The sequence below is a fragment of the Typopeltis vanoorti genome, chromosome 11, assembly GCF_054136105.1.
Source record: "Typopeltis vanoorti isolate ZY-2024b chromosome 11, IOZ_Tvanoo_1.0, whole genome shotgun sequence".
Lineage (NCBI taxonomy): Eukaryota > Metazoa > Arthropoda > Arachnida > Uropygi > Thelyphonidae > Typopeltis > Typopeltis vanoorti.
Window position 1 is genome coordinate 61613165 of NC_143559.1, and position 144179 is coordinate 61757343.

At 34.8% G+C, this 144179-nt stretch overlaps 2 protein-coding genes across 4 annotated transcripts; one reads left to right on the forward strand and one right to left on the reverse strand.

Moving 5' to 3' along the window:
• Window positions 1-2626: 2626 nt before the first annotated feature.
• LOC150101655 (SPARC-related modular calcium-binding protein 1-like) lies at window positions 2627-74843 on the forward strand. Of its 3 annotated transcripts, none has more exons than XM_090400922.1 (13): window positions 2627-3645; window positions 31864-32038; window positions 34819-35031; window positions 37410-37457; window positions 41959-42048; window positions 42389-42640; window positions 46846-46926; window positions 52002-52118; window positions 52252-52494; window positions 63888-63978; window positions 64648-64708; window positions 70559-70724; window positions 73655-74843. In XM_090400922.1, exons 1-13 carry the CDS (start codon window positions 3577-3579, stop codon window positions 73744-73746), a joined length of 1698 nt encoding a protein of 565 aa, XP_090257048.1. In that variant the 5' UTR covers window positions 2627-3576; the 3' UTR covers window positions 73747-74843. The 3 variants fall into 3 exon arrangements, with proteins under 3 accessions (XP_090257048.1, XP_090257049.1, XP_090257050.1); XM_090400923.1 differs by having other exon boundaries at window positions 2628-3645; window positions 46879-46926; XM_090400924.1 differs by lacking the exon at window positions 46846-46926 and having other exon boundaries at window positions 2628-3645.
• Window positions 74844-85820: 10977 nt separating this feature from the next.
• On the reverse strand, window positions 85821-93506 carry LOC150101656 (uncharacterized). Its single transcript, XM_090399887.1, has 3 exons — window positions 93352-93506; window positions 87312-87585; window positions 85821-85970 (listed from the first exon to the last, which is right to left on the reverse strand). The coding sequence occupies exons 1-3, from the start codon at window positions 93504-93506 to the stop codon at window positions 85821-85823; spliced, it is 579 nt and encodes a 192-aa protein (XP_090256013.1).
• Between the last annotated feature and the right edge of the window lie 50673 nt (window positions 93507-144179).

Below are 144179 nucleotides of genomic sequence, written 5' to 3' on the forward strand. Positions count from 1 at the left end.
GATGGTCGTGTTTAGATCTGGAGATTACCCGAGGAATGGTTCCGGTAGGACCACCATTCCAACTGTCAAGTTTAGTGGAAGCTCGGTAATGATATGGAGATGTTTCAGTTGAATGGGACTTAGTCCATTGATGGACGTGCCAAAAAATCATGACGTCTGATGGCTACCTGGACATCCTGGACAACTTCATGCTTTCGATGGAAGTACTTTGGCAGTGACCCTTGCATGTTTCAGTACGACAATGCTCAGTACCATACTGCACTGTGTGTCCGAGATCGGTTTCCACAAAACAACTTTGAAGTGTTGGACTGGCCGGCTCAAAGTCCAGACCTCAACTGCATCGAACATCTTGGGCGAATTAGAACGCCGAATTCGCGGCATTCATCAGCAATGCGGGTAGCTTTTGCGTGAGGAACGGAAGAACATTCCTGTTGGAATGTATCAGAAATTAGTTGAAGCCATGCCCCGGAGGGTAGTGGCTATCATGCAGTCCAAAGGTGGTCCCAATCGCTACTAGAAATGTAATTAAAACGCTTTTTTTTTTTACTGCAACTAGGTGTCCAAATACTTTCGTCAACATAGTGTAATACAGATATAATAAACTAAAGATATTAACATAACAAGTTAGTGAGAGCAGTGAAATATTATATAATAATAATAATGGGATTATTAATAACAAATATAATATATTTATTATTAATAAAATATTAATAGTAAATGTAATGAATAAATAAAACCCGAAAAATGTATAAAATTAATTAAAACAAAAAAATCCTTAGCCTATCCACACACGATACGAATGTATATAGGTTCACAAAAAAACACCTTACATAAGCAGGAACTACATAAAATGTATATTTTTTATAGATTTGTTATTAAATATATTAAACTATTAAATTCAATGTATTTGTATATTAAACTGCTATTAATAAACACATAATAATTGCTAATTGACTGATAAATCTAATTTTGGTAATGACGTTGGTAAGTTGTTGTTGTTGTTGTTTTTGAGAAAAAGTCCTTCCATCTCCGTCTAAGACTGGTTAATTATCTTCTGCTTGATAAGTGCTGGTATTTTGGAATCTATTTAATAATCGATCCAACCTAAACAACTTTTATCGTTAATCCCGCATTCAAATTCCATTTTTAATAAAAATTTGTTTTTATAATGATTTTATTTTATTTTATTTTTAATTAAATGCAAATAAAAAGAAAGCTTATTTTTTCCCCCTCTATTTCTACAGTTATCTTTTGTTCTTATCTGTTTCTTTCTTTGTCGCCTCAAACTGCGTCTACGGTATGTCTCAACATTGGAGAGTTTATTTTTCACTCAACTTTATTCTCTCTTCAACTAGCATTCCATACCGATGGAATGTGTTGCCCTGAACCAGATTAGCTACGAACAAACATTACGGAGAAGAAAAGCAAACAAAATAGGAATGAAAGTATGTTAGTTCGGGGGGGGGGGGCTATCACCGTTCTACCCATTTGTTATGGACGAATGGAAAATACTTCGCACAAAAAAAAAAAAAAAAAAAAAAAAAAAGTCGGGGAAATCCTAAAATTGACAAACAGTTTGGATGGCAAGTGACTTAATGACAATGAAGTGTGAGTGACATGAAGGGTAGGGGGATAAGTATTTACCGCTCGCGATAATTATAGACACATCGGTTTGTCACTGAGTGTCACATAGCTTTGAACTTTTGCGCTCCCAAACAAGATTCGTTAAGTTGGGATTACACGGACGGAGTGTCAGTCCCGCCTTCCAAGGCATCCATTATACCCGCCGACAGGGGTGTTTATTGTGGCGTTTACAGTTTCGGGCGCGTTTACGGGCGACAATTTCCTCCTTAAACTTGAGACAAATGAGCGACTTCCTTCTAGTGGCGATTAAGCAAATTAACGCGGCAGGATGCCAAATAGGAAATCACGTGATCAAAGTGATTTCTCTCTCTCTCTCTCTCTCTCTCTCTCTCTCTCTTAGGATATTGTCTGCGTTTTCTTGTTGTTTACAAGTTAGACTACTGTCCAATTTAAAAGCATCGTGTTTGTAATTCGAAAGAATAATTTTGGAATAACCATCTATGGAAACTGCACGTAAAATTTGCATATAGGAATTCCTCTTGGAAGTAGGTCGAATGATGCGAAGTTATTGTTCTTCTATCATTTCGTTCTGTGCTTTGTATACGATGACATGCTAGCTTTGTTTTGACAGGCTGAGAATGATTTCAGTGATGTCCTACATGATCCAGGAAACTCTCATTTTCCGGGAGGAAACTAGGACATTGAAAATGTTTACGAAATGAAAGGATGTTATTTGGAGCACGGATTATCAGTAGTGTACAGACGTCCCCTTGCAAAATAACCCGGAAGTACTTTTGTTAATGGAAAGAAGAAGGGAAAAAAAAAAGCACATCATGTAGTTAAAGGAAAAGAAGTTGATTTCACTTTCTCTATCTATCTCCTCTTTTTTTTTTTTTTCCTCTGTGATGGAAATACCACACTCCGTTTTTTTCTTCCATTGCATCTGATTGTTGTATTTATCTAACTAGAGTCATTTTCCGCTAGCACTACTACTGTTGCTAAGCAACCACTCTGTGACAATTCATTTCATTGTGAAAATGCCATTTGGGCATATACGAAATGTTTGCTACATGAAACACGCATGCGTACATTATGGTGATAGCTTTTTGACCTTTACACTCTTAGCCTACTTGGACTTAAATTTGATTAGCATTTCATTAACAGTGGAAACAAACGAAGAAGGAAAGACAGAGACTGAAAAAAAGAAGAGGAAATTACAAATAAATTTGCGTTGAGTTCTTTCCATTGTTTGGAGGAGAACGGGGAGCAAGTTGAGGGGAGGGTTCAAAAGCGATCGCTATTAAAAGATCCACCCCCAACCAGACTCGTTCCTTTCCGAACACGTGGACGTAAGTTGTCACAGTGTTCATCAACGAAAGGGTCGGTCGGTCGGTCGGCAGTGGGAGCTTTTTCGTGCCCACGCCTCTTGATGCGGAGTAAGTAGTGTTTTAGAACTTTGCGGTTTCGCAGTAGTAAAGAGCTGTAAGCTCGTAGCGAACGACCGTGCTGCGTTCCTAGATCCCAGTGACGTCGTTCGTTGCCGTTGTATTCACCTCTCTGCCTTTTGCTGCGGATGTGCTGGTCTGCCCAAGGACTTAGCGGAACCGGTCTGCTGAACGCGTAGGAGTTTTTTTTTTTCCCCTTTTTTTTTTTTTTTTTTTTTTTTTTTTTGCGTTCAGTTTCGGTCGCCGGCGCATCGGTGGTGTCGCTCCGATTTCACGTTCAGCAAGCGAAGCAATCGAGGTATCCATCCCTCGAAGTATTCTTACGTCAAAGAGACCGATGGGGGTGATTTCTTAAGTGTGCAGTCTTTACGATTTGCCAAATTCGAGTGTTGTTTACTTTGGAGTTGACAATATTGTGTGCGAGTGATACGAAGATTCCTTCTCTTTTTTTTTTTCCTCCTCTTCCTCTCTCTCTCCCCTCATCCCATTGACTTCCTAAAGACAAGGGGAGACAGTCGTAGACTGGTTTTAATTAATAACTGCCAAAATGAGGACTAAAACTCAACTTTACTGGATGATCTGGGTGAGTGCCCATTTAGGAATAGTTACAAAACAGGTAAGTGTTTAACTTATGTGCTGTTTCATGTCACTTTGATTAATTACAGTTCCGCATTTTTATACTTTCTCTGCATGTGCATTTGCGGTTTTCTCAAGTTATGTACGAAACTTGGAGAAAAAGAGGCTGAAAAGATGCCGATCATAGTTTCATGGTGGCAGAGAAACTAACTTCTACAGGTTATTCATATTATTATTGCAGTACTCTAATATCTTTTTATCTTGGACAGAAGATCGTACACAATTCGGAAAGAAAAATATCAATTTTTTTTTTCTAAATTTGGATTTTTCTAAATTTTTCTATATGTTATGCTCATATTTGGTATGTCAATGTCAAAGAAAGAATCACACTGAAAGAATCACCTTCAAATATCATTTTCAGATACAAATACTGATCAAGACGAATCCAAATTATCGTTCTACCTCTTGAAGCGGTTTCATTTGATAATAATGCACTTAACTTAGAATATTTCCTATTAACGCTGCATTAAGAATTTCAGGGGAAAAAAAAGAAATAAATACTGATCTTCGGTAAGAAATATTGAAATCAATGAGAATACTTTTGTTTTACTATCAGTTTTACAAAGTAAAAAAAAAACAAACTTGATCAATTGAAATTAGTTTAATGGTATTGTTTTCATCTCTTTTACAATAAAGTCAATAATCGGATGTTATATTTATTCCAAGCCTTGAAATCTCAGAAGGAAAAAAAAACAAGAATTTAAAAAGTTATGCTATAACGAAATGATTTTAAAGCAAAAAGTGTTTTTTTTTTTTTTTTTTTTGACAAAAGCGGATTATTTAGATATGAGTTCTTTGCCATCAATATATTAATTCAGAATGCAAAAAAGGATGATACCAGAGATATTCTTTGTGATGTTGCAAAAGTAAATTTTACTTTAGGTTAATAGCACTGACATAATAGTTTTACTTCCGGTTTTTTGCGATGTACTAATAAAATCAAGCACAAATTTAATGTACGAGGAGAAAAAAAAAGAGAATTTCAGTACAAGTGACCCATTGGATGTACAATAAAATAGATGACCGGTGACAACGTTTTAAAATATATACTAAAGGTCATAAAAAACTTGTCTTCTTTCATAATGAACTTTGAAAGATGCAGGGCACACTAACGCTAACAGCAGGTCTGCAAGGGTCAGTCAAAGAGTTATGATGCTATAAATCTAACGCAGTAAATAAAAGACTGTAAACTGTGTCAATGTACGGAGGTTGTAGTTGTTCGGACGGATGAAGACATACATACATATTGTGCCTCGAGTTACAATACGCCTTAGATGAATCAAGATTAAAATAAATGGAGACATGTATACCCGCTCTATAACAGCAGTGTGACTTAGGTTTCTAAGAATATGATGCTTATGTTTGTAGAAATAAAAATAAATGGAAAAAAACGTGGAAAAATGGATGATTGACTAAATTTAGGGCAACAGTTTAGTGCAAAGAATGTGATAATTTGCATGATTCTAGAAAAAAAAGTTAAGATCACAACTGTATTTCAAGTTCACGTAGATATTTGAAAATCAGGCTAAATTTAATTGACAGTCGGCTCAATTAATATAATGAAAATGTTGATAGCCTCTGTTACCTAAGAATGACAGGCATGCACAAGGAAACAGAGTAAATGATTGGTCTCAGAATTATCTTCAGAATAAAGCAATTTGTATTTATACTAAGAATGTGGTAAAGTTTTAGAAAACGTAAGTTATGATACATGTCATAGGTGATTTAGTCAGTTATGGTTTCTGTGTGATACCAATTCTAGTTATTTTGACATACTTGCTTTTAATGTTAATATTTCATTTAATTCTGAGAAACCTTAAGGAATTTTAAATGCCTAATAATTCAGTTGAAAAAAAAAAAACAGAATTTACACATATAAAGTGTGGAGTGCATTCTTCCGAACATAATGAAGACTTTTTTTTTTTTTTCAAAGCACAGTCTCAAAGACGGGAAAAAGTATTCTGAACATGAGTTAAGACGATGAATTTTCTGTTTGTAGTGTTAGCATTTAAGGAGATAAGACATGCCTGTAGACTGAACATATCTGATTATTCAAAAATATTTTATTGAACTATGCCTACATTAGCAATGGCTGACGGTTAATATTAATTCATAATAACATATAGATTCTTGCCTGGAATTGGATGAAGAATGTTGTTTAGTTGTGTTTCTATCTGTGTGTATTAATTTTTGAAGTACCGGGCGAATGTGCATCAAAAGGCAATCTTAAGAGCATAATTTGTCGTAACGTTAATTACAGAGTACGTGATGATGGACATTTGCACAAGAGGAAATCTTGCCGATGAGGAGATTTGTTTTTTGAGAGGAGATTATCTTTAGCTATTGAAGCAAGGTATGAAGCTTAGAATTTTTAGTGTTGGTTATCTGATGGTTAGACGTGATAGTGGGTAACAAAGTAGTCTGAGCATTCAACCAACAACAAATTCTGTTGGCTATTACAATAATGAACTGCAAAACCAGTTGGAAAAATGTATAGGAAAAAAAGTCTGTGCTGATCTAATCGCTATGCATGGAACTTTGAAAAAGGACAACTAAATACTTCAGGGATGGAAGGGTGGGGGATTGAAAGGGGAATTGCGTGACCGATACAATAAAGAATAGAAGATCGTTGAAGTCCACAAGTCAGTCATAAGATTGATCTCATCTTTCATTACCAATCCACCTGAAGCGTAACTTCATCCAGAATTTGAGGGGGGGGGAAGAGAACACGTGGATAAAAAATGTTGTCGTGAATAAATTCCATTTTTACCTGACCCTATTTAATCTTTATGTACTCGCATGTAAGCAAGTGTTTGAACATCAAAGTAAACACAGTTATTAGACTCTCGACTGCCTGTTAGGATTTGTAGCATTAAACCAGTTGCACTGGTTTCTAGGAACACAGTAGATGGAGATACCATCTGACTGATGCCATCGTGCCGCTTGAGGGCGCTGCAACCGAATGAGAAGAATATCGCCCTTTGAAAGGTGAAAAGAAAGCATTTATGGGAGAAATGTGGAGGGGGGGGGGAAGGAATTAATATTAACACCATGACTACGTTATAGCCCAATAACAATCCATAGCAACAAAGACACAAACGTTAGGCTTTACCAGAGTTTATTCTCAGATGGACCTACGTGTTTGGCGAAATGTATAAACAAATTTTTGCCTCCTAAGACTGACTAAATTGGCCTTCTTTAAAAAATACCTAAAATTTCTGTGTTAAAATATTTTTCGATATAATTATTCGATATAATCGGATAATATTCTGTTCTATTGAAGAAGTGGTTATTCATTATCCAATCAACAAATATGAACAAGGTCATGTGTCCATAACTGCTCTCCCAAAAATGTATAGTGTGTAATGGGTCGCTATAACTTACAATAATACTTTTCGGCTTTTAAATAATGCTGGGTTTAATATCCAATTTACTTGTATAATTTTACAATACTGACTGCTCTTGTGTATAAATATCCGACTTGAAAACACTGTGTCATAACATAATTGGCAAACCTATCAGTTAGTAGTTGATATTACTTGTAATGTATCATAATAGCTTAAAAACAAATACAGGGACAAAAAAAAAAAGCAAGCAAGCGAGTGATCATCAAGGTATATCCATTCACCAACTGTTCTTCACCTCCTCCTGAGTATAAAACTTCTCACAACTAGACGGAAGCCTTCAAAATTTCATTTCTCACATCTCCACAAGAATCACTATTCCCCCGCAAAGGTCAAACTGCGTTGAACGATGGGCCCGTTATCAGATAGGAGTGTGAGAAGGTGCGCGGGATGGCTTTACCTTCACCCAAACTTCGAACCCACCCACTTGCAACACGTCCTTCTGAATCACTGTTGGCGTGTTGACTGAGGGGAGGAGAGGAAAAGAAGAAGAAGAAGAGCTGGGGGGGGGAAGAAAGTGTGCTGGCGACTGAGTAGTCTAACTATACCTTGGGAGGATGGTCTCGAGAGAAGGGGGGGTGAAGGGCTCACGAACGTGGGAAGGGCACGCCCAGCTTCGTCACGGCGGCATCACTGGCTGTGCCACAACTAATTGATCGGCACGTCGTAAACGCAGTCTTGAAGGGCCGCTGCGGAGAGCCCAGGAGAAAATGTGCGCACGTTTTCTTTACTGGCGCGGCCTGCTTTCTCTCCCTAGTGAGAGCTCGTGGTCGTCGGGTGAGAGCGAGATCCATGCTGCGTTCCATACAATACACAGGATGCAGACACGGCGGGATGCCGACGGACTGTATTATAGTGATCTCGATGGCAGAGGGGGTTGACGGTGACCTCGCCTACGGCAGCAGCTCGGAGATGCCCTTCACCTAGCGCGAGGTCCACGAAGCCGATATTTTATGATGTAGGACCGCCGGATCAAAGAGACCAACCCCACAGAGGATAGTGATGAAACTTCATGGTGAAAGGGGGCAGAAGGGGACGTTTCGAGGGGCTGGCGTAATTTTCTGGAAGGTGAGACGCTGACCTTTGAAGATATTTCTCAGAGGTTGCTTTGTCTGCCGCCACTGGGAGACAAGACAGACCAATAATCTGTCGTTCTTCAGTTTTTCTCTCTATCCCTCCGTCTCACTCTTTATCCTCTTCAGTTTTCCTCTGTATTTTCTCTTGACTCTTATCTTTCCCCACCCCTCTTCACATGCACTTTTCCTACATGGGAATGGTATGTGTTGTATTGTCGACCGAAGTGTCTATTACCATTTGTTGCACGCTCACCTACTCAGCAAGTGTTCGATGAAATTGGCTACCTCGTCCTCTTCTTAAACTCTATATCTCGTCTTTAGATGCCCATTTCTATAATCAGATAGTTTAGTTTCAAGTAATGCATTGATTCTTATAAAATCTCCGATCGCTATAATAAAATATCTCAGAAGAAAATGTAAGATTTGGTAATGCAATGTTCAGTAATAAACGTAGCAGAAGTTCCACGAATCCAGAGAAATCAATGAAAAATTCCCCAAATAGATTATAAAATAAAAATTAATAGAACAGATATAAAAGATGGATTTAAATCGATGTATTATCCGTCTGTCATAAGATATTCGTTTGGACCAGTCTCAGTCATCATTATTAACCTTTTCTATCACTCATGACCTTTTCATGTTAACTATTCAGATAATCTTAAAACACAACCATATCACTCTTTCGCATCTTCAAGACCTCTTCATTTAGAAAATACATTACATACAATATACATACTTTTTCTGTAATACAGAAAACAACAAATACGTGATTTCCGGCATCTCGTGTAAGTTATTCGTTCACCCTTTACTTAAAACCTTACTTGATGTTTGAAGAAAAAGAAAAAAAAACTTCATAACAGAGGAATTCTGGGTGTATACTTGTACTGCCAGTGACGTGCAGTAGCAACTACTTCAAGTACTCCAATCTGTCTGGACTGAGTACAAGGCTTCTCGGGTAACACGTTCAACCTTAATTAGAGCCCTGAGACCTTCCTCAGTGAAGCAATGAGGGACACGTCTTATTTATTGTGTGACAGGGTGTTCTTGTAACATTAAGTGCCGTCTTAGATACTCAAGGTACTTGGGTGCTAGTAGTGTCTTAGATCTTCCATTAGGAATCCTTGAAACCTCCTACTTGGACATCATCTTAGCTTCTTCTGTAGCCTAAGATCTTTTTTTTTTATCTTACTTACTTACTTACTAAGATTGACGATATTTCATGCTATTATGATTTTCAATGATGACCGAACAGCCTTATAAATGGATTGTTAGGAGTGTAAACAGAGCACGATGTTACTTATGCCCGAAGCTATTCTCTGTAATCATGTAAAAGAAATAAACCAAAAAATTAGCTCTGAATAATTAGATCTTAATAGTACAGTCACTTTTTACTTTATTATGGGTCACCTCAGTATTGCACTGTATGTAAGATGCGTTTCTGATGAGGATTGTATTTGCTGTTTGTATTCAGCTGTTTGTATGTATATAACAGGGTTACTATAACTAAACGGATTTAAATTAAAATATTATTTTGGTTCTTTGTTGAAATTTGTCGGGTTATTTTTCAAGTTTAGTTCAAATCAGTTAAGCAATATCATCATCAGTAGTCCTAACAGGCACTTAAGTGCCCACGACCTTCCAACTATACTTGGACCTCGAGGAAATTACATACAGTTAGCCCTGTGCTTCCCGATATGTCCTATGTCTGTAGATGCGTGTGTGTTCACGGGGCCGGTTTGTCGGTATTGACGGGAATCGAACCCGGGTCTTTCCGAGCTCTAAGTATACGAAATTATAAATTACACATTAAGCGTATCTCTAAGTTGCAAGCGTATAAGTGAAAGCATACCATTTACTGTGGTAACGATAATAAGTGGCCCTAGACAAGTCGTTCAACAATCGCATTGGATTATAAGTAGGTGGCGTTATTCAATTATTAGGCCTAATAATAATACAACTCGCATTTTAACCTGTGTTTTATCGGATGTTGGTGAGAAGAGATTAGAAATAGAATCAGAGTTACACACTAAATGTCTCTTTTTTTTATATAAAATACTAGATAATTTTTAGAAAAGAACTTTCTTTAGATATTTCTAACAAAAACTTTGTTCAGTAAAAAACAAAAACATTCGAACGAAGAGTAAAGGCTCATAAAAACTAAATTCTCAGTTGATATGAAACAATTTTGTGCCATACTTCGATTAAAAAAAATAGACTTTTATTTTTCTTAAAAAATACTTCGTTATAATTGATAAAAACAAACCTTTTTTGGATTTGTACACAAAATTGTTTACTAAGTAGCGCTTCGTTGCGTTAACATCGACATCACAGACAGCAATAGCTGCTAGTATAACACTTAAATAAATTCCAAATGCAGTATAAATATATGCAATAAATAAATTAAAACTCACACTCAATATCTGCTACTGAAAACATTTCGAACAAAGCAATTATCATGGCAAATTCACTTGTGAAGCATCGCAGATGAAGAATAGTGACACGTTCCATCTGATGATGAAATACTTAGTTTTTATCTCTCTAAAAGTCAGTTTTTTCCATTAGAAAACATACAAACTGACCCATAAACACGCGTAGTTGACAAGACTCGAAGAAAATGTCCGATGTAAACGAAAGAATTTGGTTACTATATGCTCATAATAAATTCATTGCATCTTTATAAATTAGAATATATAAATTAGAAAAAGTGTGGAGTCTCTCTCTCTCTCTCTCTCTCTCTCTCTCTCTCTCTCTCGTGTAACTTGTTTGGAAGTGCTTCTAATCGTATTTATTTTGCAATTGCATTGTAAACAGCTAAACAAAATCAAAATACAGGCAGTTAAAGAAAAGTAAAAAAAAAAGAGTGAGAGAAAAAAGTAGAGGAAAGAGTATAAGAAGACGAAGAGAGATCAGTCGGATGATATTCAAACTGTCCAGACTTTGAGGCGCACCGTTTCCGTCCATAAGGATTGTTATAACGGAGAGAGCTTCCAAATCTGCAGTCCCAGTCTTCCGGTAGGCCACGTGCTGTGGGGCCCTTCTTTCCAGAACCAAAAAAAAAAAAAAAAAACATGCAGAAAAAAAAGGCGCAGCGTGTTCTAATTACTATCCAACGACCTCACAAGAAGGGGGGAGGCTCTGGACAGGGGCAAGAGGAAAAGCCATCCTCTCGATGGGTGCAACAAAAACTCGTCATACTTATACTGATTTCCCACATTACTGTGTTGGGTCGTGGAGGAAGGGACGCACACAAGGGAGGTTCCGGATCTCATAGTGGGTCATGAACTTCGACTTACTTTACCAGGGAGGCTTTCTTCTTTTTTTTTTTGTTTCCACACAGGAAACTGTTTAAACAGAGGAGTTTATGTAACAAAGTCATGGGTTCAATTTAAACGTCTGAAAATTAGTCGAATTGTTTCCTGTAATAATTTTTTTAATTAATTGATTACTACAATAATCATATTCTTCTATAGTTATTAACATCGATTAATGATGATAGATGATCCGTATTTTGTTTATTAAATGGAATTATAACCAAAGTAACTTAAACACCTGAATTTTTGGAATAAAAAGCTAAGGGTTTTCCATCCAAAGACCATGGTCATCATCGAATGAGAAAGGAAGAGTCTAGATAACCAATACAGACTTGATACGCACAGTTAGTTGAATGCAGTTAGCTTAAAATACTAGCCATGTGTTGCTTGCATCTTTGACTACCTCCGAAAACTGTGCATAACTGCTCATGCTATCGTGTAAGTATTCTACTTGCGTATGCATAAAGGTCTTTCGAGCAACTAGGATGTTAACTCTACATTCCTTGGCAGCCAACTTGTGGTATTAGCTAATCGAGTAAAGTGTGATGAATCAACGAACCTTCCATTCAAACCATTCATTTCGTGATGATGAATGTTTGCCAAACCGTTTTACTTGGCAAAAGTTCACGTCTATGATGTAAGCACATGGATTTTTTTCTGTCTTATACCACCGAATGAGTGGTTGGCTAGCAAATTAAACTGTCTCTCACAAGGCAGGTGGGGTTTTAGGTACAAAGGTTCGTTTTTCTCTTTTTATTAATTTGAGAAAGTATTTTTCCTTGACACGCTGAACTTTGACACAGACGTCAACATCACAAAGAGATTCTATGAAATTTTGCTTCAACAGTTTTTCACGGTATAAGAAAACTGCGTCACTGATGAATTACAAATATATTTTCTACACACTACACGACCAAAGGCTATGGGATAATTTTCTAAATAATAAGAATCAACCAATATTTATTCCACATTTAAATTTTTCTATAGAAAGTGGTTTCTCAATGATCCAGAAAGTTGACAGAGAAAAAAGAAACTGATTTTAACTTTCTACGAAAAACAGACAAACCAGCTTAAGGATACAATGATATTTCATAGCCTTAGGTACTTCGGTGGAGACAGAAAAAAAACTTCAAATGACATGATATGTAACGGAATAGTTTTGTGGGATACAGTTCTGATCCTAATTTTTTTTTTTTTTTTAAATTCTTTTTTGATAACTCCCGCATGAAAATATCGCAATTTTGGCTTAAATCCAGTGGATTCACCGTATAAAATGTAAATGAATAATTAAAAACTTTAAAAAATAACTATCAATAGAGGCAAACAAACAGCATAACGGGAATATCCCAGGAAATATTTTTCACTTGCCAAGAGTGATGATATCCATATTTCAATGGGAACAATAAGCTTTTGTTGCGTCTACCATATCGTAGACATTTAATGATGATATTGTGATGTCGATAGCATCCGCGCAGTTAGCTGAGCGGTTATGCGCTTAGCAACCATATACCTGGGAAAGCAGTGTCTTAGGTTCGATTCCTGTCGACGACGTGAAGATCTTAAGGACTTTTCTCAGCCCTAGCTAAGTTAGCTGGGCGTGGACAGCAGCGTTTTTCTTCCTAGTTTATCTGGGGTTTTTCATCCCGCAAGCAGGCACGCCGGCCCCACAGGCCGGCTGGAGGTTGTACTAACAAAGTCATATCTATATAACACGCTGACCCTGCAATGGAAGCGGAAAAAGCGCGCAGAAGAAGATGATGTCGATAGCTTTTTCTATCTGTAGCATAAGTCCCCAGCAATTTTTTATTTCGTTATTTGATATTGAACACAAGTTAATTAAGTTATCAAGAACGCCACGGACAAAATTATAACCCCACGCACACCTATAACTTTGGTTGATAAATTTCTAAACTTTGATATATTCCTTGTTTTTTTCTGTTTTTTTTTTTTCAAAGATTTACGACAATACGTAAGTAGCTTCAAAAACATAAATTTCAGAATTTTAAAGCTTTAAATTTTCGAATACTCACCAAAAACTCTCTTCTCATCAGCATTCTAAAATTTGGACGGCTTCACACGCCAAAAGTTGATCAACTCATCTTCTTACGCTTGAACTACTCTCATAGTTAATGATGGAAATTCAGAGAGACATTTTCATCTTTCCGGCTGTGGTTTGTTTAATATTATGGGACTGTGTGGCAGTAAATTCCTAGTTACCTTCTGAATTGAAAACCTCTTGTAGTGGTTCCTCTTTTCTTCAATAAATGAACCCGATTAAAATTATCCATCCTTTAATATCTGTACATTTTCTTAACCGAATACTTCTGGTATAACGATCATTTTTTCCTTTGTGCTTGTTTTTTTTTTCTTAGAGAACAATTCTAGATGCATATTAGGACAGCAATTGGAAGGTTCTACCTTGGCTAACAGTACGACAGAACCGTATCCGACATTGAAACAATTAAAGCCATGATTACCCTTCTAATGTCTCATGCTTTTATATTAACTTCGCATACTAGAGGTTTTCAAAAACTATTAGCACATCAGAGCCATGTGTATGTTAATGGTCAAAGAGAAAGAAGGAACGTTGTGTTTCTTGAATAGGAGGGTCTTAATCCTTTGAGAGAAAATGTATGAGGAAGATTTACGCTTCATTTATTAATTGTATCACTACAATTTTCATGTCTTTAGAATTCATAAAAATTGTTTACAAGGATTTTTATGGGAGTATTTCAACTGATGATGAGTATAGTTTTATCTCCCAAAAATTCGTATTTTTCTTCCATCAAAACAGCAAATCGGCCTGAAGAACACACGCAATTAATAAATACAATACACTTGCCTTGTAGTCTCAGTTTCTTCGGCGATAATCGAAGCATAACTTCTCCGCAAATGAATTTTTGTATTACTTTGCATTCACTGCATTTTATGAATCTAGGGAAAAAAAACCTACTAAATTACCTCCTTTAGTGTTTCCTTCTTCATCTGACAGATGTCGTTGCGATACTTACAGACACAGACTATTGCTGCATCAGGTTAAAAAGAAAAAAGAAAAAAAAATAGCAATAAACGTTCTCTGACGGCTGACTCCCGTCTGACCCCACACACCCAGCTCATTACCCTCTTGCACGCACCTCACGCCCACCTAGTTAGAGATGCTGCGGCAGCAAAGGAAGAATAGTTGACCTTGGATCGTCACACACATTGTCGGGTGTCACTAGCGCGGTCAATACCTTGGCAATGGCATTTGTAATTTTTTTCAAAAAAAAAAAAAAAAACACCCTGCAAAGAGGAAGAAGGGATTGGGATGGGGGTAAACAGTAATTCAAGAAGGACACCAATCAAACAGCCAGAAAACATTAGCATAAAACAACAAAGTAGAGACAGTAAATTAGACAAAAGATAAATCAAATACAAAATGGCCGACCAGGACTGAATTAAAGGAATGATTTGGAAAAATGAACAGAATAAATAAGTCACACCCAACCCTTATATATATATCACTTATGCTATCGACTGCGACTGATGAAGCCTTCAATAGAAAAGATGGGAAGACCCTTCACACAAAACCACTTATTAAAGCAAATATTTTACACGCCTAAAAGAAATGTTTGCTATTTCAATGAATCCATTAATGTTTATTGCTTTGGTCAGTAAATGCAATTATAACACATCAAAAGAAAATAATTAGACTTATTTGAAATCAATGCGTGTTAGGACTGTTGGCACTAATAACAACAAAAGTAAACTACACACGTCTTCCTTTACGATCAACGCTGCTTGTTGAAGGATTATATCCTACAAATTGTTGTATCCTTAAGTTCAATAATATTGTTTATTTTAAAGAAAATCACTTCAAATTAAAAAATTATGCTTCGTTAGGAGAACTTAGAGCTTTCGTATCTAGCTATATTGAAAAGACCTGGATTCGAATCCGGTCTAGGACGCGAAATTTCAGAAGAAAGTTCCCTCGAACTGCATTTACGGTGACCTTTGACCTTCACAGAAAATAGCGATCCTTTTATCCGTCTTGAAACGGAAAACTTTCGCTATTTGAAGAATTATATGACCTCCCACCCCGACGACGAGCCGGACGTGACTTCTGTAACTCGATATCGTAGTTGCAGTTCTGGACACATACGCGTCCACACATGTGGTTGTTATTTGCGCGGGTATTTTCTCACACTCGGTGAACTCTACGGCACCCACCTTCGTACAGTGATAGTCTTTACCATTGTATGGTCGCTCGTTTCCGGTAAAAGGATTTCCCCTCTCGGTTTAACTTACAAAGCAAGCCTGAATGTCTAGCGACAATGTTAATGGACCGTAACTTGAGAAATACTTCAAGTAAGAAACCTAATAAAGTAGACACTGGGAAAGAAAAGTTGAAAGAATGTGGGGTTATACTCAAGAAATATTTGACATTGAAAAGAACGGTTGCGATATTTTTGTTTTATTTTGAATACTTTTTTTAAGTGTTGTCTAAGGCGGTTCATTCATTAGCTTGCAACGAGGCAAGCACTTCGCTAAAGTCATTCACGGGAATGGAAAAACCAGCTAAAAGGGAATAGAAGCGCAATCCAAAGTCGCCTATTTCGCTGACAAGAACAGTCCACAACAGTAAAAGTTATATCAACGATAGTGTATGTTGTAATTTCTCTAAGTACAACATACTGCCTATTAAGTACTAGAAGCCGACAATCTTCCAATGGATGTGTAAAGGACGTGATAAACAAGCGAAACAACTTGACTAACAATTCTAGGCTCTTTAATTTGCAGGAATTGACAGAGAAGGGAATCTGAGGATTGTAGTATATCTCGTGGAAGTCACACCCATGCTTGTTCAATGTCACAAATACAAGCTTTGAAATCAAAGCGTATTACTTGTTATCCTTGTTAGAACACAGCTATAAAAGTAAGCAATGGCATCACTACTATCCTACTACTACAATGTCCTCTTCCTCCATTGAAAAGGGACGGTATCCGGAGAGTTCATCGAAAAGGCAATTAATCGAAAGGCAATTCGTCGAAAATGCAATTCATAGAAAAAACAATTCACCGAAAATTTTAACTTTTCTAAAATATTATGATAAAAGTGGTCCATTTAGAACAAAATTCATTATGAGATGAATTTTATTCATCCTATATAAACGTATACAGATAAGTAATAAACGTATTACAGACAAAGTACTTTGTCTGTAATACGTTTGAAAAGTGAAAATAAAGTTTTTGCTTTCCGTAAATATAATAAACTATCAAATATTCAAAGTAAAGCCGAAAGGTTTCCGTTTGGTATCATCAGTAATATATTGTAAGGAGGTATTATGGATCCATCCATCCATCCATCCATCCATATTTTTATAGACATATGTAGGAAAATTTGCCGCAGCTGATGAAAACATAACTTTCTCATATGTTCTGTAATAGATTTTTGAAACTTTAGATTTTTTAAATATTATGTATAAAATATAATTGCATCTATAACATTTTAGAAAATATTTTTATTATTTTTAATAAAATTTGTTTATTTTTTTTATAATTTAATATTTCATTATGCACCTATCCAGAGTTCACTTATGATGAATTTAACTTTATGACATGGGTTACTTTGGTCTGTTTAAGTAAAGATATGTACTTTTAATCATATAATTTCTTTGGTATTTTAAATTTTGCAAATTTTGAATCTTCACATAAATAGTAAAACTTCCAAATATTGCTTTTTTTTATTTATTCAGGATTGCATTCTTTTTTGATATTTTAAGACAAAAATAGTACCTATACCTATAGAAAACGTGTATCTATAGCGAAAGAAGTATGCAAACAAATATTGTAATCTAACTTGGATGTTCAACAGATGCCACTTCATTAGTGCATGTATTGAAGTTCTTATATGTACATGCTATCCCGCTATGCGACATGATGAATAGAGTGAACCAGTTCTACACATATAAAAAAGCGAATGAGAACATCTCAAGTGCTACCTCTGAATATTGTATAGCAACGCAAAAAGATCCCCACTCTTCTCTCACAGTGGCAGTTCTATTGTTGGGTTGTGGAATGTGAGTGCTCTACTGTCTATTCAATGAAGCGGGACGACTGCGGACCCAAAGGAATGCAAGCTACATTGACAGACTTACTCGGCCCACATTCTTTAGATTCATTCGAAATCTTTCTTTTTCCTATTCCCCGTTTCTTCTTCTTCAGCCACTATCGTTTCAGGGTTCAAAACACAGCCTCACGAACTTAACGAATACTTTAGTAGGGCGCGATTCCATCCTGTCGCTTGTTTGGGTGGGATTCGACAGTGCGGTCAGGTCAGAGAAGATCTTAATGGTTGACCTTGACACATCATCAAATGCTTGCGTATTGTAAGACAGTATATATAGGTGCTAGTTGCCTAAGATAATACAAAAGAAGAGACAAAACAAGAGGATGTACTTGCGCTGTATGCTGTAAACACATACACGACATTATACTTCAGTTTCCATTTCAAGCGCGGAGCCACTCGGGTGCAATATTTGAAGCCCGAATTATGCATAATCTCAACATGAATTCAATTTGTTTGTTTTCTAAAGCTAGTCATTATTTCCATTAAGAATTTGATGTTTTAGTATATTTGGAGAGAGATAAATCCTCCAAAAGAAAATGTTATTCCCTGCCTCTATACTCACACGTAAAAGGTGATATATATATACCTCTTACCTATTCTTGTAGTTTTCAGCCGGCGAGGCTGAAAAGGTTGCCGACCCTTGGTATAACCATTTAAAATTGCGATGTATAATTACAATTCATATTTAAAAACGCAACTTAAATTCAAATAATCTGAAATAGAAGACTTGGACAAATTTGTTCTATTCAATATTATAGTAGTCATTCATAATTAAAATAAAAATGTTAATAAATTAATCCTCATTAAAATAAATAATTCAATTAATATAATAATGAATTGATTAAATATAAATATAGAATTCAAATCAATGAATAGAAAGATTACATGTATTCTATAAAGTTACATCTATTTATGCAGTTAACAAATATTTTCTGGTAAATATATTGTCATGAGATAATCGACTATTCTCTCAATACACCTTTATACCTCGACTAGATGAAGTAACTACAGGGTCAATAACAAAATAATAATGATAACTACTAATCCAACTCTGATATTCTGTAACAAGAAATATGCACATTCTATACAATTTCAATTCCGTATTAGTCCTAGAGTTACTCTAAGCATTGGCATCAGTCGCTAAGATAGTGCGTCTGTTATTTATTTATTTATACAGTTGGTATTTTTCTTCACAAATATGAATGCTCAGAAGAAATTTTAATCTAATAAAAATATTCTGTTAAATAAAAAATATATTCTTTCATATAATAAACAGAAAATGTTTCGATATGTCTCTCTTATATTTTTAAAGAGCCTAATGATTTTTTTTTTAATTCACTTCAGATTTAATCTAGACTTTACCGCGTTTCTGACATATTGCAAAAATAAATGAAGTTGGTATTAAAACTGCAAAAGAAGAAATATTACTATTAAACTCTTTACAGACATGATTGGGGAGGGAGGGAGATGGGAATTCTAAGTACTTCAATCAGAAGGCAAAACTGTGGTAAACAAGGCAAGTTCGACTTAATAGGTATAATTACGACTTAAGTGAGTGAACTGAGGCATCTTAATGAGTATACTTACTCTGTAGGAAAGATGGTGGGTCAATTAAGGGGTAGTATTTTCACGGGTGAGGCAGTTTTATTAAATGGATCTTCCATGGTCGTGGGGGTGAAATGCAAACACAAGATTTAAATGATTCTTAAAAGTATAACAAAGATCTCTCTCTCTCTCTCTCTCTCAACTTCGCCCTCATTAGCTGAGTCAGACGAGATTCATTTTCCCGAAATGGAGGAGTAACCTTATGTGGCCTACTCCTGGCATTGTTCTTTTCCCACAGAGGTGGAGACAGTACACGCACAAACCACCCTCCATACCAGCGGCTAGTAGTGGGGTGCAGCATTAACCTGTCGTTCTTTGCGTAACAAGTTCTCGTTGCACTGTCCGCAGCAGGAAATCAAGCTGTCCTCCCAGCAAGAAAACACGCTTTAATGGAACGTATAAATTACAGCGCCACCTTGCTGATACGTGCTGAGCAATAAAGTAAGAGACTTTAGTTATATATTCCCTTAATGACTTACAGGCTGTCTGTATGAGGAAGGGGTTCCGACATTGTCCTAGTTGGGAAACTATCAATGGCTTAAGGGTGCTGTAGGGTATCAATGGGTGGTTTTATTGAATGAGTTTTACAATTGAGTTTTGAAAAAAAAAGGTTTCCTTTTTTATTAAAGGGAAGATGTGAAGGCATGAAATCTTCATGTTAATAATTTGAAACCAAGCCTACGGATTCATGGAATGATATTTCTTTGTGGAAAGTAATATTTTGCTTCCATCAGCATCATCAGTTCTACTCATATAAGTAAGAGATTTGCTGCGTCGAGCTCTCGTGGCTTTAAGAGCCTCAGTAAATAAAATTTAAACAACTTGATGACCAAAGCTAATAAAAATTAATTTGAACGCCATTTATAGACAGCATTCGTTGGTAAATGACTATATTTGGTTGTAAATAACCACATGCACACTGACCATAATAATGTTACATACAATCATACCTTTTCGTTGTTATTTTTGCAGCAACGAAGCTTTTTTTATCGTATTTTTATCGTATAGCTATGACTTAGTTACAGCTTAGACGCCATTACTATCTGAGTGACATCATGCCACTATCGTCACCAGCAAATTATATTTTATTCTGTTGCTTATGTCCATATGGCGACGACGAAACATACAGAAGTGATTTATTCAGTTGTCGGAAGCGAAAATCAACACGGTGTTCTTTATCATTCTGAACCCTCCCTTGAATACGCTCAGGATTAATAATATATTTAATAAATCACAATGTTTAATTTCGTTAATTAGTTCAATTTTATTATTTGCATTTGTTCATCCTGCGATACCGATGTATTTACCGCAATCGACTGATTTTTCTTTCTATACTAACAAGAATATAAACTTGCCTATTACAAGTATCGTTTTAAAATATTCTTTTTAATATTATTTGGAAAACGAACGTCTAGGATATCAGAAATAGGAATAGGTAGGAGATTAACTGTTATTAAATTAATAATAAAAATAAGTACCTATTATACGTATAAACTAAATGAATGCTGTTTATTAGATGTTATTATAAATGCAAAAATATCTTAGTAAAATAGCGAAAAATAAATAAAACCAAATCAATATAACATTAACAGAAATATGTACGTCCAACCAAAGTTCACTGCTCTATTTCAATGACTATGAAAAATCAGACGACGCCATACCGTTTCTATAGAAACAAAAAAAAAAAAAAAGAGAAATCCCATCAGCAACAATAACAAAAATCAACCATACAAAAAAAATAAAATCACGAAGTGTTTCTCATCGCTAGATTTCGAACTGCGCAGGCGTATGCAAATAGTCTGTTAGTGAAGGATGTTTTAATAGATGATTCATAACGAATGCGAAGCTTGGTTTCACAACAAAGGAAAAGCGAGTCACGCTCAAGGCGATCATCTTAGATAAACAGAAGGAAGCTATTTGCTGTTGGCCAAGAAAATGAGATCGTGCACTTTCTATATGTGAGATCGGCTATCTGGCTGAGAATCTAGCAACTTCACACAGCACCGAAACGGTACAGTTCCCTTACAATGTCCGCAAAAGATCTATTAAGAAGAAGAAGAAGTGCTCAGAACCTCCCCCTTTTTCTGGTTAGTTAAATATACCCACGCATCAATAGCGAGATGGTAGAGCTCAGAGGTTCTCAACCTTTGGCACAGGCGAAAATATTCTTCTTTCACTTGACAGTGGAAATTCACAGCCGATTTTCAAGAAGGTGTTTTGATAGCTAAACGTGCAAGGATGTTCGCTTTTGGCTGAATATTGAAATAGAGGATAGGCTTTTATCCAAGAAAATGAACTATCCTTAAAAGATAGGTGGAACACACACACATGTGGGATGTTTATTATGATTATTTGTTTTTAATGACAAATTTTTATAATGACAGAAGACATTCGAGTAATAAGGAATGCCATGGTTTCTTTCCTATAAAGTGTCACAGCCTATCGGATTACATTGAAACTATTAACTTTTTTATACCTCCCCCCCTCCTTCCTGTGTCTGCGAGGAATTAGATTCCGTATTGAGTAAACATTCTTTTCAAACTATAGTACAGGTAAGAGTTTTTCAAATTTGATATCCATGGCTGTTTTTCACATATCCTTAATCGATCTTGGTTATCTATAAGAACAAAGAGGGATTTCATTGAGTAAACATTCTTTTCAAAGAATGTTTACTCAATGAAATTATATATATATATATATATATATATATATATATATATTGTTATAGATTCTTTCTCTCCTCAGTTCTTTACTCTACCTCTTCATTTGTCTCTCACTCGCCGACATTAATTTCCAGACTTAAGGCCCAAATCTCTCACATCTTTCGCCTATTTTCAGAACCTTTATCCTCTATTACCCAATGCCTACACCTCATTACTAATATTGCGTATGATTTATGATCCTCTTACATAAGTGAGATGCCCTTAGCAACCCTGATGGGGAGGGAAGATGAACTTAGTAACACCTCCTACTTCACTCTACATGAAACTGGTTAAACAACTCGACCGCCGGTAATTCCCAGGACCTGAGAAAGGAGTTTCCGGACGTGGGGGTCAGCCCACCCTTGCCGTGATTCTATGTTCGCCGTAAATCATTTCTCCCTTCCCCCCCGCCACCACCCACAAGGTTGCTACATTGATCGGAGCTTACCGCCGAGGAAAAAAGAGTATCCAGAGATGAAAGACAGGTAGACACACCTTTATTTAATGTCCTTTTATAGGATCCCTTAACAAGAACGATAACAGAGCACAGATTACAAGATAAATCGAGTCAGAGAGAGAGAGCGAGAGAGAGAGAGAGAAGGGTACGGCGATAAGGGGTCAGTGAGCTTTCTGTGTTTAAAGAAGAGGAAATTCACCCTACTCACTTCCTCAACACATTGACTGATATAGAATCAAAGCGGGTTCATTGATTATTGTTATTATTTCAGGGAAGTTCAAAGTGCCTACCCTCTTATAGTTTCCAAGACGGCTAGAAATTTCATCGATATGAAAAGTCGACTGACTCCTCTTGAAGAATATACATTGAAAACCCGTTCAGCACATAATGCTAATATTTAGCAGTACATTTCATGCAAAACCGAAAAGAAAATTAATTACTTGACTCTTTAAATAACCTCTGCTTTATCCACTAAGAATTGTTTTTGAAGAATTCCGATACAAATCGCAAATATCATTTGACAAGAGTCAATATGGCATCCATCTGTAAGTACAAACGAGGCAACATCTTTAAGAGATAGTCATCGAAGTGTCGTCATTGCAGAGCAAACACAGTTGGTCTGTTCTTCCTCTCCACAGAAACATTCCGACCTCTAGAAGAAAAAAAAAAAAAAGGGGGGGAGGGGTGAGCTACTATCCGAAATGCACAGGAGGGTACGGGAAGGGATGGGGCTTGGCTTTGAGAATTCCTCAAACTACTATCTGTGTGGTATCTCATTAGCCAAACGCACATTGGTCTACTTCCGTCGTGTGTTCGGGTGCCAGATGACAGCACCAGGCCTTCGATACGGTGATGCTATCGCGTAAGCGAAAAGAACCAAATGGTCGCTAGGGCCGTGCTATCAGCGGAAACCAATAGGTTGCCAGGCTCGATTCGATACCGTCAGCTTCCTGTTTTCAACGAACTACAAGACGTCTAGTGTGCTAGGAGTTGGTGAAGAAATGCGCTCTGATTACAAAACCCTCGTAGTAAGGGAAAGATCGAGATTTTTACATAACATCCGGGACACTTTTTTTTCACCCACGTGGTTGTAAGGGTGATATAATTATAAGATAGATGCAGTTCATATTACTCAGAAACCGGAATATGAGCATTTTGCAATGGAAACGAAATATTTCGCATCGAAGTTAGCAGAATTTATTAACGAATCACGGCCAAACAGAAATATTCCTTATCATCACAACCAGACGGAAAAATATTAAACATAGATGATTACACCATGGCAAATATATTACTGATTGTCACATACACAAAATATATTTAAACTCTATAGAGATGAAATATGCCAGGAGGTAAATTTCATAACGTTTCGTAAATTATTGCATCTCGTGGGTATAATTTAATTCACAGACTTTATTTCTGATAATCTGTTTGTTTATAATTGGTTTGGAGAAGGAACAATTTAATATTTTTCAAATTAAAAATAAGCATCCAATCAGAGATTTTTAATTGATTCTTTTGCTTTCTACATTTGAAATGATAATTTGAGTTAGTTAGTTAAAGGTATTTATGAGCATTGCATCTGCTAACTGATGAGATACTAGCAAAGGATTGAAACAACCATGGTGTTGGTTAAACTCTCTCTTAAAAATATACTTTTCACCGCACACAGACTTGAGTTTTCTTAAGTTCATCCGTGGATAGCTCGAATTAGACAGAAGAAAGGAAGTAAAGTCTTAACCGTAAGAATTTAATAGAGTAAGCAAAAAAAATAAACCTGTGGCAACTCGTTTTCAAGACTTCTCACAATGTGGTGTGAATTCGCGACTGTTTCTAGAAATAAACTCCGATGATTATATAAGAAAAAAATACGAGGAGGTGGTTAGGCTCACTGCGAAGGAATAACCGAAACAACTATTTCTTCTTTAATCCCAATCTGTTAAGGTTGTCGCTCAGAGAGTGGTGAGGGTCTCTATGATATTTGCTCTTCGGATGTAAGAAAAAAATTCAAATCTTTCGTCTAGGAGGAGATAAAGAACTGTTAAAGGACTTTTCAACTGAAGGTAAGTTAAATTAACGGTCTCATATGAAGGTAGCAGGATTTTTCCTCCATAAAACATAATTCAGTGTCCTCATAGCTTTAGTTTCATCGACATGATCAGACAATCTTCTTTCATTTAACTGCACATGGGGGAAGGTCTTTTCCATAACTTCTTCCTTCTTTCCTTCCATCATTAGCCTTTATTACTATCATTGATTTATTTCTTATCCAAAAATTGAACCTTTATATCCTTATTTCTGATGTGTTCTCTTTGTAACTCCTTTTGCCCACTTTAATATGTATCACTACTCTTTACGATTATTCTCTTCTTCTCTTAAAGATCCGCATTTCTGCTCCAGAAACCAAAGATAGCATTCCCATAAAAACTACAAAAACATCCGATAAATTTATACTGATCATCATATCGAAATGCAACAAAATACTCCACTTCATAATATTTTTTTCCTTCATAAGAACAAGAGCAAGCTAACTTCCCAAACCTCAACACCAGTTTAAAAAAACAAAAAAAAAACATTGTTTTTAGTGCATTTAAGAATAAAGGATATAGGAATAGGACTGAAAGTAATGTATCAGCAAAGTATCTAGATCGAATTGCAAGGATAAAAGGAGCAACGTAGTCTTTACTACACTTCATATTCTCACATTTGAATTCCGCTACAACACAGTATGTTTAATACATCCTATAACAGAGTGAATCTAAAATCCCCTGATACAAATATTCTCATGAAAGAAATATAATTCTACCATTTAATTATGTTGACCATCTATTGTTTAATGTACATTATTGATTCTTACTCTAATATTGTGAGCGAAGAATTGCATACAATATAGACGCTATTAAGAGTATAATTACACAAAATTACCATGTCGCTTTTTTTAAAAAAAAATCTAGCCAGAATGGCATACCATTTTGTTTAAATCCCTTGTGATCAGTTCTAGTATTATTTGACTTCGGCATATAATCACAAGATTAGAAGTACTGGAACACGAATGTGGAATGCCGTTAATAACTTTGGATGACAATTATAATTTCAGATTTATACTCTCGGTGATTAGCTAATTGTAGCACAAGGAGGTATTTAGGTGACGATTAGTCAAACTACACAATCATAAATGTATAGAATTCTGATAAAGTTCTTGATAGAGTATTAGGATAATTTGAAATAATTGAAAACATTCGTAAAATATCTAAAAATAATTTTTAAAATTGGAAATAAGATTTTGAGAATAATTAGAGTACTTGTACTTGGGATAGTTATTATTTCGCTGTTAGAATCTTTATCAGAACTAAAAAGATTCCAATTTACAAATTTTGCTGTTCAAACTAGTTGTAATTTTATTACAAATATAAAAATGAGTTCAATTGTTTGTTGATTTTATGTTTTCATAAAGTTCTACTGCACATACCTAACACAGAAAATCTCGTTATACATAATTATATTTAGTTATTATCTCTTTCGGCCTAAAATCTTTTTCAGACCATAGGGGGCGAAGAAGTAAATCTACAATAGATTCAATATCAAGTTTCATATCGCTCAATAGACATAGCTAATTAAAAATCAAATTTATCAGTGTTTATGCGCGTATTGTTTATTCATAAGTTCTTACCATCTTTCATTATGGTATTTAGGCATTCATTAAACCTCATTCTCTGCAATGCAAATAAGTATTCGGAGAAGCTATCTCTAAAGGGGATACACTGTTGAGTTATCTGGTTGGATTAAATCTCTGGCCATCAAAACGAAACGTGAAATTATATCTAAAATAATCTACAATTCTTATTAGTACAGTAGCAATATAAATCGCTAGATTTGTTAGTTTTAATTATCTGTGTTCTAAATTACGTTCGAAATACTTCATTAAATAAAGTGAAATGGAGTGAACTTGATTGAATGTAGATACATAGTAAACAACAGATCATAAATAAAACAATAGGAAAAAGAATTTTTTTTTTCAATTTAATATTCTCTATGTTCAGTTCTTGTGTTCTATGTCCTCGTAAAATTCACATCATAACAACATATTTTTATGTTTTATCTTAGTATCTTACATACATTTAATGATAATCATTAATTTTTTTACTATTTGTAAGACAGGATTTTGGCCAATATTTGCATATATTCAACTATACTAGTGACTCCATTAACTAAGCAAGGATATAAGATACACTCAGCCATCTTTTCCTTAAAGAAACCATGCTAAAAACACTTGTAAAGCACTCTTAACATTTTCCCTATGTACATATCCTAGCAATGTTTTATTGAATAGTATATTCATTTGTATATATATTGTGTTACGTCATTATTTAAATAATTTCTAGGTTTAATTTTCAATTATTCTGGCATTTAAGAATAACACCCCGAACTTACTATATTAATCTAAATAAATCTAAAAAATTACATCAGAAAGTTATTGTGAAAATATTTAAATAACTCATTTTGTTTGTAATGTCCAAGCGAGTTTACCTAAAACTGATGAACTTTTATGTGGAAAAGATGTGAAAGCCTCCTGTTGGATGAACATAAATGATCTCAATTCAAATGAAATGAAATAATGTAGTCAAAAGGGGAAAATACATCTCATAGGTGACTATCAAGTAAGATGCCATGTGTATGAGAGCTTATTTAATTGGTATAACATAAATTAAAAATGAAACATACCGATATATCCTGACTGCCTAGAATCTTATATAGAGTATTATCCAATAAGAATAAGTTTATTCTTTCATCATTATAGACCGAATAACATTTAGTATATGAGATTACCTTAAAAAGTATGCATCGAATTCAATGAATTAATAACACTGTGAAAAAAAGCATTTTTAGAAATGTGCAAGCAAAGAAAAAACGTGGGATATCTGGTTGCTAAGGCAACATGTTTTCATTGTTTCTTGAGCCATCGTGCTCAGAATTGCAGAAATTCATCATTCACTGAAATCGAATACTGATGGCTGCAATTTTCTGGATTGGTTTATCGGTTATTCAGATCATAATGGAAATGTGATTGATCAACTACAGCCCTTAATAGCAGGGTAGTGACAGCCAAAGATTTCGTATTCCTACTTATTAATTGCATGCCTGAATAAAATGCTAATAACTATTTATTCACTAGCATATCTGCAGTAAATATATTCTGTATACTACGATCAGTTATTCTTCACCGATTTAAGATAATTCAACTCATATCTTTACCATTCCTCCCTTTGGTTTACCGTTAGATCCACGTTAAATAGCTAAATACCAATAATATTGGCATCATATTTGATGTAGATCAGCGCTTCCCAAACTGTGGGCCGCGGCCCCCTTGGGGGCCGTACGTTTTGTTGAGGGGGGCCGTGAAATAATGAAAACAAATTTTAAATGTTTTAAGACTAAGTAGATTTTTTTTATTTTAAAAGAAACTTATGTAACTTTTATTATTTCTTTTTTGTTATTTTTTATATTTTAATGGAAAAATTCACACATTGGTGTTGGTTCACAAACTTTGCTTCCTGCGTATTTCGGCGTTTAATGAATATTAGTAAATATTGCTTATTCATATGTTTCATTTCAAAGCAGTGGTTAATTGTATTTATTTCGAATGCTCTCCAGGGAAGCTCTAAATCTTCCTGTCCCTTTCATCACGCGTTTCGTAATCAGGGACTGTTGATATTGACTTTATATACATATCAAAACTCGTTTTATATTATCACTGTCATCCGAGCTAGTTTTTTGTTACCAATAAAAGTTTCGCATATACTTCACACATGAAAAAAAAGCTTAAACAAGTTCATGTGGGGAGATAGTAACTTGCTTGCAGTGGCAAACAACACGCCCTCCCCAACAGCCACTATACTGCAGAGGCAATAAAAACAAGTACTTTTATTATGCCAGGGAATAAGGTATGAGGAGTCTGTGTAATATATTTCTCAACAAATAGTGCAATTAGAGACAACCGGGATAAAAACACACTAATTAATGAATCACATGTCCCTTCATACAGAAACTATGCTGTATAGACTGAAACAAAACCATATGTTGCATGGGCAAACACAGTATCTAACTAAAAACTATTGTTATTAATTAGATGTATGTGAGTTCGATTTCCCAAGGCAGCAATAAAATTCAACCGAACGTGTTAAAATTCGTAAAAGTGTTAAAACTAAGTAATGTATATACACATAATGAATGTTATGGCAGTTTCACATATGGAATTCGGTTGAAGAGAGTTAGCATTTCAACTCAATTGTCAGCTATGCTTTTATCTTTCGGTTGCGCGATCTTTTGTTAATACCGCACCAATCATATGCACGTTTTAATAACCTGCCTTTGCTGTCTGTTTCGCGTTAGGCTTAATTACCATAAAGGGAGAAAAGTCACAAAAGAGAAAAATGTTCCTGGTCCGGGAATTCCCTTATTCAAGTAATATTCACTAATTTCACGTTATCAGTCTGTGGTGTGCCAGTATCGGTAAGTGGTGATATTATTTGATCTATTCTACGTTAAAAAATTTAACCCTGAGATGAATAAGTGGCTGATAAAAAATTTAAAAAAATTTCTGCAAGCAATCAGAAGAAGCAGAAACTGACTCAAAAAAAAAAAAAAGGACAGTATTTCATATTTTACCAGAACAGCCCTCATCGTCTTCAGAACCAAACGGTAAGAGGCAAAAAATGTAATTTATGAATTTGATTTTTGCAATATTCGCTGTGTATGTTTTGTACTGAATATAAATACAATAAATATTATAATAATATATCTCTCTATTACGATTTTTTTTCGAGGGGGGGGCCGTGAAATATTTTAATTTTTGCAAAGGGGGCCCTGACATCCAGAAGTTTGGGAAGCACTGCTCTAGAGGACAGGTGTGTTAGCAAACATCGATGCTTCAGTAGTATAATACAAGTATAAATTTATTATTTTTTTTTCATAATCGTACTAGTATACGAAGGACTGAATATTTGAGTGTCTATTATTACCATTAAATTTTTTACTTATTTTTTCTTATATTTGGAAGTACTCTTTATTTTCTTAAACTGCTCATTATGTCTGCTGTCATATTAATATTCTTCGCGTTAATAAATATTTTTTTTTGAGCCCATACACGAAAAGGTAGTTAATAAACCCATAATACTTGAGTATTGTGAATGGGTAGTGAGTTAGGAAGGAGAAACTTGTTGGCATTTGAATTTAAAAGCGTGTATATTGTACTCCTTGGGAAACGCATCAGGAGGAAGACTGTTCCACAACACAGCAGTAGCAGGGATGAAAGAAATCGAAAAGAAATTTGTTCTTTGGTCTTCGAGTTGTGCTGCGAAGGATATTGGGTGACATCGACACATGTTCCACCAGACTTAGTAACAAGTAGGGGAATTATTGATGCTATTTCTTGCGCACATTTGCCATGGAAATATTTATAGAACGTACATATTGCAGAAATCAAAAGCCTGCATGAAAGTGGATGGAGTGAGTTGTGTCATTAGTCAACCTGATTGTCCTCTTCTGTATTCAGAGCGGGAGCCATTAGGATCCCACCCCAAATGTGAGAGAGCATTATATAAGGAATTTCTCTTGAGCGAAAGAGAAATTCCTAGATTTTTTTTTTTTTTTTGGAAACTGAGGGGGCAATGGTATTGATGTGTTTGTGCCAGGAGAGGTTAGATGTCAGGGTGATTTCAAGAATAGTAATTCTGTCTAGAAATCTGAATGCTGTCAAGGATAATACTGTAAGAAAATTGTTCTTTTTTATGGAAAATAAGTTAGAACTGGGTTTTGCTAGTACTGAAATTGACGACGGCATCTGAACCCATTTGAGGATGGCTTGGAGATTAGAATTGAGGGCAGTGGTGGTTGATGTTCTATAGGTTGAGGTGAGTTGTGGAGAATACGGTTTGTCAAATGAAAGGGAGGAGTTCAACGTGCTGTCATCTGCAACGCTATGTATTTGGGTTGGAGGTCAACTGAAGTAGGTCATTGATATACAGGAAGAAAAGAGTTGGTGACAGAACAGAACCGTGTGGAACTCCAGCAGTATTTGAATAGTGAGAGGATAAGAAACTACTCACCCTCACACATAGTGATTGTCCAGACACAAAGCTGGCAATCCAACTGTAGAAATCCAAAAGATAGAAGTCCAAATGATAGGACTTCTAAACAACTTTTAAAGTTCTTAAAAGAACTGGGCGATGGACTGAGTCCGTGACTCTTTATCCCGTCATCTGAATGAAGAAAATCTGTGTGGATGGAGTGTTATTGAGTTAAAAAACTCTAATCATGGCTGGGTAACGGCAATTTCCGAGCCTCAGTTAAAACTTCATTGACTACAGCATTGCCATTTGTTACCCTGGGAGTCCTAAAAAGGCACCGGTCCCAAACAACTTTTCTATAAACAATATTTCTTTTAGGCTATTAAGTTGCTGATTTAAAAAGGGTGTCAGAAGATTTATTATAAATATTTAAAATTATAATCGATTACTTAAATTATTTTAATTAATATTTTACATTTATATTATTTGCATATATTTTATATACATTAGTATAATTTAGTTTGAAAATTTTTAATGTATGTCTCGCCAACGAAAGGTTATCAGCAAACCTATAGTACATTTCGTATCGTGGGTAGGTTAAGGATTTTTTTTCTCCCATTTTTTATCTATTTATATTTTTTTGCAATTTTTTTATTTATTTTTAAATGATCAAACCGTTCTATCTATTAATTTATGTGCGCTTTTATTTACACAATTTTCGAATACAGTACTCATGGATTGAAACAGTCCGAAAAATGTAATAGATGGCGTTAGTGTAGTCTTACATGATATCAACGAATCTACGAATGGCACTCAAGCTAAACAAAGTGCGTAGCGAGGGGACGGGTAGTATGAATTTGCGCCATGTCCTCCAGGAACAATTGATATACGACTGCTGCATCGATTACACTCGTTCTTTGCCACCACCCCTTTATTAATTATTAGCAGACGAACGTCCGTCGCACACAAATCAGCCCACCACGCTAAAAAAGCTAAGAGAATAGATTTACGGCAGTCGCACGCATTACATTACTGTCGACACACTCCATTCACAAGTAGGTCACGTATGCGACTCAAATGATGAAAGTGACAAGGGGGGGAAAACGCGTTGCGGCAAGTGCAAATGACGCGCGGATTTTTCGAATAGTTGTTTCATTGCAATGAATGCTGGCAAGCGAGCAAAACAAACCCGTGCTGGCGGTGACATAAAACAGGGCAACAGCATGTGAAAAACGACGTGCTATTGCCCTTTGATGGAATAATCAAATGGACACATCCAACCTTTTACGTTAACCATCAAGGAGTGGTCCCACACCTCCATATGTTTTTTTTTTCCAATGTCTTTTGTTTAATTCTTGAATGACCTTCTCAGAAATTATAATAAAGTTAATATAAACTCTTTTAATACGTTACATGTTCTCTTAAAAATCAGTTGATTATTTGTCGTTATATGTGTGTGTGTGTGTAGTTTCCGCTGTTTTCGACGGAGAGCAATGACCGCTGCAACATGGACTGTACCGTGGACAAAGCTGTACGTCCTGTGTGCGGGACGGACGGTAGGACATACGACTCCAAGTGCGAAATTGACAAGGCGAGATGCGAAGGACACCCAGTGGAGTTCAAACATCGAGGCAAATGCCCAGGTGAGTACCCGAGTGAGGTAAGAATTTCGAAATAAGAAACCACATCTTAAGGTTATGGTTAAGCACAGTTTTAAGATTTTTTTTTTTAAATTATTATTTTATCTTGTGGAAAAATTAGTTTGTATCTCTGTCCAAACTTATCTCCATTAAGTTTCGTCAAAGACTTCTATTTGGCTTCAACTCGGTGACTTTTATCACCGAAACAGAACTTATGTGAAAAGTATAAGTAAAAAGAATCTTTAAGGTTTAGCGTTTACTGGTTGCAAGTGTTTCCATATCGATCACAAAGTTTGTCAGTCAGAGCCGAGTGAACATACAGCTACACTTCAGGACGAGGATTGGTGACATCAGTGTGATATCAGCTTCCAATATGGATAAAGTGCAGCATCCCATCCTTATAAGGAAATAGTTATCTTTCTCATCGTAAATTGCTAGGGATGTGCACATAGAAATGGTCTCTTTAACCCATCCGTTATTAGTCAAGCACTTCGGGGTTATAGCAGACGATGGCTTTATGGCCTGGCTTTAGCTGTTGTGTACATTCTTGTAAGGTGAGGGAACAGATTGCATGAAAGAGGAGAGGGAGACATATTATTGAAATAGTTAATCGTCGATAGTTCCAGACCTCCTGTTTTGTTATCTCTCGACTGTATAGTCATTCAGAGATAAGCAGTGCTCATATCCCCATAAGAATAACCATTATCTGATTCGATTTAAGTCACCAACTAGAACTTTTTATAGTCTTTTTTTTTTCAGCAGGTTCCCGAGTTAGCTGACTTTTTGTACAAGCAAATAGGTTTTCTATCTCAAAAAAAAAAAAACCCTCAGATTTTAACTTCGTAACGTAGAAAAATCGAAGGAAGAACGCACATACTTTAAGTTATGGTTTAGGATCACAATATGGTGGCAGTTGGCTTCTTTCTACTCTCTTCTGTTTAAAAACCTCGGTAACCATGAGATCAGCTACCAATGAGGACTAATAATCTAGGCTGGCTGCACACCGATTGCCAAAAGTTTGTTACAGCTAAAAACCGTCCCCCTTACTTCCTTCGGGGAGCAAAAAATGCATCACAAGAATACATATATCACTGCGAAATGCTGGAAACAGTATATATAACATTCCTCTATTGATCTAGTTCAGGATATTATCAAAAAGAAAAAAAAAAAGCCCTTTCAAGGAGTAAAAAAAATACTAATTTTCTTCTATGACGACCCCCCCCCCCCCCATCTTAAAAAAATCCCGTGTTGTTTTAATATTCCTAAAATGCTGCTATACGGTGTTTCTAAAGTTTACGCCTTTGTTAGAAACAGGAACAGCAAAATCCATTTTACATTGAAAGTATAACAAATGAAATCCATGGTTACGTGCACGTTCTAAATTATTCCGGTTATTACAAACTATAAACATGTCTGATACTGTATACTGTTTCAATGGAGATAAAGAAAGGAAATTCTTTTATCAATAGCCTCAAGAATATATAACGGAAAAGGGTAATGAAAATAATAAACTATAGCATTAAAAATCCATTCTTCATTTCCTGAGAATTGTGGCACATTTGCAGTTCTAAGATAATCCTTTAGTAGCAAAAAAACTGATAACTACAAGGAAATAGGGCAGAACTAACTGCTGTATGCCTTTTCAAATTGTTGTATTATTTCCTTTCTTGTTCATTTCAGGTCTTGAATAAAAAACGTGTTACACGCCAATTCCTGTGTAACGGTATCATAGCAACATCTCCATGTCACACTAATTCGCGTATTTTATTGCATCTAGGAAAGTATTCTAACAATGGAATGATATCAAGGCTGGGCGTGGTTTGCGTTGCACCCAGTTCGTTCTAAAATTAAGTACATTGTGTTGGTTGAATTCAAGATAAAAATTATAGAAGTTAATTAGGTACATGTGCTATTAATCATGTTGCTCTAAAAATATCAGGATTAGTGTAAACGTATGATAATAGTTAACCTACATTTAAATGTTTTACGCTTTCTTATATAGTCGTAATGATAACTGTGAGTATACTGACATGTAAAAAGTTACGTGTCATTACCCCCTAATAATAAATAGCCATTTAGTAATATCGTTTTAATTTCAGTATTTACATATTTAATTTTTCACTTTTTTTTTGGTTTTAATAATACAATTTGATGCTAATATCAATTCATTTGTTACGATATTTGGAAGGATAGTTTCCAATAGCGTATTGATTTTAAGTAAGCAGTTTTTTTTTTTTTTTTCTGCTAAAATGCAAACACTTAAAGAAATTTAACGAGAAAATTAAGTAACGAACTATGTCTAAAACGAGACAATAACAAACAGACCGCCTCTAAAAGTTAGTGTTTACCAGTATCCATCATTTTGGCCCTTGGTATCCACTTGAGTGTATGATTCATGGCACAATTTAGTCTCCGCGTATTTCGTCGGATTTCACACAGATGAATCACACTGCCAAAAAAAGAAAGCAGAAGTCACTTATCTGATGATACGATCAGACTGTAGTCCTGTCTTTTCCTTATCCCTCCTTAGCCAGCTAGAAATACATTCTCGAAGTGGCGCGATTACGTCAATAAAACAAACACAATTACATTCATTTGGCAGTGAAGAATGTCCGAAAATATTTCACTAACATTCGCCTGTGATGAAAATCACCGCGTCTTAGACTGAGGAACGCCACAAACAACTAAATATTATTTTCTTTGTGTGTTTTTTTAAACATCATTAGGTTCCAAGAATGCTTACTTCTTGCTACAAACTGTCTTTCCTTTTGGTTCTTTTTTAGACGCAGGAAGATGCCGAGCTCAACGTGCCCTTGCACAAGCTCAAGCGAAAAAATACGTTGCTGGAATCTTCATCCCGGAATGCAAAGAGGATGGTAGTTATTTTGAAGTTCAGTGTCACACTTCAACCGCTTATTGTTGGTGTGTGGATGATGTTGGGAAACCAATACCAGGATCTTCAAAACATAACACAAAGCCCAACTGTTCTCAACCAGGTAGTCATGTTTAGTCTCTGAAGTTAAAAATAGCTTGACTGTTTTGGTTATTATATACAAAACATAATTTACATTCATATATACAAGTACAGACTATTTTTTCACGTAGTTTAGGAGAGAGAATATTATTATTGTAATTATCTTTCCTCTTTTGAAACTAATATTTGCATAAATAATATCCTAGTTACATAAGAGCCTTTCGATATTAATGACTAATAAATGTTTAAGATAATTTCTCCTAAAGAGAACCACTATTTCATGTTACAAAAATGCCGCAAGAAAACCTTAATTTGTAATGCAATAAATTAAAAAGAAAATATGACGTAAACATCTATAAATATTCTACCTATTTCGTTCATTTATTGTGAACTAAAAGCAGATGTGACGTCACGTTTCCATAAAATACTTGTTCTATTTCATTCACGTGAAACACCAACTACAAGCCCATTATGACGTAACAAAGTGTTATTATTTACTTTTGAAAAATGACTTTCTGTTGTTTCTAGGATGATTTTAAAAGTATTCACAAGGCTCAATAAACTTTACAAATATTGCTTTAAGTTTCAAATACTTAAATTAGAAAAAAATATCCATCTTTCTACGATAAACACAGGAGGATAGAATGACTCATGTAATGAATTTTTAACAAGTAATTATTTTTAAAGGACTGGCTAATGAAGCGTTTATGGAGTGTTAAAATTCATAAATGTAGTTGAAGACCATAATATCCTGAAGGCGTTTTTCAAGGACAAACTATTGTAAACTTATTAAGTGATGATGAACAAAAGTCAAGACTGCTGACGTACAACAATATAAGGCACGGATTAATTTGAAAGACTACTGAAAACCATACAGAATCGTGCACATTTATAATGCATCACTGACGTCATGAAAAGCGATTCATTATAATTTTCAAAAAAAGGTAAAAAAAAAAAATAACAGTCATAGTTTGTGTCAAAAATTGTAGTTCCCTTGGTTAAACAAAAGCGTGATGTGTTCGAAATCGTGATCACGTGACAATCGAACAGGTGCATGAGAGATGGAAAGTGAACATTACGCTTGTATCGCAAGCTACTTGAAACTTTCGAGATCACGGACTCGCAACAGGTTTTGCATACTCGTGTAGAAACACTACAAGACACAGTAAATTGATTTTAAGGATTAAAAAAAAAAACAACAACTTTCGTACTTCAACAGTTTCAACATCGACGTACTCGAACACAAGTTTCTATGATAGTATAATCACGTGTCTGCCACGTTTAGACGCACAGCTGTATATCTGTGCATGATTGTTACATGTGCATGATTGTGCATGTCTGTGCATGATTGTTACATGACGCATAGCTATAGAATTAGCACCTACTAGGACTTATTATGAATTCCGATGTACGTTAAAGATTGAGGGTTTCATCTGCCATCTACCGGTTACACCTATAGCTACAAGTGACGTCATTGTGTAACGAACTGCCAACAACAAAGCCCTTTTTTTTGACAGATTACCGGAACGTGCTTGGAACGTCTGCTAGTCGTTAACGAGACAACTTGTTTATAAGCATGTGCAGACGTGGAAATGCAGTATAATAGCGCAGTTAATCATTCTAATACCCCACCACACCTCTAGCATTGGCTTCCTTCTGCTGTACAAGGTAACGACACAATATGATGACACATGCCAACCAAAGTCATATTTTCCTTGGAAAAAGTGGAAAATCATGTAGGCAGTCAGATAATGGATGTGGTAAGAAAGTGGTTATTTGGAGCTTGGCAAGTATCATCATTCTTCTGTACGTGGTACGTGCCTCTGAACAATTACTATATTAAAGTTCAACTCTTTTAAACAGACGTTGCATCCACGTTGAAATCTTTGCCTAGGTGAATTACCGACTTAATTATAATCAAAAGAATGAGCTTGCAAAAGACAGCAATGTCCGCTTTTAAAAAATATATGTAATACATTTTAGGATCCATCCTTATGCCCAATATATAGAAGAAATAATTTTTTAAAAAATAGAAAAATTTATTATCTCATCAGAACCCATAAAAACAATGTCAATTTATAAATTCAGTTATACCTTCTACTAATTAATGTTTTTTTTTTCCTATACGTTAAAGATGGGAGAGCAAGAATAGCATATCTGGGATTTTATTTCAATATTCTTTCCTTTTAGAATTCGAAGTATCATTTATAGGATTTTTATTATTTTTTATTTATATAAGTAGGAGAATGTACGATAGTTCTCTTACATGTTGCTAGATGGCGTTAGCTTTAGTGACACGGGAAAAAAACATAATTTGCTTTCTTTCATTTAGAAAGATTTAATTTTGCAATTATAAATCCCGAATTATGTTTTTTTTTTCTTTTTAATTTTTATTTCTAGGAAAGAGATTAAACCGGAGACGCTCATCAAGACGAAAACAGAAGAAAGGTAAGCCAAAGAATCATATTCTATTTTCAGATCATTAACAATGAAATCATAAAAAATACTACTAATGACTTCTTGCATTATAAACAATTCATTAAGTTGGTCACTGATAATAGCAACAGTACATTGTTGTATATACAGTACTATTGTCTAAATTGAGTTGGATGGTTTTTAACAATGTTAGAATTGTTTAACCACTTCTTCTTCTTCTTCTGGGACACGAAGAACCGTTATATGGTTTCTTCAACCAAAAATGAGTGAGTCGGTTTCACACGGAGGTACCAAAACTGTGTATATTTAAGCGAGAATAATCGAGATATATTTCTGATAACAAACTTGAGAGGTTGAAAGAAACCTCGTTCACAAAACGTTAAAAAAATGAATAAGCCATACCGGATGGAGAAATTAAAGTAGGAGAAATAATGAAAATGGAATTATATACGGTAAGGAAGAATTAAACACATCATTTTTTTCATCCGCCGTTTATGCTGTTGGTTCAGATTCATTTACCCGTTCGGAATAGTTTGTTATAAACTTATGTACTCAATATTCGGAAAACATTTCTTAATAATGGACTTTTCTCAGACGTAGATTGATGCAAAGATAGAATATGTTTATCGCATTGGTTTCAATTCCTGTAACGAAACCCTGATGCATCTTTCATAATGAACAGGAGTGTAGTATTATTAAGATGGGATCTTAATTTCCTAGGTAGTCACGGTAAGAAATGTCTTGTCAAAGGTCTTTCTTGTATGAACATTATCAATAGACATAAAGAAATAGCTCACAGCGAACTCCTGTTTTTCTATTGCTTTTTAAAGCAGCCTATTGGAGTTTTAAACTCATTCTTATTTTACGATTTACAGTTCGATATTCGGAATAGTCCATATGGTGACTTTAAGAAAGCAAGTATAGTTCATATATTTGTCATTAGACAAAATAAAAAAGAAATAGTTCATATGATGACTAAAAATAATACTTCATATGGGGACTTAAGAATAGTTCATATAATGACAAAAAAAAGAAATAGTTCATGTGATTACAAAATAACAACAAATAGTTCATATCATGTCAAAGAAACAAGCAATAGTTCATGTGGAGACTCAAAACAAGAATAGTTTACATGGGGACTTAAAAAACAAGAATTGTTCATATAATGACAAAAAAAACCAGAATAGTTCATATAATAACAAAACAAACAAGAATAGTTCGTATAATGATTAAAAAAAACAAGAAATAGTTCATATCATGACAAAACAACAAGAAATAGTTCATATCATGACTAAAAAGTTCACATGGAGACTTAAAAACAAGAAGAATTCATATGGGGACTTAAAAAACAGAATTGCTCATATAATGATAAAAAAACATATAATAACAAAACAAATAACAAAATAGTTCATATAGTAACAAAACAAACAAGAATAATTCATATAATGACCAAAAAACAGGAATAGTTCATTTTATTATGACTAAAATAATAGTTCGTATTATGACTAAAATAATAGTTCGTATGATGACTAAAAATAATATTTTATATTAAGAAAAATAACAAGAATATTTATTATTCGACTACCAATTATTATCATAACAACGAAAAATAGCGAAGCTGAGCATATATCATTATATTTAATTATAGCAAACAACAATTATGTATAAGAAAAGGACCTTGTTTATTTCATCATGTGCAGTAATAATAATATATGACAACAATGCTTTCAATGCTGTTTAACGACAGTAGCAGGAGCGCTAATTTATACGTCAGTCAGAATTCTTATCACACGTTTGCTGAACAATGTTTCATTATGCCACACAAAGAGAAAATGGAAACATTGACGCACGCTTGCTACCCAGCAAAATCAATAACGCTTCTACGCGAAAGCAGTTACGTCTCGTCGACAATTTCTCCTTCAGCCAATCTCGGTGTGGACGGGAGACCATTATGTACACTCATTTTTAATTGTCCTGTTTATTGCCTCCGTTAATGATGGAGGCGTCCGACAAGCGTCTCCATGATGATGTAGTCCAGAGCAATCGCTGTCCGTCTAGACCTTCCGGAACATTACTGATTGCCTAAATTACATAAATGAAACATTCCATACGTGCTTTGACGGCTGCTGACCACAACGTTCTTGGCACAGGAAGGACGTGTTTATATGATTGTCTGTGTGATGCAGAGAAAAAAAAGATTAGAAGCGCAATTAACTGCCATTTATTGGATAATAGGACAATAAATCGGTTATCAAAGTGATAAATGAGTAATTAACAGAAATGAGTAAGACCGGTGGCTACTTGACACGAGGTTTGATTCGAAATCAAAAAGTAATTCACATAAATTACAAGTCAAAGAAATAAAAAACGTAGTGCTCCAAGTACGTGAGTAAAACATGCACAAGTAAATATGAACTATTCCTAGCAACAATGAACTATTCTGGCACCAATGAACTATTCCTAGCAACAATGAACTATTTCTGGCAACAATGAACTATTCTTGCCAACAGTGAACTATTATTCTTGCCAATAGTAATTGTTTTTACCAATGACAAACTATTCCTGCCAACAATGAACTATTCTTGTCAACAGCAAACTATTCCTAGCAACAATGAACTATTCTCGCCAATAGTGAACTATTATTCTTGCCAATAGTAATTGTTTTTACCAATGACAAACTATTCCTGGCAACAATGAACTACTCTTGCCAACAGCGAACTATTATTCTTGCCAATAGTAATTGTTTTTACCAATGACAAACTATTCCTGGCAACAATGAACTACTCTTGCCAACAGTGAACTATTATTCTTGCCAATAGTAATTGTTTTTACCAATGACAAACTATTCCTGGCAACAATGAACTACTCTTGCCAAGAGTGAACTATTATTCTTGCCAATAGTAATTGTTTTTACCAATGACAAACTATTCCTGGCAAAAATGAACTATTCCTGGCAACAATGAACTATTCTTGCCAACAGTGAACTATTATTGTTGCCAATAGTAATTGTTTTTACCAATGACAAACTATTCCTGGCAACAATGAACTACTCTTGCCAACAGTGAACTATTATTCTTGCCAATAGTAATTGTTTTTACCAATGACAAACTATTCCTGGCAACAATGAACTATTCCTGGCAACAGCAAACTATTCCTAGCAACAATGAACTATTCCTGGCAACAATGAACTATTCTTGCCAACAGTGAACTATTATTCTTGCCAATAGTAATTGTTTACCAATGACAAACTATTCCTGCCAACAATGAACTATTCTTGTCAACAGCAAACTATTCTTACCAATGGAGAACTATTCCTGCCAACAATGAACTATTCTTTACCTACGGAAAACTATTCTTCTAACAATGAACTACGCTTACCATTGGCTTCATATTCCTACAAACATTGACCTTACAAGTACTAAGGTCATTGTTGGTAGAAACGATTTATTAGTATACAATATTTTTGCTAAAATGAACTACTTCATCGGCAGCTGGCTTTATATTGCATTTTTTTCTGAATGTCTGTTTTCTAATAAAAATTCTTACACTTATTAATTAACATGGGTATTGGTAATAATAATGCAACCATTAATATGTAACGGAGTATGTCCATATTTGCCATATTTAAACTTGTAGCGTATCATATTTGATGGCTATAAATGATGAGTTCAAAGCCACGATTTATTGCAAAACTCAGCTATTACGAAGTGTTCCGATAAGTTAGAGGGGAGGGGAAAAAAGTGGGCTGGGACACAGCGCATAGTACGCACTTCTCTATAATTAGCTGCCTACGTCGTGTGTTTACCGGTGATAAACCAGAACCAGGTGTCTCTTTAAATATACCTGATCAAGGTGGTTTGAGAAGTCGTCTGTCATCCTGTAGGTTGCAAATATTGGACCAAAACGAGGTTTTTTTTTTTTTTTTTTTTTGCTATTCGTTACTTGGATGTTTCACAGAACGCCTGTGCCTCAGAGCGAAACGTAGTTGCAAACATCGAATACCTCAAGTGCTTGCTCAGTTCGTAGAGGTCAAGTAAGGAGATCTGGGTAACCTACAAAAAGAAAAAAAAATGCACACAGAATGAATATTCTCACTTAAACTATATCATAACAGATATAGTTTTTTCTCTATGAAAAATTGTTAGTGAAAGACCTGATCATGTGACAAATGATCGGATCTGTCGATTTAGAATTAAAGTTGACATTAATTAACATATTGTGTCGCTTCAAAACTAATCGCATTTAATAAATTGCAATATGCTTATTTTAGACTGTTTATTCAATTTTACTCTTTGTATTTGTTCATCTTACACCACCAAATGAATGTTCCATAAGCATTCTCACCTCAGATATGGCAGAGAATGTTTATGGAACAAAAATGGCATATTTGTTCGAATGTTCACCCTAACAATTTCAAAGTATAATGTTACACTCCGTTTTTTTTATTTTATTTTATTTTATTTTTAATCGGTTAGAAGTTTATACATAATATACCATGTTGTCTCGTTTTCAGGCTGCAGCACCAATGACAGAGCAACATTTAACAGCAACATAATCGCCATCTTCCGGTCAGAATATAACCGAGTCTCTCATACTACTCCAGGTAAGGCTTTTATGAGTATAATAGTGTTTAAGAGTGCAAATCATACTGCACTTTTGCAGTAAATATTCTAAGCAACACGATGATATATATGTGAATAATTTTTATGTTTTCTACTTAAAGAGAACGCTTTTTTTTATTGTTTTCTTATTAATATGCTCTACAAACTTTTCTAGATTTTTAGTAATAATTTAGTAATAATTTGCTGTACATTGATACTGTTTGAAAACTATGCAACCTAGGGAATTTATTGTATTAGTCCTTGGAAAAATTTTCAACAAATAAATAAATAGCTGTAGGTATTTTTTATTCTTATATATATATGGAAATATTTATTTTTTAGTACCAAGCCTGTTGAGCGATCCATTGCTAGATACAGAAGAGAAACGAGTTATCCAATGGAAATTTGACGAACTCGACACTAATCGAGATACTTACCTCAAAAAGAAAGAAGTCCGTGACTTAAGAAGAATGGCTAAGAAAATCGTCAAGCCCAAGTCGTGTGCCAAGACATTCACTAAGTATTGCGATACAAACCAAGATAAGAGGATCTCCAGAAGTGAATGGTCGGAGTGTTTGGGGATGGATAGCAATAGTAAGTAGCTACAGAACATTAATGACCTTCCTTTATTTGCTGTTAATGTGCGTTCACGAAAACTCCCCCTCCCACAGACATACACACACACACATACACACCATTTTTGGATTTATTATTCCGAATGATGAGTGCATTTGGGTGTTGTGTCCGTTGCGCTTTACATGCTAAAACAAAGTCTCAAAACGTTATCGCGAATGACATTTTCACTGCTTTTATCGTGGCGTACGAAGCCGAGCTTGGTTGAACTGTAAGAATGAGTTTTGTAGTTTTACAAATTAACGTTTGTTCTTTGGCTATTAGAGGTCATCGCGAGGTTTTTCCTGTTGTCATAGTAATGCAATACAAATACATATCAGTATAATGGTAGTACACAACGGTGAAATGGATGTAAGGACGTCCACAGACATCATCACTGTCTTCTATTACTATAACAAATATTTTTGACTTCCATCTATCCTTTCCCCCATCACTACATTCACTTGTGGCAGCTTCGTATTTTTTAATCCATCATAAATATGTCTCTTTCGTCTAAAGACAAAAGTGTCAGGTAGTGGATTGCCTGTAAATAATACGTTTTGTATCATATGACAAGCCACCATGATGGATACTGAGCTGCCTTTAGTTATATTTAGATAAAGATTCAATTTATCAATTACGCCTGTCTGCATTCGCTTAAAATAGTTACTCTCTGTGTTACTGAAAGAACCTCTCGACTAGCTTCCTACTCAGATTACTCCCAGAGGCGACCAAATAAAAAAATAAATTAAAAAAAAATTGGGAAAAAAAAAGAAGTGAAAAATAAAACCATGACGACAATTAATGTTTCGTGGAGCATTACTCTTACCAATCATTATTTAATTCGTTGTAAAGTTTACATGGAAAATCAATCTCTTCTTCGTATACAATCCATCTACAGGCATATTACTTTGACATTAATGTGTCTTTTCAAAGATCAGGTGATCAATCTTACTTGATAGCTCTGTTGATTAACAAATGTATATAATGACGCTGTCTTGGGTTGATAAATAGTAACGCTCTGTCTAAAAAAAATTACTCAAATGAGTTCGTGGATCGATTCACTCCAATCTTCTACGTATAAGGGAACTTGAAAGCATGTGGCCATTCTAAATTAGCTAATTGATACGCATTGTTATTTCCTGATCGAGAGGAAAAAATCAACAGTATAGAATCGGCATAGTTACGTCATATGTATAGTTTGAAGCTATATTCATTGTTGAAAGAGCAACAGATATAAAACTGTTTAGTATACGTAGAATGGCCACTGATCATATGATGTCTGTCCAATTATAACAAGACTAAAGCAGCTCGACAAAATGTTATACAAGTCTTTTGAGGAGTTAATTTTTTTTTAATGTAAAATTAATGCACAATCCCATTTGCACCCAATTATAGCCATTTGTACAACCGAAACTTATATTGGTATACATCACCATTAGATATGCTTTTGAAATTTAACTGAAGTGTATGGTTTATAGAATGAACTTGTTAAAACTTCGTTCTAGGCGTTTAAAATTAAAAAAATAATAATAATAAACAACAGTAACAACGAAAAAAAAAGATCGACATGTATTTGCTACACCTGAAGAAAAACTTTTTTTTTATTATTATTCTGAAATCTTTTAGAATCTTTTCTCAGCAAAAGACGTCTTTACTTGCGACATTTGAATGTCTGTCACAAATGAAGACATTCTAAGACACTTGAATGTCTTCATTTGCGATATTGTAATATGTTCGTTTAATATTTAATAAATAATTATTTATTACACTTACGTATTAATATTTAGGAATATCTTATATTTAATGCATAGTTATAATAAATAATATTTGAGTTATGAACCATGAATAAAGTTGCGGTCAATTTTCTGTAGGAATTTAATGCGTGTGTGTGTGTGTGTGTGTGTGTGTGTGAAATTATCAAAAACAAAAAAAGTTAACGAAGGATAACAATCAAGGAAATAATTGCAGACGATCATTTAAAAAGGTGCGTTTCATGATAGCGTTCTTGTGCAGTTACGTCATTACTATACACTACTGCTACCTAATTCACGAGTATTATTTTTTTCCTATTGCATTAACATCTACGAAATTCTTAACAAAATATCGTAGATTATTTTATATATTCGAATAATATTGTTAAAGTAATATTTTATTTCATATTTAATTTAATTATTATTTTTATTATGGAATAACCTAGCATATTCAGTAAAAAAAAAGTTAGAAAAATATAAATAAATTTATTTGGAAAATTTTAAAGCAAAATTTATGAATTGGTTTAAAAAATAGGACGTGCAATGAAAGGGATGGATTGGTTTGAAGTGGTAACGATAGGAAGTATGGAAATGCAAATATGACGAAAAAAATACTACGTCACAAAACGTGCATTCGGAGCATGCGTATTTATTACAATAGCAAACGCAGTTAAGCAAACCATATCTTCGTAGTTTCATGTCTAGAGTGTAGGAAATTATTCCACGTAAATTCGATTCCGGATCGATGTAAAATAACTACTAAGATAAAGGCATTTAATAAAAAAATAATCTTCAAAAAAAAAAAAACTCACTGAAAAATTTCTAGAACCTAAATAAATTTAAAATTTCACAACAGATGGCAGTACTGTATGGCTAATAGGCTGATTATTAAAGAACAAATTCATTATTACAATGTACACTATAAGAATTAAATAGATGCAACCGAATAATGGAATAAGCCATTTGTGTGAATTTACTTAAGAAAAAGAAATATTCTTTTGAGATTTGCTAGGCAGTTTCCATGAGAAACCACAGAAAATTGGCATGATTTTATGTCATGGTTTAAAATGAAAATTGTCAATTTTTGTTAAAATTTAACTATATTGTATGTTTTCCAGAAACTGGTATTTCTTTTTTTTCCCTTGTCTTCCCTGTATGATTACAGAGAAATAATAAAAAGATGAAATCATCTTTTAATATATTGCAAGTATAACGATTTACTCTTTTGTTGGATTTAAGCCTAAGAAATTTAAGATCGTATGTATTTTTTTCTTCATTTTAAAATGAAATTTCAACAAGAACATTGCTGCGTACTTTCAGATATTTATTTAAAAATCAACTTGTTTAAGCTGCTTTTTAAACGCTGACTTAGGAAAATCAGGAGACTTTGTATAAACAAATGAAGCGACATATTTTGGAACTCGATTCACTGTTGAATTCCAAAATTGAAAAATAAAATAGATTCAATACCGGATTGCTAAAAGCTTTGAACCGTTTCTAAACAGCGAAATAATCAAAGATCAAAAATGTCTTAAAAGCAAGCCTTATCTACTTTTTTGTTGATAAGCAGATAATGTTTTTAGCGAAAAATAAATAAATGATGTAATTCTCATAATAATGAGTGTGCCACAGTAAACAATAAAGATATAAATAATGCAACAATAGCAGTCTTATTGTTGCATCTTACGCCCCCTTACGGCCATATTTGCTGTTCACATTATTTTAAATCGTACTCATCGTATAAATGATGACAACGAATATTTTTTTTAACTTTAAATTTAATCCTTTGTTTTCGGAACCCCTACAGTCTACGAAACTAACATTTAACAATCAATAAGAATATGCGCAGTGTAATTCATAAAAACAAACAACGTAATTAATTAAAAAAAAGAAAAAGAAAGAAAGAAACCTTACTGTAGTGTCAACAACTACAAATCCTTAACGGAAAAGTAGAGAATTGTCAGTTTCTGGGGAGTCAAACACACTTCTCAAATTTAACATCGGTGTTATACCAGCGTTTGTAGCTGATGACATGATATGAGATACCTCAAAGCGCCATCTGGCGTACACATTTAATAATTTCATGTGCTGACAGGTGTCGTTATAAAAGCGGTATCTGATATCATGTGAAAAAAAAAAAAAACTTGCAATAATCTATCTTTCTTTCTGTTATCTGTTTCTTTTTCATCTATCTATCTATTCTGTTTCCTCTTCAATCTGTTTTTTTTTTTTTTAATTTTCATTTTCACCTCTCTACTTTTCTTTCTATAATTTTACTTTCTTTTTCTATCCTAATATTTCTTCTTCTTCTTCTTCCTTCTCTCTCTCTCTCTCTCTCTCTCTCTCTCTTTTCTCCCTCCCAGCCGGGACAAAAAGTGCAATACCACTGGACTTTGTGTCCAGACAGAACTAGTCTAACACTTTAACGAACAGTTTCTTTCCGCTTGTTTATGTCTTTAAATTCAGACGAGCAGGTTGATCCAGCGGACGAGGCCATCAGCGACACACGGGAAGGTAAGTAAATCAAATTTTACATTATCATTTTAAAAAGATTACTTTAAAAAAAGTTCTGTAACCTTTATGTCACGTTTTGCATACATTTGTTTTTTAGATAATGATGCCAGAGTGATTTTATGTCATTTTCATGTCATTGTGAATCGCCAAAATTCAACTGAATATGCTTAGAAAAAAGAGTCAAAACTGGGATGGGGAGAACGCCACAATTTGTTTTTCTTTGTTGTCACTAATCCGCCATTAAATCTCCATTGTGCCACACAACATGTATAATAAAGTGGCTACGTACTGATTAAAAAGAAAAAAAATATTCTAGAATAAACGTATTTTATTTGAATTAAGTACATAAATCATATTCGCGAAATATGCAAAAAAAAAAAAAAAAAAAAAACATGAAAGCGCTTCCTGTAGTCGTCATTTAAAACCATTAGCACGAGCTACTCGCTACCATGGTAACAGTACTTGGTATATTGTCTTTTGCTATCAGTTTGATTCAAGACACGCAGATACTGAATTTTTTGTAACGTGGAATCTAAATAAATAATGAAATTAATTGTATTATCGAAGTGGAGTGATGATTTTATACATTTTTTTCCTTCCCAGACAACGATAATTATGTTTTAGATAATCCCCGTGTTTTTTTTTTTTTTTTCAATGGGCTTATTGCATTTGGCTAAATGTTTTATTGCTACTACTAGCAATGGATCTTCGCTGACTCTCTCTCAGCTTATCGAAATGCGTGGGATGTATTAACAGAGTGCAACACTCTCGGAGTGATTAACGTTTGTTAGATGGAGATGGGTTGGAAGCTCTAAATGACACGCAATGCATGTTAGCCAGTTCATCTGTTGATGGCGTTGCCTTACAAAGAGAGAGAGAGAGAGCGGGGCCATTCATTATTTCGCCTTGTTCAAGGTAGAAATCTTTTGCTCTATAAATTATCCGTGCGTAACAATCCAGTGAAAGCTCCAAAACTATCAGAACACCGTATGCTAGAGTGATGATAGAATTCTAAGTAGCGAACTTTTAAATGCAACCTTCAGTTTCAATTATATCGAAAATTTTAAGCAATCATTACGCACAAATATAACGACATATAGAATTCGTTTAAAGAAGTAAATGCAATTTAAAATATCAAGGATTTTCTTTATGATGATTATATGTTTTCTAAAATGCTGTATTAGTTTATGACAAGTTTTACATGTATGTTGTAGATAGTTATAATAGTTATTATTATTATTATTACATGACACCTCCAGGTTTTACCATAATTGTCATATAATTTTATTTCGTTTCCAAACGTTTTTCCTAAAAGTTTGGTTCTAAAATGTTTTTTAAGCCAAATATGAGATCACTCGAGAACTTTAATAATCAAAAACTATCAGACATCATTAAAATCTGTCCAGGATGGCATTTTTTACATTCTCATACACATGTCATTTTATTATATTTTATAAATAAAGTTAATTGGTGTCTAGACACTTTGAAAAACTCGCTTGAAAAAAGAAAGAATAAACAGATATAAAAATAAAAATTATTTATAAATTATTAGTACAGGAAAGTTCTTTATGAAGCGGATAAAAAAGAGACTTTCACTGCCATGTGGAAACCACAATTCTTTATATTCAAAGCAAGGGCAGAGCCATTTAGCTTACATGGATTTTTATTAATTACAGCGATCATTGTTTATATATGATCGTTCTTTCTTTGCATTACATTCTGATTTGAAGAAGTGATTAGTTACTTTTAAAATAAAAAATACTGCTTCAAAAATACTGTAATTAATTGACCAATAAGAAAGTAATTTATAGATTATAATAAGTGGAACGTAATAGTCACCGAGTAGAATGGAATTGGTTCGGTTGAGTTAGAATTATGGAACAATGAATGCTATGCGGTCCGAGTATTGTTGATGAATGACGTATCTTCTAGTTGAAATACCACACCTCATTCTTGTCATTATGTTGGAAGTATTTTTTGGGTTTTGTTGACGTTATCCAGAAGCACCAGAAATAGGCATGATTGTTGATCAGTAGTTGCTGGCCGTGTTTATTCATTAATCCATATACAAACCTAAGAACTAACTTCTCGTCCTGATTCATCCCATCTGTCTGTCCTCAGGAATAGCTTTCCTCATGTCGTGTTATACAAGGACTAAGATCCTTAGCTATACAATCAATATATCGATAGATTCTTACTTTCTTTTTAATCCTATTCCGATACACACAACAGTGATGTGTTAGAGGTTATGCACCTTTTATTTGCTTCTTCATTTCACAAATTTTTGTAATAATGATCTACTAATGGGAATGGATCACTGGTTACATAAGCTAGGAAATCTACTTTAGAAACTAGATTGTTTTGTTTTGTTTTTAATTTTTATTTTACACTTTCACCGGCCACCATGATATCACCATACCAGCAGAGGGTAGCGTGTTGGTATCGCAGCGCAATTTCCCTTTATTTAAAGACTATTTGATGTAACATTTCGAAGTTTTATGTAACATAACAAAGGAGAAACCCAAAATCTCCGAAAAATATTCTAACATAATGTAATAATGAGGTTATCCCCCTCCCTTTATGATAGTGATGGGTTGCGATAACTAAAAATGAACAAATAATAAAACAATATTGAATAATTATGTGAATAGTTGTTTTTATGCTCGCAGAATACTGCAGAAATGTTACCACACTTTGACACTCTTGAGAAAGAATGTAGTGTCAATAAAACCTCGCAGTAATAAGGTTATAATCCTGAATTATATAGAATTTCTGCGCATTAACAAGTTATCAATTACAGAGCGTGAGTAGGAACTAAGGAATCAAGGAACTAACCCCGAACAAGATCAAAAATGGTCCGAAGATGACCAATCCAAAAGGAATATATCGAACGATGACTTGAATGATGACGAAGACTGCAATTTCATGTCTGGATTTTAGACACAATGAACGGAGACGTAGCTTACTCGATGTGATGACTCCCTTTGGTCGGAAACCCTTATCAGATCTTTCCGAATAATGAGTGAGTTATTCTGTCTTATACGTTAGTGGAGGGTTTTTTTCTTCCTGAAATTCGAATGTTTTTATTTCTCAAAACCGACCCGTGATGACACATATCTATAGCCATAGAACACACATGGAGGAATGATGATAGTCTGCACTGACCCTCTGCTAAGGAGTAGTAATTTCTGACTAATACCTCAATCGGCTCCAAATGCCAGTACTAGTATCCTGGATACGGTAACAACACAATGAACGATTCAAACAGCAAGGCTTGTTAGCAAACATTGTATGGTTTGATTGGGTTGCGTTGTTTAGAATTATCGTAGAGGGCCTTTAAAATGGCATGGAAGTAGGGCAGCTTAAGGTTGAAACATCCCATTATTGTTTCTATTTAACTGGTTTGTGGATTTTGTGAGAAAAAAAAACTTTTCCAAGAAAAATTTTCGACCACCCTAAGATCGACTATTTTAGCTTTGATTGAAAAAGCCTAGTAAAAGTTTCCTCTCATCCTTGATGGCATTAGAACCAAAATGTTTCCAGTCAAAAGGATATACGTTATTCTTCGGATCGTACTGCACATCCTGGAGTTATTTTATGTTCTTGAGGTAAAGTTTAAACCGAATTCTTATGTATATAAAGTTTCGAAGATAGCTGCTGGGCTGTGATTAGCCTACGAGATTAATAGATGAATAATCACCTCCATCACTTAGCAACGCAATATGTGAAGAAGTATCATCTTTCGGTTTTTTTTCTCTATAAAACTGTTAATTATGTAGATCTAGATCTCTTCATCATCATCACTGTGTTCGCTGCCCTAATGCAGAAATATACGACAACTAAGGAATGGACAGGCACTTTTCTGGGACAGAAAAAAAATTTTCTTTTTTTTTATATATATCACGATGAGGACCGGTCAAAGTATCTGATGGAACTACATGTAAGAGAACTACCTAACATAATCGAAGTAGAAACCATGTCGGATATTTGGAAGTAGCTCCTGATGTCACCCACAATGGAAATGATGAATCAAATGTATGAAAGGCGAGCCTATTTTTACCTCAGTGGCAACCTGAAATGTGTGTGGGGGGGCGCATCAAGTGTGATCGCAAACTTCATGAGACGACTCCAGAGACTGGTGAAATGTTAAAAGCGTTCGGAGAAATCCCAGTCATTTCCGTCATTATAAAGCGGCATTACTATTTGGTTTGTTTTATGTGGAGTATCTTTCGTATCAGGAATTTCATTCCGGGCTAAGATGATTAATCACATGGAAGTCTTGACTCCAATAATCCTCCGGCACATGCCGTGACAATGCACCCATCTTGTGTGGGTCTCTTTCCAAGAATTCTTAACCAAGCGCGCTAATAGTGTGGTTTTTCACCCCTTACATTTTTTTTTTTTTTTAAATTCGCAAACGCTCCTGATCGTGGGAAAGCTCAATACTGGATTCAGAACTGAAAGTTCTCAATGTATTCAATCCCATAGTTTAGAAAAACTAACTAAGGACGTAACATTGTTTACAGATCTCTTTGAGAGAAAGTAAAAGAAATTTAAGTAAAATTCCTTTACTTTCCTTTACACTATCTTCAAGTTAACATTTTCTTGGCAAATGGACGTTGAAGAATGGAATTCTTTTAATCTCTTAATGTATAAAGTCTTTAATGTGGAGTATTGCACTAAATCAACCGAGTCGCCATGACTGACTAACAATTAAAGATATCCACGAAACAAATTAATAACATGTGAGTTTTGGTTCTACTTTTATATTTTTATTTACATTTTTTCTTCCTCCGATTGTGTCAAAGCATAATAACATTTTCTGTGAGAACATAAACTGTCCAATAGTCCCCTAGTATTAATATTGAAGTATTTTTTTCCTATTTAATTATGGAATTATTATTTTTTTTAAGTTGAACCTAATGAAATGTTTAAATATCGATGTATGCATGATATATTAAAAAAACTTTAAACTAAAAATTTAGTTCATTAAGAAATAACATAACCGAAAGAAATGTGTAACAAAAAAAAAAAAAGAAAAAAAAAGTTCTTACCACCCATTTCTCTGCTCATAGATCGGATTTCTACGGTAGACAACTCAGCTATCAGACCGGAGCAGTGGAACAGTCAAGTCCCTCGTTTGAAACTTGACATTGATGACAACGATCCCACCAGCGATTCAAAAGAAGAAGGTTAGATTTTGTTCCAAACTGTTTTAAGTTTAATGAGAAAATACTAAACTTGAATTACGCATCCAACGGTTGTCCCTTGTAAACGAAGGGTCCATTTTTTTAATTATTTTTATTTTTATTTTTATGCTTTCAGACACTCAAGATTGTCCTACAGCACGACGAATCGCCATGGAAAGCCACCAACAAGATCCTGCTGCTAGCATCTTCATTCCCGACTGCAACAGCGATGATCTATACGAGCGTGCCCAGTGTCACAAATCTACGGAGTATTGTTGGTGTGTCAATCCGAAAACAGGAAAGCCTATTAGGGGTACTGCCACTCATGGGGTTAAACCTGAATGCGACGGGGCCAGAAAGGGAGCCAAATCTTTTAAAGGTAAGGAAGTAATGTGTGATAAAGAAATAATACTACTTCTTACGAAAACAGAAACTCTCGTAAACTTTGTCGTTATTGCAATAAGGCGACATACATCTACCAATCTGTACTGCCCCCCTCTCTTAATTCCCGTATATGGTTTGCCATATTCATAAATGTAACACCAACATCTTAAAATTTGTTACTTTGGTCTAACAGATATGCACATCAACTCTAAAAATAAAAAAATAAATAAATAAAAATAATAATGGTAGGCATTCCACAAATCTCATGAGAAGTCTTAAAATGATAATTTAATGACTTTTTTAAAAAAAATTCAATTTTTGTGTGTATGTTGAACGCATACACGATATAAATTGTAAACAATTTAAATCTTGACGTTCTATATTATGAAAGAAAGAAAGAAAAAATGCACCAACTGGAGTCCTGTGCTGATAAGACCAAATAGCATAATTTTTCTATTGCAATAGCTTCCAATAAAGCTCTATATAAAATGAAAAGAAAAAAAAAAACAATAATAATCATCCTTTGTTAATAAAAATACTATTTTTATTATAAAATAACAATGCTCAAAGAAAACAAATTAAGTGGTTCATTATATATATATATATATATATCAGAATGAAAATAACTTAATTAGCTGTTTATTTGTCTAAAATAATGATGAACTTTGAGCGTAAAAAATATGTACGTTAACTTTGACAAAAAATTGAATTATACTGCATAATGATTTCACTGACGCAGTATCGTCTGCCATGATAATACGATTTGTGAACTACTGCTATTCTCGTGTTTATTTATCACGCTAAGCAAGTATCTAAATTAGAATTATTTGTTTAAATATAAGTAAATTAAACAATTCTAGGTTAGATAATTACTTAATTGACTAAACACTGATGTATTTAATTTCTGGAGCAAAAAGACATCACGTTTACACATTCAGTCATTTATTTCAAAATATGTATTTAAAACAAAAAAACTAAAAAAAAATTAGATGGCGCTGAAAACTAGATATTGGAATGCAAAGGCAGACTTAATATATCCGTTACGTAACGAAATTTTTCTGAACAATAATTACTTTAAACTTCACTGTAATAAATCAAGAAATATGTTCAAAAGTTGACTTCCCCTTCGACTTAAAATATTACATTTTAAGTATTTTATGCTAAGAATGTTACATTTTCTCGGTCCAACCCATCGAAGACAGTGTTATACCGACAATTCGCTTGTCTGGCGCCATAGTTGACGGCCGGCGTCATTATACTTGCCCCCTGGAATAGCCGTTAAGTCAAAGGTTAAGACGTCGGTTTTCCTGAGTGGCGTGGCAAGCTGTAACCGATTAAGTGAAGTTTTAATTTCTAAAAGGCCAACACACCCTGCGTATTGACTCACGACTGTTTTCCCCTAACTCACGTAATGACAGTGGAAAATGAGGTATTTAATTGTAACACCGAAGGCTCCACTAAACCGGCAATTTTTGAAGTTGGTGGCTACTCCTTTAATTAACCTCAATGTATTCCAAGAAGACACTTAAAATTGAAACTGTTTTTCTAAGAGTTTAAATGTTTTCATGCATAGTTTTGCTTTCTGACCAGAAAAACGTCTTATGGTCGTAAACAAGAAAATAATATATATATATATTTTAAATAAATATATGGATGGATGTCAGGAATCTATTTCGTGTGTATATTCCCGGATATGTTGATATAAATTATGCACCAGTTTTTAGCGATTTTTTATTATTTTTTTAAAATTATACTAATTTAATTTACATAATTAGTATTTATAATTTAAATTTTTTTTATTAAGAATTATTTTTTTTTATTAAGAATTAATATACTCGTTTATTTTTTTAAATCGGTATCAGGCACATGACATTGAGGAGTTGTGGTGTGAATTGGAGGTAGGCAGAACCGTTTAGGGGATATAAAGGGGGGGGGGGAATGAACAGGATATTCCCGGATATGTTGATATAAATTATGCACCAGTTTTTAGCGATTTTTTATTATTTTTTTTAAATTATACTAATTTAATTTATATAATTAGTATTAATAATTTACATTTTCATCACAATCATTCCGTGTCTCTTGCTGACCACATAACAATCGTTATGTGGTCAGCAAGAGACACGGAATGATTGTGGAGGAATGGTCTTGGTAGATGGAGCAGGTGGTCAAGTAACCAAAGCGAATTATATTGTAGAGCTGTTTAATGATTTCTTTATTAATGTTTCGATCTTGAGAGGCGAGTTTTATTCAAGAAGGAATAGAAAGGGTTGAAGGATTAAAAGTTAATGAAGTGGATGTATTTACGACACTAAGTACTTTGGGTGTTATCGTGGCGGTGGTGATAGATAAAATTTCGCCATTGAGGAAATGCCCTAAAGAACTAACAGATCTTGACTTAGCTGTTTAATGAGAATCTTGCAACTAGAAAATGTAAGAAGAGTAGTTGATGAGGGAAATACATACACTGTAATTTTTTTTAGGTTTTGCAAAAGCATTTGATAGGATACCACATGATAGACTAATATTTAGGCTGCAACATATGGGTTTGGATATTAAGTTGGTGGAGTGGATAAGCAATTGGCTGCCTAATAGATATCAAAGGGTTATGTATGGAGGGGCAATATCACGGAAAATGAAAGTTATGGTGAGGGGGGGGTTCACAGGGCTCTGTGCTGGGACCACTACTTTTCAACTTTTATATGACTGATGTCACTAAAATTCAAGGAGGTATTCAGTTGTTTGCGGATGACGTCAAACGGGGGAAGGTTATTGATATGGTAGTACCTCAGGAGGATCTCAGTAAGCTGGAAGGGCTGGTAGATGAATGGGGAATATTGGTTTAATGGTACTAAGTGTAAGATTTGAAATTCTGGGATTTGCAGATGGATTTGCATACTTTACATGTGGAAGTATTCTGGGAGACGTGGAAGAATCAGGGGATCTTGAAGTGTGGTGGATCGAAATCTGAAATTTAAGGGGCATGTTGCAGAGGCAATAAAGACAACTCAGGTTTGCTGCAATATCAAGAAGCACATCGAATAACAAAGATAAAATAGTAGTGATTCCATTGTATAACGTAGTCATTAGATTTGAGCCCAGTAGTCCAGATCTGGTCACCGGGAGTTTATAAGGGGGATGGAGATACTTTGGAGAGAGAATGTAGAGACAGTTGAAAAAAAAAAAAAAAAAGATTTCAAAACTGTGGAATGTAAGTAATAAACTTAGATTGAAGTCATGTAATCTGCAGAGTTTGATTGATAGAAAGCGGAGTGATATGATTGAGACGTTTAAGCTCTAGAGAAATATTTATCTATTATTTAAGTAGAGACCATACTTGAAAATTACGCAAGGCAGTGGTGAAGAAGAGGATGGGGAATATTTAATATTATTGTTTTATTTTTATGTTGTTTGGCGTGGAGAATGGTGGCTTAGTGGAATGTATTGTCAGATTATGTTATGAGTGCTAAGATTGTAAAATGAGTTTAAGCTTCGGGAAGATGGTGCAGGCAGGAAATTTATCCATGAAACGTAAATGCTTCTACTTTAAAAATACCTTCAGTTATTTTATTTTTTAAAAAAAAACGCATTTTGACTAATATACAAATCATTTTTTTTTCCAGTGGAATTTTTAATTTTCGCTTAACGAAAATTGGAACGCCGATGTTTTGCTTACCTTGAATCTGCTTGTTTTTGTATGCATAATTTTCTTCAATAAATCATACACGATAAACAGCCAAAATAGGCGCTCTTTCAGCCATATTGCGATAGGCGCCGTATTAGGGCAACAAGATATTTTACAAATATACGGCGTTCAGTTTATGTGCTTGTTATGTTTTAATAATAAAAAAAAATAGTCACACATACTAAAACTAAGTACTTTGGGTGTTATCTAAACATTTTAGAACACACTTATTTTTAATTAAATTAAAATTTAATTAATATTATTGTGTAATTGTTTTGCATTAATGTTTCTCTTGTAATAAAAACAAAATAGCAATTGGAGATTTTCTTATATTTTTGTCTTATTATCAGGGGCGATATTTAATTGTTTGCCTCAGGGCGCGATTAATCTGGCGACGACTCTGGATAAACCCCAATGTTTATTACTGTAACGCTCTGTGAATTTGCATACTAGATAATGTATGAATGCTTGCAAAAGTCTGCTCTGGACAAGCTACTACGGAATCTTATGTTTATTTAAATAAATATAAATAAAAATTTAAGTGGTAGATGGTTTTTAGCACCTACTGTGAGGCCATTCGTAGAGTGACATGTGGGTCTAATTCATTCTTGGTTGGACGGTCATAAAAAATAATATAAAAAACACATGCTATGCAAATACACTCGCTTTATATTCCTTCGTTTATTACAGTTTACTATGTTCAAAAGAATACCCCCCATCCATCAGAAATTTTTGAAACGAAAGATAGCCAAATTCGTTTTTGTTTTTTTTTATTGAAGAATATACTACGACTTCCTGTAGCACTAATAGATGGCGCCACCAACTCATGTGCACAAGCCCAAATGACGATGATGCTGGATTATGCAAAGATAGTGAGGAATTTGCTCTACTGGAAACTCGAGTTTTTCATCTAGCAACAGCCAAATCGGCCAGAGAACACAAGCAGTCAATCAACAAAAATACTGGTACACAATAAATAACGGAAAAAACTCACGTAGAAAGATTATTTATTAGTATAATTTTCGCCTGTGTGTCACAGGCACCTTCTGTACATTAAGCTCAAAATTAAATACTAACTGACAATTCCAAAAAGCGCCACCTAAGTAGCTGGTGTAAGATAACTAAAATGGTCAATAACTTTCCTAAAAAAAAAATAAATAAATAAATAAAATAAAATAAAAAATTAATACAATAAAAAGTTAGGAAAGATTAGCTGATTTGTAAAGTATTATCTCCCATAAAGGGGATAGACGTAAGCCGTCGGATCTGTTTAAGTTAGGAGAATGAAGTAGAGTTTCACATGTTTCTTTATAAAGGCGTTCCATGATAAACTGACTTTTGTGAAGAACTCTTGTCTTTCTCCAATGAACTCTGTGTCTAGTGAAGATGGCATGTTCAGAAAGTCCAGACTTTTCAGGTTTAAAGTATTCAATATAAGATTGGTGTTCTTCTAGCCGAATAGAGGCAGATCTTCCCGTTTGTCCGAAATAAGATAATCCACAAGAGCACGGAATCTGGTAGACGCCTGGATGATTAAGATGTGGAAGCTTGTCCTTAGGAGAAGTGAGAAAGGTGGAGATTTTTCTAAACGGTCGAAAGGCAACAAAAATCTTCAGTGGTTTTAAAACTTTTGCTATACGTTCACTGATGTCTTGTACATAAGGGTTAGTAATGCGCGTTATTTCCTCTGTGTTTGAAGAGGAAGACATATTAAAACTACTCAAAGTTCTTTTAATGAAGCATTTCTTATAACCATTAGATAGAAAGGAAGAAGTTATGTATTGTAGTTCTTTCTGTAAAAGATCGTCTGTAGAACAAAAGTAGTGGGCCCGATGAACCAGTGTTTTAATAGTTCCTGCCTTTTGACTGGGATGGTGATGAGATTCCGCATGGATATAATGGCCTGCATGAGTCTTCTTTCTATAAACTGAGAAATGTAGGTTACCATCTGGTTGGCGAAGAATTAGAAGATCTAAAAAGGCTAACTGCTTATTTGATTCTACTTCTAGGGTATACTTGATCCTAGGATGAAATGCGTTTAACTTAGTGAGAAATTGTTGAAGTTCATCAGAAGAGCCATTCCATACAGCAAAAATGTCATCGACATATCTGAACCAATGCGTAGGTCTGGGAGAAATATTGTCAAAGATACGTTGTTCAAAATGTTCCATAAAGAAATTGGAGATAGCAGGAGAAAGAGGATTACCCATTGCTGTTCCTTCAATTTGTTGATACAACTTATTTTTAAAGGAAAAATAACCAGAATTTATTACAAAATCAAATACGTTTACAATGTCCGAAGGAAATTCCTGTTGTAGTAATTCAATACGTTCCGAAAGAGGCACATTTGTAAATAAAGAAACAACATCTAAACCGATCATGATATCAGAAACGTCCAAATGAAGATCTGAAATTTTATTTTTGAAATCCAAAGTATTTTTTATATAAGTATCAGTTCTTCTAGTTGAAGAGGAGAGTAAATTAGATAAAAATTTTGAGATTTTGTAAATGGGGAAACCTATACAATCTACGACTGGTCTCAACGGAATGCCTGGTTTATGAACTTTCGGAAGACCATACAATCTAGATGGACGACCGAAGAAGGTTTTAAGTTTTTTCTTTTGATCTTCATTCCATGTAGATACATTATCTATAAGAGAATTAAGTCTCTTCAATTGACTCCGGGTAGGATCCGATGTAAGAGGCCTATAAGTTTTTTCCGAAAGAGGCACATTTACAAAGTGCCTCTTTCGGAAAGTATTGAATTACTACAACAGGAATTTCCTTCGGACATTGTAAACGTATTTGATTTTGTAATAAATTCTGGTTATTTTTCCTTTAAAAATAAGTTGTATCAACAAATTGAAGGAACAGCAATGGGTAATCCTCTTTCTCCTGCTATCTCCAATTTCTTTATGGAACATTTTGAACAACGTATCTTTGACAACATTTCTCCCAGACCTACGCATTGGTTCAGATATGTCGATGACATTTTTGCTGTATGGAATGGCTCTTCTGATGAACTTCAACAATTTCTCACTAAGTTAAACGCATTTCATCCTAGGATCAAGTATACCCTAGAAGTAGAATCAAATAAGCAGTTAGCCTTTTTAGATCTTCTAATTCTTCGCCAACCAGATGGTAACCTACATTTCTCAGTTTATAGAAAGAAGACTCATACAGGCCATTATATCCATGCGGAATCTCATCACCATCCCAGTCAAAAGGCAGGAACTATTAAAACACTGGTTTATCGGGCCCACTCCTTTTGTTCTACAGACGATCTTTTACAGAAAGAACTACAATACATAACTTCTTCCTTTCTATCTAATGGTTATAAGAAATGCTTCATTAAAAGAACTTTGAGTAGTTTTAATATGTCTTCCTCTTCAAACACAGAGGAAATAACGCGCATTACTATCCCTTATGTACAAGGCATCAGTGAACATCATACTATCCCTTATGTACAAGGCATCAGTGAAGGCATCAGTGAACGTATAGCAAAAGTTTTAAAACCACTGAATATTTTTGTTGCCTTTCGACCGTTTAGAAAAATCTTCACCTTTCTCACTTCTCCTAAGGACAAGCTTCCACATCTTAATTCATCCAGGCGTCTACCAGATTCCGTGCTCTTGTGGATTATCTTATTTCGGACAAACGGGAATATCTGCCTCTATTCGGCTAGAAGAACACCAATCTTATATTGAATACTTTAAACCTGAAAAGTCTGGACTTTCTGAACATGCCATCTTCACTAGACACAGAGTTCATTGGAGAAAGACAAGAGTTCTTCACAAAATTCAGTTTCTCATGGAACGCCTTTATAAAGAAACATGTGAAACTCTACTTCATTCTCCTAACTTAAACAGATCCAACGGCTTACGTCTATCCCCTTTATGGGAGATAGTACTTTACAAATCAGTTAATCTTTCCTAACTTTTTATTGTATTAATTTTTTTTTATTTATTTTTTTATTTTTTTTTTAGGAAAGTTATTGACCATTTTAGTTATCTTACACCAGCTACTTAGGTGGCGCTTTTTGGAATTGTCAGTTAGTGTTTAATTTTGAGCTTAATGTACTGAAGATGCCTGTGACACACAGGCGAAAATTATACTAATAAATAATCTTTCAACGTGAGTTTTTTCCATTATTTATTGTGTACCGATATGTCTACTCACGGTTTACCTCTTTTAAAACTTAACAAAAATATTATTAGTGATTAGTAGACGCCATAGTGTATACATGGTGGATTATATAGTGTATTATTAGTTAGTTAGCTGCGGATGGCATATAGTATGTACATGGTGGATTAAGCAGGGCAGGGTTGTGTGGTGTTATAGTGCCTTCCTGTGAGAAACCCCGGGATTCAATGGGAATGTGATGTAATAATAATAATCTTCTGGTTGATCAAGCAATACGTGTGATAATGTTTAATGGAACATTAATTTATTTTGAGTACAGTTATCAGTAGATGACTGTACATCTTTCAGGCTCGAATTGAAAAGTGAGAAATTTGGTCCTTCTGAATATTTTCCATTAGTCCTCTTAAGAACGTTATACACTAACATGCAATGATGCTATGTACCCGCGTCAGTAATGAAGTATTGATGTCATTGAGCTGATTACATTAAATAGACTGATCTCTATAATGAATGGATCAGATCTCTATCAGATCACATCCACGTAATAGTGTAATATTCATAACACTAGACCAGCTAAAAAGAAGCTCGTTACAGGTTATTCTTTCTTCGTCGATGTGTCCCCATTACTGGCAGTCATTAGTGAGGGGAAAACACCTCTATTTATCGATTTCCAAAAGTCAGTAACGGTGGTTGAAAAAGGCTACGTAATTTGGTGTTTCTTCATCTATAAATGGCATCTAAGTGATTTATGGTTTGCAGCCTCCATAGTTCAGTCGGTATAGAAGAAACCTGTTGATCTTTGGAAAGACCTGGGTTCGAATCCCGTCTAGGATGCCGACTACATTTATCAGCGTTTTTTCAACTAAAGGTAAAAGACCTTATCCGATCTTATAAGGGAAGGAAGGTTTTGCTCCCGGAAATTGACTTTTCATTCCTCAAAACCACTCCAGTGAACACATATCTACGGACGTAAAATTGTCCGTAGATATGTGTGTTTTGGTCCGGTTCGGACCCATCAAATTTGCACAAATATGTCTGCATATATAAGACACTAGAGAAGAACAGAAATCTGCAAACTGTCCAATTGTGTCAAAGAATGCAGACAAGAGTATACAAAAGAACATGCAGAGTTCCCGTGGTAATTATGTTGGGACCTCAGATTGTAGGCATTAGTGAGACCTGGCTATCAGAATCAGACATACGAAATGTATCGAGTGTAAAGTGTACAGTACTTTTAGGAAGGATAAACAGGAAAAGAGAAGAGTGGACGATGTGCTTCTAACGATATCAGATGACTTGAATCCAGTTGGTGTACAGACCTGTGACTGTAATACTGGTAACAGTTTTTTATGTACTAGTGAGTCTGAAGCCATCTGGCGTGAGGTGGAATCGAACAAGATCAATTACATAGTGAGGTTTTGGTTAAGGGGATAAAAATCCCTTATTGTTTTTCAGCCAGTAAGCGAAATTAAGATCGAAAACTACGATCTGAACGTTTCATGCCGACGAACTGTCAGCGTATCCAAGCGTAAGAGACCACTTGGTAGTGCCACACCACGGCAACTCGTTGCAAAGGTGGAGCAAGATCCCTCACTGTTCCTGATATTTTCTCATAATGTTATCCCCTTAAATGATCAATCTCGCCAGAAAAAAATAGCCGTTTGGCTCTTCATCATAGTGAGGTTTTATTACCGACCTGGTGGATCGGTTGCTAGTGATGAAGAAATGCATCAAATAAAGACGAGGAATCCGAAAAGAGTAATCATAATGGGGACTTTAATTATCCGAACATTTATTTGGTTGCATGAGAGGAATGAAACTAAATTTATTGAGCTGTTGAGAGACAACTTCCTCAAACAGCATGTGACAGAAGGAACTTATGGTCAAAGAGTGTTACATTTGATTACAGTGTCAGAGGGGAGGGGTTCAGTTAAAGACGTAACTATTCTACCTCCAATTGGTGACAGTGATCATGCGGTAGTCGCTTGGGAAGTGACTAACTTTATGAAAGTTCCATTCAGGAAAGTTTACATGCTGAACTAAAAAGCAGGAAATTATGACCAACTGAGGATTATACTGAGTTCAGTGGAATGGGATCGGTTTGCTGGATGGGAAGAATATGGAGGATGGGGAATGGACAAGAGGGCATCCCTGCGAGGTTTTTTTTTTTTTTTTTTTTTGGTTAAGCGCATCTTTGTGACATCGTGTTTTAGTGGGCGATTTTCTTCTCCAAACTGTGTTAGCAGAGTTAATCTCAGGTAGTATGGTCACTTAAACAGAATGGAAGAGGAAAGATTAGCAGAACAAGTGTTCTCTGCCAGGTTGGCAGGAAAGAGACCCTGAGGAAGACCAAGATATAAGTGGATTGATACAAAAAAATGTGCTTTAGGAGACAGAAATATAAGATCTGACAATGTTGGAGTCTTGACAGGTAACAGATTGATCTGGAAGAAAATTGTTGATAGGAAGTTAGCAATGATGTAAATTTTTCATGTAGTGCTATCATGTCCTGTTCACCCATTGAGGGTACATGTCAGGAATTTGATGGTGATGAACTGTCCACTCTTAAACGGCCAAACTGTCAAAACGGCAAGTTTTACCGCGAGGTTTCGAAGCATCTGAAAGAGAGCATTTGGCGCGAATGTCCAGAAAAGTGGAAGAACAAAGATTGGGTTCTCCACCATGACAATGCCCTCACCCACACATTCGCCTGACAACGTCCTTCCCCCCTCACCCAGTACTTTTTGCTGTTCTCTAAGATGAAATTCTGGCTGAAAGGACATCGTTTTGACACGATTGAGAAGATCCAGTCAGAATCGCAGGAGGTGCTCAATACAGTCACACTTAAGACTTCCAAGCATGCTTGGAATCATGGAAAAATCACTGGGATCGTGTATACATGCTCGACGGAATTATATCGAAGGAGACAGCGGAAACTAGAAGTTAGGGTAATTTTTTATAGTCAAATTCCCCAAAACTTTTGGGTAGCACGTTGTATTTTTTTACTCTACCTTTGGTCTACCCGTTACCAACACTACCATTTCAATAACCCAATTCTGCTTGTACGGAGCAGTTTTCTAAAACATTTTAATGCTGTTTAAGATATGTTAATAGGTTATCTAATGATTTAGATTTAAGATCGTTGTGAACCTGATTGAAAAGAAAAAAAAAAAATTCTGAATTTAGAATCGTGCTTTGGCTGTTATGCAACGTGGTAATATCATTGGACATATCCTTCCTTCTTAGTGTCACCTTTTTTTTTCTACTTTTAATAACATTTATTAATTCCTTAGTATCCATTTAATCCTCCAAATGGAATAATTTCCAATCCTTGAAATAATTTCAAAGGATTGGAAATTATTTCAAGGATATATTAACGGATGTGTATATTATATATAAACAAAAACACTTTTTTCAAAATAAATAAATAAAGTATGGTTCACTGAAATGCTTTTACAGTATTGTCAAGATACTATTTTGCATTAAATATAACCAAGATCTCAATTAATATTATTTATATCAGTTTGTAAAGTCTAAATATAACATTTCTCTTCTTTCAGGATGTTCGCTCCAAAAGAAAAGCGAGTTTTTAGGCGAACTGACAAATTCTTTCATTGAACAGATGAGAGAAAGCAGAAATACAACGTTTGGGTAAACATTTTCAATTCCGTTAGAAGTTTTCTTACATGATTCTATAGATTAGCTTAAGTTGTTATAATTTTATGTATCAAAGGCTTCCATCAAGTTCCAGACTGGCTTTTTCTAATATATTTAAATTCAATAGTAACAACTACAGTTCATCGTATTAATTTATATATTCAAAAAAAAAACATTCAACTATTTTTCTAGCTAAACAACGTTCTTCGTGCTTTAGTTATTTATATTTTATTAATTTTCCAGGGTGTGAGCAATTAGGAACAATTAGGTATTAATATTTTTATATTTTCAAACTATTTTGGTCTTAATTTAAAACTTAAATTATAAATTATACTATCCCTAAGCCATTTGAAAAATTAGTTTATGACTCTGCAGTGTAGTGACTCTTTTCACTACATATTTGGTTTCGAGGTTATTGCTAGAAATTATTTTTGCGTTTTAAATTACGTAAATCCCGTAGACCTCTATATTACTTTGCCAAACACATCACTCATACCAGTTGTAAAAAATTAAAAATGAGCAATTATACAAAAATAATATGATTCAAATCATGCGAATAATTCCAAACTGTGCATGTATCTAAATATATTGGTATGATTCCCGATGTGTGGTAATTAATTCTGTTTTTTTTTTTTTTTTTTTTTTTTTTTAATGTTCTGGCAGTTCTACTCGAGAACAAGCGGCAAGGTGGAAGTTTGCTTTGATGGATTCAAATAATAATCAGGTAAGAAAAAAGATTATCGAAATATACTTTGCATTGAATTCTAGACAATCGTGTCTTAAGTGTCAAGGATTTAAAAACGATCAAATTAATATGTAGCGTGATTGAATTTTATCCAAATTTTACCATTTTTGTTTAATCATAAGAATGCAGTCCAATATAAATAGTGGAAATCTTTCGTATATAAAAAACTGTCACTGAAATTGTATATTCAGAATACTAATTAAGGCCAAAAGATGATCTTAGTATACGTGTAAAATATGTTATAATTACACAAAAAAACACAAATTAAGTCCTATTTATACGAGAATTATTCCGGACACAATCCCATCATATTTGACAGTAAATTATAGTGTTCAATAAGAAATGCCATAATACAAAATAGTTTGTATTTAAAAGTAGCTGTCTTCTATATATCAGTCAATGCGCAGATCACTTCCAAATACGAAAATTGGGCAAATCAGCTTTATTTTAACTCCTAACATGCGATTGGCTGAGATTCCTTCGCTTCAACCCACTATAATGGGAATTTTCTAGGATATGTGGCATGCAATGTAAACAAGATTAACCCTGTTGTTTTTAGATTAAAATTAACAAAGATAACTAAGGTCATGAGATGACAGTATTATGAACGTGAATTTAGTATGTTCATTGGATAGTTTGTCTGTTTTACGAGAAAAAATTTTGTGTGTGTGTGTGCGTGCGTGTTAAGGTTTGGCATTAATTATACTGGTCATAAATATGGCAAATTTAACTTTAACTTATGAGATTCAGATACTAAGACATTAAATATTATACAGTTTTCCAGAAAACAATGTTAGTAGTTCAAACCGGTGACGACTCGTGGCTTGAAATCGTGGGGGTGCTGCAACTTTCGAAATATACATACACACTGTAAGTACAGTGTATACGTGTTTTGGATAAAATATCAAAATTGTGGTAAAAATTAAAAAAAAAATTAAATATGAAAAAATATTGTTTATTATCGATAAAATTATACAGTTTAGTATAATTAAAAATTACTTAAAAATAAAATCCATTATCATAATCCCAATAATGTTCTAAAATAAAAACTATAACAAATGCTATGTCTTTAATTGTAATGTCCAAATATTTAAAGGGACGGAGTAAACACGATAAGCACTACGAACACTCTACTACTGGCGCAAACTGCATATAAACAACAGTGGAACTGCGCGACGGACAGTGCTGCATTACGCTAATAGCTTGCATCTCACTATGACGTGCATATGCTTGCTCGCGTAGCAATATGACACTGTGGTAAACACAGTGCTGCTAGCGTCCTTCGCCCTCCTAAGTGCTTCAAGATGGATTTTTATTATTTTTTATACAAGATAAGACAATTGTATAGGATTATTGATGATAAAATTAAATATTACAAGCAAATATAAATAAATTAATAAAATACATTTATATATCGAGAAAAATTGGGGATGCTGCAGTTCGGCAGTGCCTACGCACGAGCCGCCCCTGTTTCAAACACAAATATTTATTAAAACATTTAAGATAGAGCCTAACAAATACTTTCAATGACAGTTTGAGGGATAAGTGAATAAGTGAACAAGTCCATTGTGGACCCAATGTAGCTGCGTCTCCATTTCATTTAACTCCTCTGGTGTCACTTTTCAGGCACTAAAATAGAAAAACTCATCGGCCTTAAGTCAACATTATGAGGTGCCCCAAGAAATTGACCGTTTTCTATTAAATCACATGTTTGTTTTGGAAGTGTTTATCCAAAATTTGTCAAACAATATTTGCGGGTGAGATTTTCCATCTTGAGCATACGAACACTTGATGCATCGATCATCAGCGATAGCCTGACAGAAGCCTAATTCTTGTTGCATATGAAAATACTAACTGTAATTTTGTGGGGGGAAAAACATATATAAGTCCTATGTGTAATCTAAAAAATACACATAAATCCCTGCTTCAATATACAGTTCAGAAACTGATATAAATCACTTATCCTTTTCAATGCCAAAAAAGACGTTTTTGTCAATTTTGTCCGCGTTACTTCCAGTCTGCCTTTGAGTTTTATTTTTTTATAAATTCCGCCTAGGAAAGTTTATAAACCTATTGCACATTAGTACTGGGTGGGCTAAGGGTTAACTAATCCGGAATCTCTGCTCTACAGAACAAACATGGAAATAGGTCAAGCCACTTTTAAGGTCCCCAAATAAGCGGAACGGTAGTTGCAAACGGTGGCGATCAAACTCATCTCCCACCTGAAGACAATCACAAACATCTCTGATCAACGCGGGATTCGAACCCACCAACTGTTGGTTGGTGGGTTCGAATATCAACTGCTTGATCAACGATGCAAACAACTGAACAAAATCTTGACTATGGGATAAGCCATTAGAACTTAAACAGTATCATAACCTTCATTAAAAAATACGTATATAATTATAATCACATTAATAACGCTGAACTCCCTGAATTTCAAGTAGTTATGTCGCATCGAATACAATAATTATTGCGACAAATCAATAAACCATTGATTTGTCCATTCATAAACGAGTAGATGATGTACCATATCCATTGTAAGCATTTTAATAATATTTTTACAAAGTTCCTTATTCTTAATTCTCTTTCTTTTTATTCTCAAGATTCTTTTTTGCTATTATAAGATAGTAACAATATTGACAGAAACTACCTATATCTGACACATACTTTATCCGTATGTGCACACAATGCATTTAATAGCATATCCACAACGATTGTTTTGTTCGTATGCATGCAATAGAATGTGTAACACTTTCACGAAAATTCAAAGCTTTGTATGTATTTTGAAGTGTAGAGGTACTTGGGCACATCACACTCTTATTTGATGGCATCTCCGCTCGTGAAAGGTTGAAAAGCCGACAAAATACTTGGAACAAATAGTTCCCGTTTGAGTGGAAAAAAACTTTCAGTATACGATTGTCAAATTTGGAAACGCTAATGATATTGAATCTGCTTCTGTTTGATCATCTTCAAGATTATATGCAAGACAGAACACTAGGACAAGCGTACATGACAGAAGGGTTAACAATGCAGATATGAATATTGAAATTCGAAGTGATTACATATTACTTACTATATTATTATTATTATTATTTCGGGCGACTCCAGGGAGTCCTTAGACTCATCGAGGGAGGCCCTAAACATCATGTCCACATAACTATTCGACATTCTCACAGTATCTACCATACCTTGCCTTGAACTAACTTACCGTCATAGCACCCACAGCAGACTCTGGCAGCTTATTCCACTCATTTACCACTCTAAAAGTAAAGAACCCAGCTCTAACACCCCTGCTAACCACACTCTTGCCCAGCTTCCATAGGTGTCCCCTAGTTCTCCCACCACCAGCCTTGATCTCAAAAATATCCTCTGAATTAATCCTATAGAATCCCTTTAGCAATTTGAATGTCTCAATCATATCTCCCCTTTTCCGCCTATCAACTAGTTTCTGCAACCCACAAATCTTGAACCTGATATCATATGGTTCATTCCATAGACCTGCTATCATCTTAGTCACTCACCTCTGGATCCTCTCCACCTCCTCCCCATCGAGAAGGAACCGAGGTGACCAAATCTGGGCGCAGTAGTCGAGATGAGGTCTTATCAAGGCTCGGTACAGAAGTACAATAACTTGCTTGTCTCTGCTCGTCAAGATATTTTTCAACAACCAAGTGAGTTGATGAGCTGATTTAGCTACTTTTGCAATGTGCCCCCTAAACTTCATCTCCCTATCCATCAACACTCCCAAGTCCCTGGCCTCATCAATCTCTTGGAGTACAGTTCCACCAATGTGGTATACTGCTGCTAATCTTTTCACCCCCAAATGCATAATCTTACATTTTGTCACATTAAATTGACATCCATTCTCCTTAGCCCAGAACTCCAATCTATCTAAGTCATCCTGCAAGACTTTGACATCTTCTGCATTCACTATTGCCCTACCCAACTTTGCATCATCAGCGAACGAACAAATGAACTGTTCCACTTATATCCTTCCCTATATCGTTAATGACAGATTAAACAGCAGTGGTCCAAGAACAGAACCCTGTGGCACTAGTCACAGGCCGTCTTTTGGACTCTACTCCTGAATAAACTATTCTTTGATATCTCTCCATCAACCACCCACCTATCCATCTCACCAACCCTATATCCATTCCCATATGTTGTAGTTTACGGATTAGAATTTCATGTGGTATCCTGCCAAACGCCTTTGCCAGGTCCAGCAGTATCACTGTAAACCGATTTCCCTTATCCAGTTCAGCCGTCACTGTGTTATAAAACTTGAGCAAGTTACTGAGGCATGATCTACCCTTCACAAAGCCATGTTGTCCCCTGTACAGTATCTCATTTTCATCAATCCATTCCTGTATTTTTCCCTTGACTACTTTCTCCAAGACCTTGACAATGACTCCTGATATGCTGATCGGTCGGTAATTTGCAACCGTAGTCTTGGATCCTCCTTTATGCAGTCAAACTATTTTCCCCTCCTTCCACACCTTCGGGACTAAACCAGACCCGAGACTCAGATTAAACAACATGGTCAAGGGCACTGATAATTCTTTAGCCGCTTCACGCAAGACCCGTGCCGGTATACCATCCAATCCCACAGATGTATTTAGATTAAAATTCTGTAATAGACTATTCATCTCCACTTTATTCATCACAATTCCCGTATAAACTAATGGTTCCTTCATTTTTTCAATGTCACCACCTGGATGATATACTTTTGCAAAGTGCGCGCTCGGTAACTCCACTATATCGACTGATTTAGTGACCTCCTTACCATCGTCATTCCTTAAAATCATTTTGCCGTGTACAGTTTTTTCTTGCTTGCAGCATATTAAAAGAACTGTTTGGAATTCTCTTTTGCTTGCATAGCTAGTTTCCTTTCATAATCCGCTTTTGCTTTTTTTACCACACTCATTACCCTTCTGGCCTGCACTTTATACCGTTCGTGGTGCCTGCAGGTCACCCCTTTCTTTAAATTCCCTCCACAGTTGTTTCTTTTTTTTTGCAGTTCAAGCTTAATGGTGTTATTCATCCATTTAACCCCTACGTGTTTTACTATTCGGACCCTAGGTATACAATCAGCCATAACCTCCTGTAAATGCTCCTTGACCACTTCCCATGCTCTATCGACGTCCAGCCTTTGCAGTTGTACATGCCATGGCATTGATCCAAGCAATATCCTAAGCTTGTCATACTTGCCAGCACGGTAATTCCAAGACCTTATGATCACTCTCACCAATAGGTGGCAATATGGTCATATTCATTACAGTCAAATTCTGAGATGCTATTACCAGTTCAAGCATTCTCACACCCCTAGTATTTTCAATTACATGCTGTCTCAGAGAGTTATCTCTTAATAATTGAATAAAATCCATTTCCTTCCTCACATGTGTCCTCTCCTCCTTCCAATCAATGTTACCATAGTTGAAATCCCCATAATAATTACCCTCCTCCCACTAATTTCATCAATTTGTTTATGCATACTATCTCCACCATCTATTCAATCACCTGGTGTATAGCAGCACCCAACTGTATATTTTATTCTGCCCGTCTCAATCTCACACCAAATAGCCTCAAATGAGCTCCTCTCACTATCCTGCGATACAACTTCAATTCTCCTTGGCTGCAGTTCATCAGCTATCATCAATAATAATACTACATCCCAAAACGGATTTCCATTGTGGGATGTAGAATTGCTGAACAATACTCACCAGTAGTACTTTAAAAAAAAAAAAAAAAGGCACACGCTATACTCTGCTTATCTGATTCATTTTACTAGCAAGACGAATGAACTAATTTCACTTTTCACTTCTTTAGGCATTAGATAAAAGAGAGTGGAAAGGATTCCGACGTGAATGGAGGCTATTTCACCAAGGAAACAAACACAGAAAGAGGTTACGGAAGTGTTGGAGGAATTTACCCAGGTACTGCGATGAAAACAATAATCAGAAAATCACAATGGACGAATGGTTATCTTGTACAGGTGAGTGAATAACTACAAAGTAATTTTTTTTTAAATCCATGCCATCTAATTTGCATTATGGTTGGTAATTTCTTAGACATTTCACTGAAAGCTAACATCTCATCCTAATCAGCTTAGTTTATATTCTCTACTCTTTAATAAGTAATTAAATTACAGGATTTTTTGGGCTGATTGTAAAAAGGTTTCATTTTGATTTACGTTTCAAAACGCAGTTGTTTCGAAGGCGCTTCTGTGGTATGAAGACAAAATGAAATATAATTCCAATACATTGATCACATGTAACTTAATAATAAAAAAGTTTATTTAGATTTTCAAATAGTTTCGTAGAACTGATTTCTGTTTACATCGTCAGAAGATGCACATAATGGCCAGTGAATTAGAAACTGTTCAGAAATCAGTGCGCTGGCAATACTGATATCCTGTTCAATTCTCTTCGCATAGTTGGGTGAGATATGGATCAGGTACAGCCTTGATTAAATGTTTCGGTCAATCGCTGAAGGAAGTCCTGTTTGTCCGTACAAGCCATCTCAGTCGACGGCGATCTTGTTCCTGACAGACTGTCTTAGGACCACAGTTACGCCTCTTAGACAAGCATTAGGGTTATTATTCTACTGATTAAACACCCAGGATATTCTTACCTTTTGAGAAACTGCTCAGCTCTACTGTTTTCAAAATCGTGTCTCTAGTCAGACGGGCAGCCCCAATAAGCGCTTTATCGAACTCCAAAAGATCCTTTGTTTTTCCCATTATGATCAATCAACACTTCTGACAAGTACTGACCACCAGCAGCAACATTCTTAAATAGTTGCCCAGTGTGGTGACGCGCGTAACTAAATATTTTGCATATACGCAGCGTAAGTGACGTTTACGTATATCTGCATAAAGATTTTTAATTCAATGGTCAGTTTGTGTAATAGTGAGTAAATAATAATAATAATAAGCTACAAGCAGATAATGATCATAATATTAAACATCAGAAAAAAAAATTAACAATCGAATACGCACACGTAAACGCTTCATGATTGGTGGCGTTATCATCCACGGGAAAGGTCCAGACTTTTTATATCAGGCCTTGTTTTTTGTTGCACTGCTGTGTAAATTTTAATTTTAATTTTATGACGTGAAACACCTTTTTCAGGTATTTTCAATCAAATGGTAAGTTAGCCGGGCTCATATTTTTCTCCCCGAAACTCAGATTTTTCGTCCCTCAAAACAGGCAAGTGGGTCAAGAGAATACACACAATATGCAGACGTAGGACACTACGTGAATAAGAATTAATTACCTTATTCCGTCGGAATCGGTTTCGAACTCTTGCGTGTAAAGTGCGGAGCTTCATCTGAGCGTCAACCAGGAAACAGGATTGTTCCCTGCTTGTAGCTTTTAATGTTTTATTTTATACACTGTTATCTCCTGTTTTCATAAGAAAACAGGAGAAAACCAAACTCGGGTTTTTCGTGCCTAAATAATTTTTTTTTAAGTCGTAGTTAAATTACCAGCATTGCTTTTCATCAATATGCAGTTCATTTTTAACTAGCCAGAAGATACTTAATGTTCGTATACATAGTAGTTTACTACAAGTAACTCTTAAAAAATCGGATTACATTCCCAAGTTGAAATTGTCTCAATATATTAAGCCTAAAATATATGTTTAATATATCTAGTTTAATTCATATCTCTTATAAATACCACAAATATCAAAACACCGCTTTGAAAATCGACCGTAGAACTCGCGCTATTCCAGAAAATAATATACTGCCTTAGGTTTAGGAATGGTGGCAATTGTAAGCCATACTGTCTTCACCCATGCCGTTTTAAATGTACTGATAATCTTGAACTGGCTATATGTGATTCACTAAGGGTGGAGGCTGACTGTCTCACTCCCCAGTCTCCAAAAATGAGATAGGGCTAAAACTTTGCCTAATCGCTTTAGGGAATAAAAGGCATTAGTGGATTTATTTTTTATTTGATTTGATCTGAATCCTTGAGCGAATATTTTGTTGCATTCAAATTTATTTCATTATTAAATCCATTAAAATATCACAATTTATCTTTATTACTTTTAACATTCAAGCCTCCGTAGCTCAATGGGTATAGTCGAAGCCCTTTGTTCGGAAAGACCTGGGTTCGATACCCGACCAGATTTGAGGAAAATTTAGTCGAAAGAGACCAGATAAATGTCTCTTTCGACTAAAGGTGAGTTACTCGGTCATACTTAACCCCCCACCCCTTACTTCCTACGGAAGTAGGGGGGTTAGGTTTTTTCACCCTGTCCGGGCGAACCCGGAAAGTCGAGTTTTTCGTCCTCCAGAACAGACAAAACCGGTCCCTTGAACACACACATCTACAGACATAGAACATACCCAGAGGCAGAGGTCTGACCACCGTATCCTCGATACGGTTGCGTTTGTAAAGTCTAAGAATAACCTCGACACCATAAAAGGTAGAAGAGGGAGGATTAAGTAAGTAAAGTACTTTTATCATTCGCCGATCACGCTTCCATAATAAAACCTTGAAAACTGGATTCTGTTTTTACACCAGAATTATGAACTTTATGTCAGCAAAATATTAATCTACATAATATATATAATCTGACGATAAGACCATTACACATTATATCTTCAAATTTCAAGGAGGGATCCTTGACTACTTACTATAATCCACTAACGCTGTTTTTATACCCACTTCTCTGCCACAACTTTTATTTATTATGAAATCCCCACCTAAAATAATATTTCCTTTATTTATATCAACTGATTTGATCTAAAATTTACGAGTAAATTTAGGCTTCTATGATAGATTAAAAAAAAAAACGAAATAGACTACTGTAAAGCATTGTTCTTTTAACGTAATATTTAAATCATTTTTATATTCTTATATTTTTATATTCTTATATTATTCTTATATTCTATTTGTTTACCCTTTCTTCTAGAGTCGAGAAGAACTAATCATCTGCTTAATCATAAAAGAAGAGGCCCCAATCCCTTCAAGACCATATTAAAAAGTGATGATGATGATGATTGACTTTACAAAGAAGGCGAGGATCACATTTGATTCTCGTTCCGTTAGGAACATCAAGTGACATCTTCTTCCCATAAATGATGGACTTTGTCACCATATGGCTGTCTTCACCTGCTCTTCAATCTGGCTATAAGTCAGCGGAGCCGATGCTCTTTCCTTCCATGTTTTAACAAACGTGTGTGTGTGTGCCATATAGCTGAAGAGACCATCAGCAACGCCTCTTTTTTTTTTTTACATTCAACTATGCTAGTCTATTGTGCATGGATAGCGTTTTTTTTTTCTTATAAGCATCGGCAATTCCCACCGTCAATATGCAATTCAAATGCCTTGAATGTTCAGGTTTTTACTTAATAGTTCCAAAACGTTTTCAAATGATGAATTAGTCGTATTTTTGAGACGACTGATGTGTGTGTGTTTATGGTATTCTGTTAACTATCCAACTTGTGTAAAAATATACATTCTACAGTAAATATAAAATGAAGTGTTTTCACCCAGATTCTATTATCAGCATTTCTAAACTAGCTTTAAGCAAGGTCCAACGATAATCTTAAATATATATCAAGTTCCTTATCGTTTACCATAAAACTCAATCGTGATATGGTTAATTGATGTTTACTTATGTAAATAGCTCTTTCTGTTTCTGTTTTAGTTCATTTTTGGTATTTGTCGAGATCATTACTTTTACGTAATTTTTTCAAGAAAAATTGTTGTTTTGTTTTTAAAATCTTAAAGATCCTGAAGTAGGACGAAACGATATATTGATCCGTTTGTTGGATCTAACTATATATCTGTAAATGATCGCGTTCACCAAGTCCATTATATCTAAGCACTCATATCATCTGCTGTGAGAATGTTTTTTGTGAATTTGGATATTTTAATGAGTTTTGTGTTGCTCTTTTATTAGCCCTGTAATGTCTGGAATTATCTATATCTTTTCGATGTTTAAGTTATTATACACTTTATTCACCTACATACTGGAAAATGTACAGAAAAATATCTGAAAAGGAAAAAAAATAATCTTTGTAATATTTTCCTCTGTGTATGTATTTGGTCGAATTAAAACACTTCCATACCTATAAATGGAGCATTGTGAAAGCTGATGTGATTGTTTCTTGATTGATTCATTTTGATGTATAGCATACATCAAAATGAATGATATTGTGACCAAAATAAAGTATTTATTTTATTTTGGTCATCTGCATTAACCTTTCAGTCCGTTGAATTTAAGAGTCAAGGGAAAGGTTAGACATAATAACAGGGAAAATGATTTTCGCATGAAGACAAAAAAAATAATAAAATAAAATAAAATAAATGAATAAGTGATAAAAAAATCAAGGCCCCACTCTCACTACATCAGGGGTCTTCAACGCATGGCCCGCGGGCCACCTGTAACCAGCGGAGCACTTTGCCATGACCCGCCGGCCATTTTGAAAAAATAACTAGTTAACATTAAAACGTGATTAAATAAAAAATAATTTCAATGAAGCCCGCGGGCCACTAAGCTATCCTGCGGTATTTAGAATTGTAACATGCTTTCCAGATTCACAAGGAACGCTGTGCATTTGATACTTTACATAAAATCGTATAAAAATAAATATTAAATAGACATGCTTCTTCAGCCATCTACCAGCGCCAAGCGGTACTTAAGTACTAGTACTAATGTCGCAGGAAGATGGCTGAAGCAGTAGTTCGATTGACCGTCTAGTGCCTTCCAGATACATCTCGAAGGTTCTCGATACTTCGTTATTTTCATATAAATACAAGAGGATCTCATCTCATCAGTCAGTCAGTCGTCAACAGTGTGATATTCGCGTATAAGTGCACGCAGGTTCGTCGTGTCAGCCATAGCCTATTGTGGTTTTATGTTGCCAGACTTTTTTCATTAGTGTGAGACAGTAACGCACTCAGGATTTAATCTTGGAGGGGCCCGAGTTGAATAGACCATTTGAGAATACACACTACGCATCGCATACGACCTATGACTGAGCATCTGCAATGATCGCTAATTCACGTAGTATAGAAATAGAAGACAAGCCACAACATAAATAAAAAAAAAAATTCAATTAGGAAAAGATTTTTGAAAAATTTTCTAGTGTTTCGTTTTCCTTTTTCTTTTTCTGGGGGGGGGAGCCAAGGCCCCTTGCCCCCACTCTGGGTGCGCCCCTGGTGTGAGACATATTCAGTGGATAATAACCGTTACACGGCCATTTTAGATCATTTTTTGGGTTCACCTTCCATCAATATGGCGCCTACGAGTAAAAAGCGTAACTCAAGTGATTCTTGTCGGAGTTTTTAATGAAAAGTGGACCAATTTGTACTTTTTTGTGCCGATCGACGATAAGCCAGTGTGTTTAATTGTCGTCAGTCAGTGTCAGTAGCAAAAAAAATACAATATAAAACGACACTATGAGACAAAGCATGCGTCCAGTTTCGATCACCTTCAAGGGCGGTGTGGACAAAGTGAACCGTCTCCAAATTGATTTAAAATGCCAGCAGGGTACGTTTAAAAAAGCAGAGAGGGAAGAGAGCGAAGCGCGTGTCAAAGTAAGTTATGTAATAGCTAAAAAAATTGCTAAAAAATTAAAAGCCTTCTTGGACGGCGAGTTTGTGAAAGAATGTCTCATCGCTGCTGGGGATAAGGAAGTGTTTAAAAATCCGCGTTTGTCTAGGGTAACTGTAGCACGACATGTCGAAGAACGTGACAATGATATTAAAGGAACTTTAAAAAAACGGTCGTCCGAATTAAGTCAAATTCACTTACTTTAGATGAGAGACAGATGTGAAGGATACAGCACAACTGACTATCTTTTTCCGTGGCATTGATCAACGATTCACTGTGACAGAAGAACTGTTAGCGCTCATACCTATAAAGGGAACGAGGAAAGGCACTGATATTCTTGAAGTAGCCAAGAAAACGCTCCAGCGTTTCGACCTCAGCTTAACCAACCACGAAGGTGTGGTAACTGATGGTGCCCCTGCTATGGTGGGGAAAGAACGAAGGGTTTGTTGCGGTGCTAGTTTAATATACCAGGAGAATTTGTGCGCGAAAACTATTGGATTTGAGAATGTCATGAAAGTTATTGTGACTGTCGTCAATATTATTAGGGCAAGAGGATTGAGTCATCGTCAATTCCAAGGGTTTATGACCCAAGAGTGCAAAGCGGATCACGGCAATGTGGTTTATTATAGTGATGTGTGTTCGTTGAGCAGAGGGGAGGTTCTTAAGAGTCTTTGACTTAAGGAGCGAAATATAGCAGTTCATGCAAACCAAGGGGAATCCGATTACGGAATTTAACGATCCAAAGTGGACAATAGACTTTGCCTTTGTGACCGACATCTCGTTGCATATGAATGACCTAAAAACGCGGCTACAATCCAAAGATCAACTGGTGCATACTCTGTTTGATCACCTCAACTCGCAAATAAAGACAACTCATTTTCAGCTTCTCGCGGAGTCCAACTGTTCGTCTCTTGATGAATACCCAATAAAATTAGCCGTGTTGCGAAATGAGATTTAGTGATTTTCGTAACCAACAGTCTTCTTTAGATTTATTTTCAATGCCATTCAGTGTCAATGCTGCCGAAATACCAGGCTCAGTACAAATGAAGCTGCTTGAACTCCAACACAACTCTTCTTTGAAATCAAAATTATTCAATTTTGATTACATTGCCCTTGCTTACATTTTACAAAGACTACATATCTGAGGACGTATTCCCTAATCTTCGCCCACATGTTTTGAAGATGTGCGCGTTGTTAGGAAGCACATACTTATGTGCGCAATTCTCCAGAATGAAGCGTGTGAAGTCCAAGACAAGAACTCAGATTACGGACCAACATCTCGAGAATACTCTGAGCGTAGCGACTTTCAACATTGATGCCAACATCGACAAACTGGTCAAGGAAATACATTGCCAAGTTGCCCATTGACATTGTAAAAAATGAATGTTTTCTTCATTAAATTATCTTTCTTCAAGTATTGATTGTATTTACTTATCATGAACCCGACTCCTACCTACGCTCTTAAAGCTGAGTTTGTTTATTTTTATAGGATTTTATGTAACGTATCAAATGCACAGCGTTCCTTGTGAATCTGGAAAGCATCTTACAATTCTAAATACCGCAGTATAGCTTAGTGGCCCGCGGGCTTCATTGAAATTTTTAATGAGGCCCGCACTGTCTGAAAGGTTGAAGACTCCTGCACGACATACATCTCACCGTCTATCCTACTACTGAATTTTCCAACTACACACAACGACACTACTACTATCAACGCCATCTACCGTCCAACACTACACCACTAACAGCGGTATTTTTTGTTTGAAAATTGCATGTTCTCATGGCCGATTCGCCTGTATGCAGCATGAAAAACCCAAGATTCCGAGAGAAAAAGCTCTGCTATTTCCATATGAGATCGGCTATCTAACTTTCAATTGAAGAAGCCCATATAAAGTTTCGTCATAACGAGAATCTAACACGTCTTTTTCTAATCGGACGCAATGTTCCGTTGATCTTCCAATTGAGCTACCGTGAAGCTATATCTCTTAAAATGAACAAACCAGCCGGAGAGGACACACGATTAACATGCATAGTACACTAACCCCACAGTCATTCCAACCAAATTAAACCAATGAGTCTATCAAAGGCATCATCAAGTGTTTAATTTGTAGTTTCAATTTTTATTTAGTAAGTAATTGGAGAGTCTTAAATTACATAAGAACGACTCAAGTTTGTATTTATTTTCATTCACTTAAAATTCCGAGTTTTTTAATTATTTTTCTTCTATAATCTGTGATTTTGGATTCATAATATACATTTAAAACAATTGTTCTGTGGAAATTAAGCTGAGTTATTTTTTAAGAAAATTCTCACGTTATTTAAAATATGAGGTAAATTTTGTGGCCTAAGTTGGCTTTTAGGCAGATGATGAATTTCATCGGCTGTTGTGAGACTACCGATCCACTTAGTGGAGACCTAAAATGGATTCAAAAAGTCCACGTCTGGTCTAGAGTAGGGTTTCTGGATTATGTAAAAATATAAATAATAATAATAATAATAATAATAATAATAATAATAATAATACAGAAAAGTACAGTATATAAACTTGATAAAGTTAGAAAACATTTCTTATCCACTACGGTACTAATGCAACAACTCTTCGTAGGTGGGAGTCACATTAAAAAAATAAATAAATAAAAATAAAAAGACAAGTTATAAAACCGTTGAATGATTAGCGAAATTGGGTATAGAATTCCATTTGCACGTATAATTGAAAATTTTGTCAACAAAATTCATTTATTCACTACTCGGAAAGAAGTCACGGACACCATAGTGTGAGGAACAAACAGCCATGGGGCCCACGTTAATAAGATGTAGGACCTCCTTACGCTGCGAACACTGCAGCAATCCTACAGGACATACTTCCACAAGCTTACGATAGCGATCATTGGGAATTTTGGACCATTCTTCCTGAAAGCATGAAATGAGATCTTGGACTGGTGTGAGGAGGACGCCCCTTGACCCTCACCAGACGCTCCAGTTCATCTTATAGATGTTCAAAACTGTGGAGGCCAGTCAGTTGGGGTAACGTTCATGTCCACAAACTAAGCAGTTACGAGGGTGGTTTGAAAAGTTCTTGAAGAATGAAAAAACGAATTTATAATTTCAAAATTATTTTTATTTTTCAACATAATCTTCCTTAAGACTAATGCATTTATTCCAGCGATGCTCCATTCCTTTTCCCATCCCTGTAGTGGTTCTCAGTAAGCTCTGCAAAATGCCCCTCTACAGTGGCGCGCCAAGGGAACCTGCCCCCCCCCCCCAAATAAAAAGTTAAAAAACACTAGAAAATTTTCCAGAATACTTTTCCTAATTAAAATTCATATTTTATTTATGTTGTGTCATGTCTTCTATTTCTATACTACTTATGAGTTAGGGTTTACATAAGGTGAGAGAACCCTATAGCAGTGTTTCTCAACGATGGGACAGGTGATCCACAGGCTTAAATTAACCATATAAATCTATATATTTTAATTATCCAAACAAAACAAATTAAAATTGAATAAGTAAGTAAAAATTATTAAAATAAAATGAATACTTAAAAAAAAAGAAGAAAATAGTGGCAGAATGTTCATTCCATGAACATTCTGCCACTATTTTAATTTGTAGCAGCAGAATGACGAGTAATAAAAGAGGGGTGAAGTGAAAAACAATATGGTTTTATTGCTTCCACATTCCCTTGCTGTTTTGTCAGATTTGAAGTGAACACGTGTTGTCCACATGACCACATTTCAACCAATTGCTTATTGTTTATTGATTTTTATTGTTGAAGGTTTTCCTCCTTCAACCAAGGCTCAATATATGTTCAGAAATGCTAAGTGATGCTTAGACAAAATGTGTTGTGAGTTAACTCCAGTATTTATATATTTTTCGGAAATCGCACGAAAAGCAAGCTGACAATTGAGTTGAAATGCTAACTCTCTCTTTAACCGAATTCCAATATGTGAAACTGCCATAACACACACACACACACACACATATATCTTAGTTTTAACACGTTTACGAATTTTAACACTTTCGGTTGAATTTTATTGCTGGTCAGCGAACTCACACAATCTAATTAATAACAATAGTTTTTAGTTAGATACTGTGTTTGCCGGTGCAACATATGGTTTTGCTTGAATCTATATATATATATATATATATATGGGAATAAATTTTTAACTTGGGTATATTGTATATTGTATATTGTATATTATTGTATATTGTATATATATATATATATATTATATATATATATATATATATATATATATATATATATATATATATCCTGTATATATATATATATATATATATATATATATATATATATATATATATATATATATATATATATATATATATATATATATATATATATATATATATATATATATATATATATATATATATATATATATATATATATATATATACAGCATAGTTTCTGTATGAGGGGACTTGTGATTTATTAATTAGTGTCGTTTTTATCCCAGTTGTCTCTAATTGCACTATTTGTTGAGAAATATATTACACCTTATTCACTGACATAATAAAAGTACTTGTTTTTCTTGCTTCTGCAATATAGTGGCTATTGGGGGAGGGCGTGTTGTTTACCGTGGGAGCAAGTTACTGTCGCCCTGCTCTGAACGTGTTTCAGCTTTTTTCATTTGCGAGGTATATGAGAAACTTTTTAATGTCTTCGAAAAGTAAAATCAGGGGTGAGAGTTATATGCAAGTAAGTAGGGTATTTCAATTATAGATAAGTACATTGGTACCTTCTTTAAACGGAAAAATATCTCGAATGACAGTGATAATACAAAACGCGTTTGTAATGATAGTTGGTGTGTAGTTTCTGAAGAGAAGAGGTCTGTAACGAATCCACAGAACACAACATTCCCATCAGTTGCAATGCGATAATATTAATACGCTTAACGAACGGAAAGATTTGCTGACTTGCTGGGCACTCGACCAGTGGATCGCATTCAAAGGTAAATACAATTGGTTAGTTTGTAGGAACATTTTTCTGTTTTGTGACTTTTCTCCCTTTACGGTAATTATGCCTACATTATTGTGTTATTATCCAACAATTGTTTACAGTTTTGAATGTGTATATAAAGTCAATATCAACAGTAGCCTGATTACGAACGCGTGATGAAAGGGACGAGGAGGTTTGGAGCTTTCCCAGATAGTATTCAAAAGGTAAATACAATTGGTTATTTTGTATAGGACCCCAAAACTTATTAGTTTCGAATTTAACCACTGGGAAAGGGTTTGTGTCCACCTCAAAACTCTGAAACAGAATTTGGAAACATTTTCCGAATAACTTTTTATAAGAAATTTCTGTGATTTCTCGATCCATTTCAGGCTTGCGGTCACGAGAACGACCCTTCGTTATCGAAAAAAAAGCAGCTAATTGAGCTTTCAAGTGACAGTGGACTTAAAATGCAATTCCGTGATCGTGGTTTGGCTCGATTCTGGATCTCGCCTTCATTGAGAAGTGAATTTCCCGAGTTATTTGAAGAAGTCGAAAATCATCATGCAATTTTCTACAACCAATCTTTGCGAGAAACGATTTTCATCGCTCCTTCAAATAAAAACAAAATACAGAATTCGTCTTAGTGTGTGTGCCGATCTTCGACTGAAGTTGACCAATATTCAGCCAGATATCCAGCAACTCTGCAGAGGCCAAGAAGCTGAATCATCTCATTAAAAGTAAATAGTGACATAATTATATCATATTATTTATTTCTTTAATAAAAATTAAAACTTTGTTTTACTTTTTATCCACAAAATTTAATTTTTTTTATCTATATATCCGGCCTGGTTGGCCGACTCTACAGCCAAAAGGCTGCGAGTTCGAATCCCGCCGTGGGCACAGATGTTTGTGATTGTCGGTGAAAATACTAGTGGTAGTGGTCGACGGTAGACAGCGTTGGTGTAGATGATGATGATGATGATTGTAGTTGTGGTTGGTGAAGACGGAGAGTTGTAGAGTAGGTGACCTTCCTCGATATGTCTTTGGACTACCTGGAGATGTTATGTAATAATAATATCGACAAGCTTTATATGTTCATTGTACATCACATAGTTTGAATTTGGCACTTGGAAATGCTCTATCTGTGACAAATAAGAAATTGCATTGGCATAATTGAAAAGGAACACAATTTCTTCAATACCCCTAAAAGACAGGACGTGCTTGTTGTTTATAATATTATAATATTAATATCTATTAAGATTTATAATATCTTTATTTAGCTTGCAAAAAATATTTGCGTGCACCTTACCATTGTCTAAAATAATGCAAAAATCTGACAGTGAGCTTTTAATTGCCCTAAATTTTGTTGATGATGTTGTGGCTCAATTAAATACCGTTCGTGAAACACCAGATTCTTCATTTAAAGATATTTACGATGAAGCATGTACGTATAAAAGCCAATAATTTTAATATTGACATTAAAAAGCTAAGAACTTCATCAAAACAAACATTAAGGTCCAATGTTCCAGCCGATTCTCTAGAAGAGTATTTCAGGAGAACTATTTCATTCCATTTATTGACCAAATATTGACTCAACTTCATGAACGTTTCACTGGGCACCGCAACATTTTGAAATATTTTTTTTCTCTTCTACCAAATGGAAAAGATGCTCCAAAACAGCAAGTGCAATGGAAGATTTTCGTCAATTGTGTGAATTTTTTTTTATGCCGATGATTTGCCTTATACAAATCCATCAATTTTGAACGCCGACTTCAAGTCGTGGTATAAGAAATTTGAAAAACCGTTTGCAATAGCTCCATGCAAAAATGCCGTTGATGCAGTTTCAAAGTGTGACAAAATGATATTTCCTAACATCTATAACTTATTAAAAATACTTGTAACGCTTCCGGTAACAACATGCGTCAGTGAAAGGTCATTTTCTAACTTACGCCTTTTAAAAACCTATTTAAGATCTACACAATCACGATTGAACGGACTGGCTTTGCTATATATATATACACACACACACACAGAGATTAATGTAACCATGACTGAAATAATTCAAGAGCTTTGTAAAAAGAAAAGAAAACTGGATTGATTTTATTCTTTAAATAAATTTTTATAATCACCTAATGAATTTTCTTTTTCAACAATTCATAGTGCAGATCCCTTAATTTTCCCATTGCTAAAACACCTTTGTGGGCACGTGCATTGTCACCCTTCGCAAGATAATTAATAAAAAAAAAAAAAATGCCGGCCTGGTTGGCCGAGTGGTTAGCGTATCCGCTCTCCAGCCAAAAGGCTGCGGGTTCGAATCCCGCCGTTGGCATGGATGTTGTGATTGTCTGTGAAAGTACTAGTGGTGGTAGTCGGCAGTAGATGGCGTTGGTGTTAGATGATGAAGGTTGGTGGAGTAGTGAGACGAAGAGTTGTAGAGTAGATGCTCCCCCTCGATGAGTCTTTGGACTCCGTGGAGGTGTGATGTAATAATAATAATAAATCCCTTTAGCATCCCAAAACACCGATGGCATGACCTTTCCTGCTGATGGAACTGACTTTATCTTCTTTGGCGTTGAACAACCGGCTTCTATCCACTGTTTCGACTGGTGTTTGGATTCTGGTGGGTAATGGTGAATCCAAGTCTCATCCATAGTAATAAATCGACACACAAAATTTTATTCTTGTTAAAACACTCCAAATTTTTCATGCGAGTTCGTTTTTGAAATGTTGTGAGCAAGCGCTGCACCCATTTTGCGCAAAGCTTTTTCATTTGCAATTCATTTGCAATGCAAAATATATCCTACTCGTTCTTTTGAAATTCCTATAGTCTCAGCAATTCCACCCAGTTTGACTCGCCGATCATCCAATACCATATCCTGCACCTGATCAATGATTTCTGGTATTGTTACACTTTTTGGACGTCCTTCACGTGGATCATCTTCAAGGCTGGTACGGCCGCGTTTAAACTCGGCAGCCCATTTCTTAATTGTCGAAAACGAAGGAGAAGAGTGCCCATAAACTTTTATGAACTTCGAATGAATTTATTTTGGTGTTAAACTTTCTTTTACAAAGAATTTTATAACCGTACGATACACTTTTGCTTCAGACAGCTGTATAGAAAACTACTTGATAAGATGACTTGCACTTTCACATGGATGCTTACGACAAGTGTACCAACTTAAAGGAAAAAAAAATCTTGCCGATAGTGTTGCCATCTATGGTCGAGCCGAGAACGTTTCAGACCACCCTCGTCAGTTCCGTAGAAACGTCATAAAGTAGGAAGCATTGCATTCTCCACACTCTTCAGATACCTCTGAGTGCAATGTTCGTGGCATTACAAATAGACGTCCGAGGCCAAAGCAAGAAAAACAGGACCCTACCATCACACCGCCACCTCCGAATTTCATAGTTGAAGTTACGCACTCTGGTAAGAGACGTTCACCAGGTAGCCGCCACACCCACAGCCGTTCGGTAGTGGGTGTAGCATGATTCGCCGCTCCATAACACAGCTTTCCAAGCCTTCCACGTCCCACCGCATAAGCTTTATGCATCACTGAATACGACGGTGCATGTTGGTTGAGATAATGTGGAGCTTGCATATTGCAGTCCTACCGTGGAAACCCATGATGTGAGCCTCGATTCTGAATGTTGTTGTGCAGATTCATGTTCTAGTCGATTCCTGGCATTCCGCGTTCAACGTGTTGGCCGGAGAATGGCAGTTTTTACGTATCATCCTTCAGAGAACCCTAAGGTCACATTCGGTGAGTGTGGTGAATCGTCCACTATGGATAGAACTTGCAGTTGACTCCTTGCGCTTCCATTTCAGTATGCTATCACTGATTATTGATTTGGGATGGCCCAATTTGTCAAAAATTGATCGAACAGATAGACCTGCAACATGGCATCCTATCACAGCTCCTCTTTCAAACTCCGTCAGTTCCCTTCTCGCAGCCATTTCAACCGGACACAATTGCACTGACTTGGGAGCATCATATTCCTCCAATTTATACTGGCTACAAACACATGACTCATTACATGGCAAGATGCCCATAGATATGTTCGTTGACTTCTTTCCAAGCCGTGTATACGCCAACACCTGATAATATAACGCTGATGATTTAAGACAAACTCAATCTTCGCTATTCCATACACCCAAGTGGCGTTTCTGACAAGTAAGTTATGAAATATTCGCTTTGTCCCACCTTTTGTATTTCTTTATGTGACTCCTACCTAAGAAAGATTGTAAACCTATCGTACATTCGTTGCTGTGGGCGAGCTAATTTGGTTATAGAGAGGAGAAACTATCCATTCTGCCAACCGGGCTCAAAGTTATCATTTAATCATGAATATGACATCTTATATTACAAAAACATATTACAAAAAAAAAATGGAGGTTTATTTTGCGTGAAATTATCCTTACATTTAATCAACAAAAATACATTCACTTATAAAACCTTTAGAACAATCACCGTATTCTTGTTAAACACATCCAATAAAGGACCAATCAGGCCTCTTGTAAAACTCCTGAACACTTAACCTTACAACTACCACGTTCAACAGTCATAATGCATTATCAATAAAATCTTGCATGCCACTGATTATATGACGGGCAATAAACTTATAAACGGCGAACCATGCGTCCTCCATTTCTGTTGTCATCTCCTCCTGCAGAACAAGCTTTAAAACAGATTTTAGGGCCTCCCAGAGATCCTATTGAAACAAGATAAAATGTTAAAATATTTTCTAAAGATAGATATTAAAATTGTTAATATGTTTTATGTGTTCTAAAAGGTATAATTTGACGTAACATTTTATTTTTACACAAATCTCTACAAGATTCATGTTCTAGGCGATTCCTGGCATTCCGCATTCAACAACTCATTTAAAACGATTTTGATCAAAAAATGGAATATAGCTATTTCTTAGGCTTCTAAGTATCCATTAAAAAAGTCAGTAAATGAGGGACTCCTCCTCCGCAGACACCTCAATGGTCACTCATTTCAACCAAATTATCCATATGTATTTTTTGGAGTTTAAATTTATGATCCTATGAGAATTTTGTACCAATCACATAAAAATTAAGGGAAGTTGTACGTAGGATCGCAGACACTTCTGCAGGTTGCAGGGTTTAACCGATTTAGATTCAAACTACGATTAACAGCTGCTTCGGACATTGGTCACTCTGAAAACTTAAGCCGGGTTGGACTAAAGTGATTCAGCCTAATAACCGAAAGGCTATCGCATAAATGTAGAGAGGTTCTTTTCAAGGGCAAAGGAAGGAAAGCACAGATTCTAAAGAAGGTAAAAGTTAAGGCGTACCGTGCTTGTTAACCTCCAAATTGGAGAAGCTACTTAAGAAAAAGAAAAGCCAACCAAACTGAGGAAGCGGAAGATTGCATGCATTTTAGAAGTCACTATCTTTTTTATCACGTGGCTCCAACGCATGAAACGTTGCAAAGCTATAGTACATTAGTACGGTGAGTTGGTTTATAATTTCATCTTTTTTACTTAATCCGGAAACACAGCTGTAGACACCAAACATTTTTAAACTATTTCAGATCTCCAATAAGCGTGGTGATAATCTACACTGGGAAAGGAAATTTATCTCTCACTTAAAGACAATTACAAGCATGCATGTCCGATACGGGATTCCAACCAGCAGTCTACTGTTTAGATAGCAGATAAGCGAACCACTTGGCAAACCAGACCGGATTATTGTTTGAATTGTTGGGAGTGTGAATTGCCCTCTAAAATTCGTGCAATTTCATAAAAGATGCAACAACATTACCACTAATTATTGAAAATAATATCAGTAAAGTTGAAGTGCTCCTAAACTGCAAACATCCGCTTCTTCAGTAATTGGCTCAATTTTTACATACAAGATACTTTCTTAAATGAAATTTTAGCACTATTTCAATCTTCAAAAGATAGAGACCTCTGTGAAGTAGCTCAAATGAGAGAATCCAATTCATCAGCAAAATCAATCAATAATAATAATCGTCTTATTAATATTAAGCAAAGAATAGGTAAAAAAAAAAATAAGATACTTACATCAAACATTTTTTTCGTTACCATAGCCTCTGCGTGTTTGGTTCCTAACTCATACAGCATTTTGGTCATCTCAGTAGTATCCTGAAGATTTTTTAATGCTCTTCCCAGAAAATGTAAAGTCATTACTGTGTGACGTTTTAGCTCATCTCGGTCCACCACAAATATTTCTTCCTCTACATCTTCTATATCAATTACATCATTTTGTGATGGTTCATCATGCTCAGAAGGAATATATCTAAATAGTTTACACAAGTCCCGATAATCGTCTACAAGCCTGTAAAAACAGAATGGTATTATTTTACATTTCTAAAGCCATTTTACTATTATATGAAAGCGTGTAAATAACCCCAACTAGAAAAACAACTTAATCGAGAGCCTGTTTTTTTTTTTTTCGTTCCAAAGCTTCGAGCAGAGAATGACTAAATGAGATCATGACCGTATAAGATCAAGAGGAAACTATGAATTACTTCAATTAAGAACAACATAATGATCGAAATTACTTCTTGGGATGTAATTCATATTCTGATTCCTGGGAAATTTCAACGGTCAATACAGGAAGTACAGTGGCAGAAGAAATTTGAACGACACATAGCAGTTCTCCACGTTAATCATGGATCACACCAACACCAAACTTCACGAGTAAGATATATGAATATAGCTACACTAAGCTCCAACTCAATACGCAAAACATGCAATTTTAAGTAGAAACCGACGATCACTAAGGAATGCTTCGCATCTGGTGAATAGTCCATGCATTAAATAATTCATTTTTGCATAACAGCAGCAGGAAGGAAACACAATTGTAACTAAAAGTGTAAAAAGAAAGGCACTTTCGTATACACGTAGAGCTGTATATAAAACAGCATAGGTTAGGTTAAAAAATGTTTAATTTTCTTGACCAAAAAGCTCTGGAAAAACTTTTATTGGGATTATATAGATCAAGTGCATATAATAAGCAACTAAGTTATACCAACTAGTTTCACCAACTAAGTCTGTTGGCATCTTCAGGGTACATAACTGATGTAAGGCACTAAAAAGTAAAAAACTGTTACAAACTATAATCAACCGATTCTAATTATATTAAACAAAGAACAGAGCGCGTACAATACCACGTACAATACAATTTCCACGCTCTATGAATGTATTGTACGCGCTCTGTTCTTTGTTTAATATAATTGGAATCGGTTGATTATACTTTGTAACAGTTTTTTACTTTTTAGTGCCTTACATCAGTTATGTACCCTGAAGATGCCAACAGACTTAGTTGGTGAAACTAGTTGGTATAACATAGTTGTTTATTATATGCACTTGATCAATATAATCCCAATAAAAGTTTTTCCACAGCATAGGTTAGGTTAAGGTTTTTTCGTTGTTTTGAAGTATAGCCAAAATGGAGTAAAGCTGCGAGGACAAGTAAATAATGCGTGTCCGGTTGATTTGTATCGTGGAATAAAAACCGTTATAAAGGATCTATGCACCTAAACGGAATTCAAGCTCTGGTGTCTCCAACCTAAGACCATCGTCATTACTGACTTAGCTACGGAGGCTACTAAAATGTAAATCAAACTACCCAATCTGTACTAAAATTGAATTTATGAATATAAACTATGTTTCGATGCGACATAGTTTATATTCATCCCATGCCTGTTGTTTATCGGAGATAGAGCGGTACTTGTAGCTCTATATTCTACATTAAAATGTTGAGATTTTTTTTTGTATCATCCTTCCGAGAACCCCTTGATCCCTTCATGTCTGTGGTCTTCCTGAGTACTTATTGACTGAGGCAGCATCGCATTACCATCCACTGCTACATTATGTACAAGTGACTTTGGGTGATGTAGTATTTTTCCTATGTCACAAGTGGTTAGGCCATTGATATTCCATCCTATGATACTCCTCTTTCAAAATTCGTAAGTCATGAAATGGTGTATTCCGTAATAACAGTCTTATACCCCGAAATCATTTATAACCAAAACAATACTATTGCACAAATGATTTTATTTGCCTAATTTTGTCATTAAAATGTAAGTCCTAAATGGATTCACATTTCATTAACTTTCATCCAGCTAAAGACAAATTATTGGTATGATTTCGAATCGTACGATGCATACAGTGGTCAAATAAACGCGTTAACAGGTACTGTTATGATGGTGTACATAATTACTGGAACTTGATCGGGGTTGAATTTTCGATTATAATATGTAGTTTTCTTTTGTAAAATACAAACTGACAAGCGTGTCACAAATTAGAGTGTGGTTTATGCAGGTTCCTCCTAGGACACGTCAATGTATTTTTAGAAGCATTTCGCAAAATACTTAAGCACCTATCACGTGCATTTTTTCTATCTGTACACATCTGGCTGAAGATTATTATTGAAATTCTTTATTCTAAATCCTTGTACAAATTCTTCGAACTGTCTCAGTATTTTCGTGTTCAATGGGAACTATTTATAGAGGCGCAAATACGAAAATGTGTTAAAATTATATAATAAGAATTTCGCTCTGACTCAGTGGATTGACTAAAATTTAGAAGATAGAATTTCTGAATCAAAGAATTATTTTTATTAGTAAAACGGTTAGAAATGTTGCAAAAATTCAGACATTCAATAAGCCCCTTTCAGATTTTGTTTTTATTTTTGTTTTATGTGAATTCAGCTTATGAAAGGTTGAATATCTATCGTATACTTAGTATCGTGGGTAAGCAAAGGTTAAATAATCCGGTTTCCCATTGCTCTGGAGATCAAATACGGACTTTATCAAGCCACTTAAGCGAAGTTTGGTGTCCCATCCAACGACGAAAATCGTCTACCACCTAAAGAAATGTATAAAGGCGCATACGTACAACGTAATTAAAACTCTGTTGGTTGAAGAATGTCAAGGCTGTCTGTCTGCTCAAGGTTAGATTTTGGCAGGAAAAATATAACTTCAACTAACATGGAATCACGGAGGCATATTCTAGTGGGCATCTTAAACACTAAAGGTTATGAAATTCCAGAATGGGATCATTGATATATAATATAATATAATATAATATAATATAATATAATATAATATAATATAATATAATATAATATTTATATTATTAAAATGAAAATATCAAACATTTCAATAAGATTTGTATAGCCACTCCCCACACTCGAGGAATAACGTAAATGCGGTCTGTCGGCAATTACGAATCTAATACGTTTTCGAATTTTGCTAAACTCTTAACACCAAGGTTAAAATAAAATGCGCCGACTTGAAAAAATCATATTCCCCTCTTAAAACCATGTACAGTATTTTAAGGTGATTGACTTACAGATCCAAGCCACGTATCTTCATAATTTTAATCAAAAATTCACTTTAAATCATGCGATTCATAATTTCTATGCAACCATTCCTGGGAAAAGCTTCAATGCAAAATAAAAAAATAAAATAAAAAAAATTCAGACAAGAAGGTTTAAGTGAAAATTAAGGTAAACATTGAGTACCTTAATTAAATACAATACAATAATAAAAAAAAATAAAAAAAACGAAGAACATAATAATAGGTTGCAACCGGTGGATGAGATGATGAGATGGAAAAGATATGTTTATACATATCTTTTCGGGGTGGGGAGAATTGCTACCATCACCGAATCAGTTTTATAAACTTACAGGCTCACTTTTGTAAGAAGAAAATAAAAAGACGAAGTTCTGAAATTTGATAAATATAATATAAATATGCACAAATAAAATGTTCATGAAATATTTAATAAATATATAAACAACTACACTGTATCAATTCATGAACTCTATGAAATTATACTGACAATCTATCAAATACATTAACAAATCAAATTGGACACAATTTATGATAATATTAAGACTGGAACAATTCACGTTTTTTTTTTGTTTTGTTTTTTTTAACTTCATCGACGCTTGATAAAACATAAGAACCCGTTAACTAACAGTTCAATCTTATTAACCCATTTCTTACTATTATTTTATATTGCATTGCAAGTAAAAAGAAAATGATAAATCTGTAATTATTTATAAAATATTCTCATTCTTTGAATAACAGAAAACTGAGATCTCAGCTTTGAAGTCTGTTTCGAAAATAAGGCCATTTTCGAGACGGATTATACAACTTTCAATTTAGAGTCTGGTTAATCTCTGTGTGTTGTGAATTCCTTTCAAATTTGTAGTAGTAAAACTACAGCAATTACATTAAGAATAACAGAACAACCACATTAGTTCCATTCTATAATCGTTTTGGAAGTTAGGATGTACTTTATATCAGTGATGATGCAAGCACCGAAGGATGCAAACGATCATTCCCTTCCCTCCCCTCTCTCTCTCTCTCAAGAAATGGAAATATTTCTCTAATCTCGACTTAGAAAAATTGTCACTGCACCACTAATACCTCTCGTTCATAATCAAACAGTTCTGGTGATTTAAGATGTTTCCATAGCAACGATAGATTCTATTTTAGATTCGTTAGCGTATCTCTCCACTATCACGATCATAATATAGTCCATAAATACTCTTTCTTAATTTAGTTGTTTGCTATCGCTACTCACTCCAAAGCGTTGTATGTTTTGCTTTTTACTACATATATATTAGTATTTTTTTACTGTTTACTATACATATATTTATATTATGGGACTCTCACCCGTAAGCCTCGAATACCTTAGTGTACCGTGGTGGGTCTAAGAATTTTTTAAAAATTACTTTTATATATTTTTTGTATTTTTATTTATTTGTACATAATCTGGAACTCCACTAGAGACCAAACCAATCAGGCCATCCGAATTTGAACTATGTAATGAATTTAACAATATATATATATATATAGTAAAAAATAAACCATTGATAAAATGAGTAAGAAATAAAAAAACTTTTTATTTTTTTAAAAATTTTTACTTAACACTTAACCACGTAAAGATGTTATTCTTTACTTAGCATAGCATTATAATACACAAGCCTTCGCACATGTATGTGTAAATTCGTTTTTGAACAAGTTTTGTTCTCGTCTAATACAGCGGTACTCAAAAACCCACAAGTCTTCATGCCATGAAAAACCAGACAACATAGAAACCAAGTCAATGCAATAATGAAAGTGTGAGTGTAATTTGTATTGAGACTCAGCCTATTGGCTGAGTCTCGATACAAATAAAACCGCTTTACTCATAATGTTTCATCACAGTATAATCCTGAATGATTGCTTGCGAACCTAAGTTAATATCTAAAAAAAAAAAAAAACATTCTCAGTAGATAAACAGTAAGCTGTTATGAAAAGACGTTGCCATTTCTCCGTTGATACTAATGGCAAAGTGCTGTCCTCTCTCCAGGCATTTATGAGATTTCCCTGTCAGAATTAGACACGGCCAGAAAATCGATAATGACAAATTTTACAACTTTCCTACGCATGCTCAGATGGATTATCGCACAGAAAATACGGTTACCCTCACGTTCGATTTAAGAATAAAAAGGAAGGAGAAACTTCCCTAATCGTTACTAATGTCGTATTCTCCGCTTTCTTAAGCCTAACGGTTATTTATTTACAAAACTTTCCTGTTCGCATTTTAGTCGGATAATTCTGCCTCAGAATGCTAATCGCTGGAAGGAATGAAAGATGTTTGAAGTTATCATATGAAAATGATCGTACAGTGCTAAGCTAATCTGTAAACTAATTCATCGTACGAGATATTAATGAAAGGTGAAGTTATAAAATGAATTGCAGTAATGGCAAATAGCTCTGATTTTTTGTTTTCAAAAATGAGCATGAGACATATTATAACATTTTTGAAACATTCTTCGTGCAGAAAAAAAAAAAAATAGCGATTCTACACCGCATATTTTCACTTCAACGTGTTTTAAGCCCAAACTGAAACAAGCTGTGGAAATTACTTTAAAATAGAAAAATATTAGATAAGATGAGATTCAAAATAATTTCTACCTTAAATTGGAGAAATATTTCAGGAATGGGTGGATAGTTTTCAAACATCAATAACCTGTTCAAATAGTTATTATAAAAACTCATTAATAATACATAATGTTCTAGCTTAAATGCGACTTACTTCTGGTTAACCAAATCGGCCACGCCGGAAATATTCTGCGACATAAATTCCCAAGATTCTTTGATTAGGACTATTTGCTTAGCAGTCATAGTCTTTGAAAGCTGTTTTTCGCTTTTACCTTTCATCAATTTATGGTGACTTCCAAAACACCCCATGATGGTCGAAGTAGGGAGCCCTAAAGGAGGAAAAACAAAATGCCAAGAAAAAGTGTAGCACTTAAGTGAATCTCTAAGAACTTGCATTATTTAAATTTTACTTCAAAATGTGATTTAGTTTTGAATTTTAATTTAAAATTCAAAATTAATATATATATTACTTATGATATCAGCGTATACAATTTGTAAATTATAATTCGACTAACAGGTTACATGGAATTGCAAAGATGAATACTGTATTATTTACGATTGCGTTTTCAGATAAATTTATAATACGCTTCTACAGAAAGTAAAAAAAAAAAAAAAAGTTAAATCCCGGTGGCATAAGTGGCGTAGCAATTGAGGGGGGGGGAGGCACGAATGCTGCTGATCATCTTGGGAGAAGTTAGCTGTAAGGAGAAGGGATACATATCGAAAAAGCCTGCTGGTAACTAAGTGGATGAAATCGGCCCTACGATAAGATGTTGGCAAAGCATGGATTTGTCGAAAACTGTATTTCTCTAATTACAAAACCAAACCAGAATTTACAAAATTAGGGCTTTTTATATTTCATTAAATCTTCGAGGGATGACTCGGATGGACAGATGATGCCTTTAGCTTATGACTGGGGTCGAAACATAATGAAAAAGTTTTGAGCTGAAAGCTTAGTTGTTTTCAAGAGGGATTGATACATTCTAAGGCCGTTATAACGTTCTTTCTAAGTATACTGTAGGTGTAGGAAGTTGAAATAACTTCGTGTCTTCTCAACAATTTCACATTACAAAGATTCAAATTTCAATACCTTAGTGAGAATATATTCAGCAAGAAGAGCAGCTAATATAAATACATGTGTACGTCAAACACAATTTGGCATTTTCCTTATATCAGAAATTAATAATAAGAAGAAATCATCTTATTTATTTTCATTTTACTTTGCTCTTCTTTGTGTGTGTGAGTGTGTGTGTGAGAGAGAGAGAGAGAGAGAGAGAGAGGAATTTAATATGATATGATATGATTAAATATATTAAGTGATTTTACGTCCTCTAGAGTATAAAATTTAATGATTTCAAACTACATCTTGAAATTAATACTACGTTGTAATATTAATTAATTAGGCTGGGAAGACGAGGAAAGAAGACGATTGTTATCATTTAGTGTATTTATTTTTAATACAAAATTATTTATGTATTTATTAGGTTAAAACAACCAAACCTCAGAATAACCAGAACAGCAGATCAACCTGATATGCTATTCTGGTTATTCTGATAACAAGAAAGCAATCAACAAACTACTGCGCATATAAATAACATGACCACTACAGAAAAGCCATCCGGAGCTTTTATATACCGTACATGATCGTGAAAATTAAACTGAAATTACTCCAAATAAGCATAATAAAGTTCTCTCAAAGTGCCAACATAAACACCCCACGTCCGATGGAAACCTCCCTACCTCATACTGCCCACACACAGAGAGGCGAAAAGCTACATACCCTCGCACGCTGGAGTGTGATTCGGATTAGAATTTGTCGAGTATTTGTTATTGTACGTCAATCAGAAAATGGGTTAGTCTATACAAAAACATACAATTAACAGATATAATTAATTGCTTCGACATTAATTATAGCAAACTAACCAATCCTGAAATTACTCATTTTTATAAACGGATAATTCGTGTCTAAAACAATTAGCATTCATCAAAGAAATGATGAATGTTAATTAAATACATTAACCCTACTGCTAAATATTAATAAAGGGTATAATGTTGATAAAATATACATAACCTGTTTTTATAATTTAATTTTCAATATCTGAGTGGATTTTCATCAACTAAAACATATATCGAAATATATCACTGAACATGTCGCATTTTAGTTGATGAAAAAAAAAAAATTCAGATATTGAAAATTAAATTATAAAAATAGGTTACGTATATTTTATCAACATTATATTCTTTATTAATAATTAGCAGTAGGATTAATATAATAAAATATGGCTAGTTTAATTTAGCTAAAAATACTAATTAGAATATTAATCAGCGCAGAGTATTTATCTTTATTTTAATCTTCACAAGTTTCTTTATAAAGTATATAATAATATGTTAGTTAATCATTCGTATAAATAAAATATTAAATAGTCACTCGTATCATCATTTTAATTCATTTAATGTACAATATTCAAATTAGTGCCGCTATATATTTACAAAAGTACTATTATTATTATTATTATTATTATTATTATTAGGCACGTTCGTGAAGTTCAAGGAGTAATCGCAGGAGGGCACTTGTATTACCATCTGCATTACGTCATCTATCTCACTAATCCACATAATCCTCCATCGAAACATTACGCGACTTACTGCCTACTACTATACAGTATATAAGACACAATACTTATCTCAAAATTTTAGTATACAGAAGAAATGTGACACTAGTTTTCGGTATTTGTATTTTGGTACTAGCACAACTGTGTTGAAAATAAAAGAACGGACAAAGAAACTAATCAAACATCAAAAATGAGGTGATAAACACTAATAGTTACACACAGCTCAAATATCAAATTATGTACCAATTGAATTTAGTTTATTAAATATCCGTATATACAAATTGATATAAAATGTGAACGAGTAACCGAAAACATACTACGCAAGTACCTTACACGTAATTAAAATGGGTGATAATCTCAGCGCCACATCAGGTAAACAATATTATGTAGACCATATACGAATACTCGAACCTCATAAGAAACGTAATAAACAAAAACAGGCTATAATAGCCGTAATTATATTAATAAATTTACTTATCGTATTATATTCATGTACTTATTATTATCATAACAGCATGTAGTTCATAACTACGCTTATTTCCAGCCGGTTGCAGTAATGATAATCGCAACATCGAGCGTTAGGCTTAACTGTGTCATTGTGAACATAGAAATAATAATAATAAAAAATCATGTATCCGCTTTATTAATCGAACTATACTTCAATTAATAGTGATACAGATTAAATTATCTGCTGCACAATATCGATATACAGTATCTAAAATAACCTAATAAGATTTAAATAACCCTACATAAAATATTAAATTACCACCTTATTCCTTCTAAAACAAAAAATAGGGCATCATGAATAAATAAATCTTAAAATCTACACTGAAATATTTACAATTGATATGAAAATAATTAATATTAATAATGTAAATATTACCAAAAGCAATAAACAAAACTACTAGACACCACGAGAATTTACAACACCAAACGCGACACGCCTATACGATAGTACAAGCGTAAATTACTTTGAAATTCTTGTGAAAAATGATTAAAAATGTGAGGGCGCTCAATTCCTTAAAAGTAAAATATAATAAATATACTGCAATAAATTGCAAATCAAAATTTTTTAAATATTTAATTATTAATTTAATTATTTGAAATATTTTAATAATAATTTAATTTTTTGTTGAAAATTATTAATCGTAACGATACTTAATTAATAACTAAGAAATGATTAGAAATGTTAGGAAAAAGAATTACTTCGTATTAATCCCACATTTTATTTCACATAACCTATAGTACAACAGTGCTATATGCGTGTGTACAAGTGGTTATGAAGAAGCCAAGGATCTACGTATTAACAAATTTCTTGAAAAGCTGGAGGTTTTATTCATTTGGGGAAAATATAGGGAAGGCTCACTCCTATCACAAATATCGCCTATATTAGTGGTAGATATATAAACGACTGGTTCTAGATTATTACTACCAGCAAATAATCCAAATTCTCTTCCAGTTTGATCTCCGAAATTAGAGAATGGAACCCAGTGTGAATATGGATATGGAAATCTCCAATGAAGATTATATGAGTGTTTGTGTAAAATAAACTGTTTGTGATCATCTTTCAAAGATAAATACTCAAAAGGATTGTGTAGCTCAGTGGAAGTGGTGTTTGGCCGCCCAAGATAGACTAAGTTCAAAGTCTAGTCGCTGACTGGAGGAACTTTTCTAAGCCTTTTTCAACCGGTTCCAGAGTTAGTCCAACTCTGGCACGGGAAAACGGGATTTTTCCCCGGAAAATCGAGTTTTTCGTTCTGTAAACGCAAGAAAATCCACCGTAGAACCCACATTATTTCAGATAACATATCCTGTTAATGTTAGGAACCAAGAGATGGCTGCACTTTTTTTGCCCTTCTCTTCATCGGTTGCCATATATAATTAGTGATAACATGGGCCAGCTATCTCTGATTTCCTACCAGTGGAGATTGAACTGCACTCTCAATCTCCAAAAGTTAGGTAGGGTTATAAGGCCTCGCCTACTCACTCCCTATAAGGGAATATAAGGTGTTAGCTGATTTTTTTATATTCAAAAGAATAGTAAAGTCATTAGAATTAGAATTAGGAAAACAGCAACGGCAGCAAAAAACACAATGAAATGATGCAAGGGAATCTTGGGCCCAAGCAGGTCATATAAAGAGCCTTCCAAATGAGCATTTCCTTTAGCATGTTATATTAGACTTGGCAAAATGACATGATTCAGAAGAAGCATGGAAAATATAATGTAAAATGAAAATGAGATCGTGTTGTAGAACAGTGCTTCCCAAACTTCTGGATGTCAGGGCCCCCTTTGCAAAAATTAAAATATTTCACGGCTCCCCCTCGAAAAATATCGTAATAGAGAGATATATTATTATAATATTTATTGTATTTATATTCAATACAAAACACACACAGCGAATATTGCAAAAATCAAATGCTTATATTAATTTTTTGCCTCTTACCGTTTGGTTCTGAAGACGATGCGGGCTGTTCTGGTAAAATATGAAATACTGTCCTTTTTTTTTTTTGAGTATGTTTCTGCTTCTTCTGATTGTTCGCGGGATTTTTTTTTTATTTTTTATCAGCCACTTATCCATCTCAGGGTTAAATTTTTTTAACGTAGAATATATCAAATAATATCACCACTTACCGGCACACCACAGACTGATAACATGAAATTAGTGAATATTACCTGAATAAGAGAATCCCTGGACCAGGAACATTTTTCTCTTTTGTGACTTTTCTCCCTTTAAGGTAATTAAGCCTAACGCGAAACAGACAGCAAAGGCAGGTTATTAAAACGTGCATATGATTGGTGCGGTATTAACAAAAGATCGCGCAACTGAAAGATAAAAGCATAGCTGACAATTGAGTTGAAATGCTAACTCTCTCTCTCTCTCTCTCTCTCTCTCTCTCTCTCTCTCTCTCTCTCTCTCTCTCTATATATATATATATATATATATATATATATATATATATATATATATATATATATATATATATATATATATATATATATATATATATATATATATATATATATATATATAGTTAGATACTGTGTTTGCCCATGCAACATATGGTTTTGTTTCAGTCTATACAGCATAGTTTTTGTATGAAGGGACATGTGATTCTTTAATTAGTGTGTTTTTATCTCAGTTGTCTCTAATTGCACTATTTGTTGAGAAATATATTACACAGACTCCTCATACCTTATTCACTGGCATAATAAAAGTACTTGTTTTTATTGCCTCTGCAGTATAGTGGCTGTTAGGGAGGGCATGTTGTTTACCACTGCAAGCAAGTTACTATCTCCCCACATGAACTTGTTTAAGCTTTTTTTCATGTGTGAAGTATATGCGAAACTTTTATTGGTAACAGAAAACTAGCTCGGATGACAGTGATAATATAAAACGAGTTTTGATATGTATATAAAGTCAATATCAACAGTCCCTGATTACGAAATGCAGGATGAAAGGGGCAGGAAGATTTAGAGCTTCCCTGGAGAGCATTCGAAGTAAATACAATTAACCACTGCTTTGAAATGAAACATATGAATAAGCAATATTTACTAATATTCATTAAGCGCCGAAATACGCAGGAAGCAAAGTTTGTGGACCAACACCAATGTGTGAATTTTTCCATTAAAATATAAAAAATAACAAATGATAAAAGTTAAATAAGTTTATTTTAAAATAAAAAAATCTACTTTGTCTTAAAACATTTAAAATTTGTTTTCATTATTTCACGGCCCCCCTCAACAAAACCTACGGCTCCCAAGGGGGCCGCCGCCACACAGTTTGGGAAGCGCTGTTGTAGAAGATGCCATTTGAGGATCTGTGATGAATAATAGATTAATTAGGTTTCGGTAACTGTAAGTGGTTGTACATGTCACTGATGGATGTCACAAGTTGAATTGTTTGCTGAGTAATGATCTAACATAAATCCTTCAATAACCTATCAGAATGCCACATAATCCTCCTCATTTCCTAATACAGTGGATCTCTTCTTAACCATCTCTTTCTCTTTCTCTTTCTCCAACATAATCATGTTCATGGTTTATTTCTAGAAATTGATTCAATCCATTATTGAATAATTATTAAGATAGACGGTGTTGGTAAAGACGATGTAGAAGTGTTTTACACGGAATGTTTCTAATGAAAAATATTAGAAATACATGGCATTGTATTTCTAATATTTTTTTAAATTTCTTTGTTTGATTTTTGTGAAGATTTTATTTCAACCACGGCGACTATAATTTGTTTTACTAACTTTCACAGCAGTGGAATATTGCGAAAATATATAGAGCTGCGGAATACAACAGGCATAACGAACTTATGAACAAGACCTGCAAAAGAAGTGCCCAGACTCCAATCCATACGGGGCCTTAACATTATACGTTGCAAGGTACTATATCGAATTAACTTCTATACACCTGAACAAAATTAACGAAAGCTTAGAAAACGTGGTGTAACTCACGCAGTTTGCGATGAAGCATGGCTAAACAGACATGACAGGTGGGCCATGCTAGATATAAGGTGTCTATAAGATTCTGTGGAAACAACTCCCATTATTTCACCAACCAGAGCAGCCGATAACCATGCTTCGCTCATCAAGTGACCGAAGCATGGTTATCGGCATGCAATGCGACTCCCAAGTGCGTCCCAAGATCAGATTTAAGACTGGTGATCGTGCTGGCAGTCGTTGATTATCTTCAGTGTCAAGAAAGTTTTTCGCTTGAGTTATATATGACATTGTCAAGCATGAAAATCTGGGCCAACAGCATTACAAAGTCGCACATAGGATTATATCTGTACTCGATACCTCTGTACAGTGATGGTGTCCTTATCAAAAACACGAAGAGGAATGCAGCATTCAATAATTATTCTTTTCCATACAAGAACACCGCCTCCACCTCAGACAACGTCAGGAATCTGTTTATAGGTAAAACAGAACTCATCAGAGAACAGAACTGTACTACATTTGTCATAGCTCAAAGTCACGTGTTCTGGCTAATGGGATACAGACCAATGCTTTCCTTTCTTAGAGGCCACTTGAACTGAAACTTCTTAACATGGTCCTGTTGGAAATGTTCTCACTTGTGGCAGCAATCTCAAGAGACAGTTGGTGAGAATACATCATGGTGTGCTGTGTTGCTTTTAGAGTCAAATAGCCGCTTATCAGCTGAAATCACTCAGTAATGGATAATGAGTCACAATTCGTGATACATTACTCCAATGTGCCACTCTCATCTGTGACTGCCTGGTTTCAATTCGCCCATTAAATTGGGCGAATTGAAACGACCTGCTATCTCAAAGACTCATGTAAACGATGATGACTTTTTCTAAATTTATTCTAAATGAGAGTGAGCAGCTGCATGATGTTTGCCAGCTTATCAGGGTTTGGTCATCTCTAATGTCTAAGCAACTGGCCTGCGGAAACTATTTTTCGAGTTAATTTACAATGTGAACAGCATACTCAGCAAGACCATCATCCTCACTGGATACTTAATGAAAGGAATGACACAGAAACCGGATTTCATACTCTGGAAAGGAAAAATGGAAAGAGCCTCTTCCATCCTCCAATAAACAGATTGATGATGTTTCAACAAGTGATTAAAATGATATGTAAATATCACTTCCTTGCTTGACCTTTACATGGCTTCCAAATACCATCTCTCCCCAACCATCATCACACTATGCAAACATTTTGCTTGTATCTACGTAATAGGCTAACCTTCCTAGCTTATATATTTCTATTAGAACATCTCTTTACTTTCTGCCTGCCAAGCTCTGCCGAACATGTTCCCTTAATCTATCAGGGCGCTGAATTTTTCACAGTTCAGAGAATCTTAGTTCACTTTCCTCTGGACTTTCTCGGTTCTCATAGAAATCGAAATGTGCCCTATAAGTTCTTTATAAAGTGGCACTATCACCTTCTTGACTCTAGTTTCAGCATCATCCTTCGCATTTAACAGCAATGTTTGTGAATAAACTTTACATGTTTTTCAATGTTTGTGAATAAACTTTACATGTTTTTCAATGTGGTTGCTAAATTTTAGTTTAATATCTACCAAAACTCTTAGATTCCTTTTCTCTGCCACCATCTGAAAACCAAACTCACTAATACAATATACCTCTCCAACACCACCACCACCACTTCTGCTCTACTGTCTGACATATAGTTGTCTGTCACTCCCCTGTGCGGTTTTTCTTTCTTTCGTCCTGGGACCATTTCCAGACTTTAATTAAACAACTATTCAAGGCTAGTTAGCCTTTTTGCACATTTCCTTAAAATACGTGGTAATATTTTGTCTAGTCATTAGTTATGTTAACATCACTTCTTTAAAATGCTAAGCAATCTACTTTTATGAATAACCATTCCATGTTCTTTCTACAAACTTGTACTTGATTATGCTTCAAATTCCCTAACACGAAATACGTTGTGAATCATTTTATTTCACAAGCAATACTTCTTGCTTCGTCTGTTTTAGGAGTCATCCTTTGCTGTATGCTGTGGTCAAAATATTTTTAATATTTTACGCAGTTTTTGGCAAGTATTCTCTAATTAATTTAATGTTGATATTTGGATATATGAAAATGATCCAAATTGTAAATAGTGTCAGAATAATTTAATAATTAAAATCAACCAGAAACAAGAGCAAAATTTCGAATAACTAGGATAGCTGGATTCCTTTACCTCACAATAATTTTCCTATAATTTATACTTTCTTCCATTCTTCGAAATCTTTTGCTGGGTCCTCGCCGTCTCAAGGACTCGCATTTTGGAGTTTTGCTCTAGGACTGGTATGCCGTTATCTTGAAAATATCAACACGTAGCGTAGTTACGAAGCTACATTTCATTATATGTTTCTAAATTGTGCTCCCACCGTTAGAAAATTTAATTCTTATAGTATCATCTTATAATTCTAAGCAAACGGTTTCACATCCGTCTTCTTTTCCCCTCCACTGTTTAGTCGTCCAAGTCAAATCTCCTCATACTATTCAACAACCTATCCACAGTATGCCTCCTTTGATCTTTTGTCAGAAGGATATCAGAAAAATATTCAATAGCATTGATACTAATAAGTACTCTGGTTCAGATGGTATCCTTTCATTTGTACAAGAGCTCTTTACCTCCATGACTAACGCCCATTCTATATCGCCTTTAGCTTCGATAATCATCTGCTACCTGTCCAACAGCATGGAAGAAACCATTATCCTTCGGTTTCTAAAAAGGGGAGATAAAAAGTCGCGTGTCAAACTATCGTCTCATTGCCCTCAACTCATTACTCTCGAAATTGATGGAGAAGGTCATCAACATCCAGCTTCTTCACTATCTGAAGATCAATCAGTTAATTAGTGATCACCAATATGGATTCCACCATTCTCATTATACATCAGACTACATCGCTATTCTTACCCACCTTTGGACATGGGTCATAGAACGATTCAGAGAAACTCGTGAGGGTGCTCTTGATATTTTCAAGATGTCTATCTAATCAAGTCTCTCATCGCTTCTTCTTACTAAATTGCCATCTTTTTGGCTCCTTCCTACCTTTTGTGAATGGATTATAACAACTTTTTCTCTCTGGAGTACTCCAAGGCCCTATTGCTTTCACCTGCACTTTTCATCCTATATACTAATGATTCTCTCTCTCACTAACGCCTATTCCCATTAATAGATTTGCTGATGACAGTACAACCCCAATCCATTCCTCTTTTTCATTTAGATAGCTCTGTAGTACTCAAGCTTCAAGATATTCTATGTTCAATTCTTTAAACATCAATCTTCTTGGCACCCTTAAATGTCGTAAAGGTAATGTCCTCTCTTATTTCCTGTAAGAAAGATAACTCATTTCCCTCACTTTGAATAGCATTCTGCTTGCCAATCAAGATGAGGTTCTTTTCTTAGTTTGACTTTTGCATCGATCCTATTCTGGAGTAAACACATCATGTACATTAAAAACATAACGATCATTAAAAAAAAAACAAATCGATACTCACAGAACCAACCTATCCTATTCATTTATTCCCTCTTTTGTTTGAAACCGTCTTCCCCATATTGTTTTCCCTAACGAATGCAATCCCCAACTTTCCAAGAAATACGATTCCAGAATTTCTTATTTCTAAGAGATCTTGAGGCTTCTCATGATTTTGTCTCACTATTGTAGGTAGCGTGTGATCATGGCAGACAGACAGCGTTGACTTATATATTAAAAAAACTAAACAATAATTAATGGTTTTACGTGTCATGTCAGAGAAATGCATGATATAAAATTACGTGCAAGGGTGTAGTCCTACTTTAAATGGTATCAAAGATTGACAACGAAATCCATGAAGAGCTCAAAATAAAGTTCCAGGGTGTGTACTCATAACTGAAATAGAAACTATCGCCATGTGATCACTTCGCCAGGAGTGATTAAACGTTCATTTTTTGCATGAACTATGCATATAAGATGGAGACAATATTGAATTATGCACTTGAAATTAGAATAACTCATATCGTCGTAACGCATTATAGATTACATACAGTTATAATTATAATAAACAAATATCTTTCAATTTGAACATTTTAAAAGCATCATTGTATTATCAATACAATGTGTAGATACGATTTGATTGGATTATTATTATCGTTTAAAATATCGCAATCATTTACTGAATACTTTCTGTTATTCGCATTTTTATTAATCGGCAGATGGCGGCACAGTCAGTATTATCTTAAACATAATTTCTGCGTTTTCTCTGATAGCAATGTTAGACAATTTAAAGAAACAGAACAATGTTTGCAAATTTTATTTTATTTTATTTTTATTAAATGAGAATCTTCATTCTGTAATAGTTAATTCTCTAGAACAAGAAAACTTTCAATAAATTACATTTTTGATAATCCATGCTTTGTAAATACACGAAAAGGATGATGTTTTATAAAAAAATAAAATAATAAATAAAAATAAAAATAAGCAGGGAAAAGGTTTAAATAAAATTTAAGTTTATTAAAGTAACCAGTAGAATAATTAAATTTATTCGCTGCAATAGTTAATTAGTGAAGATAAGATGGGAATATGTTTGTTTTGTGAAAGATGGGTTCCGAACAACTCGTGGGATTCTAAGCAAAATCTTCTTTTCTGTTTAATACACATTGTAATGTGTTTTAAACAGAAAAGAAGGAAGTCGACGTCTTCTTCAGGGTTTTTATCACTGGTGACGCAACGCGGATTAAAATAAACTGCAGAATAAACGACATATTGGAAATAGAAACATATGACGTTCGCTGTCAAGAAAACATTCTGTTTACAACCTTTTCGGACAATGTTCCGGGATTCACAACAGCGGACATTTCTTCAGTTTCTTTGTTTGAGACGTATTTCGTCTCCAATGTATTTTGTAACGATCAAAAGGTGGAAGCAGTGCATATATAGCTTACTACCCAACTATTTTTTTTTTATTTTATTATTTCATTTTTTTTTTCTGTGGCCATCCAAAAGCTTGTGCATCGAATAGTGTTGAAACCAAGCAGAAGGAGAACTGGACTGAACAACACCGTACATCTGGACTCATGTCTTTTGTTACGATTATTTGAATAAATGCACTGGATTCTTTCTTACTTAGTTTACAATTATGTTTCTTATGAGAAACTCGTTATTTCCCTTTCCCTAGTCCTAAAAGAAGGGAAGCAAGGGGGGGCGGAGATTGGTTCTCAGTATTTTATTTTTTTACTCATCGTTCTTTTATTTTGCGGATATATTGTGCCCAAAGAAAGTAACGTGCAGTCGTCAAAGAATATAAAATAACTGATAAAGTAAAGTTTATGTGTTATGTATTGTATATAAGTTCTGAGCTTTTGGATATCATCTCCTGAACTTGAGTAGCAGAGACCAGGAAGGAAATTGGCTAGCCAATCACAAAAGGTCAAAGGCAGACAGACCATAAGATGAAAGTTTTCAGGCATGTGTACCAGACCCAAATATCCTAAAAATGTCAAGAATAACTTTAATTTAGTCGTCATGTACGTTTTTTTTTTTTTTTTTTTTGTTCCCGTATATCCCATATCATGTTTTTGAAATCATATCAGAAATGTTTCAGACTGACTTTATAAATGTCACCTGAAATGAAATAATTGCATAAAAGCTCCACGCTGAAATAACAAAAACTGAAAACGATGATAACATCGAAGAGGTTTTATTGTAGGAAGGAAACAAACTGAAAGAAAAATCAACACTTAAAGAAAACGGTTTACTATTGACAAAAATTAAATTCGTTCGCATGTGTTGAAAGTTATTGTGGATTTATTTCAAGTTATTAAGAAAACTGCACTGTACATACGTATTTAAAATGTTATTATTCTCATTTGAATGAGTAGCAAATTCTGGAGAGTGGTCTGAAAAGTTCTCGGCCTAACAATGAAAAAACGAATTTATAATTTCAAAATTATTTTTATTTTTCAACATAATCTCCCATACGACTAATACATTTATTCCAGCGATGCTCCAGCGTCGTTATCCTGTCTCTGTAGTGGTTCTCAGTAAGACCTGCAAAATACCCCTTTACAGCTACAATCACCTCTTGATTCGAAGAAAAACGCTGACCAGAGAGGAGAGTTTTAGTTTGGGGAAGAGATAAAAGTCATAGGGAGCCTAATTAACTTGTGTTCAGCTGCCCACAAAAGTCAAAACACTTTTGTGGACAGGTGCATTGTCCTGATGAAAGATGATTTTTTTCTTCTACAAATCAGGTCTTTTCTCACAAATTTTTTCATCTAGTCTGTTAAAAGATCGGAATAATATTCCCCGGTTATTGTTTTGCCCTCTTCAAGATAATTAATAAACAAAATGCCTTTAGCACCCCAAAACGCCGATGCCATGACCTTTTCTGCTAATGGACCCGATTTGTCTTCTTTGGCGCTGAACAACCGGATTCAGTCCACTGTTTTTGACTGCTGTTTGGATTCTGGCGTCTAAGGATGAATCCAAGTGTCATCCATAGTAATAAATCGCTGCACAAAAATCAATTTTATTCTTGTGAAAACGCTCCAAGCGTTGTTCAGAGATTTTATTGCGAGTACGTTTTTGATCTGCTGTGAGCAAGCGCGGCACCCATCTTGCGCAAAGCTTTTGCAATTCTTCATGCAAAATATATCCTACACGTTCTTTTGAAATGCCTATAGTCTCAGCAATTTCACGCACTTTGACTCGCCGGTCATCCAATTCCATATTGTGTACTTGATCAATGATGTCTGGTGTTGTTACACTTTTCGGACGTCCTTCACGTGGATCATCTTCAAGGATGGTGCGGCCGCGTTTCAACTCGGCAGCCCATTTCTTAATTGTCGAAAACGAAGGAGAAGAGTGCCCATAAACTTTTATGAACTTCGAATGAATTCCTTTTGGCGTTAAACCTTCTTTTACAAAGAATTTTATAACAGCACGATACTCAGTTTTATCCATTTCAAGGTATACAGCCAACACATTTGCTTCAGACAGCTGTATAAAACAAACAACTTGATAGAATGACTTGCAATTTCACATGGATGTTATGACAGATGTATCAACTTAGAAAAAACATCTAGCCGATAGTGTTGCCATCTATGGTCGAGGCCGAGAACTTTTCAGACCACTCTCGTACATTACATTGATTGAACTGGAGCAGGATTAAATCTAACTGGATTCAAGAATGTAATGAAATATGTTATCTATTTTCTTAATTGTAGGAACGAAATAAGATGAAAGAGCCTTCGTAGCTCAGTCAGTTTCGACGATATCTTTTGCCTGGAAAAAGCTGGGTTCGAGTCCCGTCTAGGATCTTTATTCGGGATTTTCAAATGAAAGGTGCTTAGTCGGTCTCCTACGATGGTGGAATGGTTTTCCTCCAGGAAACTATAGTTTTACATCCCGCAAAAACAGACAAACCGGGCCATTTCTATATACTGACTTTGCAGACAGGATTAACCGTCCTATCATACGCATATCATAGTAAGTTTAGAAGAAACCCAGTTACTTGGCCCTGACAAGCCATTGAAACTAAAATGAAAGATGAAAAATAATGTGAATATTCTATAACAGTTCCATGGACTCAATTTCAAAAAAAAAAAAAAAAAACTTTATTAGACACTTAATTCCAATAAACAGGTTATCCGGAGTGCATAAAAAGAGCAAAAAAAAAATAATAATAATAATACATAAACTAGTGAGTTACTTTTAAACGACTGCCGTACTCCCGAAACAACATCAAATGAATATGAATATTCCATATTAAATGAATTATACTTAAATTCTTTCTTTACTTGAAAATAAACAATGACTCTGTATCCAGTCAACAAACTTTACGCATACGATGTCCGTAATGTTTAGCATTTTGAAATAAATAATCATGACAACATCTAACCTAACATTTCTCTGTATAAAGCTGAGCTCTTAGCATGCGTCTAAACTCATAATTCGCGATATTGTTCGAGTTGTGTTTTTTTTTTTTAATCTACATTATTACCTGAGAATCACTGCTTCTTTCTCATTAAAAATAAAAATAAAAAAAAAAATCAGCGGCGCACCCTGTCGGTTTTGCTGTATTACGTAATAAAATAACAGATATGAAAATTCATGAAACGACAGCAGCGTCACTTAATGGCAATAGATAATAATTATAGTATTTGTATACTATGGTTATTTGGTGATTATCTTTTTAAATTCCTTTGAGGATTAAAGCGTGTTGAAGCGATAAACTTTGTTTATCGCTTCAACACGTTAATAATTATCTGCAGGTTAAAAATTGGCAGAGTTAGTGATGAAAAAACTCATGGTTCATAGGCAGAAACATAAAAAAGCTGAATGGATTATTAAATATACGAAGAGCCAAAGGCTTCAATTCGGTGACATAACTTATTTAAGTAAAGGTATTTGCTTACGCTTGGAATCGCCGAACTTTATATAGTTTCTATATTCGGCATGAAACTCTTTGAGTTTCTTATTCGGCTAAGAAACAATATGGGTTGTAATATCCCTTTACTTAAATAAGCTGAATGGATACTTTGAAGAGAATAATGATTGTGTTACCAAATATATCTCTTTAACGAATGAGGCTGTACGACGCACTCATCCAACTACCACAAAAAATAACATCATTTGAGAAGACGTTAAGAGCTAATTTCTTAATATAAATACCATACGATTATTATATGCATTATATAATATATGCAAACATACATTCCTTAAAACAAAGTAAAACAACAACAACAACAAAAAAAAAAAATGCTGACCATGTGAAAATCATGCATATTTGTGGGTTTTGTTCAAAGTGCCACAGTCTGTAGTTATTGCATTGGCGTAGTTCACATAGTTTATCGCGTTTAGCATCATTATAGAATTAATAATTTTCTCTGAACCACCACAGAGAGCACGAGAAGACACTCAATATATTACAACAATCGCCATTCCGTATGTGAGCAGTATCTCTAACAAGCTCGCTAATCTCCTCAAACCACACAAAATAAAAGTGCCATTCAAACCTTTAGAAACAATTCGTAAACTACTACGATCTCCAAAAGATATCCATCCTTTCTACAAGTATGCTAGAGTCTACAATATCCCATGCTCGTGCGGTTCAAGTTACATCGGCCAGACTTCGAGAAGCCTCGAGATTAGGCAGAAGGAACACATTGGTTATGTTAAAAATAACAGACAAGACATATCAGGCCTGTCATCACATTTCTCGATAACAAACCATATCATTGAGTGGAACAAAAGTTGTACCCTTTACATAGAGGAAGACTACCGCTCTCGAATGTTTAAAGAAGCAGCCACTGTCGCACGCACTACAGATAACCTTAACATGAACCAAGGTTTAATACTTCCAGAGATATGGAAAACCCTAATTACATCTCTGAACACAGAAGAAATGAACTTTAATGCTAACTATAGAACGTCCCTTAGCAACAACTAGTAAATCATGCGACAGTGGTTTTAAACTATGCACCGTCTCTAGACATCGTACAAGTGGAGGTCATTTGCAGACATGGCAATGTTTAGAAAGTCGTTTGTTTGAAATATATATATATGACGATTCGTTGACTCGGTTGAAATACATAATTGTAAAATAGAGTTGAATGACTTAAACCGAGAGTTAGGTTTAAAAAAAAGGGTTTAATAGTAAAACACGACTAGTTTCGCTTATAACAGCCTTCATCAGGTGACATTATAAAAGAAAAGAAAAAACACTAAACACTGAAATTTAAAAAATAAATAAATAGTTTCCTAATATAATATTATTAGGAAACAATACACAGTTTTAATGGGGGGAAAATGAAATGATAACAATCAAATTTATCAAAATTAGGCCTAACATGCATTTTATGTCTGCAGTACACGTAAAGAGCTCTAGGTTTAATTGATTCACGTGATAATGAATGTCACTATACGATGATGCAAATTACGAAATATCGTTTATTATTATTGTTGTTGTTGTTGTTGTCTGCATTATTTCCTCACATGTTATCTTTCAAGAATCTTTCTCTGAAATATTACCTATACTCCTCAGAGGCAGCTACATTCTTTTTTCACATTGAAGTCCATTATTTCAATGTGCAATTACATGAAATCTTTTAAAGAAATCTTATGTGACACATTTTTCTGATTATTTTTTATTGTTATTCAAATCTCAAGATATCTTTCTTATCATAAACGACTATTCGTTCTCTGTGAGTATCGAATTGCAATTTTTTTTAACACTCGTATCTGCACGAGCGTGAATTAATGATGTGTTCGCCTTCTTTGGTCTCAAAGCTAGTAAGTGTGACTTTCACGCTTCGATCGAATTGTCACAGCACCGACATTTCGATGGCAGACATCACCTATAAGCCGTGGAGGAATACTACTCATTACACTGACGGTTTCTATGACAGCAAACAGGATGAATAAAAATCGTGTAAATTTGTTGAACAACTGTACATCGTCGTAGTTTAAATAATCAATCTTTTATTTAATATTTATAAAAGGCTAAAATGCTTGTTTTGTGCTTAAAGAAATCACACTAATTTCTGAGATTAAATGCTCAGAAATTAATGGGATTACTGATAAATATACAGCACAATTATTGTTCATCGGGTGTTTTATTTTAATTCATTAGGACTAGCAAAAGAAAATATTTAATTCTTAATTATTAAGAAGAATAAAAATAGAAATATAAGAGATTAGAAATATATCCTTACCTCATAGGCGAATGTATAGAAACCTAGAGTTTCTAAGAAAAAAGGCCACAGGGCTTATGTGAAACCTACTTAATACATTAATAAAAAATTCGAACATACGAATCTTTCGGTAGAGCTCGTGTCTTTTTAAGTAGTACAATCCATGACAATTCCGATGCTAATGATTGTGTTCTCATGAACTCTCTGGTCTTTTTTCGAAACTTTATATATATTTGGCTATGAAATAAGGTTCGGAATTATAATATTCTATATCGCTATATATTCAATTCGCTTTCTCTACCTCAATCAGTGTCTATGCCTATATATCGATGCCTATATTAAGCTTACAAGCACCACTCCTTTACATTTTTTAAACAAAAATGAATAAACAGCAGACAGCGAATAAACATAATAAAATATTCAAAGCCCGATTTTTTCGAGTTATTTCGCAAAGACGTGTTGCAGGTACCTTCTGAATTACTGTCTCCCAAATGACAAACAGGAGAACGAAATCACAAGTACGTGTCATGCTACAGAAGCCGATACGAGCTTACAGAAATATAAACCGAAATCCTCTAGTAATGTCCTTGCAGATGGGCCTTTTTGCCTACGATTTTTTGGTCAATATTTCTACATAAAAAAAAAATATGCGCCAGTTAAAAGTCGTAAGAAAGTGATGAAAGGCGATGGGGTAGAGAAACGATGAAATTACCAGCAATCCCCGAAACCGAGGAAGGAGATTGCTCCCCAGTGAGCCTTTGACTTTTATAAGGAAGCCACCGAGGAAACAAAATAACCCTGCAGGAGAAATATGGACGAAATAAAGAATATTTCATTCATCAGCCCCTTTTTTATATGTGAACTAAGCAATGAGATCAAGCAGTGTTTTCCTCACCCCACTTCCAAGAAGAAAAATGTATTTATTCAATATGTAACTACTTTACGAGGCTAGTAATATAACAAATATTGAAATCACTGGATAAAATTTATGAGTGGCTTTATCAGGATAATGGTGGTTCATTGCATATTGGCTTAAAATGCCTACAGACAGAATAATGTTGACACAACATTATTAATAAAATATTAATAGAAATGCTGGATAAGATGCAAAGACTTTAAGCCAGCGTTTACCAAATTTTTCCTACTACGGAACTCTTCACAAATCATGATATTTTTAACGAACACCTTGGTTGGAGTCGCAGCATTTAAACCCATTCCAGACTCATATTAATATTAATTTTGATAATTTTTCACGGAAAACTTATTCACTTTCCGCGGAAAACACAATTTGGGAAACCCTGCTTTAAGCTATCCTATTATGTTGTTTTAGTTATGTGTTTATCAGTACCATCTATGAAATGTTGAAAATCTGTAGATGAGCCAGAGTAAAGTAAATAAAAAATGTTACTGTGAAGACAGGGTGTAGTTTATCGTTATAATTATTTCAGTAGCAACTGAAATACCCGTCTCTGTACTATTTTAACAATGCAAATAAATCTTTGAATCCAAAAAATATAGAAAATTATTTATTTAGTTTTATTCTTCACTTCCATAAGGCCTTAATTATTGCTCTCCATTCAACTTCTCTCTCTCTCTCTTAATCTCGTTCTACTTCGATTTCTCTCCTTCAGGTCATCTTGAGGCATTCCCCTCTTCAGTTTCTCTGTGGGGACCCCATAGATAAACATTCCATGGCTGTCTCTGCTATATCCTTATCAGGATTTTTTTGACAGTGTAGCCTATTTCATTCGATTTTCTTTTTTTTATTATTTATTTATTTCTGTTTTGATGTCGAATTGATTTCTTTTGTCCAATAATGTCTTGTTCGTAATTCTATTAGGCCACTATCCTCTTTAGACCTCTATTTATGCATATCTCCAGTTCATTTAAATTCCTTTCTGTTAATCGCGGAGCTTCCAACTTAGTAAAATAGTCAACATTTGTATTCTAAACCCTTATTTTTGTCTTGAGATATATTTCTTTACTTGTTCATATGTTTGTTACTGTGACAATTTGAGCATTTTGTATTCGATTTTTATGTTCTCTTCTGAACCTCCTTCAAATTTTCCCGCTGACCCCAAAGAAGCAAAGATGTCTACCTGTTCTAGTGGTTCTTCCATACGGTTTTGTTTGGATTTAATTCTCATTATTTTCGTTTTCTTTTGGTTTATTTTAGAGACACACTTGGATGCTACCAGATTTAAATTATCTATTTAAACCGCATACATGTTGGTGCTTTTGATCTAGCAGACATGTTTTGATCTAGCAAACCAAAAATGTTTTGATCTATTGCACTTCTCACCTCTAGTTCCGTCCTATCTGGTTTGACTTAATCCTAGTATTTGCATTTTGTACCGATCCACTCCTTTGCTATTTGATGTGCTTTCCAAGATTCATACATTGTTCTGATGTTCGATCATCCAATTTTCATCGCAGATTTGGATGTGAAAATATCCGTTTCAAGTCCATTCCACCTGTTGGCTTTTCTAAGAGAGATTTCGCCAACTTCATCAATTCCACTGGTAGTTTTATAGCAGAATTAGTCCGATTTCTTTCAATCCCTGAGGTTGTTCTGATTATTGGGGACAATTATAACCCTCCACCTTTCTCATCCGAGCTTTTTGAAACCAGCAATAGGGGAATTAGAAAATAAATATTCCATAATGTTTGCAAAAACTATGGGATATGAGAAAAGTCATCTGTCTTCAATTTCAAGACACCAAACTAACAAACTAAAGTTTACATACTTAAAGCATACTTTCTAGACACTTCACAAGTCATTTTCAGCAAGCATTTCTTCCTCAAACCTATCTTAACCCCCGTGTTCCTATCTTATGTACGACAATAGCTGCCAGAAGTATTGTATTACAATTTTTTATGCTATCTATCTCTGCACAATGTGTCATTCGAAGTCTCTAAATTTCAACAGAAACAGGCACAGCGATGTGAAATCAGTATCTAGTATAGAATATATATTAAAGGATACGGGTATAGTCTATAGCTGTATAAAAGTTGTAGGGGAGAGAGAGAAAGAGAAAAAGTCAAAAGAGAAAGGCGGAGGGAAGAGGAAGAGATCTGTAGAAGAAAAATAAAAATTCTAGATTAAAGTCTCTGTCATTCATCCAGTGCCTCATAGCAAATGCCTAAAAGAACTGCTCGCTACAGAGCAAGAAGCATAATGAAAAATTGCAATACTCCAGAAACACGGAACAAGAAACTATGTTTACCTTCCCATCGATATATAAATGATGATGTGTTACAATCTCCGACAGTTTTATTTGTTAACTAGTTGCGCTATTTCCTGAATTCCTGAGCATGCGCGCGTAAGCTTCAAGCTCCAGTTCAGTTCAATAGCCGTCTCCATGCTGATAGGACAAAACAACGTGTAAAATAATTTGAAATTGTTATAATTCTTGACCACAGAGATTAATGAATAACTAACTCTTATTTAGAAGTATTGGTCAAGTGTTAATAAACTATTTAATCACCAACTAGTTGGTGATTAAATAGTTTAATCACCAACTAGTTTCGCCGGCTATTGCTGTCGGCATCTTCAGGGTACAAATAAGGTAGGCAAAGTAAATTAAAAGCTTTAATTTACAAGTAAATTGTAATTTACTTTGCCTACCTTATTTGTACCCTGAAGATGCCGACAGCAATAGCCGGCGAAACTAGTTGGTGATTAAATAGTTTATGAACTTGACCAATACTTCTAAATAAGAATTAGTTATTCATTAATGTGTATAATAAATTTTAATAAATAAACAGATAAAATAAATTATTATACAGTTCCAGTACATTAAATTAAAGAATATAATTTCTTGATATATCTTTGCCGAAATAAAGTACAATTTTTACAAATTTTGATTGATTTATTTGTTAATTTTTGTTGACTTTTGGGAAGATTGTATTTCAACCACAGTAATTAATTTGTTATGCTAACTTTCTTGGTAGAGAATATTGGAAAATTCTATAGAATAGGGACACGCAATAGGGAGGAAGAAGTGATGGACACGATATCAGCACAAGAAGCATTCAAAATTCAAAGAATCCATTGCATCTGACTCTCTTCAGCTATAACTTAGCAGAGTTAATAACAACATGATGTTCTGCCAGCAGATTAAGAAGTCCATGGAGTTAATACCGGGTTCAGTTTTCTCTATGACCATCTTAAACCTTTCATTACTGTACCCTGGAATGGAGTAGGTGCTGGCCCCTCTAGTTATGGTATGAATAGCGTGCTCATCAAGGTCATCACCCGCACTGCATGTTAGAAAAATTGGTAGGGATAGTTACCGGAGAGCGTACGCTGGAAAGGAAACATGTCAATAGTTATTCCACGCCTCCGAAATCGGGGCAGTAGTGCTTAACCAGGATGAAAGTCATATACGATCCTCCAACTAGGTTAGATGCTTCTAAGGCAGCAATACTTGCTCACCAGAGTTCCGTTTCTGGAGACAGGCCATACCATACCATAGAAAATTGGGTTAATTTAGCTTAAAGAGGTTACATAGCACGCATTTCTCTCCAATAAGCTTAAGCAAGTAAACATATATATTTTAGGCCGCCATGCGGTCTCAAATCTCTTCGGGGAAGCACTGTTTTCTAAAAGACTGCGTGCGTGTCATACTGTCTTTTGATTTCGTTTAACATTAGTGCATTCACTGTCCACTACGGCAAAGCATTTCGTTCATTCTCTACTCTCTATGCAGAAATTCTTCTCACTTCCATACATGACCCTTAGATGATCCTTCTCTCTCTCTCCATCTATCGCTTTATGTAATAAGTTGCTTGCATCTATTTAATAAGCTGCTCGAACGAACTTATTTGGCTCAATCATATAAGCCTTTGCCTTCTACCCTACCAAGCTTTACAGAACACATTCTCTCTGCTTACTAAAATGTTCCACTGTTCAGAGATAGTCTTCTTAAACACGCTCTTCTGGACTTTCTATAATGTTTTTCCTTATCAAATACTCAGTGGTTAGATGTATTCACAGAAATCGAAATGTAACCTTATCAATCCAGATTAAATAACTGTGCTATCACCCTCTTGTACTTTTTAGTATTGTTTTGATCATGACAGAGATATTTGTGAGTGACATTTAGAAATTTTGCAACATGTCCCCTGAATTTCATCTCTCTCTCTCTCTCTCTCTCTCTCTCTCTATCCACCAATCATCCCAAAGCTTTCCACTACTTCACCATCATTCCTGCTATAAAACTTTCATATAGTTGGCCACCACTCATTTGGACGAATTTTTTCCTTTCTTACACTCGACCCGGGACTATCTCATTCCTAGACTCTTGTTGAATTGTTCTCCTCCCGCATTCTTGTCCTTTCTCGATTCCTTCCAAGAGTCTCTTTATTCCACTGACAATACTTCTTGCTTTGTGTGTTTTATATAACTCATTCTTTGTTACACATTCTGGTCAAAATAATTTTAATATTTTATGCCTTTGGAAGTATTCTTTAATATTATTATTATTATTACGTGACATCTCCAGGGAGTCCAAAGACTCATCGAGGAAGTATACATACTCTACAACTCTCGTTCCACCACTCAATCCACCAACTATAACGAACCGCAACTTCCTTCATCATCTACACCAACACCATGTACTGCCTGCCACCACCATCACTAGTATTTTCACAGACAATCACAAACATGAATGTTTGTGATTGTCATTGAAGTTTGTGATTGAAGCCGCAGCCTTTTGGCTAGAGAGGGGATGTGTTAACCCCTCGGCCAACCAGGCTGACAAAAAGACACGCTGCACTCTGAAAGCTTTCTTCTAATTCAAGGCTCCGGTGGAGGCTTTACAAACATCCATATGCTTACGCGAGACTCAAACTAGCAGCATTGTAATGTTGGATATTGGAAAATGATCCAAATTGTGGAAATAAGTTAATAATTGAAATCAAGTCCAGAACATGGATTTTCTACCTGCAAAATAGTATGAAATCTTAAAAATGCATAATCGTCATTCATAAATTAATACATACGGGACTCATAATTGTCTTGGAACTAGAATTTTGGTCTATCTACACTGCAAAAAAAAAAAGTTTTCATTTATTCATGAATGCTTTCATCGAGACCTCTCAGAAACTTTCACTGAGCATTGAGTTTCCAGAATCCACATTTTGGAGATTTTATCAGGACAGTTATGTTTTCATCTTGTAACCATCAATAAATTGATAATTCTTAAATAGAACTCGATTATATGTTTCTAACATGTTCTCGTACAATCAACTTGTTCTCCAAAAATTCATTGAGACGGTTAACACAAATTTCCTACCATTCGATAAGCTACTCACAGTGTTCTCCCTGTGATATTTCTCCAGGACATTAGAAAACTACTCAGTATCTTCGACACGGATAAGTGCTCTGGCTCAATTGCTATCTTTACAGTTGTACTGAACTTTTGCTCCACTAATTCCTATCTTGTATCGCCTTTACAAGCTGTCATACTCGTCTGGCATCTATCCAAGAGCTTGGAAGCAAGTTTTTATTCAGTCTGTTTCTAAAAAGAGAGATAAAAGTCAACCAAGAAATTATCATCCCATTGCACTCACCTCAATAGAGAGAGAGAGAGAGATGGAGAAGAGCATCAGCAACTGACTTCTTCACCACGAGAGACCCATCAGTTAATTAGTGATCATTGATATTGAATCCAACATTCTCCCGTTCTACACCAGACCTCCTTTGCTAATCTTACTTATCTTACCCGCCTTTGGTCCCACAGGCCATGGAAAACTATTTTACGACACTCTCGTGTTCTCACTCTTGATATTTCCAAAGCATCAAGTGTGACATTTCACCTTCTTAACAAACGGCCATCTTATGGTCTCCCTCTTACCTTTCATCAATGGAATGCCTATTTCTTCTCTGTTGGTAAATTGCGTGTTATAGTAGATGACACTAACAAAAAGCCCAAATTCCATTCAGTTAACATTCCCGCTGAATGTCTTGCATGTCCACGGGTATTCTTGCTATTCTCATTTGGTATGAAGGTAATATAGAATTTTAATACTACCAAAATCCTCCTCTCTCTCTCTCTCTCCCTTACTTTTAATAGCATTCTGCTTGCCAATACGATAAGGTTCTTTTTTTTTTTTTTTTAAGGTTGACTTTCATATCCAGTCTATTCTGACATAAACACATTCCATCCCTAGCCTCTTCAGCATCTCAAACACTTTGTACTCTCTTTCCTTGTACACAATATTCTTCTGCTCAGCTCCTAACGCAGTTCCTCATAATGCTTAATTGTATCCAGATAAATATTCGCTTAGTAGAAGTGACTCTCTTTGATCGCTTCCTTCCATTATGGTGTGTTTACGAATTGTATCTTCTTTCCCATAGATATTTCCAAGGACATTGTGCTACTGAAATCACAACCACCATATGTCCATGTTTCTGATATATGCTATATCAATACCTGATCACATACGCACAGTATATATCATCGTCATCATCACTGCGAGTTGGAATGTCAGCATCTACAAGGTCATCAACCATCCTTCGGTGGTAGATGAACTTCCCCACCTGGTCTCAGGCCATTACTCTGCTTATTGTTGGAGGCTTGAAAAAAGTTTGATATTTGGACTCTACAGAATAGGTTAAACGTGTTTTTTTTTTTTTTTTTTTTTTTTTTTAATCGGTGATCCCCTTTAAATAATCAGTGTAATTAATGATCGTTCACGATTTAATAAACGTAGTAAATAAAATCCGGTAATGCCTTTTATTTTCCTTATAGGGAGTAGACGAGGTCGTTTTAATCCTATCTAGCTTTTGGAGACCTACCTAGCCAATCAGAGATAGCCAGGTGAAGACTATCAGTAATTTTAAGTGGTATCTGACAAAGAGACGGCAAAGAAGTGTTATCATCTCATGGTCTGTCACCTTAACATAATATGTTATTATCTGAAATAGTGTGGGTTCTATGGTTGAGTTTATAGGACAAAAAACCTCGAATTTTCCGGAGAAAAAATACGCTTGCCATTCTAGAGATCGACTAACTCGGGAAAATGTCAATGAAAGGCTTAGAAAAGGTTTTTCTAGTCGACGATTTAACGTAGGTATTTTTTCAGGCCACTTTGCGCTGTGGATACAAACTCCATTCCATTGAGCTACACAGGTATTCATTGACGACGCCATAAAATTAAAAAATCACCTTCGTTATTATTATGCAATTCTCAAATACTAACAATAATTAGTTGTTGTTGTTTTTCTTAGAATTCACATAATTCTACATATGACTACAAGTATTAATTTGCTGAAATTACAGAGAAAAATCAATACATATTAAGTTCCTATGCTACCAAGAACTTTTAATGATGCATTCTGTGTGTAATTTCCAAAATTTTATTGGAATTTAATTTTGATCAAGATTTGATCAAATGCAGTGGGGTTGATGAAAGGCTGTATTTTAAAAGGGAAATCTATTAAAATGAATGCAATTTCGGAAGAGAAATAGGGCTTGAGTCCCTAATGTTGATAGCGTGTAATCCTAAAAGACAGATACACAGTATTCACTTATACGTAGAAAGTAATGAATCATTAATTACTAACATGTCACATTAAAGAAACGCATGAGATCTAAAATTACGTGGAAGTATAAAATTTGTGAATAGGTCAAAATAAAGTCTTAGTTTCTTGACAACTGAAAAAGAAAATAACATCTGATGTGTTTACTTCCCGAACCTCAATTAACTTCATTTTTGTGTGAATGGTGCATAAGAAAATATTACCCTCTCTTTTCTATTTGTCTTAGCGCATAGCTGAAATATAATTATAAGTGCAACATACAAATATTTTTCATTTGGAACATACATTTCAAGCATATCATTCTAGCAGCGATGCAATATTGTAGATTCGATTTGACCAATTTACTGAAGAACCATTTAAAATACAGGAAGTGTTCACAAAATAGCTTCCTTGATTGGTAGTGGTATTAATCGGCAGATGGCAGCACACTCACCATTACTTCTGCATAATTTTTGACTTTTCTTTAAAAGAAATATCTTATGGAAAAGATTGACTTAAACTGGGTTTATATAGGTCGAATTTATTTGAAACTAAGTAAGAAATACTGACAAGTTTCGCCAACTTAGCTGTTTGGCTTCTTCAGGGTGAAAATAATAGATACAAAACAACTTAAACACTAAAACTGTTCTCTTAGCTTATTTTTAATCTCTTTTATTTTATTTATTTATTATTATTACTATATACTTTTTTTTTTTCAAACTGATTTTTCATGAATTTGCTTCATCTAAAATAAAAAAATAAAATAAAATAAATAAATTAAATTTATTAGTTAAACAATTGAATGGTTGAATTTCTACTTCTGCAAGAATTGAAATTGTACAGTTAAGCTCGTATAAATGAAGTTTTTATATTTGTCGCAGTCTTATATAAGAACATCTATAACAGTAAAGTCATAAAGTATCCGCAGTATTTTATTTTATTTTATTTTTCTATCGGTGCCACTGATGAATGCGCGTACAAGTATGGACATGAACTTCTCCCCCCCTTTTTTTTTAGTTAAGTGAGGTATTTGACTTGAATAATAAACAGTTTTGTTGAATTCGCCATGTGAACATGGCCGCTCTGCTGATGACATGTATCAACAGGACTGTTGTTAAGGTATATGACTCCCGTAGGGTATCACAGCTTTGTGTGTGTTATATTCCATCGAGTTGTTTCCGACTTCTGGAGACTCCACGAACATAAACTCTCCCTTCCGATCTGTCCCTGACCATGTCTTTCAGAACCTCCAAGCGCACTCCAGTTTTACTACCCCTAAATTCAAGAAAATATGTAAAATTAAAATTAAAAAAAAAAAAAAAAACTGTATTTATGGTTGAGATATTCATTTTAGCGAGTTACGATAACCACGTGCGCCAAACAATAACACATTGGGGTGAATTGATTTTTGAAAGCTGAAGATGGTATGTCATTGTACTTATACAATACGGTATGACAACAGTGTTTTCAAATATAAGCGCATTTGCATGTTTAGGAACGGCAGAATAAACATTCACTGATGAAGATTGATTAGGATACCCTAACATGAACGATCAACTTAGGTAATCCGAAGGCCGCATCACAATGCGTAACTAGTAATTTGGTGAGCAGCAGCGACACAACCTCGAAAACTGAACTAACGCGCAAAACTAATTGCGCACTAATCGCGCGCTCACGTTCCCCGTGAGTGCCCGGAGCATGCACGCTGGAACATAACAGTGTAAGAACGCTTCTTTGACACATCTAATATTTGAAAAACACGTGGGTATATAGTGATGTAAAAACACCAAATAAAATTACCAACATCGAGATTATCGATTAGTGATAGAATTAAAAGATCTAAGACGCATTCGATTCAAATTGTCATTTTATATTTTCGCTCGTGAAAATCAAAACCCATATGCGGGCCGCACAAAATCGCACCTCGGGCAGCATGTGGCCTGCGGGCAGTGCTTTGGACAGCCCTGAGCTAGAGAATACATTACATTTGACGTTCTCTGTCAAGATTTTAAAAATTTACATCAAAACCCGTCAGTGGAAAAGCGATGGGTGCCCTATTTCGGGATTCCCAACTTCAGACATTTCTCCACACTTAGCTGCTTCTTTGAGACACTGGAAAGTATTTTGAAGAGTCTTAAAGTTGATAGCGATCAAAAAAAGTGCACACGTGGCATGTTATTCAGCTATTTTTTCTTCTTTGAGCATCCAATAGTTTGTGCATTGCTGGGCAAATTGTGTTGAAAACTAGGCAGAAAGAATACTATGCTGAGAAACACTGGAATTCTAGAATATTATTTTATTGGGATTATTTGAATAGATACATTGTTGGGATTATTCCTGACTTAATTTACTATTTGAAACAATTTATTGCAAAAAAAAAAAAACGAACACAAAAAACAATAGACAGCATAGGTTAGAAATATATCGTCCAAAAATCTATTGAAAACATAACAAAATTTACAATACCTAACAAAAAGTACACCGTACTACATAATACAATACAATTTGAACTACTCTTGTTTTCTGCCTATCAATATTCACTCTTATTCGGGTGGATTCATTTATTCAAATAAAATGGATGGAAATAAAAGAGAAAAGAAATTTAGATAGAAACAAAAAAATAGATAGAGATAGAGCAAAAAAAAAAAAAAGCATTCCTTACTCATTTCCCCCTTTATCTCTTTTCAGCTGAAAAAAAAAGGGATAGGCTTCTTACTGATTTCGAACATATAGGTTTTGATCATATCACGTGTCCATAGAATGCCACTGCGGAATTATCAATTGATATAAATTGGCTAATAAAGTAAAGTTTACAGGTGTATTGAATGGTGCATTAATTCTGAGCATCTGAATGCTATCTCCCTAACTTGACGATCACCTCTTGGTGTTCACTGCCGTACATCATTCAGTAATCATTTACCTAGCGAGGAGAAAATTTTTCAATTTCTTTTTAAATGAAATGAATACACCCCAAGCAAAAACCGACAGCACATTTTTGCCTGGATGTGAGCAAGACGTTAAAGAGAAATAAGGAATCCATTGGCGTGTTTCTTTACCATCGGTAGGTAGTAAGTCTTTGTAAAAGAAAGAATGAAAAAAGGCTGTTCCAGATACATAGAATGAAAGAGGAAGTGAAGATGATTCAGTAGGTTACAAGCTGGATAGCAAATGAATGTTGAGTAGCAGTTGCTTGTGTGCTTAGCTTACACTTTTGGAAGAAAGTGGATGAGTGATGGTGACCATTTCAGCAGAACACTGTCCATGGAAATATTTGTAGAATAAACATATGGAAGATGTTGAAGGTCTATGAGAGAGTGGCAGGAGTGAATCTAAGAAACAGAAGAACATCTATTGAGTATACTACCCTCTTCTGACCAGCATCAAGCATTCTTATAAAGGTTTTTGGTACATTATATCAAATACGTGAACAGTGTTCCAAGGATGAGCAGCAAATACTTTTTTTCTTTTTCTTTTGAGAGAGAAGCTTCGGCCAAGATATGTTTGTGCTATGAAAGCTAACATGTGGTCATGACATGTGATGAAAGTCAGCCAAGAAGAGAAATGTCCAATTATGTTTGGAGATTTGAATATCAAAAACAAGGGGAAGAGATTTTACTTGCGAGAATTAATACAGGCCAGTATTTTGATAGTATTGCGTTGCCATATAGCATGGAAATCACAGTTTAAGTCACTGCTTATGGAATATCCTGAGATTGAAATATTTGCGCCAAAAGTTCTGTGAAATGGAGAGGAGAAATGTGGTGAACTGTCATCAACAAAGCTCTGGATAGGATTGCAAACGCAGAGCCATAAAGTACTCCAACATTAGTGCGGACATCGGAAGAGGAAGCTATTGATCAAAACATGCGTTGAGAGACCAGAAAGAAAATGGGTGATCCAAATCCAAAGGTGTCTGGCTAGTTAGCCGATTGGTTAGCGTATCCGCTCTCCAGCCAAGAGGTTGAGTCGAATTCGCTACGGGCATGGATGCTTGGGATTGCCCTACTAACTCTGTATGGAAAGAAAATTTGCGACCCTACCACTTCCTCTAGCATCAAACTTCACTTCCAAACCATAGAAGGTAAAGTAGTAACTACACGACGTCCAGGATGTCAAATGTGAATAACTGACAACAAATGGAAGATAAACCATAAGATGAATGTTTGCTGAGCAGGCTTCTGTACCATGTCCGATCAAATATCCTGAAATGTGAAGAAAGAACATATGGTGTTATCATGATGTACGATATTATTTCATATTCTCTAAGATCGCATTTATTAGTACTGTATTCAGTATCGATGCTTAGCGTATAACTTTATCTTTCGTTGTTAAAGTCTTTTGAATATCAACTAATAGACATGTTAGCTGTTAGTCTCTCTCTTCTCGTCAATAATATAGTACTAACTTTGTCTTTCTTTTTCTTTTGCATTTCTAAAATTAGACTTTTGTTATCTCTCCACAGGAATTCTTCAAACAAAATTCTGAGGGGAAATATTTCGTCATTTTCAGCTGCACGAAACATATTTAAAAGTAATGAATTCCACCATGGCATGCATGGAATGCCATGCATGGTGCATGGCATTCCTATTATTATTATTTTTTTTTTTCACCCACTATATATTGTACATCATCTAATATCGTGTTTTTTGGAACTGGGCCAAAAATGTTCGGACTTACTTTTCTCTAGAAATGTAATGTGCATATGTGAGATGACTGTGTAAAAACTGCACGCTTTCAACTATTCAAACACCAAAAATTGAAAACCATGATAACATCGAAGATGTTTTATTGTAGGAAATAACTTGAAAGAAAACTTTAAACACCAAATAAAACGTTTTGTTATTGACAAGAAAAGATGGCCACATGCGCTGAAAGTCCTTCTGGATTTATTTTAAAAGTTACTAGAAACTGTACTTTACATACTTAAAATGTTATTCTTCTTATTTAAACGAGTAGTAAAATCTGAGAATTTATGCAATCCACATTATAATCTGAGAATCACTGGTCTTTTGCATGGAAAAAAATCAGTAGCGCACCCTGTCGGTTTCATGTGTTCATTGAATTATCAAGAAAAAAAAAAAAAAACGTGACGCGACAGTAGTGCCACCTAATGACAATAGATGACAATTATTCAAGCGAAGAACGTTTTTATAATCACCGACGTATTAAAATTAGCATGGCTAATGATGAAAAATCTCAGGGTTCACAGGCAGTAACATAAAGAAATTTAATGGCTACTTGGTAGAGGATAATGATTGTGTTACTAACTGTATCTCTTTCTTTAATGAATGCGGCTACGCCATAGACTCATCCAACTATCGTAAAAAAATAACTTTATTTCAGAAGACGCTAATAGTTGATTTCTTAAAATAAATACCAAGTAATATCTCAATTAAAATGCGCTCTCAAAAAAAGTAAAGCAAAGGAAGGAAGTAAAGAAAAAAAAATAATAAATAAAAAAAAAAAGAAATCGCTGACACGTGAAAAGAACAAATTTGTGGTTTTTGTAGTTATTGCATTGACGTACTTCACATAGCTTATCGCGTTCAGTATCATTAGAGAATTACTGTTTAAAAAGAGTAGGTTCGTGAACTTAATGGCGGATTTACTCTAAAAAATGTAGCGAATAATTTTCAAAACACTTAAAAAAAATAGAATATCAAATATTGCATTAAACTGCGAATAAACTTAGAAAGCCCAAACGTATATCACACATATAGCAGTGTATCTTGTCATGCCAATAACAGTACGTGTTAAGAAAAACACACTTTTATATTTAAATAAATAAATTAATTAACAAATAAATATATTATATTAAAATAAATAAAAATATAAACAAATAAATATAAGTATTATATTACAATAAATAAAAAATAAGCAAATAAATATAAATATTGCATTAAAATAAATAAAAAAATAACAAATAAATATTATTATTATTATTATTATTATTATTATTATTATAAAAACATCCATGGAGTCAAAGACTCATCGTGGGAGGTCTACTGTTATACACACAGTTTATCATACCGCGCTTTAAATATATTCACTGTCTCTGCGCTCACCACACTCTCGAGTAATGCATTCCAATCATTCACCACTCTCCATGCAAAAAATTTGCTCCTCACCCCGCTTGCTCACAATCTCCTTATACAGCTTCCACGGATGACCTCTTGTTCTCTTCCTATCTTCACCCATCTGCAAAACCTCCCAGTCATTAATCTATATGTCTTATATATCTCGATCATATCCCCTCTCCTCCTTCTATCCACCAATTTCTGCAAACTGAATTTTGTCAATCTGTCTTTATACTCAACATTCCAGAGACCAGTTTTTTCAATCGCCTCTGAACTTTTATCAACGCATTTTCATCTTTTGGAAAACCAGGTGACCATATCTGTGCACAGTAATCTATATGTGGCCTGATCAAAGCCTTATATAAAGGAACCATAACATCCTTACTTCTACAAGACAGTGTCTTCCACATCATTCCCATTATCCGCTGTGTTATCTTCACAATTTTAGTAACATGTCCCCGAAATTTTAGGTCCTTGTCTATAATCACTCCCAGATCTCTCATCTCCTCTACCTCTTCCAAGATATTTCCACCGATTGTGTACTTTACATCCCATCTCTGCTTCCTAAATTTCAAAACCTTACACTTTACAACATTGAATTGATATCCCCACTCATTGACCCACTCAGCCAGTGTATTCAAGTCCTCTTGCATCCACATCATCCACACTACTCCTGATAGCTCTCCCCAACTTTGTATCATCTGCAAACAACTGCATATCACCATCCATTCAGACCTCTCCAAATATCATTTACATGCAAATTAAACAGCAATGGACCTAAAACAGACCCTTGAGGTACACAAGTAGTAACTTTCCTCTTCTGGGATATCGCTCCTGCATAGATCACTCGCTGATACCTATCAGACAGCCAATCTGCAATCCAGCGAACTAATCTGCTGTTCAGTCCCATCCGTTCCAATTTAATTACCAGCTTGTCATGTGGCAATTTATCAAACGCCTTTGCAAAATCTAAATATACCACTGTATACGCAACACCCTTATCCAACGCATCTGTCACTTTATTATAAAAAGTAAGCAGATTGCTAAAACACGATCTTCCTTTAGTAAATCCATGCTGGCTATTAAAATAAATAAATATAAATATTATATTAAAATAAATAAAAAATGTACAAATAAATATAAATCTTATATTAACTTAAATAAACAAATGAAAATAATCATAAATATTGTAAAATAAATAAATACATAAACATATGAATTAAAATGAAACAAAAAACTATAAATTAAAAACAAATAAAATATAAATGGATAAATTTTTGCAAAAACATTATTCTTAATTTATTTATTTGGGAAATATTAATTTTCACAATGTATTCAGAGCGATCTTGATTTTGAACAGTACGTTACGGCTAGGCATTTTACGTCATGAAGACAGGTAATCTATTGTCATTCAAGAGTTATAAGAACACATGTATAGCGAGTCTTTTTTTTTTTTATGGAATCTCAGGCATTTATGACAGCTATTAATTTAACTCCCTACAGATAAGTAATACTGCCAAGAAGATGAAAGGTTCTGAGTACGAGATGTGAATTAAAACATTTTACCTATTGTAGTTAGTACAAAGTTCTTCCGCTAGACATCAGTAGAGTAGAATCCGATAGATCATTCGCTCTTTATTTTAAAAATGCACCTTGTCTTATTCAAAAATAATACCGTAAAAAGTGTGTCTGGTTACTTTTTGTTTTGAGACATTCCCTTAGTAATTATTCCCGAGTATGACTAGGAAGGGATACAAAAATATGATTGAACTGCACTCTGGTCGTATTTTAAACGCCTTTCATGGCAAATAAACAATATTAGAAAGTGAAGTAATTAGTCAACTTTACTCAGAGAAGTAAAATTGATATGATCTAATTAATTAATATAACTTAAGCTTTATGCGTTCGTGTAATGATTTTAAAAAGGATCCCACCCAACCTTAGTAAATTTCATCCGAATCTGCTAATAATTTAGGGACGGTTACGTGCAGGTGACTTGGAAGTATGAAATATAACAATAAAATAAAGATTATCTATAAATAAAAAAAAATTATAATTTCAACCCATTAATAATTTTCTGCAGAACTGTTTAACAGACCATTTTTTAATTTAAGTAGGCTTAAAGATTTGCCGATGTTTAAAGTGCAATTTAAAAAAAAAAAAAAAAAAAAAGGCTGGAATAAAAGTGTAAAATAGGATCAAATCTATTCGATATTTGGTGAGCATTCTATTGCGCAATAATTGTCTTTTTCTTTTTGTCAAAAATTGTCATTCAACAAATCTTCATGAGGATTCTCTTTGTACAAACATTCTTCATGTCAAATTTTTCAGTTTGACCTTGATTCGCTCTGCTATTTTTCACAGTTATGCGCAAAGGAGTAGTGTGAACCCTCTGAATGAACTGTGAACTCTGCACTCATTTCCATTCGTTGCTCCTTTCCCCAACTAACATTTCACCACATTATCCATTCAGTCAGGTTAATTTATCGTCAACCTTTCTCTTCCAATAGTAATTTTGACGGATTAAAATTATACACATATAACAAAAGCAATTGTTGTATGAAACAAATCATAGCTAACGCAAAGACAATGGAATCTGTAAAGGTCAATGGATTATACACCCATCAATACTTTTTTTGTAGTTCACAAGTTCTTCTCCCATTAGATCTTCCGCTTTATACCGATTCTAACAAAAACTGCCTTCTCTGGAAAGCTTCGTGCCAACTGCTGCTATTTGAAAGTGAGATATCGAGCATGTTGCAGTTTACACGTTTTCCAGCGAAGCAACACCCTTAAACAATATCCAACAAACAGTCCAATTACTGCTCCTTGTTCATTTTACATTTCAATAGCGTTATTATCATGCACAAAAGGCAACCGTTAAAGCTCTCCTTTCAATTATTGCCCAATGCACGTTTCCTGTCGGTGGACTATCATTAAAGAATACTCTAAACAATCACTACCACATACTCTGTGCTTGGAACGCAACTCACGTCCCATCACAACAGGCTGTGAGATAATAGTAGCTGCCACGGACCCACGTTTCTCATGTGCGAATGGCTACCATCACTACCAGCGTAGCTATTGAACAACTTTGGTGTGCGTGCGTGTGTGCTTGCTTCGATTTCCAAATATATCGTTTTAAATAGGATTCCAATTAACACGTGATAATTTTCCTCACGTCTAACAGGAATGATTGTTATTATTTTATTTCATTTTTATGGTTTATACATCGTAGTAGTGTGAAGTGCTATCGCGAGATTTTTATGATCAGAAGGAGGATCAAAATCTTACGAGATTTATAGAAATTTGTTCAAACGTTTATTTTATAGAAAATTCAAAAGAAATGTCGTATTTAACAGAAAAGGAACTCATAACTAGTATTTTTTATCCTTTTTTAAAAGAATATTCTCACTTAAATACATCAAGTAAAGACTTTTACAATTTATTTAATAATTGCAATTTCAATTGGCAACTCTTAATCAAACCATTAATTTTAGGAGACAATGCGAATTCTTTAGTAGTCATGTGTTTTAAGTGTTGCCATAGCAATGCTGCTCATGTAGAAAATCCTATACTAAGATTACGTTGAACTATTAATATTAATATCTCTATATGTAGTTTTTAGTTACCTGTTTTTGTTTGTTTTCATAATTATCTAAAGAGGTGTTGCCATCCATTTTTAAGCCAGTTATTAAAAAGATCTAAACTAAAATTGGCAGGCATTCGAATTTACAATCCATTCTCGTATCAAAGAGAATGCTACCAAATTCAGACAGCGAATAGATTTGGTAGTCTATTTACATCACTGTTTTTATTATGCTACCGCTGGCATCCGAGTTCGTATGATGGCGTTTTGTATTTCTTCTATGAATCAAAATCTGAATAACGATATAAAATGGAAATTTACTGGCAATATAGAAATCAAAAGAAATCATAAATAAATACTTTAATGTTATTTCATCCAGCAAGTTTTTCTGTTTTGCGGATGAAAATACCCGAGTTTCGGGTAGTAAAAAACTCTCAACCTCCGTATGAGATCAGACAACTCACTTTCATTTGAAAAACCCCCATAAATAAATAATCCTTATAAAAGATTTTTAAAAACAGGATTTGAATTCAGACTTCTCCAACCAAAGAGCATTATTGTTCAGCAATGTCTTTTGGTTTGAAAGGTCCAGAGTTCGTCTAGGATGCGAAAAACCTTTAGAAAGGCTTCTCAATTGAAGGTAAAGTTAACCAATATCATAGAGGGTTTGCATTGTTTGCCTCACGGAAAAATGAGTTTATCATTCAGCAAAATAGGCAAACCTGCCGAACAACATACGGATTTAAAGAAATAACATACTCGCCTCATAGCCTAAGTTGCTTCAGGTGTAATTCTAAAACAACTGTAGATAAATGCATATTTGCAGCATGTTAGATGTCTGTAATCATCATAGTAATATTTATTTTTTTGTACCAATGTGTGTTCTACGGTTGGTTTTGGTAAGTTTTGTGATTAGAAACTTTATAACTCCGAATCAGCTTAAAAAAAGTTTAAACAAAAAAAAACCCTACAATCTGTAGGTTATTCATCAATGATTATTTGCGTAGTTGAGCACTAAAATGCGCAATATCGAAAGACATTCTTGGCAATGTAAGATCTGAAGTTAGGTCTATTTGAGAAAATAAAGTATACAAAGTAACTTTTTATAATACATTAACTTATCAGTTAACGTAATATGTATATAGAAGTCTTTTTCAAAATAAGCAAGTTGGCAATGGTAATTTTTATGTACTGACTTTCCGTTCCTCGCGAAAATAACTATTTTAAAAAAATCAACTAAGAAAGTACCATTTCAAAAGCATATAAGAATAAGAGTTTCTAAAGTTTTAGCAATACCTTCTCTACTGTACGATCGAAATATGGACTATTAAAACTGCAGAAGAAAATATAATGGAAACTGGAGATATGAAATTCCTGCGAAGAACAGCAGGCTATAGAGTCCCATAGAGTATAGGACAAAAAAATAAAAAAAGTATTGAAATACGGAAAGAAAAAGAACTAAAAATAGACTGAGTATTGGACAAAGTATATGAATAGTGAAAGAAATGGACTCTGAACATATCGAAAGAATGGCCAGTTCAAAACTACCCAAAAAAATACTCTGATACCACCCAACTGTAGGTTATAGAAGCCAGGAACTTCCAAGGAAAAGATGCAACGAGACCGGAACAAGCCACTGGGTATAAATCCCTGAAAGGATGATGATGATGATGACATTTGTTTCTTAGTCGGGGCTTCAGTTATTCCATTTATAGGACTCTGACCGGAGAATTTTACTGAAATTTGGCATTGGGAATCTTACAGCAATCGTTGGATCATCCTGATTTTTGTACAGACCCCACCATTTGGAGGGTCACAAAGCGGTAAACGTGTCTAAATTATAACTCCATTCCGGATTTGCAATTTGCAATTTTTTAAACATTTGGACTTGCAAAAATTTGGAATTTAGAATGTCACAACAACGGATTAATGTAGTTCAATTTTGGTTTCGATTGCATTATTTTAGTGGAAAATCAGTTCGAAGGGATTAAAGCAATTTGGTATATAAGATCACTGTTAAAATTTATCCAATTTTTGGTTTGAATTAGACCAGAATTAGTGAAATAAAAATATAGGTCCAGAGTACGTCAATCCAAATGGGTTCCACCTTTCAACCACAACTTTGCCATTTGTCAAATTTTTATAAACGTGCCACTGCTATATTCATTTTTTTTTTCAGGTAAAACGGACTCTTTTAATTAGTAAAATGATCGTATAATTACAACAATAATTCCATCCTGGTAAAGTTACTCCTAACAACATTATATTTCTACAGTCCACCCGTGCAAGATTTGTAGGTTCAATTGATGCGATAATGAAAATCATCATACCAGAATAGTATGAAGAAACACCTCTTTTATGAGACTGTCTGAAGTTATTTCCTCGCCTTATCTTTAAGGGATCGGGAGGCCTTTGTCCAGCAGCGGGATTCTAAAGGCTAACAACAAACAACTCTAAAACATTAAACTCCTACGCTCCTACATTTTATCTTTCCACACTCTGTCGAAATTAAAGTCCATTATTTTAATGTGCAGATGCCTAAAAAGTTTTCCCATATATATATATATATATATATATATATATATATATATATATATATATATATATATATATATATATATATATATATATATATATATATATATAAAAAGAAGAAGAAGAGAAAAAAAAAGCACTCCTTATTTACTTCTACGAATAATTTACGAATATGACAACATAAAATTCTGTTTCAAATAGCAAAAGTTTTTTCCTCAACTTGTTTTTTTATGTAAAAAGTTTCGTCTGCAAAAAAAAATGACAGCGCCCTCCTATGTTATTAATGCGCAAAAGATAAAACATTTTTTTGTGAACTATTTTTTCATTGTTATTCAAATCTCAAGGTATCATTCTTATCGCGACCTACTTGGTCTCCGGGAGTATTGAATTGCATTTTTTTTTTAACACTCGTATCTGCATGAGCGTGAATTAATGATGTGTTCGCCTTCTTTTATCTCAAAGCGAGTAGTGTGGCTTTTATACGTCGATCGAAATGTCACAGCAGTGACATTTCGATCGCTGACATCTCCACATATGAGCCATGGAGGAAATCTCCTCATTACAGTGACGGTTTCTATGACAATGAACAGGATGAATAATAAAAAAAAAAAAAAAAAAAAAAAAAAAAAAAAAAAAATCGTGTAAGCTTGTTGAACAACTAGACATCGTTTAAATAACATGTTTATCTGCAATATTTATAATAGAATAAAAGGATTGTTTTGCGTATATAAACTCTTTAAAAGACAATGAACAATATTTATTAAAGAATAATTGTTCATTGATTATAGTTTTCTAAACATTTGATTTGCAAAACAAATAATTAATTCTCTTTCTTTTTTGTAGTCACATACGATCTGTGTCTATATACAGTAGTAATGTCAATACCCAAGCACGAAGCTTTAAAAAAAATAATAAAACATAAAAATAAAACTACAGCTATCAAAGAACATATTAAAATATTCAAAGCCCGATTTATTCGAGTTATTTCGCAAAGACGTGTTGCAGGTACCTTCTGAATTACTGTCTCCCAAATGACAAACAGGAGAACGAAATCACAAGTACGTGTCATGCTACAGAAGCCGATACGAGCTTGCAGAAATATAAACCGAAATCCTCTAGTAATGTCTTTGCAGATGGGCTTTTTTGCCTACGATTTTTTGGTCAATATTTCTACATAAAAAAAGATATGCGCCAGTTAAAAGTCGTAAGGAAGTGATGAAAGGCGGTGGGGTAGAGAAACGATGAAATTACTAGCAATCCCCGAAACCGAGGAAGGAGATTGCTCCCCAGTGAGCCTTTGACTTTTATAAGGAAGCCACCGAGGAAACAAAATAACCCTGCAGGAGAAATATGGACGGAATAAAGAATATTTCAATCATCACCCACTTTTTTATATGTGAACTAAGCAATAAGATAATCCACTATTTATAATACAGCTTTCTCTTAAAGTATTTAATGGGAATTGCCTTAATACAGTAGTTGTATAATAATCGTTTAAAGTTTGAAATTTTAAAAATGCATGTTGTGTGAATCTCTCTCTCTCTCTCTCTCTCTCTCTCTCTCTGTTTGCTGTTATCAAAAGAAGAGGGGTTTAAACTTTTTGTCAAGATTTTGTGTGGAAAAAAGTAACATAATATTTATTTTACACACATTTAAAACGTGTGTGTGTGTGTGTGTCACAAAAAAGTCTCCACTGTCCCTAAATTCCTTTGATATGATTTTAGATATTCTTTACAAATTATAAAGAATTGTCCATCTGCGATTTATTAAAAGGATCTGGTCTACTGCATGGATTCTGATAACGAAGTTTGTTATGATTTTAAAATTAATCACGAAAACATAAAATTTAAGCTACATAGATCGTGCTTGCCCATCTCTCCATAATGATGCATTAGTTTTAGACACTTCCAGTACATCATGTCCATAGTTATAGCTTTCGTAGTTTGCTATATATCACCTGCTGGGGGGAGAGTTTATTAAACCTCTTTTAAGAGTATATTAAATATCTTTTAGGCAAGGAAAAACTAAAAATAAGTTGTGGCATCCACTATCAGCTTTATTGTTGTAGTATAATTAGTTTAAAATGTCCAACAATAGAATAATGATCCTATTTAATTTTTTTAAAATATGTATATCATTTCTATCTATAAAATAGCGAAAATCTATATCGTATAATAGATTAAGCCAAAGTTATGTAAACAGGGATGTTACTCTTAAGACCGAGCATTATTTATCATTCGTATAATAAAAATCTAAGTTACAGAACACACACACACGCACGCGCACACACACACACACACACACACACACACACACACACACACACACACACACACACACACACACACACACACACACACACACACACACACACACACACAGAATATAAAAAATGATAACTAGGATTCAGCTAGGCTTTAGCTTAAGTTACCGAAGCAAAGAGTTACACGCTTTACAACAAGAACTACAAAGTATTTCTAGACATTTCCTCATTAATATTTCATCTCTGACAGAGAGAAGCATTTTTGAGCATCATCTTAGCTAGTGCAATTTCAAGAAAATGCATCGTACTCTGCGGCTGGCGATCTGCTGAAGACTAATAAAAATGGAAGGGCTAAAGTAGGTCTGTCATTCACCCAATGCCTCACACGGGAGAATGTCTAAAAGAACTGCTCACTGACCGAGAAAGAATCATAATGAGAAATTGCAATACTCCAGAAACACGCAAGAAAACACAACAAACTATGTTTACCTTCTCGACGATGAATAAATGATGATGTGTTGCAATCTCCGACCGTCTTGGTAATTACAAGACTCCCGAGCTATACGACATGAGGTAAAATTACCGAGTTCACTGACCCGTGGTAGATGGTTAATTGAATCAAGCGAACTTCACATAATGAAGGAAGACGCACATCCGCTTCCTTACTCTTTCCCTAAGTAGAGTCTCACATTTTCGTTTTCCCTACATTCAGGAAAATATTGCGAAAATAAAAACTGTTAAAAGTAAAGGGGAAAAGCAGAGCTCACAGTAATGTACTCTTCATCCTCTCGATACAGAGTAAAAAAACGTATGCAAAATGGTAAAACAATATCACAAAGAGTAGCTCAAATAGTACATAATATAACCAAAGTTGGCTTAAAGGATGAACATTATCACAAAAGCTAACTCGAATGGTAAAAACATCAAAATATCTAGCTGAATTAAACAATGCGTTTAAATCCTGTATGCATTAGAATTACTAAGAAAGTTTCTTAAATTCAAAATTTTACCGACAGCCGCGAGACTTCTGTTTTTTTTTTTTTATCGTTTTACATTTTCTTTTTTCCCCTGCAGTGAGATGAAAATGTGAAGTCCAAAATCACGCATCGTGCTTTCCTATTCGACCAACACCAACCTCCGCTGATAAGTAAGTTGGAAGAGTATCGAGGAAATGATCCATCACGTTGGATGACGGAGATGTCACGCAGTATATTTGGTGATACTATTATGTCAAATGAAGTTGATAAACGGCCCTCCGTTCGATCGAATAATATTTTGGATCACGTGACTCGAAAAAAAAAAAGGTGGTGTACATTAAAACAGATGGCCTACAACAAACCCATTTCACAATTTTATGTGCGAATCATAAATGCTGAGTGAATTAAATCAGACCACTAACAGAAGGTAAGATTTTTATCATGAAAACCTACTCAGGTTAGAAATGTAACCTGAGAAGGTTTTCGTTTTACATTTTGTAATCCATTTTATTCTTTCTTCTAATTTCCTCTCGTCTGTTGATTATTTCAGATATTTTTCATTCTCTTAATCATCTGATACTTCAATTTCTTACATCAGTGATTTATATTCTTACTAGAAGTTATCCACACATTGAATCCAGTTTCACTTTTCCTTAGAAAATAACAATATTTACAATGTCTGAAATAGTGACTTACTGTTATTGTGATAAACATGAAGGTTGTTTCAAATGCTTAGAAACTCAAATATTTGCATTCTTTCCCCAAACAGACAGCCCGGCAAGAGATGCAATATAGCGGTTTAAGTTTGTTGCCTCTGCATGATCTTAACTACCACCAGCAACCAAGTGCTGGTGGTAGTTAGGATTATGCTGATGATTTAACCGGCATGTCCAACGACTGCTGAGACCTTTATCTCCTGCACCTGGCCAGCAGACTATACAAAAATTCAAATACGTGAAAATTTACTTACTAAGATTCAAATCAAAAGTTGACTTATAGCCAAAATAGTTATATTGTATAATTCAATACAGGTAATAGATTTTTAGTAGTTTGTAGGTGACCACATTTTCAAATTCATAAAGAATTCTCACAACGCCACTGCCACTATGAATGAGCGTCCGCAATTCAGTTAGTGGCGACAGTACTCTTCGGCTGGAAAACCTGAGTTTGAATCCTATCCTGAAGAATCTGTATAATAATTATGATGATGATGATGATCTGTAGTTGAGTTAGTTGGTCTCCTAGAGAATTGGCAAATATTTTTGCCAATCTCCCGGAACTCAGTTTTTCATCATGAAATAGGCAAAATGTCCAGGAGAACACACACAATTAACATACTGGCCTCACAGCCTAAATCAGCGTTTCCCAAATTTTTCCTACGACGGAACACTTCACAAATCCTGAAATTTTAACGGAACACCTTGGTTAGAGTCGAGTATCATCGGTCTCGTATTCAATATAAAGCTAAGAGCACACTATCGCCGAAGCAGGCTATATCGCATCGCAAAAATGCGACAGCGCACACACTACAGGCGTGCCGGGCCGCATCGCATTGACCTTGCTTGTGACCACGTTTCCTAGAACAGATACCTCGGTACTTCACTCGCACTCGTAGGTGTCGACAACCGCGGGCGGCTGAGTCAAGACCAGCGCGCGCTGGCCTTAATAGCACAATCCAAACGCAAAGTGATTTTCAAATAAGTTTGAAGTTGGAATCACTTTTTAATCCTTTATCCAAGTGTAAACAAACAAAGTTTGTGCCTGAAAATATCTTGAGGACTGAGGTAAGGTAGTGCAACACCAGACAACTCGTTGCAAAGGTGGAGAAAGCTCTCATCACTCCTATCTCAGTATTTCCCATAATGCAAAGCACATCTCCTTGCGGATATGTATAATGTTATACATTAAGGGAAGGGCCACTACTCAGACGTTTCGACCTTTATTGAGGTCTCGTCAGTGGGAGCCAGATACAGAGGTGGTGATACTAAGGTGGAAGTAATGTTGAAGTCATATTCACCTATACGAGTTGCCAAAAGGTCTCACCTTATTAATAAATTATTCTGGATTTAGAGAAAGATGTTGGAAGTTTTTGTATTCCGCGTATTTTTGTATTTTGTTTTTTTTCACTTGGTTAGACTATAATAAATTTACGTGATATAATATAATATAGGTAAATATGACCTCTCCATTTCTTCCACCTTGGTATCACCATCACTGGGTCTGGCTCCTACTGACGAGACCTCAATACATGCCGAAACCAGTCGGGGTAGTGGCCCTTCCTTTAATACATAGCATTGTACATGTCCGCAAGGGGATGTGCTTTGCATTATGAGAGATACAAAGACAAGGAGTGATGAGAGCTTGGTTCACCTTTACCACGAGTTACCTCAGTCCTGAAGATACTTCAGGCGCAAACTTTGTTTGCTTACACTTGGATAAAGGATTAAACTAAATTTATTATATCTGAACTTGTCGCAGCATTTAAAACCATATGAGGCTTATATTAATTTTGATAATTTTTCACGGAACACTTATTCATTTCCGCGGAATACAGTTTAGGAGACCCTGGCCTAAATTGCTTCGGTCCTAATTCTAAATAATCGACCCAACCTTCATAACGCGAGATCATTCTCTATGGCTGGTTGAAATGACACAATGTTACCAATACTGGAAACATGCGAAACGTTGAGATCTTAACAATACTCTTGATAATATCTCTTCTAGGTATATCTTAGTTTCCTTTTAGGGCCACGCGGTTAGCCTAGTGGCTGTGCGCTTCGCAACCCCATGCCTGGGAAAGGAGTGTCCTAGGTTCGATTCCCGTCGATGACGTGAGGAGCTTAAGGATCTTCCTCCGCCATAGCCAAGTTAGCCGGTCTTGGGCGTGGACAGCAGGGTTCCCCCCCCCCCGTTTATCTGGGGGTTTTCGTCCAGCAAAATAGGCAAACCGGCCTTGAGAACAGAACACTACAGGACATAGGATACACCGGGGCGTAGGGCTAACCACCTTATCCTGTGAACGGTTTGAGATCCGATGATTAATAAACCCTCGACACTGCAAGGTAAAAGGAAGATGAGATGAGTTTTTGGTGACTTAACTCACATTTTGCCAATGTCGTCTTTTATTTGGCATCTTTTCTACAATTGCTCTCTGAAAATTGCTTCCATTAAAATAATACCAAACAGGATTATCATAATTGATATTCTTTCATTGTCAGATTACCAGTATCGGCTAATATTGAGCTTTAATATATCAAAAATGAATTTCGCTGAGATTACATTTACTTTACTATGAATATATACTTTTAAAAAAGTTACAAAATGAAATTAAGAACATACGATGAATAATTCGATCGCATAATGTTTATAAAGTTATCATGAAAGTATTACGGGATAAATGGTTAAGTGAAGCGGCTACTGCCATATTTCGTCACCAGATAGCGTGCCCGATTTCTTCTGACATGCAGTGCAGGTGATGGCCTTGTTTGACACAAATCATTGAAAGATTCGGAGAAAATCATATGGTCGTTCTTAATATTTCCAACCATTCTGTACTCTTACCCATGCTCTTCTTCCTATACATCAATAACTATCTCTCTCTCTCTCTCTCTCTCTCTCTCTCATTTCAAATTCTATTCATAGTTTTGCTGATGACTATACACTCCATCTCTCTTCATCATTCGAGAAAGAACTTTGTAGTATTCAAGCGATTAAACTTCAAGACCTTCCATAACCAATGTTTTAAAACACTGATTTTATCACCATTCTCAAGAGGGTTGAAGATAATCTTGTGAGTTTCAGCGCCATCAAAGAGCTGTTCTCTTACTACCCTTAAGAAAAATCTTACTTCGTGCTCTCTTTCTTTAGATAATGTTTCGATTTAGAGTCAATATCAGCTTCCACTTCATGTTCTTACTTTCACGTATAGTAGTGTATCCTCGGATAAACATGTTTCTTCAAAAAATTTGGTATTCGTACAGTAAATGAGAAAGCCTAGAAGGCCTCAATTATTTTTTTCATTGAAAAACCTCACTTCTATAGTGCTGAACTCTCTTCGTCCTAAATCAGATCAACCGAGTATTGTTCTTACACTAAGGATGGCGCGTCCAGAACTTTGAAAAAGAATTCTAGATTACATACAGATAGAGTGCAATCCGCTTAACAGATGATCTCTTTCACAGAGGCTCTCTCCAATCATTTTCTCACAGGAGACCTGTTTCTACATGATGCCTTTTTTACAAGTGCTTTCAGTGAGGTTACTCCACCGAAACTTGCCCCTTCCATTCTTTTACTTTCCTGTAATCATGTAAGAATAAGAGCAGCAACTGGTAAATATCCATACCCAGTTGAAGCCAAACATATATATATAACCAATATCTCATCTTCCTTCATAACATCTACTTCTGTTTTCTTTGGGATAGCCTTTCCCCTTCTCATACTGTTTTTCCCATTGAATATAATTCCCCAACACTTCAACATGTGAGTAGATTCCTTCTTTCTCTTTAATTGTCCAAAAACGGCATGCTGTAATATTACAGATCTTGTGACCTCTCGTATGTAGGATGCGATAAAATAAAATAGTTTCCTTGCTACTACATCATGTAAATAATATACTTGTTACAAGGCACCTGAACTACTTGCGCAGTTACGAAGACGAAAATATTTGCTATTTGGTCGGGACCTGGGTTTGAATTCTGTCTAGGAAGTAAGGAATCTTTATAAGAACCTTTCGACTAACTTAACTTGTCTCATATGCGGGCAGAAGATTTCCCCCTCTCTCCTCACGGACGATGTGGTGTTTCATTCCATGAAACAGGCAAACCAGCCCGAACAGCACAGGCAACTAAACCAATCGAAACCTATAAAATATAAAATAAAAACCGGTCGAACCACATTGAATTTGAACTCCCAATTGTAAGATCTTCGAATGCCTCAGTAAAATTCAATTTTCTCGACATTCCAAGTAGCTTCTGTTCTCAAAGAAATCATGTTCTTTATGATATATGTGAATGTAACTTCGTTTAGTACAAAACACACCAGGTATTCTACTTAGTAAAATAAAGTTGCATTCCGAATCATTCCAAGCAAAGAAAAAGGTACACGCAGCTAAGGATAATTAAGGTCACAATAATTATTAATTACACGGGCATCGAGGCTGAGCAAGAGCGCTCATTTGTGCAGATAATAATCATTCTTTGTAGCTCCATCGCCTCCCTAATGCTATCCTTGTTATGCATTCATTATTCACAAGAATCTCACGAGAATATGCACCAGTGACATATGCCAATGAGGCGTTATAAACACGAAATTAATTAGCGCAAGTGTGATTTTTGTGTTGGAATGACTAGATTACTGCAGAACGTTTTTTTTTTTTTTATTATTATTATTTTTTTATAGGTAGTTGCTCTTAAAAATGTTTTTTTTTTCTTTCTGTTTTTAGAGAAGGATAATTAACTATCTCCGACTGAAGCAGAATAACTTAATGAATCCAAGGTGAATCCAAAACCATGCAAATGAACATCAGTTACGAGAATTTACGAAGTCTTCAGGCAATAAGCCTATGAAAATTTCAGTTAATGATGAAAAGTTTGGAAGCAGTAGAAAGATTCACCTATTGGGAAGCTTACAACACAGAGATGGCCGGTCTAAACATCACATTAAAGCAATTATTGCCATTGAGAGGATGCAGCCACTTGGGAAGGACAATAAAATACAGCTAACTACAAGACTCTATCTCATCGATACCCTTGTTAACTCGGTCTTACCGATGTGAAAGTTGGACATTGCTAAAGGAAGATAATAAAAGACTAATGGTTTTCGAAATGAAGTGCTACACAAAACCTTTGAAGAAATCTTGCACGACACGCGTAACAAATGACGAGGTTAGAAGGATCCATTCCACTGCTAGAACACAAGAAAATATCATCACTAAAATACGTCAAAAACAGCTCCGATGGCTGGGTTATGTAGCTAGATCAGATAGTTTATCTAAGCAAGCGCTAAAGGGCTTGACGTCTGGTAAAAAAAAAAAAAAAACTGGGGAAGGCCTAGACTCACCTGGATAGATATTAGAAAATAGACCAATTCTTCGTTTTCCACTTTGTTAAGGATATCCCATGACAGAAACACCCACCTGGAGAGACTATGTCAAAACCGCCACCTTTAGACAGAGAGAGAGAGAGAGAGAGAGAGAGAGAGATACGCCACACCATATTCAACTCCTACTTTCAATAATTTGCCAAGCGCCTTAAAACGGATGTATTTTTAAGTTGGTTTTGGATCATAAGCACATGTAACTAGATTTGTTTTGACAGTCTGTATGCAATTACACATTAAAAACAACTCTTTTCTGATTAGATAAGGTTTTATTAAAATATGGTATTTAGGATCGCCACTAAACTTTATCGAGTTAACTCCATTTGGGTTAATCGGAAGGTTTTAAAGCTAAATTAAGACAACGATACAAAACCACATGTTACAAATAATAATAAATCGACTGTGACACGTAATTCTAAAAGTGCTTTAAGTTGAACTGTGGTTATAATCTTTGATGATTGTTTCGGATCATTTATATACTTGTTTATGTTTCTTATTTATGATTTTTATCATATTTAATGTTTATTGTTTGGTTTTAGTTTAAATGTATTATATTTATTTTTGTTGCTTTTTTGACATCTTATCTAGTAATCGAGGTAGGCTAGGTTTGTAGTGAGTTTCGAAAAGACGAATCCATAACTGATCAGAGCAGTTCCCTTATGCTACAAAACATATGGTAAATATTCGTTGACGGAATATGAACACCTCCATCCCACGGTTGCGAGGATGATGCGATATTTCCGTTCGTTTGGAAAGATCTAAGTTGCAATCCTATGTGGGATGCTCTGAACCTTAATAAGGGCTTCTCAGCTGAAGAACGATTGGCTAATCGCTTTCATACAGAGATGATGGGGTTTATCCTCTTGAAAACTCAAGTTTTTATTCTCCCCAAAGAGACGATCAGTTGGTGAATACATGAGTTTTCAAGAGAGTAAACTCTCCACCCGCGATGTACTCGTAATATACTTGCATCATGGCTCTGGTGGCCTTTACGCACTTCTAATTAATCCAACCAGGCTGCACAATACTCGTTTGACTTCGACAGCAAACAGCAAAATAGTATTTTCGAAGTCCTAAAAACCACCGATGTGTACAACTCCCGGTCAGATGTGTTGCCATACATATAATTCTGTCAATGTCGACAAGGAGAAAGACTGGAAATGACAATCATTGCAATCGAATTGTACCCAGCTGAATATTTTGCATCATTTATAGGAAACAAATTCTACGCCTTAAGTGAAGATTAATCCATTATAATTTCCATCCCGGTTTATCCCCTCCTGGAATCTCAGAATTTTTTTTTCCCTCCTGCGTAACCTGTAGATTGGCAAACGTCAGCATTCGAACCTCAGTGTTTTCAATCAAGTGAGCTATGGAGCCTCAGATCAAACAATATCACTCGATTGAATAGATCACAGTCAGAATGTAACATCGGATAGCTGGTGCAGAACATCTCGATCATTAGTTTATTAATTCTCCGATGTTTTTTTTTTTTTTAAGATTTCCAGTTAATTGAATCAAGTTCTGTAAGAAGCACATCGGTGTACCGATTCTACCTTGATTTTTTTATCTTTTCCCCCCTTCTCGAAAACTAAGCTGATGCTATTTTATGTTACTAAGAATAAAACCTTTAAACATGATGGCAAGAACTATATTAAAGCCACATGAATAGTAGATCCTTAGACTACTGATGACTTAAAATGGGTGCCGTTATAAAAGCCTTCGTTGAGAGCAAAGGTTTTGTATCACTCGCCATATAAAGTCTATTAACAGTTTTATGTGCATTGCAGTCAGTGGCACAGTCTTCAATTTTAAGTACCAAAGAGAAGATTATACCCCTTAATACTATTCATAACGTGTAATTTGCATCTTTTCTAAGGCCTAAGTAAAGTTATATATAACCAGGATGCACCTTCGTATTAAGCATTCTGCGTGCAAATGGTTTAGAGAACTAGGAGGAAAAATTCATGAACCAGAACCCGCTGCTATTTTAGTTGGCAGTCGTAAATCTAACGGACCACGTTCGTGTTAGCAACACAGACTGTACTCTAAAAGGAACTTGAAGTCCTTGATGGAACCTTAATGGAAAGATGAGTGAGCCAGGAATATTAATGCACTTCCATTACTCCACGAACTGTCAGTCACGCAGAGCTTCGTTTAAAAAATCACCTTCGATAGCAAACCAGCTATACATTTCACTTTTAAGTCGTTAGAAGTCCATTTTACTGTTCAGAGGGGAGCTCCCTCTGGGCAAAAGCTTCCTCTATCTTTCATACCAAAGGTATCAGGAGACAAAGAATGTAGCCTACTTAATTAACCTTCCTTCTTAAACAAATTAGCTATCTTAAGAACAATTATTTTTCATTTGAATTAATAATTGTACTTCCTCCTCCCTTATGACGGCTAAGAGTCTGTTACTTTATCAATTACTAAATCAATAACTGCAATAAATTAATAAATTAAAATAAAAATTATTGAAAATAAAATAGCATTGTTCATTTCTGTTTTAATTTATTTATAAGTTTTTCATCTCGTAAAAATGATGCTGTACAGACTAGGCTTTTAGATTAAAGACATTTCTTTTATAGTTTTTACATTCAAGTATAGTTTGAGTAGAACATTTTATCGTCTGTTTTTATTCTCCAGGGAATTGATCTTTCACTTCCTAACGCTGGTTTATTGCTCTGTGGAAAACTTTCATATTTTAATGGCATGCTAATAAGCGCACAATGCCATCTAAACTGCTGTAGTGTGACCATCATTATTCATTTCGTGTTTTCAATCATGCTGAATGACGTTATTTTTATATATGTATGCATTAAGCCTTTTATTTCGACTAACAAAATGCAAAAATCTATTGTATTTCGGAATTTCAGGAATGAAATATTTTAATTGACGCTAGGTGCATTAATGTATCTAAGGAAACGAAATGCTCACCGCAAAGACTTTTGGCAAAGTGCCAATACCGCTACAATGGTAGAAAGCCTTTTGACAACGTTTACAAATTTCAAAAGATAATGTTTTAAAATATTTTTATATTCGTTTATCACAGCAGATAAAAACTAACATTATTGATAATCCAAACAAACTAAGTTTTATACGTCGTAAACTGTAGTCACAATTCTAAACATAGTCATAAACTGA

Bases quoted from the DNA above. Each gene is read 5' to 3' on its own strand.
- LOC150101655 (XM_090400922.1), top strand. From the start codon at position 3,577: ATGAGGACTAAAACTCAACTTTACTGGATGATCTGGGTGAGTGCCCAT. The intron at 37,458-41,958 runs GTAAGCCAAAGA...TCTCGTTTTCAG, and splicing joins AAGACGAAAACAGAAGAAAG to GCTGCAGCACCAATGACAGA. The intron at 42,641-46,845 runs GTAAGTAGCTAC...TTTAACGAACAG, and splicing joins TTTGGGGATGGATAGCAATA to TTTCTTTCCGCTTGTTTATG.
- LOC150101656 (XM_090399887.1), bottom strand. From the start codon at position 93,506: ATGGGGTGTTTTGGAAGTCACCATAAATTGATGAAAGGTAAAAGCGAA. The intron at 87,586-93,351 runs GTAAGTCGCATT...CTGTTTTTACAG, and splicing joins GCCGATTTGGTTAACCAGAA to GCTTGTAGACGATTATCGGG. The intron at 85,971-87,311 runs GTAAGTATCTTA...TTGTTTCAATAG, and splicing joins TAACGAAAAAAATGTTTGAT to GATCTCTGGGAGGCCCTAAA.